At 47.2% G+C, this 144,179-nt stretch overlaps 1 protein-coding gene across 1 annotated transcript; it reads left to right on the top strand.

Moving 5' to 3' along the window:
* Positions 1-65,006: 65,006 nt before the first annotated feature.
* On the top strand, positions 65,007-134,777 carry LOC144785000 (actin-associated protein FAM107A-like). Its single transcript, XM_078664119.1, has 6 exons — positions 65,007-65,099; positions 88,517-88,561; positions 90,594-90,691; positions 110,370-110,517; positions 124,797-124,938; positions 134,610-134,777. The coding sequence occupies exons 1-6, from the start codon at positions 65,047-65,049 to the stop codon at positions 134,727-134,729; spliced, it is 606 nt and encodes a 201-aa protein (XP_078520245.1). The 5' UTR covers positions 65,007-65,046; the 3' UTR covers positions 134,730-134,777.
* Positions 134,778-144,179: the final 9,402 nt, after the last annotated feature.

The raw sequence follows: 144,179 nt of genomic DNA, 5'->3' as shown, positions 1-144,179 counted from the left end.
TCTGAATATAATCCATCTGGAGGACTTCAAAAGGGTGGTCAGGAGGTTGGAATCCACCTTGTTCCACTGGGACACTTTTACCTGGATTGAACTGACAACATATCATACAAGTACGTACTTTCTGCTTGGCTGCAGCTCGTAAATGCTTGTTGAACCAAAGGTTCTGAATACTGTCTAACATAGCTTTTTCTCCTAGATGTGCTGGACTATGTGCGGTATTAATAATGACTTGAACCATAGAGTCGGGGAGAAACCATGTGGCTTTTCCCTTCGTCAACCATCCTTGATCTGTCTGGACCCCTCTTTGTTCGGACCATTTCTTGATTTCTTCGGGAGTAGCATGTGACTGTATGTCTATGACATCTTGTGTAGGGTCCTTGACTGTCATACAAGTAGTCTGATCTGGAGTGAGTGTCTGTGTCGTGTTAACTGGAATGTCTGGAGTCTGAGCTGTAAGCTTGGCTGTTCGATCTGCTAGATCGTTACCTTGGGAAATAATATCAGTGACTTTCGTATGTGCCTTGCACTTCATGATAGCAATAGCTGTCGGTAAATGTATCGCATCTAACAGAGCTTGAATGAGGAGACCATGCTGGATCTTGGTTCCATGAGAAGTCATAAAACCTCTTTCCTGCCAGAGCACTCCAAAGTCGTGTACGACTCCGAATGCATAACGTGAATCTGTGTATATGTTTACTTTCAGGTTCTTGGCACGTATGCAGGCTTGGGTCAGAGCGACTAGCTCTGCTGCTTGAGCAGACAGGGTGTCAATACGATGTGTTTCTATAACTTCGGTGTCAGTAGTCACTGCATACGCGGCTACTAGTTCTCCTGTACTTGTTCTCATACATGAACCATCCACATAAAGTGTCAGGTCGGGATCAGGTAATGCAATATCTGTCAGATCTTGTCTTGGCTTTGTCATAGTGTTAACAACTTCCACACAGTCATGTGTGGCAGGATTTGAAGTAACAGACGGTAACAGTGTAGCAGGATTTAGAATGTTGCAGCGTCTGATTTCTATGTGTGGCTGAAATAGTGTCAGTTCATAACCTGTTAAACGTGCAATTGTCAAGTGCTGAGTCTGTGTTCGGTTTAAAAGAACTTCCACTGAGTGTGGAACTTGTACTGTCAGGGAATGTCCTAACACTATGGAATCACTTTGTCTGATAGCTAGAGCTGTGGCTGCAACTGACTTGAGGCACGCAGGCAGAGCCTGGGCCACTGGATCTAATGTGCTCGAAAAATAAGCACAGGGCTTGTATTGTCCTGCTTGATCTTGTGTGAGAACAGATAATGCAGTACCATCACGTTCAGTAACAAAAAGTGTAAAAGGCTTACTGTAGTTCGGTATTGCTAGAACAGGTGCTTGACATAAGGCTTTCTTTAACTCATTGAAAACAAGTGTATGTTCCTGGGTCCAAGGGAGGACAGTCGATGTGGCTGCCTCCTGTGTCGTTAACTGTATCAGTGGCTTGGCTAGAAATGCATACTGAGGAATCCATTGTCTGCAGTAAGAAGTGAGGCCGATAAAAGCTCGTACCTCCTTCTGTGTCTTGGGCTGTGGAAGACGTGCTATCAACTGGATACGGTCAGGTGTCAACTGCCTACCCCACTTGGACAGTAAGTGTCCCAAGTAGACCACTTGCTGGACACAGAATTGCAATTTGGAAGGGGACACCTTGTGCCCCATCTCGGCCAGGAAATACAGAACTGTAAGTGACGCTCGCTCGCAGTCACGTTCAGAACGGGCTGTGATCAGTAGATCATCGACATACTGGAGCAGGGCAGTGTCAGTTGGCATGTGAATATTGTCTAGTTGTCTCTTAAGTGCTTGACTATAAATACTAGGACTTTCTGTAAAACCTTGAGGAGCTCGTGTGAATTTATAGCTTCTTCCATTTAAACAGAAACCGAAAAGGAACTGGCTGTCTGGATGAATGGGGACACTGAAGAATGCGTTCTTGAGATCGATAACTGTGAAGAACGTAGCTTCAGAATCAATGGCTGTCAAGAGGGATGAAATATCTGGGACTACTGGGTACTGTGGTATGATACATTTATTAAGTTCTCGAAGGTCGATCACTAATCGATATACTGGAGGTGCATTTGGATCAGTACGTTTCAGGACTGGAATGATAGGAGAATTACATACATTGGAGTCAGTTTCTACAACCACTCCTTGGGCAATAAGCTCGTCAATAATTTTGGATAAGGCTGCTACAGCCTCAGGTGGCAATTTGTACTGTCTGATTCGTGGTAAAACCACACCTTGCTTTAGAGTCACACGATGGGGTGTGATATGCATACAACCTACATCAGTTGGACCTTGCGCCCATAAATGCTGTGGTACATTCAATAATCTTGGATCAAAATCACGTAATACATAATGACCTTTGAAGTCTCTCAAGAACAGGCGGACCCCCTCTGGGGAACAACAAATGACTGCTCCTAATTCTTTCAATGTCTTAATGCCTAACAAATTTTCTGGACAAGATTTCGTGAGCAACAAATCAGTAGTTCGGGACAATGGACCGACTTCTAGAGTAACTGGTTTCGATATTTCATTAACAATAGGCTTTCCTGAAAATCCAAGGGAAACATTTCTAGAGCCTGAGAGTGGAGCCCCTGGAACCTCGTCATGACTGATGGTAGTCCTACTTGCCCCTGTATCAATCAGAAACTTTCTGTCTTTCCCTAATACTTGACTGTGTACATAGGGACCCTCTTGATCTACAGGTATCTCGATGAGAGGCAAGCCTACCTCCCTCTCTAGGCTGTTTCATGAATATGGCTGATAATCTGGATACTCTGTCTGTGCATACTGGTACATCTGCTGTGTAACATGCTGTGTTGCAGCGATAGGCTGCGGTGCTGTAACTGTCTGTTGTGCATTCTGTGGTGGCTGAGAAGTCTGTGAAACTTGTTCTTGTCTAGGCGGACGTGGTCTTTCTTTAGTTTTACCAGTAGCTATGTTGTGTTTCAGAACTGCACACTCGTTTATGAAATGACCTGGCTGTTTACAGTAATTGCAGGTCCCTTTAACGGGAGCTGCAGGATGACTGGCTTGATTCGGACCCCTCTTCTGACTGTCTTGTGGAACAGATTGTGCAACTAATACTTTCATTTTCGTGTCTTTCATACGTCTTCTTTCGTGTTCCTGCTCTTCCCTGATTCTGTTCTGGTGATACTGGAGCATTTGAAGCATCTGTGACGGAGTATTAGCTTGCCAGGTGCTTTCGACTTTCAAGACTCGATTTTTAACTTGTGGACTTGAATTCTCGACCAGTTTGGTAACAAAAAGATGAGGGTACGATTCACTACTTGTCTTCAGACCACTGTTAATAATAAAACATTTTTCAAATCTAGAATAAAAATCACTAGTGTCTTCATCTTGTTTCTGTTTACAAGCTGAGATGGCATCCCAATCTTCCTTTTTCGTGGCTAGTAATCTTGGCAAAACTTGTATCAATAACTCGGGCAAATCTTTAGCTTTCTCCCCAAGACCGGTACCTGGTACTCGTAAATTATCTTCAGCTTCTAGAGCTGTCCAATCTATCTTTTTCTCTCCCACCTCCCATTCTTTTTCCTTGAGTTTTTCATATATGCCCGCAGGCAACAGGACCTTTAACATTTTAATGATATCAGGATACGTGTATTCTCCCATACGGAGCATGTCTTTTAATTCACGGTGGAACCCTGCTGGATCTTTGTCGTGACAGGGAATTAGCTTTTTCATCTCTAAGAGTTCCATTTTCGTGATAGGGGTGTAAACAAATACTCGTTCTAGATCACCACCCATTGTCCTAACTGGGTGTACTTCTCGTAACGGATTCTGTCTATCTATGTAAAATGATTTACTTTCTGGAGATGAGACGTGAATGAAATGCGGATTCAGAAACGTTCGATATTTGTGGCGCTGTTCTAGAATGATACTAATTAAATCAGTACCTAGACCTCTCCATCTGTACTGGAGTAACTCGTTCAAAACATCATGTAGCGGACCTGGATCAGAATGCTGTTCCTCATACAGTGTAATGAGGTGCTGGATCATATACATACCCACCAGTCGTTGCTCGGCTGGGGGCAGTTTCAGAAACATTTGTGCCACTATTTCGTCTGGAAAAGTGGTAGAATCAGTAGTCCACCGGACTGCTGATCGGGCTAGTTCTTGTTCATGCATTGTACTGAGCTCACTATAGCCTATTCGTGATTTCAGGATGTGATCGGTAGCTTGGAATACTTGCTCAAGAGAACCTTGTTCTGGTGCTGGAGGAGGGAAAACTTTCTTGTGATCTGGGCGTGAATGTCGGTCGGAAAGTCTAGTTCTACCTACATACGCTATTCTGGAGGGATTCTCGTCGTCTACCTCTTCATTAGAAGAGTTGTCTTCTTTCTCGGGACCTTGTGTTGCTTCTCGATTCTCGTGTAACTTTATTATTTCCCTACGAATTTTCTTGTACATACTCTCTATACAGTTTTGTGTCTTGTGTCTTCCCTCGGCTATATGGTCACTCCACCTGGTCAGGACTTTCATTTCTTCTTGATCTTTTTCCGGACAATCTTGTTCTCTTATTAAACAGTTAATTAAAAACTTTAAAAGCATGAGCTGAGTCTCGACTTTACTTTGAGTCATGGCGTCGCGAACGCTTTCTGGATTCACTCCTGTACGGATAAAACGATATATCTTGTCTAGATGTTCTCTCATATCGGGCAGGGTGTCCAAATAGTCGGTCACCCGTTTTAAACGTAATGAATATATGACCATAGTACCATCGCCTGGAACTGGATCATAACGACATTCGGTAAGTGCTCGCTTGATATCTGTGAATGTATGAACCTTTGGCGTACGCTGTAACGCTAGTTCATGTAGCGTCATACGTCTGTGTTGAGGCGGGGTACCAGGAGGATCTCCCCCCGCGGCTCCTAAACTAGAATCGTCGGTGTGTACTGTACGTGCTGGGAGAGTGACTGATGTAGCGGGTACATGTACTGTGGGCTGGGCCGGGGGTGTTGTAACAGATGCTGTAACAGGTGCTGTAACGTGAACTGTACCCACGGCCCCCGTGGCTGGAGGAACAGGAATTACATTATTTACGGGAACAGGCGGAACAGGATTTGCATATTCTGGGACTGTATCGTCCAAATAGGACGAGAGAAAAATGTCAGCTGCGGTCGGTTTGTGACGTAGCTTAATCGGGACCAATGGCGGCGGAAAATTACATGGTGCTTCCGGGGTTGCTTTTGGCAAGCCCTCGGCAAGAAGAGGATACATACCCTTAATAAGGGCATTTCTCTGTCTGTCTGACTGTTCTGCTTTAACTCGTTCACCTACTTCGATTAATTCCCTTTCTTGGGCTCTTTCTGAGGATTCCCTACTTAATTCTGTTCTTCTGATTTCTTTTTCAGTTCTTTTATGAGATTCTTTGCGCCATAACTCGATGGCATCTTTCTGGGACTGTCTGGCTTTCTTTTTCCATAATGCTTCTTCTACTCGCATGATGCACTCGGCATCCCATGTACCTGATATGGGCCATCTATATTTCTCTTCTAACTCCTTGGTATAGTCCACCCATAAGTCTAGATATAATATGGCACCTAAGCCATGCTTATGATACATAAAATGTCCAGGACTGTCCCTAGGCGGGACAGGAACTGCTTCCTCGAGTAACCCTTTTCTGGTCTTTAACTGACGTAACTTGGAAAACAGAGGCATTCTAAACTTGAATCCGAATACAATACAATACACGAAAAACACAGTAATGACTAGAAAAACAAATCACTCATACCACGACATTGAAAACACATTAAATAACATTTAGAATAACAGTTCGGACAGAATATTACCTGGTATACTGAAAACAGAACACATGAATTTCTCGAGAACGAAACTTACTAGAATTACTAGATGCACTGCTAAAACAGTACGAAACATACCGGTCCCATAAAGAGACACGTCAGGACCCGTGTCCACCTAGGTGAACACTTCGGACTGGATCTGTGTACCCAAACCCACTGGACCAGAGACAAATTAATTGACCCTGTCTAGACACTACCCCAGCAACGGTACTCACCGGGCAGCAAGAACGGAAGGCCTCAGACTGGACTGGACTGCTACGACGTCGGACTACGAACTTCGGACTTCAGTTACAGGTGGGCCTCCGTATACCTCGGACCTTGTACTCTCGGCTTGGGCTCTGGTCGGGACTCGCCACGTTCCTCACCGCCTCGTCTGGATGCTGGACCGCAACCTCCGTCTCCCCCGTGGGCCTGAGGGATACTTGAAGCAGAAATATCTGCCGGTGCGCAGTAGAGTTCCGTCATGGCTGCAGAGGGTCAGGGGGCCTGCGTGGCTTCGCCGGCGCGTGGGGAAAGGGCAAGTCCCTGTTCGGGCGCCATTATGTGGTAAATAAATAATTAATTACCGGTACTATTTTTGAACACAGTGAATAAAACAGATAGCTCAATAAATAAGAGACAGGATTCGAGGTATCGAAGTCTGACAGGCTTTAATCAGGCATAAGGGAAGGGACAGGATAGCCTGCACGGAAATAGAATGAAGGCAGCTGCAATGCTTTATCGACATTGCAGCATATATATAGTAAAATACATTTCATTACATTGCATACAATAGGCGTAGCAGTAGGCGTAACTCGTAGCAGTCGCGAAAGATAAAGACAAAATGGGTGTAACAAGAAGGCGTGTACAGGGCGTATACATAGACATGTGATGTAGACGTCACAGAAGTGTCATAAATGGGGCGGAAACATGGAGGGGGCTACCTGAGCAGCTGGGACCTTTAACCTAGTGGTGCGCGCAAACGGGCAATGACGTGTTACCAGGAGGAACTGGGGGCTATGACTTCTGCGCTAGAAGAGGAGACTAAAGTCTGCAGTGTCAGAACGACATGTACCTATAGGATATCTAGTATCTGGTGTTTGGAGTACATGTTGATAGAATCCAAAAGTTATCAGGGCAAAGGCTACTTGACACTAAGACTGGTGCGTGCATAATTCTACATGTATTGCGTGTGCTAGGAATATTCTATGAATATTAATACAGTATTTCTCTTACATGGAGACAGAAAGGCTAGACCATGGCTGAAACTATTGATGCGATTCAGTAGCTTAGGAATGCAGAGAAGGAGGGCTGGACTGATAACTAGAAGCATAACATACTCTTGGCAGACTGGGAGGCAGAGCCAGGCCGGGCCGGGCACTGTGAGGCTGGAAGTAAGTGAAGGGTCAGGGATGCAGGTGTGGGCTGCATCGCTCCTCGGAGTGGGTTCAGGAGACTGGAGCTGAATCTGATGTCCGGGCCCTTTTGAGGCCTAGAAACGGGGACAATTCAATGAATTAACGTGCACACTGTAGAATGTGGCAACATAGGCCTAATACTCGTTGCTTTCACGAGAACTGGAAACTGGCATACTAGAGTTGGACACAACTATAATTGCGTCTTTAATCGATCATAGGGGGATACATGCATATCGATCATGCACATATAGCATAAGATGGGGAACACGTAGGCACATACAACATGGCAAAATTTACTTTTCCACACTCTGATGACTAAGGGTAGCACATGCAGAATGCTCTGTCCTGGAGATTTGAGCGACTTTTCTGGCTTCCATGTATTGGCTAAGCCAGCCCTGGCTTCCACCGTGGATCAGTGCGAGATGTTGCCAGTGCTTAATTTTAGCCGGTGGTTTCCGGTGCTCATTACCGGCATTTAATTGTCAACACCGGTGCTTGTGACAGCCTCCCACAAGGTGGCGCTGTCTGACCTATTTAGAGATGACCACAACGACAGTTAATTGATAATTCAATATACATTAAAAAGGACTATTACCTGCTGTCCAAGCCATTCATATACCATTGGTGGCCTGAAATAGTCAGAATTGTCACACTTGTGGGAGTGTGACGGTTGGTAGTTGTGTTGTTACCATCATTGGCTGCGCAGGCAAGGGCAATGTGTGGTGCAAGCTGCAGTGATCTTCTGACGAGAGCCCTGGCACTTATTTTTTTACAAATTAAGCACTGGACGTGGCGAACGTGCTGCAGAGGTACGAGAAAATGAGCGGCGCACCACCTGCATCATGGCCAGGCTCCTACGAGTACTGGTACTCTCCTTGCCCGATGAGAGTTCCAGTACTCAAGGGGGGAGAACAAAAAAGGTCCTGTACTCAGTACCAGTGAGTATGGGCCTATTTAAAGCACTGCTTGTCACATAAAAAAATGTTGGACAAAGATTCTAAATGGCTCATTGCGACACTTGTAAGTAGTCAACGTTTCGGCCTACACTTATAATTCCATGAGTCATCATCAGGACTGTTGTATACTTCTGGTCCATTTGAGGCGCTGTTAGAGTACCAAGAGTCCAGAATTGGACCCTACAGCAGTGTTGAGTCATAAAGTCACTATTGATGTTTATAAGCAATTTGAAGAGTAATCTTCCATGTCACATGATACAGTGATCGAAAACTGAAGCGTCTTATCAGCCAAACCATGAACTTCCATCACGTGTCAGAAACCATCACTGTCCGCACCAGGCCGGAGGTCATTCATCCAGATAAAATGCCACTCCGGTGACCTGTTAGTGAGAGTAGAGCGAGTCAGCAACTGAGTTTTATTCTATCAACACACTCCCGTTGCACACAGACGTTGCCCAATGTAGTCGAGATCTGGGACCACCATCTTATATCTAGCAGCAACAGATGCATTAACTTGACCGTAACCATGTCTTTTTTCCTTACAAAGCCCAACTTTCCCTCCCAACACTGCAGTGAAGGAAGCGACAAAGTGAGCTTGGCAGCAAACCGCGCCAAAACCCACCCTTAGCATTCACCAGATGCCCTCTCCTGGAAGCGCTTAGTTGAGTATTTACCGTGCTTTGTACACATCGAGCTGGTTGCACCCACAGGGTACATGTTCTTTATTTGTATGCTTGTGACGTCATATGGGAATGATTTGCAGGTTAGCAAGCGTGTAAAGGGCTGTGCCTGAGTCTCTCCAGCTCCCCTTCCTCTCATACAGAGTCCACTGGTCCACCTGACATGCCCACCTCAGCCTAAACCACCTAAGTATGGGCCGCGCCTCAATGGGGGGGGGATCCTGAGTCAGAGTCTCTCCATGCAGGACCCTCAACTTCTTCCCTCCAGGCTTAGTTATTCCTGCTTCACCTCTTTCCCCCAGGGTGTCCTGACCGGTGTCCAGGTAAGGTGGACGGTTAGGAGCGTTGTCCTGTTGCGTCTTCCCTGTTAGGCCCATGTATGGACCTGAACCATTTGCTCCTCGATCATGCTTCCAATGAGTCTGTTGCCCCTGGGTGGATTCCATATAATGCTCCTTCGGTGGCATCACTGCGCTCTCAGTGGGTCGACTGCCTGCCGCTCCTTGGTAGACTCCACACGCAGCACTCCCTTGAGAGCTGAGCAGTCTCTTCAGCGTGTCTGTCCTCCATCGCTCCTGCTGGACCCCACATATGTGTCCTTTGGTCGTTTCACCGCACCCTCACGGGGTGGACCCTCTGTTGCCAGTGGGTGGACTGCTATAGGACTCCTTTGGTGGCTTTGCACCGACTCCAACGTGTGGACCCTTTGTCGGTCCTGGGTCGACTCAATATATCTCTCCATTCGTGGCTTAACATTGCCTTCAATGGGTTGGTCTTCGGCTATCTCTGGGTGGGCTGCAGATAACACCTTTGCTTTCTTCACTGTGCATCCAAGGGATGGGCCTTCTGTCACACCTTGGGTGACCCCCACATTACACTCCCTTGGTGGTCCAACAGCGCCTCCAATGGGTTAGAATTTGAAACCATTGAGTGAATTCAATATACCCTATTAGACTCAACTGATGCAAACCGACTCCAGATTCTACATTTCCTACGGTCCTTCCTAAGCTTGGCAATACCCGCATTCACGATTGTGTCTATTCACACACTCTCACTACGCACCATGCCTATGCACAGTTCCAACCCGTTGTGTCAAAAAAAGCTCTTCACCCATCATTTCACATACAGCTCAAACTACTAATGACAGCCTTAGAACTATGCACTTCGAAGGGTGAGCCGGATGCTGACGCCTTGCGCCACTATATTGAGGTGAATAACATTGACCTGCGCCTTTACCGATGCCACTATACGGACAAGAAGCATATTGCAATGTCAAGCAGCCGATGGAAGCATAGATTCACTATTCTTAACTCCACGTCTATGTACCTTGATGATATGTTGGGAGTTGATACCGTGGAACTGATGCACGTGGAGGTTGACATTAAAACTTTGATACTGTGATAGAACACCATCACGGTAAGAAGCGCCATTCACATATTGCAAACAGGCTGTCCAGAAAGCACTTTAGGCCTCAGTAAAGGTATGGACAGGCCGGTATATACACCAACACAAAGTGTCTGTGTATTGCTTATAAGTAGAGTTCCTGGTTTTATGATATTTCTATTTTTGACATTTCTGTCTGTATTTATCCATATTTCTTTTTTACTGATTTTATCCATATTTATCTATATTTGGTTTGGGTTATGTGAAAAAATGAAGGTAGAACAAGTATATTTCTACATTTTTTTAACCCAAAAATATGCACTTATGCCTGAACCGCTGACAGGTTTCAGGGATATAAACACACTCAGATGTTAAAATATGCACCTATAAGAAAACAATCACATTTTAGTATTTAGGTTGTGCATATCTACTGCTGTTTAAGTCTCTTTACTAAAATCCCATTATTGTTTTAACCCTCTTACCTGTCAATCCGCACAGTTATTGGCCTGGCAGTGAAGGCAGATGGAATTTAGAATCACTCAGAAAGCAAGCCAATTTCCAGTTTTATCCACATTTAAAAATAAAGGCAGACCCGGAAATAAATGGTTTTGTGTCTGTATTTATCTGTAAAAATCAATAAAAACGGAAAACAGGGAGTCTTTCTTATAAGACAGGACATTGAATTACTGACAGGGTAACTGACAGTGTCAGTCACTGATATGACGGCCCAGAGACTTACTGATAAGGTACTCAGTGACTTGTTGAAAAGATAGGTCAGTGGTTTGCTGATAACTAAGGCAGGGACGTGCTGATAAGATGGATGAGTGTGTTGCCTCTAAGCAGTGGCTTGCTGATAAGATAGGTCAGTGAGTTACTTTTAAGGTAGTCCAGTGGTTTGCTGATGATATCTCAGACAATCACTTATAAAGTGTCAGTGGTTTGTTGATAAGACAGGTCAGTGAGTTACTTTTAAGGTAGTTCAGTGGTTTGCTGATAAGATAGGTCAGTGTGTTACTTTTAAGGTAGTTCAGTGGTTTGCTGATAAGATAGGTCAGTTTGTTACTTTTAAGGTAGTTCAGTGGTTTGCTGATAAGATAGGTCAGTGAGTTACTTTTAAGGTAGTTCGGTGGTTTGCTGATAAGATAGGTCAGTTTGTTACTTTTAAGGTAGTTCAGTGGTTTGCTGATAAGATAGGTCAGTGAGTTACTTTTAAGGTAGTTCGGTGGTTTGCTTATAAGATAGGTCAGTTTGTTACTTTTAAGGTAGTTCAGTGGTTTGCTGATGATAGCTCAGAGTATCCCGTATAAAGTGTGTCAGTGGTTTGTTGATAAGACAGGTCAATGTGTTATCTGCAATGTAGGTATTTCTGATAAGACAGGTCAGTGTGTTGATTGTAAAATTGCTCAGATAGGCCGGTGTGTTGTCAGTAAGGTAGGTCAATTTGTTACCTGTAAGATAAGATAACTGAGATAGGACAGTGTGCTGCCTGTACAGTAGCTCAGTGGGTTGCTGATTAGATAGGTCAGTGTGTGCCCTGTCAGGTAGCTCAGTGGGTTGATGATGAGATAGGTCAGTGTGTGCCCTGTCAGGTAGCTCAGTGGGTTGATGATGAGATAGGGCAGTGTGCTGCCTGTACAGTAGCTCAGTGGGTTGATGATGAGGTAGGTCAGCGTGTGCCCTGTACAGTAGCTCAGTGGGTTGATGATGAGGTAGGTCAGTGTGTGCCCTGTAAGGTAGCTCAGTGGGTTGATGATGAGATAGGTCAGCGTGTGCCCTGTAAGGTAGCTCAGTGGGTTGATGATTAGATAAGTCAGTGTGTGCCCTGTCCCGTAGCTCAGTGGATTGATGATGAAATAGGTCAGTGTAAGCCCTGTAAGGTCGCTCAGTGGGTTGATGATGAGATAGGTCAGTGTGTTCCCTGTAAGGTAGCTCAGTGGGTTGATGATGAGATAGGTCAGTGTGTTCCCTGTAAGGTAGCTCAGTGGGTTGATGATGAGATAGGTCAGTGTGTGCCCTGTAAGGTAGCTCAGTGGGTTGATGATGAGATAGGTCAGTGTGTGCCCTGTACGGTAGCTCAGTGGGCTGCTGACAAGGTTATGTGTTGCTGCCAGATAACTCATTTAGGTCAGATGTGAATTGAATCGCCTCTAGGCACACTGCTCACCATTGCCGGTTCTTTACTCTGCACCTAGTGCCAGCTTCTCACACTGTCCACCAATCCTGGTGTCAGCCCTTCACACTGCTCACCATTGCCGCTGCTTCACACTGCCCCTAGTGCTAGCTCTTTACACGACTCACCACTGAAGGTTTTCCACACAGCCCCTAGTGCCAGCTTCTCACACTGCACACCATTCCTGGGGGCAGCTCCTTGCACTGCTCACCATTGCTAGTTCTTCACACTATCCCTAGTGCCAGCTTCTCACACTGCACACTATTCCTGGTGGCAGCTCCTTGCACTGCACACCATTGCTGGTGCTTCACGCTGCCTCTATTGCCAGTTCCTTTCAGTGCTTAAAACTGCCAAATGTTCACACTTACCCTAGTGCCAGCTTCTCACACTGCACACCATTCCTGCTGACAGCTCCTCACACTGCTCACCATTGCCAGTTCTGTACACTGCCCCTAGGGCCAGCGTCTCATACTACCCACCCTTCCTGGCGTTAGACTTTTACACTGATCACCAATGCAGATTATCCATTGTCTCTGGTGTCAGCTCCTTACACTGCTCACCTTTGCTGGTTTTTCACACTGCCCCTAGTGCCAGCGTCTCACACTGCCCACTATTCCTGGTGTCAGCCCCCCATATTGCTCACCATTGCTAGTTCTTCACACTTCCCTCAGTTGCAGGTCCTTACGCTGCTCACCTTTGCTGGTTCTTCACACTGCCCCCAGTGCTAGCTCCTCACACTGCCCACCAATCCTGGTGTCAGGTCCTTACACAGCTCACCATTGCTGGTTTTTCACACTGACCCTAGTGCCAGCGTCTTGCACTGCCCACCATTCCTAGTGCAAGCTCCTTACACTGCTCACCATTGCTGGTGCGTCACACTGACCCTAGTGCCAGCTCCTCACACTGCTCACCATTGCTGGTGCTTCACACTGACCCCAGTGCCAGCTCCTCACACTGCTCACCATTGCTGGTGCTTCACACTGACCCTAGTGCCAGCTCCTTACACTGCTCACCATTGCTGGTGCTTCACACTGACCCCAGTGCCAGCTCCTCACACTGCTCACCATTGCTGGTGCTTCACACTGACCCCAGTGCCAGCTCCTCACACTGCTCACCATTGCTGGTGCTTCACACTGACCCTAGTGCCAGTTCCTTACACTGCTCACCATTGCTGGTGCTTCACACTGACCCTAGTGCCAGCTTCTTACACTGCTCACCATTGCTGGTGCTTCACACTGATCCTAGTGCCAGCTCCTCCACTGCTCACCATTGCTGGTGCTTCACACTGACCCTAGTGCCAGCTCCTTACACTGCTCACCATTGCTGGTGCTTCACACTGACCCTAGTGCCAGCTCCTCACACTGCTCACCATTGCTGGTGCTTCACACTGACCCCAGTGCCAGCTCCTCACACTGCTCACCATTGCTGGTGCTTCACACTGACCCTAGTGCCAGCTCCTTACACTGCTCACCATTGCTGGTGCTTCACACTGACCCCAGTGCCAGCTTCTTACACTGCTCACCATTGCTGGTGCTTCACACTGACCCTACTGCCAGCTCCTTACACTGCTCACCATTGCTGGTGCTTCACACTGACCCTAGTGCCAGCTCCTTACACTGCTCACCATTGCTGGTGCTTCACACTGACTCTAGTGCCAGCTCCTTACACTGCTCACCATTGCTGGTGCTTCACACTGATCCTAGTGCCAGCTCCTTACACTGCCCACCATTCCTAGTGCCAGCTCCTTACACTGCTCACCATTGCTGGTGTCAGCTCCTCACACTGCTCACCATTGCTGGTGCTTCACACTGACCCTAGTGCCAGCTCCTTACACTGCTCCCCATTGCTAGTGCTTCACACTGCCCCTAGTGCCAGCTCCTTACACTGCTCACCATTGCTAGTGCTTCACACTGCCCCTAGTGCCAGCTCCTTACACTGCTCACCATTGCTGATGCTTCACACTGATCCTAGTGCCAGCTCCTCCACTGCTCACCATTGCTGGTGCTTCACACTGACCCTAGTGCCAGCTCCTTACACTGCTCACCATTGCTGGTGCTTCACACTGACCCTAGTGCCAGCTCCTTACACTGCTCACCATTGCTGGTGCTTCACACTGACCCTAGTGCCAGCTCCTTACACTGCTCACCATTGCTGGTGCTTCACACTGACCCTAGTGCCAGCTCCTTACACTGCTCACCATTGCTGGTGCTTCACACTGACCCTAGTGCCAGCTCCTTACACTGCTCACCATTGCCCGTGCTTCACACTGACCCTAGTGCCAGCTCCTTACACTGCTCACCATTGCTGGTGCTTCACACTGACCCTAGTGCCAGCTCCTTAGACTGCTCACCATTGCTGGTACTTCACACTGACCCTAGTGCCAGCTCATTACACTGCTCACCATTGCTGGTGCTTCACACTGACTCTAGTGCCAGCTCCTTACACTGCTCACCATTGCTGGTGCTTCACACTGATCCTAGTGCCAGCTCCTTACACTGCTCACCATTGCTGGTGCTTCACACTGACCCTAGTGCCAGCTCCTTACACTGCTCACCATTGCTGGTGCTTCACACTGACCCTAGTGCCAGCTCCTTACACTGCTCACCATTGCCCGTGCTTCACACTGACCCTAGTGCCAGCTCCTTAGACTGCTCACCATTGCTGGTACTTCACACTGACCCTAGTCCCAGCTCCTTACACTGCTCACCATTGCTAGTGCTTCACACTGCCCCTAGTGCCAGCTCCTTACACTGCTCACCATTGCTAGTGCTTCACACTGACCCTAGTGCCAGCTCCTTACACTGCTCACCATTGCTGGTGCTTCACACTGACCCTAGTGCCAGCTCCTTACACTGCTCACCATTGCTGGTGCTTCACACTGACCCTAGTGCCAGCTCCTTACACTGCTCACCATTGCTGGTGCTTCACACTGACCCTAGTGCCAGCTCCTTACACTGCTCACCATTGCTGGTGCTTCACACTGACCCTAGTGCCAGCTCCTTACACTGCTCACCATTGCCCGTGCTTCACACTGACCCTAGTGCCAGCTCCTTACACTGCTCACCATTGCTGGTGCTTCACACTGACCCTAGTGCCAGCTCCTTACACTGCTCACCATTGCTGGTACTTCACACTGACCCTAGTGCCAGCTCCTTACACTGCTCACCATTGCTGATGCTTCACACTGACCCTAGTGCCATCTCCTTACACTGCTCACCATTGCTGGTGCTTCACACTGACTCTAGTGCCAGCTCCTTACACTGCTCACCATTGCTGGTGCTTCACACTGACCCTACTGCCAGCTCCTTACACTGCTCACCATTGCCCGTGCTTCACACTGACCCTAGTGCCAGCTCCTTACACTGCTCACCATTGCTGGTGCTTCACACTGACCCTAGTGCCAGCTCCTTACACTGCTCACCATTGCTGGTGCTTCACACTGACCCTAGTGCCAGCTCCTTACACTGCTCACCATTGCTGGTACTTCACACTGACCCTAGTGCCAGCTCCTTACACTGCTCACCATTGCTAGTGCTTCACACTGCCCCTAGTGCCAGCTCCTTACACTGCTCACCATTGCTAGTGCTTCACACTGACCCTAGTGCCAGCTCCTTACACTGCTCACCATTGCTGGTGCTTCACACTGACCCTAGTGCCAGCTCCTTACACTGCTCACCATTGCTGGTGCTTCACACTGACCCTAGTGCCAGCTCCTTACACTGCTCACCATTGCTGGTGCTTCACACTGACCCTAGTGCCAGCTCCTTACACTGCTCACCATTGCCCGTGCTTCACACTGACCCTAGTGCCAGCTCCTTACACTGCTCACCATTGCCGGTGCTTCACACTGACCCTAGTGCCAGCTCCTTACACTGCTCACCATTGCCGGTACTTCACACTGACCCTAGTGCCAGCTCCTTACACTGCTCACCATTGCTGGTACTTCACACTGACCCTAGTGCCAGCTCCTTACACTGCTCACCATTGCTGGTACTTCACACTGACTCTAGTGCCAGCTCCTTACACTGCTCACCATTGCCCGTGCTTCACACTGACCCTAGTGCCGGCTCCTTACACTGCTCACCATTGCTGGTACTTCACACTGACCCTAGTGCCAGCTCCTTACACTGCTCACCATTGCTGGTGCTTCACACTGACCCTAGTGCCAGCTCCTTACACTGCTCACCATTGCTGGTACTTCACACTGACCCTAGTACGGGCTCCTCCACTGCTCACCATTCCTGGTGCCAGCTCCTTACACTGCTCACCATTGCTGGTGCTTCACACTGATCCTACTGCCAGCTCCCCACACTGCTCACCATTGCTGATGCTTCACACTGACCCTAGTGCCAGCTCCTTACACTGCTCACCATTGCTGGTGCTTCACACTGACCCTAGTGCCAGCTCCTTACACTGCTCACCATTGCTGGTGCTTCACACTGACCCTAGTGCCAGCTCCTTACACTGCTCACCATTGCTGGTGCTTCACACTGACCCTAGTGCCAGCTCCTTACACTGCTCACCATTGCCCGTGCTTCACACTGACCCTAGTGCCAGCTCCTTACACTGCTCACCATTGCTGGTGCTTCACACTGACCCTAGTGCCAGCTCCTTACACTGCTCACCATTGCTGGTGCTTCACACTGACCCTAGTGCCGGCTCCTTACACTGCTCACCATTGCTGGTGCTTCACACTGACCCTAGTGCCAGCTCCTTACACTGCTCACCATTGCTGGTGCTTCACACTGATCCTAGTGCCAGCTCCTTACACTGCTCACCATTGCTGGTACTTCACACTGACCCTAGTGCCAGCTCCTTACACTGCTCACCATTGCTGGTACTTCACACTGATCCTAGTGCCAGCTCCCCACACTGCTCACCATTGCTGGTGCTTCACACTGACCCCAGTGCCAGCTCCTTACACTGCTCACCATTGCTGGTGCTTCACACTGACCCCAGTGCCAGCTCCCCACACTGCTCACCATTGCTGGTGCTTCACACTGACCCTAGTGCCGGCTCCTTACACTGCTCACCATTGCTGGTGCTTCACACTGACCCTAGTGCCAGCTCCTTACACTGCTCACCATTGCTAGTGCTTCACACTGCCCCTAGTGCCAGCTCCTTACACTGCTCACCATTGCTGGTGCTTCACACTGATCCTAGTGCCAGCTCCTTACACTGCTCACCATTGCTGGTACTTCACACTGACCCTAGTGCCAGCTCCTTACACTGCTCACCATTGCTGGTACTTCACACTGACTCTAGTGCCAGCTCCTTACACTGCTCACCATTGCTGGTACTTCACACTGACCCTAGTGCCAGCTCCTTACACTGCTCACCATTGCTGGTACTTCACACTGACCCTAGTGCCAGCTCCTTACACTGCTCACCATTGCTGGTACTTCACACTGACTCTAGTGCCAGCTCCTTACACTGCTCACCATTGCCCGTGCTTCACACTGACCCTAGTGCCGGCTCCTTACACTGCTCACCATTGCTGGTACTTCACACTGACCCTAGTGCCAGCTGCTCACACTGCTCACCATTGCTGGTGCTTCACACTGACCCTAGTGCCAGCTCCTTACACTGCTCACCATTGCCCGTGCTTCACACTGACCCTAGTGCCAGCTCCTTACACTGCTCACCATTGCTGGTGCTTCACACTGACCCTAGTGCCAGCTCCTTACACTGCTCACCATTGCTGGTGCTTCACACTGACCCTAGTGCCAGCTCCTTACACTTCTCACCATTGCTGGTGCTTCACACTGACTCTAGTGCCAGCTCCTTACACTGCTCACCATTGCTGGTGCTTCACACTGATCCTAGTGCCAGCTCCTTACACTGCCCACCATTCCTAGTGCCAGCTCCTTACACTGCTCACCATTGCTGGTGTCAGCTCCTCACACTGCTCACCATTGCTGGTGCTTCACACTGACCCTAGTGCCAGCTCCTTACACTGCTCACCATTGCTAGTGCTTCACACTGCCCCTAGTGCCAGCTCCTTACACTGCTCACCATTGCTGGTGTCAGCTCCTCACACTGCTCACCATTGCTGGTGCTTCACACTGACCCCAGTGCCAGCTCCTCACACTGCTCACCATTGCTGGTGCTTCACACTGACTCTAGTGCCAGCTCCTTACACTGCTCACCGTTGCTGGTGCTTCACACTGATCCTAGTGCCAGCTCCTTACACTGCCCACCATTCCTAGTGCCAGCTCCTTACACTGCTCACCATTGCTGGTGTCAGCTCCTCACACTGCTCACCATTGCTGGTGCTTCACACTGACCCTAGTGCCAGCTCCTTACACTGCTCACCATTGCTAGTGCTTCACACTGCCCCTAGTGCCAGCTCCTTACACTGCTCACCATTGCTGGTGTCAGCTCCTCACACTGCTCACCATTGCTGGTGCTTCACACTGACCCCAGTGCCAGCTCCTCACACTGCTCACCATTGCTGGTGCTTCACACTGACTCTAGTGCCAGCTCCTTACACTGCTCACCATTGCTGGTGCTTCACACTGCCCCTAGTGCCAGCTCCTTACACTGCTCACCATTGCTAGTGCTTCACACTGCCCCTAGTGCCAGCTCCTTACACTGCTCACCATTGCTGGTGTCAGCTCCTCACACTGCTCACCATTGCTGGTGCTTCACACTGACCCCAGTGCCAGCTCCTCACACTGCTCACCATTGCTGGTGCTTCACACTGACCCCAGTGCCAGCTCCTTACACTGCTCACCATTGCTGGTGCTTCACACTGATCCTAGTGCCAGCTCCTTACACTGCCCACCATTCCTAGTGCCAGCTCCTTACACTGCTCACCATTGCCCGTGCTTCACACTGATCCTAGTGCCAGCTCCTCCACTGCTCACCATTGCTGGTGCTTCACACTGACCCTAGTGCCGGCTCCTTACACTGCTCACCATTGCTGGTGCTTCACACTGATCCTAGTGCCAGCTCCTCCACTGCTCACCATTGCTGGTGCTTCACACTGACCCTAGTGCCGGCTCCTCACACTGCTCACCATTGCTGGTACTTCACACTGACCCTAGTGCCAGCTGCTCACACTGCTCACCATTGCTGGTGCTTCACACTGATCCTAGTGCCAGCTCCTCACACTTCTCGCCACTGCAGATTCTTCACACTGCCCCAGTGCCAGCTGCTCACAACGAGCATCACCGCCAGCTTCAGTACTGGACACAATTAGCCATTCAATGGGACGCTGGGCCTGTGACAGCCAATCAGATCGCACAGAAAGAAGTCTACAGTGGTACAGGCCCCGGGACCTCTCCCAGGACACAGGGCTCTTTGAAAGGAGTGTGAGTGAGATGAGGGGCTGTGGGAGGAGGAGGAGGAGGACGAGGAGGGCCGAGAGGGGGGAGGGCCCAGCGCTGCTCAGTGTGTGTGATTAAAGCATTATTATTAGCAGTTGTGACAGACGGTACCTGCAGCGCCATCCCCGGCAGTTTGGGGCACACGTCAATATCGAGTGGTAATCACCAGCCATTCTATGAGTTCAGCGGTAGAGTCACCTCCTCACAGTGCATAAGAGTGCACATAATAGTGCACACTAGGGCCAGATTCTATAAATCCTATGGGTACTTTGCACACTGGGATACAAAAGGGGATGATGGACGGAGCGTTTGAGCAAATCAAACACTCACCCCAGTCAACTGATCTGGGTTTAATCCATCACCATTCTTTAGCTCACTCAGCCACCCCAGTTCAGACATGGCTATATGCAAATCAGTCTGACCCTGTGCCTTATGGGAACAGTCCAGCCCGAACTGCCAAGCCATGTCTTCCATGGACCGGAAACAAGCATCCTGGGACCGGTTTCGGATTACTTTGCACACTGCCCACCTGTGTCCACCTGGTGGAGCTCCTCACACAACTCACCAGCGCTACCTCCCCAGTGTTCACCAGCGCTGCCTCCTCAGTGTTCACCAGTATTACCTCCCCAGTGTTCACCAGCGCTGCCTCCTCACTGTTCACCAGTGGTACCTCTCCAGTGTTCACCAGCGCTGCCTCCTCAGTGTTCACCAGTGCTACCTCTCCAGTGTTCACCAGTGCTACCTCCTCAGTGTTCACCAGTGCTACCTCTCCAGTGTTCACCAGTGCTGCCTCCCCAGTGTTCACCAGCGCTGCCTCCTCAGTGTTCACCAGCGCTGCCTCCTCAGTGTTCACCAGTGCTACCTCTCCAATGTTCACCAGCGCTGCCTCCCCAGTGTTCACCAGTGCTACCTCCTCAGTGTTCACCAGTGCTACCTCTCCAATGTTCACCAACGCTGCCTCCTCAGTGTTCACCAGTGCTACCTCTCCAGTGTTCACCAGCACTGCCTCCTCAGTGTTCACCAGTGGTACCTCTCCAATGTTCACCAACGCTGCCTCCTCAGTGTTCACCAGTGCTACCTCTTCAGTGTTCACCAGCACTGCCTCCTCAGTGTTCACCAGTGGTACCTCTCCAGTGTTCACCAGCGCTGCCTCCTCAGTGTTCACCAGTGCTACCTCTCGAATGTTCACCAACGCTGCCTCCTCAGTGTTCACCAGCGCTGCCTCCTCAGTGTTCACTAGTGGTACCTCTCCAGTGTTCACCAGCGCTACCTCCTCAGTGTTCACCAGCGCTGCCTCCTCAGTGTTCACCAGCGCTGCCTCCTCAGTGTTCACCAGCGCTACCTCCTCAGTGTTCACCAGCGCTACCTCTCCAGTGTGAACCAGCGCTGCCTCCTCAGTGTTCACCAGCGCTGCCTCCTCAGTGTTCACCAGCGCTACCTCCTCAGTGTTCACCAGCGCTACCTCTCCAGTGTGAACCAGCGCTGCCTCCTCAGTGTTCACCAGCGCTGCCTCCTCAGTGTTCACCAGTGCTACCTCCCCAGTGTTCACCAGTGCCAACTCCCCATGCTGCCGGCCAGGTGGAGCTCCTCACACTTCTCACCAGTGCTACCTCCTCAGTTTCGAACAATGTCAGTCAGCGTCTCACTGTTCACCAGGATAGATCTAAAGTTTCTCACCACTGCCAGTTTCTATCAGCCCTCCAAACCCAACCCCCTCGTGGCTGGGTTCACAAAGATACTTGTGCACCTCAGTCTGTATCAGGTGGGAAACAACCCCTCCCGACTCACGGAATCTGGACGGATGTCAGTTTCTGCTCATATACAAGATGTCACCCATGCAGCTTCCGCCAGTGTGGCGGAAGTTGCGTCAGAGCAGATCTGCTCTCAGAGGTGGATGTGTGGGGGCCCAGGGCACGTCACCAGCAGGAGTCAGAGCGCCCACAAACTCCCGACCTGCAACGTGTGGGCGCTTTACAAGGTAGATTTACACCCGGAAAAGGGCATTCCTATGTACGCGTCCGTGCCTGAGACTGGGAGGAAACACCCCCTAAATTAGTGGGGTTTGTAGCTGTTTATGACTAGGTAAATTAGCTGTTCCATGGGGAACCAAAAGATAGTTAAAATAAGTGCAACTTCGCTTTACCGTGACACGTGCATACACGTGAACACGTCCATGTGCGTAAAGGGCTGCACCAATGGCACCCCTGGCTCACTTCCCGGGACACTGGGGCTGTCTTTGTGAACCCCAATAAACTCAGAGGTGAGCCTGGAAAGGAAGCGTGAGTCTGCACACGCACCCTGGCACATCCCAGCCCTGAGCTTGTGAATCCGGACTTCAGGGCGGGTTTTCACCTCGGTGCGCGGGGGCCAAGGACACACCTACATCCCTCAAGCGCTATGATCCGGTTTACAAATGATTTACGAGCCCCTTGCGCCACTTTTGCGTCATTTTTTCACATGTTAATTGCGACACTTTTGCGTCATTTTTAACATGAAAAATGGCGCAAAAGACGTCGGGCCTCATTTATGAGGCTATGCATCACTTTTACGCCGCTGGTGCGTCACTTTTTGTGATGCACCAGTGGCGTAAAAAATGCGCCTTGTTGCGCCATATTTACAAAGTGACGCATCTAGGTAGATGCGTCACTTTGTAAACCCCCGCGACACATTATACCTGCGCCAGGTATAATGTATGCAAGGGGGGCGTATTGACGCAAGAAAGGGTCGTAGAAGTGACGCAGTGAAATCTATGTGATTTCACTGCGCCACTTCTAGGACACAAATGCGTCAATTTCTTACGCCTGCCTCACAACAGGCGTAAGACTGACGCAGGCCCTTTCACATGGGACTTGCCCCATGTGAAAGGACACACAGTGGAGTTGTGTCACTTTTGTGACACATTCCAGCAATGCGTCACTTTTGCGCCATACAGATACGTCAGAAATACTGACGTATCTGTAACTCCTTGCGCAATGATGCGTCATACTGTAAATATGACGCATCATTGGTGTTGCAAGGAGGGCGCAGTGAAAAGTGATGCATCGCTGTTTTTACGCAGCGATGCGTCATTTCTCATAAATGAGGCCGGACGACTTTTGCGTCATTTTAACATGTGAAAAATGACGCAAAAGTGGCGCATGGGGCTTTTAAATATGCCCCGGAAAGTCTTGGATTGCCAAGGACCCGGAAATAAGCCCGGTGCTCAGCACGTGGCACTACATTTAAAGAGAATGTCACGACATGCTGACTTGCATGGCACGGAGGGCCTGCCCTGGCTTCAAGGCGCTAGATGCAGCGCTATGACCGCCCCCTGACGCGGGCACGTACAAAGGTGCCACCCTGGGCCAGGCCGATGCCACGGGCTCTCACAGGGCGATAAGAGGGCCACAGCCGGAGTGGGGAGGGCTGATAAGGGCCGGACGCAGGTCCCCGCCCGGTGGCTGCTGGGAGCTCAGGGCCCACAAGGGGGGCGGGGGAGGCTGGCACACGTCGTGCAGCCACGTGACAGGGAACTTCGGGGCAGATTTAGCCACCCCTTGCGCCACTTTTGCGTCACTTTCCCCATGTTAAAAGTGACGCAAAAGTGGCGCATGGGGCTTGTAAATCTGCCTCTTTATGCTTACACACACGCTTTTACCATTAACACCCCAGTGCAGTCTGGTAGCTGTAGTGCGAATGATTCTATTGCAGCAAATAAGGTCTATTTATTTTGAGGTCTGGTTATAAGATGCAGAACTCGCCTCAGGGGGGGGGGGGGGGGGGGCAGGCCAGCGCCCACGAGCCGGAATGTGCGGGTCACGGGAGCACGGGCTGATGCTTAGACAAGCCCAGGGGCAGAGGTCACACCGGCTACTGTAGAAACACAAAGTCAGACAAAGTCAGACCACACAGACGTGTGCATTCAGCTGACGGGGGGACGGGGGGGGGGGGGACGGGGGGGCACGGGGGGGGGGGGGTGAGGAGCAGGGAGGGGGAAGTTGTAGGGTTTAAGGAGAGGGACAAGATGAGAGTGTAGAGTCTGTTCCTGAAAGTCAGGGGTATGAACCCGGGTTCAAGTCTGGGGCTGGCTCACTCCAGAGGTTGGGGGTACAGGAGGCCTCTCTGTGTGTTTTTTCTCTCCTATTCTCGGCAGCTCCTGCACAAGGGTTTTAGGTGACACAGGCAACATTTGAAAACATTTTTCGAAAGCAAAAGGGTTTTTTTGAAGCCACGGATTGTAGCCTGACACCCCTTGTAGCCCTCTGTGCTGGCGCCACAAGGCAGCTGCTTACCCTGTGCATAGATTTCTATTGAAAGTGTATACAACCAGTGGGTTGTACAGTTTTTTGTGTAATATTGTTGTCTAATTTAGCACTTTGTGAACACAGTGCCACAGTGTTGATTCACTTTTTCACACCATACCTGAAATTGTTTATATCTGTATGATGGAAATTTCCGTTGTCCAGCACTTCATTTATGGATTAATCATACATGCGCATTTATTTATTATTCAACATTCAGGTTTCATGATGGTTTCCTTATGAAATGAAGTTTGAACTGAACGTGATGACGTAGATTCCGGAGCCTCCCTGCCGCTGGATGGATACACTGGATCGGAATACGTCCCACGCGACTTTAAGTACAGATGGATGCTAAAAATCCACAGGCCCGAGTTTGAAGACCTGGGGCTGTATTACCGAAGAGCCCCAGGGGCGCAACGGGCGTTTGCACCCACTTTGCGTGCCCCCGGGGCACTTTGGTATTACAGACGTGGCCACAGACGCTTCTGCGTCCCCTTCTGTAATACCGATAGCGCTGGCGCACATAAAGCACCAGCGCTGTCATCAGAGGGCGTTCCTTCATTTGCATAGGGGTGTGGCCCCATGCAAATGAGGGAATCCCTTTGTCTCTGCGCCTCTGCGCTGTATTACAAAGCGATACCAGAAGGTGATGATGGATGGAGCGTTTGAGCAAATCAAACACTCACCCCCAGTCAAAAGATCTGGGTTTAATCCATCACCGTTCTTTAGCCCACTCTGCCACCCCAGTTCAGACATGGCCAGATGCAAATCAGTCTGACCCTGTGCCTCATGGGAACATTCGAGCCCGAACTGCCAAGCCATGTCTTACCTGGACCAGAAACAAGCTTCCGATGACCTGTTTCTGGCTAATCAGCTGTCATCAGCCCGGCTTGCTTGAATCCAGTGGCAAAGTGAGCAAGGGACTCGCGTCTGAGCATATTCTGCCAACTTAGGGCGAACAAAGCGATACCAAAGGAGATGATGGACGGAGCGTTTGAGCAAATCAAACACTTACCCCCAGTCAACTGATCTGGGTTTAATCCATCATCATTCTTTAGCTCACTCAGGCACCCCAGTTGCCGTGGCAAAGAAGCTGTCTGGAGTGCTGGTCCACTGTCAGTGTGCCCCCTGATAGCAGCCCTCTGGAGGGGGTAAAAGGGGCCCGTGAGTCCCCAGACATCCTCTTACAGGCGGGTGCAATCACTCACTGCACCCGCCGGCAAGGGGATCTCTAAACCCTTTTAAAAGTACAGGTGGGTGCCGCCTGCACAGTGAAACACAAAGCGGCTTCAAAGCAACTCCGTTTTCCCTATGAATGCGCTGCCTCCAGGACAGCATATTCACCATAATGTCCTGCGTTTCCCTTGATTGTGCTGGGCTCACCTTTTAACCCCTCCCACGCTCATGACGAGCTCAGCTCGTCATGAGCCACGGTTCTCGGGTGTTCATGACGAGCTGAGCTTGTGATGACCGTTAGAATGCTCGCACGCTGGGCAAATTCCCCTGCTGTGCGAGCGTTCTATTGAAACGGGTGTGGTCATGACGAGCTGAGCTCGTCATGAGCACCGGGGCGCTGTGCGCGCCCCCCTCCCCCCAGCACGGCAGGGGAATGACCCCAGCAGCCAAGGGGTTAAAAGGTGCACCAGGCGCAATCAAGGAAAATGCGCCGTATGTATAATACAACCCCTGGATTCTCACCCTGCTGGTGCAGCTGTGCAGCCAGAGAGGTATTTTTCAGCAACATAGTGTGGTTTAAACATGATGCAGAGTGATTTGAGCTGGTGGGTTTTGAAAGCGGGTGCCGGAGGAGAGTCTTGTGATGTGCTTGTATTTGCTGCCCGGATAGCTGTTGCACCGTGACAAACTTTTTTCAGGTCCACTGTGCTGGCCCTTGTCAAGGAGGCCCCCACTCCACTGTGAAGCGACATGACCGAGCACTTCTGACCACTTTAGTGGAACAGGATGCGGACCAGATTTTGGAGTCCGTTGAACCCACGTTCTCCATGCTACAGTCGCTCATCAGTCCTTCCACGACTTTTGCCCTGATGAAGTTCAATCCTTGAACGAAACGCGTTGGCTGATGTGTTTTACTTACCGTATGGATTATCATAAATAAAGATTGATGCAACGAAGATACTGATCAAGCTTCGTTATTGACGCAATACTGACTGGGGAGTGCACCGCTCCACTATTCTTACAATTTGTTGCACGGATGTTCAGGAGCAGCGCTGCCTGGGAAATGGCTTTTAAAAGTGGATGGGGATTGGTGGAATCAAGGATTCTGGCTTGTTGGAACTACATCTCCCAGAAAACTTGAGTCTGTTGAATAAAAACCCAGGAGTGCATCCTCAGAAAAGCAAGAAGCCACATGGTCACCATAGATCCATCAGTGAGGATGCAGCATTTCTACTGCGAAGTCTCGCCACGCGGCATGTAATGCCATCCAGAAATCAAAAATGCGTACCATATCCTTCATTCAGGCCTGAAATTCCAGTCAAAGTGCGCAACCAAAGCCAGCACAAAATCTGATCTTCTGTTTGCCCCCACCAGCTCTGAGGGTGCCAGAGGAAGACTAAGGTATTTTTCCTGGAGTATTATGTTTGGCGAAGAAGGCCACATTCAGAGTAATGCGGATGTATACACACTACAGGAAAGAGGACTGGCCGGGTTCCAAAGCAAATAGAAATGTTCCAATTCATTGCGAGATTCAACTGTAGAAGCTACATTTCAGTAGAAAGTTATTCTGAGAACTGGAGAATTAATTAAAGGATATGAGAGGTTTACAGCTGGATGTGCTGAGTAGTTTGACAAATCGAACACCTGTGCAACCTTTGGAATTTGCATAAGGTATTGCTTTAGATGTTACTTAAGACCTGGACCACCCGAATTCTGCCGTTTGCCTGTGTTTACCACAATAATTATGGAAGTACCGCACTTGCTACATCACCATCTACTTCATAATTTGCAAATATAGTGTGAGAGTAGAGTGCAGACTCCAAAGTTGTAAAGTAAAGCTCACTCGGTTAGATTTGATTCAATATCAGAGAAACAAAGATTAATTTGATTGCGTGGTTTTATTATTCCTTCTTCAGTGAATTACTGTGGTATCTTCTGTCACAATTTTATTTCAATCAACAAAACAGCAACAGCCAACACGTGTTTCGCCCCTTGCAGCTCGTAGGTCTAGGGCTTCTTCAGGGCTACCAAAATCTGAGTAGTTGATCCTAGGAAAAGAATTGCAATATTGATCCTTACCTTCTGAGCCGGTGATTTTAGTATCGTATGGTAAGGCACAGTTAAGAAAGTAACAAGAAGATTGAAAACCAATCTCAGTGGTCAGAAAGTGGCTGTAATTGTCACCAGAGGTCAGGGATCATGTGGTCGGTAAATGGTCTCTTACGGTCTGGAATACCACGAGCTACCCAGTTATCGCAGATGATCTACGGCTTTTCCTCGACAAAGGCTGTAAAGCAATCCTGATCCTTCTCACTCTTAGTTCTGAATTTGATCGCCTTAGTCACCATTTGCATCAATGTGGTATTCGCGATTCAGCCTCGACTAGTCGCCCCTCTTTCCTCACCAAACCGCTCTCAAGCTGTACATCGCTCTCCTCGTTATTCCGCATTCCCTCAGCTGAACTGTGGCGTTCACCAGTGTTCACCACAATGACCCGCTCCATAATCTCTGCATGCACCCTCTCACATTATCAATTAATTCCTTTAGATTCTTACTTATGGCGAACACAGATGACATCCAGTAAGCAGTTCCCCTAAAGGGCCACCAAGTCAACACCAAACCAGATTTAGGCGCTGCCTGAGTGCAAATTCCTTTTGGATGAGTTTTATTTCCCTGAAGTTAAAAGGTGGAAACATGGAAGCCCTTGTCTTCAACAACAACCCCAGTATCTCGAGGTCCACCAGCGGAGGTACCGGGACACCCTTTGGGGTAATAGTGCACAATGCAAATACATAAAGAAATGGAAATACTAATGGAGGGGAAACATCCTTTACCACAAAAGTTTTACAACGCGGTACCATTACCACGCAGGTTTTACAACGCAAGTCGTTACAACGACTTGCGCTGGAGGGCGCTGTAGGATAGGGAATAGTTTAATTTACTATCCAACTCCTTCCCTACTATCCACGGGGACTGGAGTTGGAATAGTAAATTAAACTATTCACTATCCAGCGCCCCCCAACGCAAGTCATTGTAACGACTTGCGTTGTAAAACCTGTGTGGTAACGGTACGCATTGTAAAAGCACGCGTTGTACCGCCATACATCCCTAATGGAGTGAATCTTTTGTCTAGATACTATTGCCTGTTAAAATGACAAAACGTGAACATTTCCATCGAATGTGCTATGGAAGTTGTCTTTTTTTATTACACAAGTTTAGTCAACTATGTTGCATACATTTATTTTCATTGCCACCTAGTTCCATTGTCTCTTCTTCAGACTCAATACAATTTAAATCTGTCTCGGCATTGTTTACTGGTATAAACAAGCATTGGCAAAGCTAATAGGTTTCAGCAATGCAAGACTATTGGCTTGCTTTTTCAATGTTTTTGTTTTAAATGTTGCACAGTGGTGTGAGCTGCTGTGCTATAGCTTAAATTTTAAAAAAATGACGCGGCCAGACCGTGTCATAGCACTTTTTTTACTTTCAGCTCTGCATGTACAAAAAAGTTAACATTTGTATTTTCCCTATACCCTAATATGCAGTTTATATTCTTGAACACCCATTGCAGTCACAAGTGTGATAAAATGTAGCGAACTGGAACACTGAGCATGGAGTGGTTGTGGCGTTATGGCCAGAGCTGTTGACTGGAGCTGGGGGAACCAGGTTCGAGTCTCTGCAGTCTGCTCAACACCCTGTGATTCTGGGTAAATTGCTTCATCTCCCTGTGCCCATAAACATTAATGTTTCCTTTTGTAATGTAAATAGCGCTCATGTAAAGTGCTCCAAGTACTTCCAGTCTAGTTTGCGCTGTATAAAACAAGCTATGATAGAGATAGGAAGAAGACAACTAGCGACGTGGCGTTGAAGGGGCATACAGTGACGGGAGTAAGGTGGAGGGAGGGCAGGCCAGCAATGCCTGCTGGGATGGGCCATGCAGTGATGGAAGTAAGGTGGTGGTAGGGACGGGCAAGCAACAAACAAGATGCTGAAAAGTTAAAAAAAAGAACAATAATAAAGTATGTTACAAGTGGGTGGCCAGTCCTAGGGCACTGGCTGCTGGAAGCAGTACTTGGTCCAAGCTCCACAGAAAGGATGAAGACATGAAGCTAAGCAAGGAGCTGGAGGCAGGAGGAGGCGCTGACCAACAGGAAGACAGGAAACAAGAGTGACGTGGGAGCCAACCAATGGGAAGTAAAGGTAAGTAATGGGCAGACTCTAAGCCCCTTTGGAGATTTTTTAAAAATTGTTACAAGAGATTTCTCAAGCGCTGTTTAGGCGAAACCTAAAAAGGCAAAGGTTCCCATTTCAGGTGAGATTGCATGGGCATCTGTGAGTGCATTTGCAAGACACTACAGTGCTGCTCAATACCAGTGCTGATGCAGTGAATATCACCGCTGCACCATAAAGCTCTCCTGGGATCTACAACTATCCTCATTATCTTCACAAGAGCTATGCATATGGTTGAGATCCGCAAGCCTGCCATATGGGCACCAGCAGGCGTGCAACGCCCATTGGGCTCAAAGGGCTTCACACACCCCCCGCCCACCTCCCCCGTTGTGTGTGTCAGCCTGGGCTGAGACAGCTTCCCTGGCTGGCTAGTCTAGCGACCGTCTTATCGCAGCCGCAACCTAGTACTTCACAGGTCTTTAAAATACCATTTACTTGCTAACGAGGCTTTGTTGTGTTTTCACCCCTTCTTAAAGCCCCTGCTGGAAGAATTAGCCCCCCCCCCCTGAAATTTTTATCAGCCCCCCCGATATTTGGCTCTGTTTGCGCCTCTGGGCAAAAGTGCATCATTTCAGCGGCCGCTTAAGCATATATCTGAAGGCTAAGGCTGGTGTCAGGTTTGAGAGGCTTGCTCTGTAAAGTTTTTGTACTAAGAACTAGCTCCTTTACTTTTTCTCCTGGTCCCTAGTGTGAATTCCAAGCGTGGGCACCTGCGCTGACCATTGTGAAGGTGGCTGGATTATAACTGCAACTATAGAAACCTGGGCCTTGTTTAATGCTCAAGTTACCGCTACTGCCTTTACTGGGTACATATTCATGCTGAGATCTGTGGGTTACCATAAGGGCACCTGTGCTATTCAGGTCAATAGGATTCCTATAGGGGCACCTCTTAAGATTCAATTGAGAGTTGCAGGATTATCATCAGTTCATCTGTGTGAGATCCATGGGACACTGCAAAGCGGATCTCCAGATGCCAAGGCTGATGCCTTCTGCACTCTGGTGGTCTTGCAAAGCTGTGAGAATGTCAAGTGTTTCCACTTGGCCTGAACGCACAGTTGCCAAGCCAACCCTGGCTCTGATGCCCTTAACTGATTACAGGTTATATATACTGTAGTCCAAAACAATACTGAATTGAAGAACAAACAATCTGTTACACATGTTTTTTTAAATTCAGAATCACATATAATTATGGGTTATACAAACAAGAAGTAAATGAAATTTCAAGAACATTCACATAATCTATGTTCAATGAACTGATGCATTTTTAAAGACTGCCCGATCTACAAGATTTCACGGTGCCACTTCTAGGACGCCACTGCGTCAAATTTTTATGGCTGCTTCAAGCAGGCGTAAGGAGTAACGCAGCACAATGAGGATAGGCCTCCCCCTGCACTGCTGGAGTTGCGTCGTGCTTGCGACACAACTCCAGAAATGCGTGACTTTTGCGTCAACAGATGCGTCAGAATTTCTGACGCATCTGTCAATCCTTGCGCCATGGTGCACTGTATTGTAAATATGGTGCATCCATAGTGGCGCAAGGGTTTCTCACAGTGGCGCAGGGAAAGAGACGCATCTTCACAGATGCGTCACTTTCTTGTAAATCTGCCCCATTGTTTGCAGGAAGCTCAAATCCGTGCAGTCTTCCATAAATCACAAAACAATTATCCAATGTGCCTTTTACTAGTTTAAAACTGCCCTGATTTGCAAACATGGGCTACTTTTCTTGCCAGCTATTTCACTAACGGGGGTCGCTGTTATTTTGGTGCCCGGGCCTATTTTCTGTCCCAGTCTTACCTGCACTTAATATATAGAGATAAGTCTAATCACTAGTAAATGCAGTAGACCTATGTACTCTCTACCATTCCTATGTGACTCTTAGAGTATATCCATTCGTATCCCTTCCCTATGTATATAGAGATAACTCTAATCACTAGTAAATGCAGTAGACCTTTGTACTCTCCACCATTCCTATGTGACTCTTAGAGTTTATCCATTTGTATCTCTTCTTTGTGTGAATCGGACCTTATGTACTGTGCTTACGTAAAGTGAGTTTGAGGCATTTAAAATTAAAAACAAAAACTTTCACTGCAAAAATCCCTTTGCTCCCCCCTCGATCTCCTCTGCAGTTTGCGTCACACGCGCGTCCACGCAAGGATAGTAAATCCAGGAGTGAATGTGCGCCCAAACTTGCAGAAAAGTAACTTGTTTTTCTGGCAGCCTGGCCTGGAGCTCTGCAGGTTTGGGGGGAGGGGCACGAAGTCTGCAGACAGCTCTTACCCAGAGAGAGTTCTGCAAAATGTGGAATGCGAACAAACCACTGCACAGAGGTTTTTTTTACCATCACAACAGTGTGCATCTCTGTAGGGCAGGTTTTAAACGGGGATTATGACTTGTGTTTCCTGTTTATTCCAAATAAAGAAACATTGTGCGAAATGCACTCCTATGGACGGCTGAACCTTCTTCTCCCACGTGCTCCTCGTGTGAGCTCTGTCATGGGGGGTGGGGGCTGCATGCATGAGCACATGTCAGCGGGGGGGGGGGGGCTGGTAGCAGTTGTTTAATAAGCGTGACCCTCACCCCTGTGGAGCTTTTCATGAGGCTTCCAAGGGAGGTGAATATTGTGCATCTGTGAGTCGAAAACAAACTCCAGGTGCCCATGGAACTCTGCTGCCGCCCGGTGGCCACAGATGGGTACTGCGGGAGGTGACACGTCAGCATCTGTGAGGCGAATACAAATGCACAGGCAACCATGGAACTCTGCTGCCGCCCGGTGGTCATAAGAGGGTACTGCTAGAGGTGACACGTCAGCATCTGTGGGACGAATATAAATGCACGGGCAACCATGGAACTCTGCTGCCTCCCGGTGGCAAAACCAGTGGTCTAAATGGGACTTACTGTCCAGTACTGAGTACCAACACTTTTTAGGTCTCGGGCTATAACGCGCTTGAAAAGCGCGTTCTCGCCAGAGAACTATAGTCGGCGTCTAAGACGCCGAAGGGAGACAAGACCTGGCCGCGCGCAGCGTTTTTCCATAGGATAACGTTGTGCGCGTGGCCAGGTCTTGTCTCCATGGCATGCATGGCAGGCCGGATCGCGTCGCGCGCCTCCTGTGGAATGCAGGGGGAGTCTGCATACCAGCACGCGGCGCGCGGCTCACAGACACCAGTTGCATTCACGCTGCAGCCATTTACTTCTACCGTCTATCTACTGACCTACATGTGCGAGTGTGTATACTGCTAACACAGGCACACCGCAAATTGAAATATACTCACACGCTGAAATAATGCCCCAGCACTGCCCTGTCACCCCCAGCCCCGCACTGTCACCTAAGCCCAGCCCTCTGCAGTCCCAGCCGCCTGTCACTCTAATCCCGGAACTACCCTGACATTCCATTCCGCGTGCTGTCACGTGACCCTTTCGCTTCTGACTTATCTCCAAACTGCCCAGTTACCTCAGCACAGCCCTGTCTCCCCAATTGAATTACTGCCCATTGCCCCCTTCGACCAATGCCAGTCCACCCTAGCATTGCCCTGCCACCCTCACCAGCGCCTTTCCACTTCCGCCAGTAAACACCACCACGAGCAATGCAATGGCCTCAGCGCGTGCTCACGCCTCACAGACACCAGTTGCATTCACGCTGCCGCCATTTACTTTTACCGTCTATCTAGTGACCTACATGTGCGAGTGTGTATACTGCTAACACAGGCACACCGCAAATTGAAATATACTCACACGCTGAAATAATGCCTGTTTTATTTATCACCGGCCTTGCTGCTTCACTACATAAAACCTATGTGTTTTAAAATTTGAAAAAAATCTACATTACTAATAATAGACCAAAACAATTTTAATGTTAAATAAATCCCATGTTTACAGTCCTATTCTATGATTGATCGCAATTTTAGTAAGAAACGCAGACCTTAGAAACCCGTAAAACGTGCAAGTCAAAGGGAGAACATTTACATATACACATGGGGATATTCATCACATACCCCCACTACACCACACTCGAACTTCCACCCCATATTTCACTTGCAATTTTGCAAGGGGAGTCTGCATACTAGCGCGCGGCGCTGATAAGCGTCGAAGCTTGTTGTTGCTCGGACACACATTTCATCCCGGCCGGCTTCACGGAAGGCAGCATCGCGGGGCGGTTATTGCTGTCCATTTTGGTTATTTGTCTCAGAAGGTGATGCCTGAATGAAGCCAATGATTTACTGGTGTCGCCAACTAGCTGCTTCTACCCCATAAATCAAGTAAACGTTGTTGAATGTTTTTTTGGTGCTGTCGTTATTTGGGACAATGTTATTTCCGGCTGCTTGTGCCTTCTTTGTACCAGCTGCTAATATTCACAAGTTTCTTGTATTCTCACGGCAGCCATGTTCTGTGTCCTTGCGCTACACCCAGTTCAAGTTCTGTACAGTTCTGCTGCTCTCTGCATCCCGGTTGTACGGCTCCGAGTGGCACATGTAGGTTTCGCCGTTGTGTAAAATGGCTGATGTGAGAAGTATTTGCCATGTACTCTTTGGGCTGCTTCGTCTGTTAGTGTTTGCTGTCGGTGCCCTTGAGCGCTGTGACCTTTTGTTTGTGTCCAATAGGCCGATGAGATCATAACCCCCCCTTACTGTTCTGGCTGTTTCATGTGCGGCAGATGTTTTTTTCGTTTATTTTCCTCACAACCTATCTATTTCCTTGCAGGCAGGGATGGTTTTTCTGAACTTACTTATCAGTTGTTTACCTTTTTTCCTCTTTTCCAGCTAAAGAACTATCAAAACACGTTAACTAGATAACCCGGTAACGTCATTGCCTTTAGCAGCTATAAAGGTCCAGCGTGGGCAAGGGGTGTTCTATGATTCTATTGATCTGTGCAGGATGGCCGAGATTCCTAGAAGTGAGCATCTGCAGGCTGTAAGCGTGTCTGGAGGGAAACCCTTGCTGCCGAGTTGTACAAAAGGCCAGCTTTCCGAGAACGTAGCCTCTAAAACTCTCACCCTTTCACCGTAACTATTTTATAGAAATACGACTTTCCAAGTTGATTATCTTTGCATACAGTTCAGTGGAGTTTGATAGAGGCTTTTCCTTTTCAGGAGCATGCCATGCGTTCTTGATATAAAATTGCATCAATCCTTTAGGTGACATCTAGTGCTTTGGGTTTTATGCATCCAGCAGCCACGACTGAGCACTGAAATGCCCTTGGATGCCATGCACACTCAGACACCACCACTGCCATGAACACACGGACACCACCACTGCCATGAACACACGGACACCACCACTGCCATGCACACACAGACACCACCACTGCCATGCACACACAGACACCACCACTGCCATGCACACACAGACACCACCACTGCCATGCACACACGGACACCACCACTGCCATGCACACACGGACACCACCACTGCCATGAACACACAGACACCACCACTGCCATGCACACACAGACACCACCACTTCCATGCACACACAGACACCACCACTGCCATGCACACACGGACACCACCACTGCCATGCACACACGGACACCACCACTGCCATGAACACACGGACACCACCACTGCCATGAACACACGGACACCACCACTGCCATGCACACACGGACACCACCACTGCCATGCACACACAGACACCACCACTGCCATGCACACTCAGACACCACCACTGCTATGAACACACGGACACCACCACTGCCATGAACACACGGACACCACCACTGCCATGCACACACAGACACCACCACTGCCATGCACACACAGACACCACCACTCCCATGCACACACGGACACCACCACTGCCATGAACACACGGACACCACCACTGCCATGCACACACAGACACCACCACTGCCATGCACACACAGACACCACCACTGCCATGCACACACAGACACCACCACTGCCATGCACACACGGACACCACCACTGCCATGAACACACGGACGCCACCACTGCCATGCACACACGGACACCACCACTGCCATGCACACATGGACACCACCACTGCCATGAACACACGGACACCACCACTGCCATGCACACACAGACACCACCACTGCCATGCACACACAGACACCACCACTGCCATGCACACACAGACACCACCACTGCCATGCACACACAGACACCACCACTGCCATGCACACACGGACACCACCACTGCCATGAACACACGGACGCCACCACTGCCATGCACACTCAGACACCACCACTGCCATGAACACACGGACACCACCACTGCCATGAACACATGGACACCACCACTGCCATGCACACACAGACACCACCACTGCCATGCACACACGGACACCACCACTGCCATGCACACACGGACACCACCACTGCCATGCACACACGGACACCACCACTGCCATGCACACACGGACACCACCACTGCCATGCACACACGGACACCACCACTGCCATGCACACACAGACACCACCACTGCCATGCACACACGGACACCACCACTGCCATGCACACACAGACACCACCACTCCCATGCACACACGGACACCACCACTCCCATGCACACACGGACACCACCACTCCCATGCACACACGGATACCACCACTGCCATGCAGACACGGACACCACCCAGGCTTAATTTGTAAAAAAAAAAATGCCAGGGCTTTCAGTTGTAAAAAATTAAGTGAAAGGGCACTCGTCAGGAGGCTACTGTAGTTTTCCATACACATTACGCGACTTTGAGCTATTGGTATTGTAAATGACAATGACTTTTATTTATGTTTTGGTTTTTAAAACATAAATAAAAGACCTTGTCATTTACAATGTCAAGACCTTAAACTCGCGTTCATTTACAATGCTAATAGCTCTAACTTTTGCAATGCCGAGACCGTTGCATTGTAAATGCTTGTTTATTTTGAGACGGAGAGTACCTGCACTTTTTAAGAGAGACATATAACTTTTAATTGGAGAGTAAAGGCACTTCTCAGAAACAGGCAGGTACTCGGGTACAGAGTACCTGCACTTCTATTTTTTCCTTTCAAGCACTGGGCAAACAGTCTAATTATGAGACCTCATGTGGTACATTTTGTGAAGCATTACTTCCTAATTTGTACACGTTAACGCTGTCTGGGCAAAGGTTTCTCCTCATTAGTAACAGTTTAACATCCAAATACACTAATGAGCGAATGAAAGGTGACCAGTCAACCTTTACATAGACATAGGGCCTCCCACTGTGCAGCAACATGAGTTGCTATGAATTTAGTAACTTGTGATCTGTTTGAGATAGAATTTTTTTTTGTTAAATTCTGCAGATTATGATGGATGATGTGGCAAATGTGCCAAATCCATAATTATGTTAACCTTAACCATTATTCATTTAAATTTAAATGTATTAAAATAAGGTTAATAGTTATTGCTAAACAGACACTTATAATGTTTTTTTTATTTTTTAGTATTTGTATTGTATTATTTATATTAATACATATTATACATATTATATTATATTATTGTAGTATTGTAGTATTTGTGAGACTCAGCGATGCTGGTGCTCCTGGATCTGTCGGCCGCCTTTGATACGGTCGACCACGCTATACTACTGTCTCGACTGGCGGAGATAGGTATCCAGGGTCAGGCACTGGAGTGGTTACAGTCCCATCTGACTCAAAGAACTCAGAAGGTGGCATTAAGGGACGTCTCTTCTACACCAAAAGAGCTGAACTGTGGCGTCCCACAGGGCTCAGCTTTGAGCCCACTCTTATTTAATGTTTACCTGACTCCACTCTTCACGCTGATCGCCAATTGGGGGATCAAGGCAATCTCATACGCCGATGATACCCAATTGGTGTTCCCATACTCAGAAGTGTCAGAGGCATCCTTCTTAAATTTCAAGGGGTGCCTACAAGACGTAGCCTGCTGGATGAACACTAATAAATTAAAACTCAACACTAGTAAAACTGAGGTGATCTTCTTTGGCAAAGACCCCCCCCCCCACCATCTGATTTGTGGTGGCCGGCAGAGATGGGTCAAGCCCCCTCGCCTAGCCATTCAGTAAGAAATCTAGGTGTGCGATGGGACGATAAGTTGTCCTTTGTTTCACACATACGGCAAGTTGCTGGCTGCTGTATGAGCAAGTTGAGGAATTTACGTAAGATCCTTCGACTTCTACCAGTTAGCTGCCGAAAAACTATAATCCACGCCACAGTTACATCTAGGCTGGATTACGCTAACGGTCTGTATCTGGGCCTACCAAAGTACCTTATACAGCAACTACAACTTGTCCAAAATGCGGCTGCGAGACTTTTAATGAGGATTCCGTTCAAGCACTCAGTCTCTCCGTACCTCCTTTCCCTTCATTGGTTACCAGTTGCCAGTAGAATAAAATTCAAAGCACTTACTCTGGCCTTCAGATCTCTATACGGAAACTGCCCAAATTACCTGAAAGTTCGACTACCAAGGTATTCCCAAGTTCGCTCGCTCAGATCCAACAACCATGTGCGACTGACAGCCCCTAGAGCTAAAAGAGCCCGACTGGGCGGACGAATCTTCTCGGCCAATGTGGCCAAACTATGGAACTCACTACCCGTCACTCTCCAACAGGCCCCATCTGAAGCCTGTTTTAAACATCTGCTGAAAACCTGGCTGTTCACCCAGTCACGCTAAATGCTACCCTCTCCAGCTTCCGCGGTCTTATACACTTGTTCTCTCAGCGCCGGGACACCTCCTCGTGAGGTAACTGTTCGCGCTATACAAAATTCTGTATTATTCTTATTATTATGTATTGCACGCTATACCTGAAGGTGTCAAGGAGCTGGGCAGACAGAAGCAGAGGGAACATTGTACAGCTGGTTGAGAGGGGAATAGCCATGTTTTCAGGAGTTTTCTGAAAGCAGAAAGAGAGCTTGCGTCGGCAATGGAAGGGGGAGTGAGTTACAGAGTTTGACTGCGGCTGCCGAAAAGGAGCGGCCGCCCCATGTGGATCTGCGAAATCTTGGCGAGACCAGTTTTTTCTGTGTGGATGATCTCAGAGTCCTCCCTGGAGTATACCATTGAAACAAGGATTTGAGTTTGGGCGAATAGCTATAACTCATGCATAATTTAAATTAGGATATATTTAATAATAAGCCTTAACCTATCACTAAAGCTAACCCTCAACATTATTTTAAATTTAGATTCCTTAAATAGTTATCTTTAATCTAACACTAAATTGTAACCCTTAATTACTTTCACATAATTAAACAATTTCTCTTAGTCTATCCCATTACACAGTCTAGTGCTAACTTTTGTTTTTCTTAATCTGTATATTTGTAAATAATTCTTCTTAACCTGACCCCAATTCCAACCCTAAACCAGTTATTTTAAATTAAATTAATTTGTAATTTTTTTACTAAATTGTATTAATCCACCCTAACTCATTAATTAGATTAGTTTAAATAACTTATTTTAACCCCCTTTCTAAAGAATTAATATCAAGCTAAGACATTGCCATAGTTCTTGCATTTTTTAATTTCTCTTTTAATCTTGATATTTGCATAAAAGAATGCTCAATTATCAATATATAAAGCTACAGATGGGCAACAGTGAATAACAGGGATGTTTTTGCCAAGAGATTCTGAGTGATATAAAACAGACTATAAGCACAAAGCTCAATGTCGCTCAGAACTCCAACCTGAAAAATGTCCCCATATTCTTTTTTTACCCAGCTAAAATGTAATGTTCTCTACACACCCACCTTCCCCCTAATTATCTGCCCCTGTTTTCTATAGCTTCACAAGGGGAGAGGAGTAATATGGGAGCCCTCCAGAGCAAGGCCTCACATGCTTCAGATCTGCATCCCGCGATATACCCAGTGCCTGCTAATCTGGCACCACCACCCTCAGCCTCAGTCTGCAGAGACCCGTCCTGGCAGAGAAATATGATGGTTGGTGCAGGCAATATGTACAACACCTGGATTCTCCTGCCTCTCTCAGTGAAGAACCCAAGAACCAAGAGGGCGGCTATTGTGTTGTATTGTATTGGAATTGCATTTATATAGCGCTTACTACCCCTGATGAGGCGTCGATGTGCTTTTTCGGCGAGTAGCACGCTACTCCGGGACCCATGGAGGATTAGTGTTGAATTAGTGTAGTGAAACATGCAAGTACATTTTAAGTTTTGGATAGGTTAGTCAGTTATTTGGATTCTGAAAGATAGCAGAAGGATAGAGGAGGAAAAAGTTTGTATTTATATAGCGCTTGTTACCCCTGATGGGCACCTCTGCATGGTCTAACTTCTAACAGTCCTTTAAAGCCCTCTTGGACAGACACACACACTGCCCCCCCTGCCCCCCAGCCAAGCTTTATCTCTTCCTTGCCAACAGGCTGCCATGAATTCTTACTCTTTGTCAATCAATCAGCAGATTTGTAGAGCGCCTCTTGTCACCCATGAGGCCCTAACTCTACCCCCAGCTTATTCTTATCTTATTCCTCCATTTGTTCCTAACTCGTCCCCTGTTTGCTGCTCCAGTCTGTCATCTTTTTTCTCCCACCTTCTTCTTCAGGTGGCACCCAAGATGCCCTACCTGCTATCAGGGCTACTGAAATTATGTGATTTTGCAGCAGCAGCTCTTTCCACATAATTATAGATTTGCCACATAGCCCATCATCTACTGCATAATGAGAAGATTTAAAAAAAGAAAAAGTTTGGGGCATATTACCAAGGGCCATTATCGCTGCTTTAGCGGGACTTTTTCCCGCTATTGCGGCGATAATTTTATGCCCTATTACCAAGCTGTCGCTAACACCAGTTAGCGACAGCTTGTAGGCAATAGCGGGCATTTAGGGGCCCACTTTGCATGTCAGCGATAATTATCGCTAATAACATGCAAAGTGGGCGTGCCAAGATGTTAGCGACTGAAAACAGTCGCTAACATCTCTAACTCCTATTAACAACTTTTGGAAATATTCTGCTAAAAGCAGTTCCTAGCCATGTTATCCAATGGAAGGTGGATAACATGGCTAAGAGCATTGTCACGATAATGCATGAATATCGCTGATTTTTCAGCGATATTCATGCATTTCGCAGTATTTTTACCGCTTTTGAGATAAACCTTGATAATATCAAGGTATCTCAGCGGTAAAAATCCTCGGTGCTCGGCGATATTTTTTTCCCGCTAACCAAGCAATAGCGATAATTATCGCTATTGCTTGGTAATATGCCCCTTTGTTTCTAGCGAAAACGTTAAAAAAGTTACTAAACATGCAGCGACACGTGTTGCAGGGCACTGAAAGGCCTTTTGCTGAGCTGGACTGGTCACCTTTTTGTTGCTTATTGCTATATTTGGGTATTAAAATGGTGCTAGTGAGGTGCAACCAATATCCACATTGCATTATCAAGTTTAAAAATGCCAAAATAATGAAGTAATACTAGTTCAAGTTGTGCCGCATTATGCAGCTAAATTTCAATTTTCTTGCTGCATAATTTACTCAATTCTGCCACATAATTTAGCCCTCTCCTGCCGCATAATTCCATTCCTGTATAGTGCAAGCATTTTGGGGGCCATCGTTATGTAAGCACTGCTTCTCCTTATTTCAATGATGTATTTTATTCTAATTTATTTTGTCGTAAGGCATACAGCTGTTCAGCTTCGGGGACATCGAATAACTTTACTACAGCTTTGCATGATCCATTTATTCGCTTAAGTGATTTAGGTTTGCGTTTGTATTCAGGCTCCAAGTTATACCTGTTTAATATATAATTTTCTGCAGCCACACTCAGAGCAACACAACAAGTTAGAATGCTACAGGTCACTGGGAAAATCTTCAATCTTGCAGAACACTTCACTGGGATAAAAAAAAGCAAAGCACAGACAAACGCTCACCAAACACAGACTGAGGGACCGCAGATTAGAAGTAGAGATTGAACAACTACAATCAACTACAATCAACTAAATCAACTACAATCAAAGTGCAAACCCAGTCACAGGTGTGAGGTGGGAGGGCTACATGCTGAGTGACATTATCTCCTACACTGCCCCTCCTGCAGAGACAGACAGGACACACCTTCTCCACATTCCATGAGGAAAAGCAAGTCTTGCGTTTTTGCGAGTGACAGCAGTGTATAAAACATGGACTTCAAAATAACATAACATAATGTGTATTTGTAAAGCGCGCATGTTCACCCAGAAGCATATCTTGGTGCTGAATAACAGATGTTTATTCTTACTCAATCAATGGTACTCATTTTATCGACCTCAGAAGGATAAAAGGCTGAGCGGCCCGCCAGAATTTGAACCTGTGACCATTAGATCAAACACAGGCCCCTACAGTGGACGCATTAGGTTAGTAAGCCACCAGACCTGGCATCTGGTGGCTTTGTCTGGAATTGAGCTCTAGCAGTGGCACTGTAAAATTAAACGGGGCAGATTTACAAGCCCCTGGCGCCACTTTTGCGTCACTTTAAACATGGAAAAAGTGACGCAAAAGTGGCCTTGTAAATCTGCCCCAACGTATTTTACTTGTTTACTTAGGCACAATAATTCTGCCTTGTCATACAAATAACGAATTGTATTGGTCTCTGGCACCATCTAGTGTCCAGGTCTGGTACAAAGGAAAGAGTTCCAGAATTACACCGGGCATCATGATGGGCTGATCTGTTCTGCTCTAGAATAATTCAATGGGGGCATTAAAGCAAAAGACGCAAGAGGCCCACCCTTTCCTATTCGTCACAGTGTAGAATTGGTTGTTAACATGCTATTTAGTGTCTTGTCCTCAGTAATGGTAAGTGTTAAAGATAAACTTGTGTTATCTATATTGTGCTGAGACGCCTGGTCATGCTGACACACCCCACACTGTAACACCCCGGCCGTTGTTGAAGGTCGCTGGCCCCTTTAGAAGTAGAGCTGCTGTATTTTTTCCCAGGTGAAGTTGATCCAAACTTCGTGCAGGAGTTTTGCTCCAGCCGAAGTTGATCCAGATATCCTCAGCTTTTGATGATGTGAAAAAAGGAAGAAATGGTTATTCGCAAACATTTTCCCAGGGGCCACAAAATTTGATCTTTAACGTGACCGAGGGCCGCATTGATGCCAATGGGGTGGCAGTCAGGGGCAGGGCAGGGTGGTTGGCAGTATAGTGGATGTTGGGTAAGAGAAGCATTTATACCTAGTGTCTAAATTACATAATGTGAGACGAGAATCTTGGAAATAGTCTCAGCTTCTCCACTTAAGCAAATTGTGTGATCCTGGTCAATTCTTTTATTTCACTTTCACCCCTTTTTCTCCATTATCACATATGAGGACCTTAAAATGCATGACCTAAGGATGTGTGCGGGACAAAACCACCTCCTGTGTTTGATCTATTAAATTATAATGCTGTTGTATAACAGAAACCCTTGCCACCCAAAGAGAGCACAAAGCAACTGACTTGCCTCTTAGTTCACTATTCACACAGTGAAGAATTAATGTTTCTAAATTCATGTTTGAAAACTTTCACTGTAAAAAATAATACTTCTCAATGTACTGATATAATCTGATGTACAAAGGTGAAACAGTTCTGCAAATGAATTAAACACATTTTTTGAATTTTGAACAGACTTTATCATACTTGTACACTTTTGCTGCAAGATGCCTTTAAAAATTAAGATATTTTTAAAGTTAAGCGGTACAGGACACCCTAGTTACTTCCTTTCCTTAACTTAAATTAACCTTTAAATAAATGCTTGCCTGTTTCTTTAACATCTTTTTAATGTTAGTGCAGAGACAAGTTAACAACAGCTCAGTGCTGCTGTTGATGAAAGGGCCGCATTTAACGGTCAGAAGGGCTGCATGCAGCCCCCGGGTATGCCTGGAATATGGTGCACATACTTGGTGCTTATTAAGGTCATGCTTTATTTAGACGGGTCAGAGCAATAGTTCCAGAATATTTTATCCCTACGCTGGACATGTTTTCATTTTAAAGACAGTGAAGCATGCTAGATGTTTGTGGTTGCATAATTCTGGGGATCTGTACCTGCCATATGGCATTAAAACAGACATTGAAACAGGTCCCTGTCTGGCCCTATATTCATGTCCTTCACATTAATGCTAAAAACACCGATTTTTGAACAATGAATGTTAAAAACATTAAGGTAATGCATGTCACTGATTTTGTTCCTGTTGCTATTTTACAAGTTTTACTTCATCTTGCATTTCCTAAGAGTGTTAGCTGTTTCCATCATGTTAATGTTTCTATGTTTTTTTTGGTGCATCTTATTACTGTTGTATGGTGCATACTTTGAACTGAGTTGCATCAGGTGTTTATGACAGGCCGTGATTGAGAGCTCTGGTGCTGAGGCTGAAGACAGTGTGTTTCTCACCGAGCCTGTCAGTAGGTTGGCCCCTGTGCAGAGCACACAGAGCGATGGTCACTTATCCCAGTTGCAGATTAAATTCTGTGTAAATATGTGCGAATAGAGTAGACAATTGTAAAAATTCTTCACAGGCAAAAGTTAAAAATAAATAAAGCACTTATATGGGAGTGAGTGTAGTGCAGTGTATGTTTGTGGGCGGTGAAGTGAAGGAGATGTGAGGTAGTGCATTCAGGAGAGAGTGAAAAGAGGGCACTGAAGGGGAAGGAGATGAGGTGTAAGATATTCAGATGGACGAGATGTGGAGAGAAAAAGAGCGTTCATGCCTAACGTAAAGTTCATATAAGTGAAGGGCAATACTCCTTCCATAGGACTCAATAATATTTAATTACCAGACTCACAATTTCAGAACTGAAACATTTTCAATATTAAGTATTTACAACAAAATCATTATTGTTGCTCATGTATCTTAAACAGCTAACAACCATTGCCAAAGCCAATGGACCTCACTGGTTTTGGGTGTAGTCAGTTGTGTTATATATATATATCTGAATGCAATAACAGAAAGCCTAGAGAAAAACGCAATGCAGGTCAGGTGGTGCATTGTGGGAATCACAGAAATGTAGTTTGCATGGTTAAGCCAGACCCTTTTAGACCCCACCCTTTTTCATCCCACTTAAAGCCCTGTCTGCATATCTTTCTATAGGACCGTTTGAAGCCAGCAGCTGTGAGAGCTTCCCCAAGCCTGGTTAGAGCATTTTGTTCCAAAGTCAATGACACACGCACTGCACGACATTGGGCAAGCACACACTTTACAGGGCCCGAAGTTGTCACGCTGTACAATTAGCATAACACAGTAACCGTTGAACATCTTAATGCAGTAAGATATGGAGCAGTTTTTAATGCATATAAATATTTCAAGAATACAAATTTACACTTGCTTTATAAGCCTTGCCTTCTCACTAACTTCTTCATTAAAATTAGCTTTAAAATACACTTGCTAAACTTTTTTCAAAATTTTCTTGAGCGATGACCTCTGCGAACCCCACTTTTGTCCATTGAACTTGCTCACTTCACATAAAGGTCAAACCCAACGTTTAAGCACTACCACTTTCAAACATCACCAGCCAGCACTGCATTACAGCCTCCTCTGTAAGAACGTAGGGCCAGAAGTACAAAAGGGTTTTTCCCATTCTAGGTCCATGGAGAAATGTGCTGAAACATAAGGGCCTTAGCCTCATTCCTTAAGTTACACTTAGCAAGTGAAAAGGCTTTTATAAAAATAATTCAACATGAAGTTCATGCACCCCAGCATTCAGAGCCAAAACATTCTTGTAGCTTCAGTTTCCCCTCACCCCCACATTTAGTAAAGCGGCGACTTCCTTTACATCAGGTGAATCAGTGTTTCGGGTTCATCATAGTGGTTCACGACTAGATGTGGTTATTGTGGCAAAGGTGAGTAAACGCTTTGCGTGTGCTACCAATCTGAATGTGTATAATGCCTCAACAGTCATCCTCTGCTTCCGAAGTATCAGGTTTGGATGTTTCTGGGGCAGAAGGCAATTCCCTTTCTCCCACAGAATAGCTTTGTTCCGCAGAGTTCAGTTTATGCGAATAGAAGGCCACCGGATGTAAATGGCCGGTTTCCTTATCTCTTTGTGACAGAATTTCCCCAATGGCAACTTGAGGCATTTTTGCATTTAGTAAAAGCTTCTTGAGCCTCAGAAGACCAGCAAGTCAAGTCAAGTCAGAGAATTTGTATAGCGCACTACCTACCCAGAGGGTCTCAAGGCGCTTAGACAGGGGAGGAGGATTACTTGTCAAATATCCACGTTTTAAGTTGCTTTCTGAAAGCTAGGTGGTTCTGGGTAAGGCGAAGGTAAGCGGGGAGTGAGTTCCATGTTTTGGCAGCCAGGTATGAGAAGGATCTGCCTCCCATGGTGGTCTTGTTGATGCGAGGTATAGTGGCGAGAGCTTGGTTGGAGGAACGTAGTTGGCGGGAGGGGGTGTAGAAGGACAGTCGTGAGTTGAGGCATTCTGGTCCGATGTCGTAGAGTGATTTGTGAGCGTGGGTTAGCAGTCGGAAAGTGATCCTCTTATTGACGGGTAGCCAGTGGAGGTCTTTAAGGTGACCAGAGATGTGTTCGTTGCGTGGGATGTCTAGTATGATCCTGGCTGAGGCGTTTTGGATTCGTTGGAGTTTCTTCTGGAGTTTAGCGGTAGTTCCCGCGTAGAGGGTGTTTCCGTAGTCCAGTCGGCTCGTGACCAGAGCATGGGTGACTGTTTTCCTTGTTTCGGTGGGGATCCAGCGAAATGTTTTTCTGAGCATGCGAAGGATGTTGAAGCAGGAAGAGGATACGGCGCTGACTTGTCTGTTCATTGAGAGTGAAGAATCCAGGATGACGCCTAGGTTCCGTGCGTGGTCTGTCGGGATGGGTGCTTTTCCGAGGGCTTCCGGCCACCAGGAGTCGTCCCATGCAGAGGGGGATGTCCCTAAGATGAGGACTTCTGTTTTGTCTGAGTTCAGTTTCAGACGGCTTTGTTTCATCCATTCGGCAACTTCTTTCATTCCTTCGTGTAGGTTAGTTTTGGCGGTGCTGGGGTCATTGGTGAGAGAAAGGATTAGTTGAGTGTCATCCGCGTAAGAGATGATGTTGAGGTTGTGTTGGTGGGCGATGGCCGCGAGGGGGCTCATGTATACGTTGAAGAGGGTGGGGCTGAGTGAGGATCCTTGTGGTACGCCACAGATGACTTCAGTGGCCTCGGACTTGAATGGTGGGAGGCGGACTCTCTGGGTTCTTCCGGTGAGGAACGAGGTGATCCATTCAAGTGCTTTTCCTTGGATTCCGATGTTATTGAGACGTTGTAAAAGGGTGCTGTGGCAGACCGTGTCGAATGCTGCAGAGAGGTCGAGGAGGATGAGGGCGACTGTGTCTCCATTGTCCAGCAAAGTTCGAATGTCGTCTGTTGCTGCGATGAGGGCGGTCTCAGTGCTATGTTTTGCTCGGAAGCCAGATTGTGAGGAGTCGAGGGATTTATTGGCTTCGAGGAAGGCGGCGAGCTGGTTGTTGACCGCTTTCTCGATGACTTTGGCCGGGAAAGGAAGGAGCGAGATGGGGCGGTAATTTTTGAGTTCGGTGGGGTCCGCTGTGGGTTTTTTCAGAAGGGCGGTGAGTTCAGCGTGTTTCCAATCTTCCGGGAAGGTGGCGGAGTTGAAGGAGCAGTTGATGACGTCTCGGAGGTGCGGTGCTATGACGGAGTCTGCTTTGTTGAAGATGTGGTGAGGACATGGGTCTGTGGGGGATCCTGAGTGGATGGAATTCATCAGGCGGATTGTGTCCTCAGTGGAGATTGAGTTCCAGTTGTTAAGGGTGTTCATGGGGGGAGAATGTTCAGCAAATGGTCGGGTGGGTTGGTCTCCGGGTTGGTTGTCGAAGCTGTTGTGGATGTCTGCAATCTTGTTGTGGAAGAATGAGGCTAGGGAGTTGCAGAGGGCTTGGGAGGGGGTGATGTCGTTGGAGTTGGCTGAGGGGTTGGTAAATTCCTTGACGATGTTGAAAAGTTCCTTGCTGTTGTGGGCGTTGTTGTCAAGTCGATCCTTGAATGCTGTTTTCTTGGCCTTTCGGATAAGTTGGTGGTGAGTGCGGGTGGCGTTTTTGAAGGCGTCCTTGGTGCTGGTGGTTGGGTCTTTTTTCCAAGCTTTTTCAAGGGAGCGGCAGAGTTTCTTGGACTTCTTAAGATCATCGTTGAACCATGAGGCCTTCTTGTTGCCAGGTTTGCTTTGACGTTTTTTCAGTGGTGCTAGGGTGTCGGCGGTGTTGGATAGCCATAGGGTGAGGTTGGCGGCGGCTTCGTTTGCGTTAGAAGAGTGGGCTGGAGTGTTTAGAAGGAGTGATGTGGAGATCTGGTCCGTGGTGATTTTGTTCCAGTTTCTCTGCAGAGTTGGTTGGAGGTGGTTGATGGGTTTCGGCTTGTTGTAGGTGAAGTGAACGCAGCTGTGGTCAGTCCAGAGGAGATCCGAAGTGTGGCTGAAGGAGACGTGATTGCTGGAGGTGAAGATGGGGTCGAGTGTGTGACCTGCGATGTGGGTGGGGGAAGTGACTAGTTGTTTAAGACCGAGGTTGGCGAGGTTGTCTAAGAGGGTGGCGGTGTTGCGGTCGTTGATCTTTTCAAGGTGAAAGTTGAGGTCTCCCAGAAGGATGTAGTCTTTGGAGGGAAGCGCGTGTGGAGTGATGAAGTCCGTGATGTCTTCACTGAATTTAGCGCGGGGTCCTGGCGGTCTGTAGAGGAGGGTGCCTCTGAGTGTGGTCTTGGGGTCGATGTGGATCTGGAAGTGAAGGTGTTCGGAGTTGGCGAGGTTGGCGTCAGAGCTGGTTGAGATGCGGATTGATTTTTTATGGACGATAGCGATTCCTCCTCCTGTGTGGCCGGTACGGTCCTTGCGTGTGATCTTATAATTTTCAGGGAAAGCAAAAGGAAACCCCTTTTTTCAACAGCTTAGTAATGGGAGTTGCCAGAGCCACAAACGTATCAATAAAACACCTGAGAAAGTTAGCAAAGCCCAGGAAGCTCTATACTTCTTTTACAGATGTAGGAGAAGCCAACGCATGATGGCCGTTACGTTTTGTTGATCCATTGCTACACCCTCAGAAGATAGTACAAATCCCAAAAAGGTCACTTTTGATGTGTGGAACTGTTAGACCTGCCTGCTTCTGGGAAGACTCTAACCACTATGATTTATTTTTGTCCCCCTTAACCTCCCCAGAGTTTCTATTTTTATTTTTACATGTGTCCATCAGGAGTTTTTTTTAATGCTGTCAGGGGGCTAGGTGTTCCTTGGCGATGACGCCATTTTTCCCTCATCACTTGTGAGGCCTAGTCACCCCCTTGAAACCTTAGGGATCTCCAGAGACCTAAAATGGTGTCCACCAACTGCCATAACGGACACTACTGGAGGACAGGTCCATAGGGTAACATTAGGGAACCTTCTGGAATTGACTAGAGACTTCTGCAGGTCTCAGGCCACCCTATATAAGGCCAGTGACCAGCAGCCATTTTGTGCTGACGCCAGAGTAGAGGAGTGAGGCAGTGGTGAGAGGAGGTGGACACACTGAGAGCAGCTAGTTTGTCACTGAGGCTGACAGTTACTTCAGAGGATTGTTCCCCCTTCAGCCTCTGACCGATCCCTCTCTCAAGACAACAACTATTGATAAAGAAATCGAGCTACTTGAGGAAGCAGCCACTCATATCTTGGAATCCCATTACATCCTCTCAGGAGACCCTTAACTGGAGATATTCCTAGCTACCCCTAACCAGCGCTGAGCTTACCGGAGTCGTGGAGTAGCTGAAGTGAAGGCGGGTGTCTGTGGCACCCTGGCGACCTGAGGAGCGAGGGCGCCGTGTGTGGACATCCTTCCTGTGAGACCAAAGTGAGAAGTGACTGGAGGGAAGCAGTGGCGCTGCTCCGATCGGCATCGGTACCCCGGGGGCACCGGCCGCGTCAAGGGAGAAGGTAGGCGCTTCCGCGCATGTCCAGCGTGTAAACGCTTCTGTGGAGGCAGGAGGGGCCTAGGTTCGAGCAGGCCCGGAGGAGGCAGAGCAGCGTCTGTGTGGCGAACTACGTCCTCCCTGGGAGCCAGCGCGCAGAAGCGGAAGGGGAGTGAGCGCGTTCGCGCATGCCCAGCTGAGCAGTGCCGACTGAGGAGAACCGATCACGTCGGAGCACCGGTAGCTGTTCCCCCATCCTGAGGAGGCAGAAGCGCCGCTACAATCGTCATAGTAAGGAGCCGGTGGGCCAGAGAAGCTCCCTCGATCTCTCCCGACCGCCGACTGCTGCCAGGCTTCAGCGCGAGTGGGAAGAGCACTCGCAGCACATCCAGCAGCTTACAAGTAAGCCGGGTAGAGTGGGGACGGGAGGCAGCAGCACCGGGAGAAAGAGACAAGACGGTGGGACTGCAACTGGGACACAAACTGAACTGCACACAGAAGCATAAATGAAGAGAACGGGCTAGTGTTCAGCCCAAACCTAACTAAAGTAACCCCTAAGTAACTGGAGCAGAAAGGAGGAAGTGGTGCAGGTAACCACAGGGTTCCTGGGTGAAGACCCCTACAGTTAGTGATAAGTGAAGAAGTAGATTCCCTACCAGCTAGGTGTGCCTGTCAATCAGAGGGGGGAGACCTTACTAAAATTATTGTGTCTTCCTTTTTTAGCACATAACTGGTGGGTTATACCGTGAACATCTACCTTCAGGTCTTGCTGTTGAGTTGAGCAGTGCTTAAGAGCTGTGGGGTAAAGTACCTATTAATGTACCTGCTAATGAGTCGTTAAATATAAATTGCACTGTCAGGCTGCATTTTCCTTTCTGTAAAGTTCTAGTGAAGTATACTGTGTCCTGAATAACTCTAAACCTTAAATGTACCGTTGATTCTGAAATTCTGAACAGGAAAAATATTGAAGTGTGATTGTATTTCATGTAAAAGGTGTAATTTGATTGTCTTTCATCCCTGACTAAAAAGTATAACAAGAAAAGCATATTATTTTTATAAAAGGTAACGGTATTTTTACAAACAGAGGTGTTGTGTCTTTATTTTAGTGGTTCATCACTGTGATACTGTGGGTGAGACTTGTAAGTACTTAGCCAACGCCTCGAGTTAGCTGTAGACCACTACTGTGCCAAGCTACCATATGTAGGCTTGGGTAATCTAGGTCCAACATAATTGGTGTTTCAGCGGTGGGATCACGGATTTGTACTTACACTCACTTATTAGTAACGCAGTGCTAACCACAAGACCTCACCTGGAGTTTTCTCCCTGCGGCCCTCCTAATTTATATTTTTGATTTTTCTAAATATTACTTCTGGTGGTGGGTGGAGGTTAACCTCAAGTCACTTCGTGGGTTTCTCCTGTGAGTAATTTTATACCATGGCAAAGCTGGAGGTGAATCTTAAAGAGTTGGAAGCCAATACTGTGGCCCAACTCAGGGATTGGTGTCAGCAGAACGGGGTATTTTTCAATAAAGGTGCCAAGAAAGGAGAGTTGCTGACAAGCATAAGGGCATGGTTAGAAGCTCGCCTAAGGGAGGAACCAGAAATGGAAGTGGGTGATGGGGACACTGTTACTGAGGCTGCATTGCTGAACCAAATGGGGAGAGGGAATCTTCTGACAGGTCCCAGGCTACCTTCAAGGGCAAGCAGCAGTGTTTCAGACAGGGGCTTAACCGAAGCCGAGCTGGAAGATAGGAGGGAGGAGAGGAGGTTGAAAATAGAACTAGCCAGGATGGACATGGAAAGGGAGGATAGGAGGTTGGCACATGAGCGAACCATCAAAGAGATGGATTTACAAGCCCTAAACCGAGGATCCCCCAAATCAGAGAATGGTGGCAGCGATACCCAGACAAACATCAAAGAACCTAGACCGTACCTACCAAAAGATATTATGGCTTGTTATGTACCCAGTGACGACATTGCTAAGTGGCTAGCCGCCTACGAGGTCTCGCTAAGGGCCCATGGGATTCTGGAAGTCCACTGGGGAGGTGGGTTGTACAAATACATGCCCCCCACTGGCAGGGATACTTTGTTGGCTCTTGACCAGAGTGAACAGACCTACTATCCGGCTATGAAATCAGCGCTGCTCAAGAAGTTTGGGTTGACCCCTGAGAAATATAGGCAAAAGTTCCGGGGTAGCTACAAGCTGGGCACGCAAAACTGGGTAGATTTCTTGGACTACGCCAGGAAGGCCCTGGAGGGTTGGGTAAGAGGCAGCGAAGTAGGAGACTATGAGGGACTATATGACCTCATACTCAAGGAACACCTACTCGAGAAGTGTCTTCCCGAACTAAGACAGCATCTGGTGGACAGCAAGCTGACCAGCCCCAGGAAGCTTGCTGAGGAGGCGGACATCTGGGTTAGTACCCGGGTGTCGACTAAGGGGACTGGAGGGAATTCCCAGAAGCAAGGACAGGGCGCCCCCCAGAGGAAAGAGGGAGGGGAAACTAAGAGGGAGTTCTCAAAAGGGCCACAAAATACTTCGCAAGGAAGGGGCAGAGGATTCATCCCCAAGAGTAACCCCCCTCGCAACCCTACCCCTGGCCAAAGCCAGCAGCCAAGGGTTGTTCATTGTTTTGAGTGTGGTGGTGTGGGACACTATAAAGGAGATGTGAGGTGCCCAAAAAGACCACCCCCTCCCACTGGAGGAAAAGCCCCGGGAATCACTAGTGTAGTGCTCGGGGAGGAGATACCTTTGGTTAATGGAGGGGAGCGGGCGGGTGTCACCTTAGTGTCCCTGGGAGATAAAGAGATGGTTCCCAAGACCCAGCTGCCCTCTAATACTACTAAGTATGAGCAGTGGGTCACCATCAATGGCCGAAGAGGGGAGGCTCTGAGAGACACAGGAGCCAGCATGACTTTGGTAAGGAGTCAGCTGGTGTCTCCAGAGCAGGTCATCCCAGATGTACTCCATCCCGCCGTAATGGCTGACGGCAGATTGGGCCACTATCCTGTGGCTGAGGTTCCCTTTGAGTGGGGAGGGGTTGCAGGTCCACTTCGAGTTGCCGTAAGCCCTGCCGTGCCTGTTGACTGCCTGTTAGGGAATGATATGGAGCACAATGCTTGGAGGAGGGTGGAGTACCAGACTCACTCTGAGATGCTGGGACCCCCTGACTGGACTTGTGTCAGCACAAGGTCCGCGACTGCCCGAAGGGGGAGTTCATTGACGCTGGAGCCTGGAACAATGGCCCAGCCGGCTGCCAGAGAGGAGAAGGACAGGAGGCCGGAGGACCCTGCCTCGACATCTCCACCTCGTGAGACAACTGGACCACCTGCGGAGGTGGATCTGGAGTCCACCGGGGAGAATGTTGCTTCCCTGGAAAACCTACCCATCCCAACTGAATGGCATGTGGAGGGAGGTCCTTCCCGGGAAGAGTTCTGCAAAGCTCAGAAAGAGTGTCCTACTCTCGAGGGGCTGCGGCAACAGGCCAACGCCTAGGCAGCGGGAAACATTGAAGGGAGCTACCAGATTTACTGGGAGGATAGACTCCTCTACAGTGAGCCCAAGACACCTGGCCACGGTTCAGCCAGAGCCTTGGTGGTCCCTCAATGCTTTAGAGCCTTTCTACTGGAACTGGCTCATGAGATACCATTGGCAGGACACCTAGGACAGGACAAGACCTTTGCCCGGCTTGTCCCCCATTTCTACTGGCCTCGAATGAAAGTGGCGTCGGATACATATTGTCGGACGTGTGTGTCTTGCCAAGCCAGTGGGAAAACTGGGGTGAAGCTAAAAGCTCCCCTGGAACCACTACCCGTCGTTAGCACCCCCTTTGAGAGGGTGGGCATCGACATTGTAGGGCCATTGGATCCACCAACTTCAGCTGGACATCGGTTCATACTGGTTTTGGTGGATCATGCCACCCGGTACCCAGAGGCAATACCTCTGAGGACCATCACTGCACCTGCAGTGGCAAGGGCCCTGATGGGGATTTTCACCAGAGTGGGTTTCCCCAAGGAGGTCATTTCCGACAGGGGGACTAACTTCCTTTCAGCATACATGCGGGTCATGTGGAAGGAGTGCGGCGTTACCTATCGGTTTACTACTCCCTATCACCCACAAACCAATGGTCTTGTGGAAAGGTTTAACAAAACCTTGAAAGGTATGATACGGAGTCTTCCTGAGAGCCTACGAAAGAAATGGGACATCCTCCTACCCTGTCTCTTGTTTTCCTACAGGGAAGTGCCACAGAAGGGAGTGGGCTTCAGCCCCTTCGAACTTTTGTATGGGCACCCTGTAAGGGGACCTCTCAGCCTGGTGAAAGACGGATGGGAACAGACTCCCAGGAAGCTTCCCCAGGACGTGGTGAGCTACATGCTGGCCTTCCGGAGCCAAATGGCTAAGTTGTGGAAGCAGGCTTCAGACAACTTGGAGGCCAGCCAAGCAGTTATGAAAGAGTGGTATGACCACAACGCTCACCCAGTGGAACTGGAGCCTGGACAGAAAGTGTGGGTAATGGAACCTGGAGAGCTGAATGCCCTCCAGGACCGTTGGACAGGCCCCTTTGAGGTTTTAGAGAAAAAGGGGAAGTCTACCTATCTGGTGGATCTTAAGACCCCGAGGCAGCCCCTCAGGGTGCTGCATGCCAATCGTCTCAAGCCACATCATGAGAGGCCCGAGGTTGTCTTAATGCTGGTGACCGATGGAGCAGAGGAAGAAGAAAGTGAACCTCTCCCTGATCTTCTCTCGTACAAAGAAAAAGATGGATCAGTGGAGGGAGTGATTCTCTCGCCATCCCTGACTTCTGAACAGCAAGGTGATTGCCGCCAGATCCTGGAGCAATTTTCTCCCCTGTTCTCCCTTGTCCCAGGTAGGACCCACCTGTGTACCCATGACGTGGACACAGGAGACAGCCCACCTGTGAAATCTAAAATCTACCGGCTGTCGGACAAGGTGAAGGCCAACATCAAAAGTGAAGTCGCCAAGATGCTGGAGCTAGGGGTGATTGAACCTTCTGGTAGCCCTTGGTCTAGCCCGGTGGTTTTGGTACCAAAAGCTGCCCCACCAGGCACCACACCTGAATTGAGATTCTGTGTGGACTACCGAGGCTTGAACTCAGTGACTAAAACTGATGCACATCCTATCCCACGGGCGGATGAGCTTATTGACCGGCTGGGAGCTGCCCAATACTTAAGTACCTTTGACCTAACTTCAGGGTACTGGCAGATTTCCCTTACTGAGGAGGCGAAGGAAAGGTCAGCCTTCTCTACACCTGAGGGACACTACCAATTTCGTGTGATGCCCTTTGGGCTCAAGAATGCCCCTGCCACTTTTCAGAGGCTGGTGAACAGGGTCCTTTCGGGAATGGAAGCTTTTTCTGCTGCATACCTGGACGACATTGCTGTCTTCAGCAGCAGCTGGGAGGACCATTTGCAGCACCTGCAAGCTGTTCTTCATGCCCTGCAACAGGCTGGCTTGACCATCAAGGCCAGCAAGTGTCAGATCGGACAAGGGTCGGTGGTGTACCTAGGTCACTTGGTGGGCAGAGGGACGGTGCAGCCCCTCCAGGCAAAGATTGAGACCATTATCGCCTGGGAGCCCCCCAAGACTCAAACCGAAGTCCGAGCCTTCCTGGGCCTCACTGGATACTACCGTCGCTTCGTGAAGGGGTATGGCACTATCGTGGCCCCCCTCACTGAACTTACTTCCAAGAAGCAACCCCGACGGGTAGTCTGGACGGAGGCTTGCCAGCGAGCCTTCATGACCTTGAAACAAGCATTGTGTTCCGCTCCCATTCTCAAGGCCCCTAATTTTGCTAGAGAATTCATTGTCCAAACAGATGCGTCAGAACATGGCATTGGGGCAGTGTTATCGCAGCTAAATGATGAGGGCTTGGATCAACCCGTGGTCTTTCTGTCCAGGAGACTACTCCCCAGGGAAAGGAGGTGGAGTACAATTGAGAGAGAAGCCTTTGCGGTGGTCTGGGCTCTGAAGAAGCTGCGACCATACCTGTTTGGTTCGCACTTCCTAGTTCAGACTGACCATCGCCCCCTTCGTTGGCTGATGCAAATGAAGGGGGAGAATCCCAAGTTGCTAAGGTGGTCCATCTCCCTACAGGGAATGGACTTTAGGGTGGAACACCGACCTGGGGCAGACCATGCCAACGCAGACGGTCTATCCAGGTATTTCCGCCTTAGTGATGAGGACTCCCAAGGGGTTGGGTAGTTCTCCCCACTTTCAGCTGGGGGGGACGCGTGTTAGACCTGCCTGCTTCTGGGAAGACTCTAACCACTATGATTTATTTTTGTCCCCCTTAACCTCCCCAGAGTTTCTATTTTTATTTTTACATGTGTCCATCAGGAGTTTTTTTTAATGCTGTCAGGGGGCTAGGTGTTCCTTGGCGATGACGCCATTTTTCCCTCATCACTTGTGAGGCCTAGTCACCCCCTTGAAACCTTAGGGATCTCCAGAGACCTAAAATGGTGTCCACCAACTGCCATAACGGACACTACTGGAGGACAGGTCCATAGGGTAACATTAGGGAACCTTCTGGAATTGACTAGAGACTTCTGCAGGTCTCAGGCCACCCTATATAAGGCCAGTGACCAGCAGCCATTTTGTGCTGACGCCAGAGTAGAGGAGTGAGGCAGTGGTGAGAGGAGGTGGACACACTGAGAGCAGCTAGTTTGTCACTGAGGCTGACAGTTACTTCAGAGGATTGTTCCCCCTTCAGCCTCTGACCGATCCCTCTCTCAAGACAACAACTATTGATAAAGAAATCGAGCTACTTGAGGAAGCAGCCACTCATATCTTGGAATCCCATTACATCCTCTCAGGAGACCCTTAACTGGAGATATTCCTAGCTACCCCTAACCAGCGCTGAGCTTACCGGAGTCGTGGAGTAGCTGAAGTGAAGGCGGGTGTCTGTGGCACCCTGGCGACCTGAGGAGCGAGGGCGCCGTGTGTGGACATCCTTCCTGTGAGACCAAAGTGAGAAGTGACTGGAGGGAAGCAGTGGCGCTGCTCCGATCGGCATCGGTACCCCGGGGGCACCGGCCGCGTCAAGGGAGAAGGTAGGCGCTTCCGCGCATGTCCAGCGTGTAAACGCTTCTGTGGAGGCAGGAGGGGCCTAGGTTCGAGCAGGCCCGGAGGAGGCAGAGCAGCGTCTGTGTGGCGAACTACGTCCTCCCTGGGAGCCAGCGCGCAGAAGCGGAAGGGGAGTGAGCGCGTTCGCGCATGCCCAGCTGAGCAGTGCCGACTGAGGAGAACCGATCACGTCGGAGCACCGGTAGCTGTTCCCCCATCCTGAGGAGGCAGAAGCGCCGCTACAATCGTCATAGTAAGGAGCCGGTGGGCCAGAGAAGCTCCCTCGATCTCTCCCGACCGCCGACTGCTGCCAGGCTTCAGCGCGAGTGGGAAGAGCACTCGCAGCACATCCAGCAGCTTACAAGTAAGCCGGGTAGAGTGGGGACGGGAGGCAGCAGCACCGGGAGAAAGAGACAAGACGGTGGGACTGCAACTGGGACACAAACTGAACTGCACACAGAAGCATAAATGAAGAGAACGGGCTAGTGTTCAGCCCAAACCTAACTAAAGTAACCCCTAAGTAACTGGAGCAGAAAGGAGGAAGTGGTGCAGGTAACCACAGGGTTCCTGGGTGAAGACCCCTACAGTTAGTGATAAGTGAAGAAGTAGATTCCCTACCAGCTAGGTGTGCCTGTCAATCAGAGGGGGGAGACCTTACTAAAATTATTGTGTCTTCCTTTTTTAGCACATAACTGGTGGGTTATACCGTGAACATCTACCTTCAGGTCTTGCTGTTGAGTTGAGCAGTGCTTAAGAGCTGTGGGGTAAAGTACCTATTAATGTACCTGCTAATGAGTCGTTAAATATAAATTGCACTGTCAGGCTGCATTTTCCTTTCTGTAAAGTTCTAGTGAAGTATACTGTGTCCTGAATAACTCTAAACCTTAAATGTACCGTTGATTCTTAAATTCTGAACAGGAAAAATATTGAAGTGTGATTGTATTTCATGTAAAAGGTGTAATTTGATTGTCTTTCATCCCTGACTAAAAAGTATAACAAGAAAAGCATATTATTTTTATAAAAGGTAACGGTATTTTTACAAACAGAGGTGTTGTGTCTTTATTTTAGTGGTTCATCACTGTGATACTGTGGGTGAGACTTGTAAGTACTTAGCCAACGCCTCGAGTTAGCTGTAGACCACTACTGTGCCAAGCTACCATATGTAGGCTTGGGTAATCTAGGTCCAACAGGAACTCACACTCATCCAGCTTCACATATAAGTGATTCTCTCTCAAGCGTTCCAACACAGCCCTCACATGTCCTCCATGTTCAGAGGTAGTAGATGAGTATACCAGGATGTTGTCTATATATGCTATAGCACATACATCCAACATTTCTCTTAAGGCATCATTAATTTTTTTTAAACTGAACGGCGGCAGGTGCATTACAAAGGCTGAATGGCATCACAAGGTATTCATATAACCCGAATTTTGTGCAAAATGCTGTGTTCCATTCATCACCCTCTTTTACTCTCATTAAATGATATGCTCCCCTTAAAGTCAATTTGCTAAAAATAATTAGCATCTTTAACCCGATCAAGTAATGATTGGATAGGTGGCAGATGGTACCGGATTTTTATGGTTATGTTTTATGGTTAGAGCACGGTAGTCAATACAACGTCTAAGACCTCCCTCCCGTTTAGGGATGGAGAGGAGAGGCGAAGAAGCAGGTGAAAGGGAAGGACAGATAAACTCTATCCTGAGCATCTCATCCAAATATTCCCTCAGATATTTTCTTTTTCAGTTAGAGCATAAATCTGACAACACAACATTTGTGCTCCACTGACGAGATCAATACGCGTTCGTAAGCTCGGTGTGGCGGCAGTCTAGAGGCCTTTTCCTTATCAAATACCTCCGCCATATCTTGATAACCGGCAGGTAAAGCAGTTTCATTGGAATCTGCAAGTACAGCTATATCTTTTTGTGTTACAGGTTCTTGATTGCAATGGAGTTTGCAAAATTCGGAAGAGTAAGACAAAGAACGGTCCCTCCAATCAATGGTCGGATTATGTTGCATAACCAGGGGATACCTAAAATTGTTTGGAATAATTGGGGTGAGTAAATGAGATCAAACGGAACTGTTTCTCTATGTTGATCTAGTATAAGGAGTTTCAGTTCAGCAGTAGCGTGAGTAACAGGACCGGATTTTATGTTACTCCCGTCAATAGTGCCAATGCTTGTTTAATCCTTTGTTCATGAACAACTACTGGCATCTGTTGCCAACCATTTGCTGTCTTTTAGCGTCTGGAATTTAAGTTTTTAGACCGCTTAGCTAAAGTTATGTGTTTGGTTGAAATTGATCTAAATGTGTGTCATAAATTTTAGGATATTTGGGATTGTCTATTTATGAATTGGGCAATGTGCAATATGTCTGTAAGAATGTAATTCTTGGAAATAAAGTATTGTGATCGAGTACTGGCCTCTCTGTGTGTGAGTATATTTATGTCTGTGCGTATTTCTTGATTTTTGTTTATGTTTTATGAATGAATATACCTACACTTGCATATGAATGAACGGGTATATAATTGTGTACGGAACATAAACATGGCAATAGCTGGCATGGTTAGGTCAGGAATTTCAATGAAAAGTCGTTTCTTGTTTTCTTAAAAACATTGATGACGTTCAATGAATCTGGAAGATTATCTCCAAACATACCAGATACATCGATACCGAAGGTAAGTAACTCGTACGTTTATGCTTCGGCTGGTGCCATTCTGGTCATGAGCCTGTGCGTCATCACAGTTATTTAACACAAGTATTTGCAATGCAATAGGTCTCGTATTTGTGAGAGTTAGAGCTATTGGCGCTGTAAATGACAATTGCCTTTTGTTCATGTGTTTTGGTTTGGAATGAAGTGGATGTATGTGGTGTGGAATGGAATTGTGTGGGTTGGATTGGAATTGTTAGTTCTGGAATTGTGTGTGGTGGAATGTTGTGGTGTGGTGGGGATTTGTGTTGTGGAATTATGTGGCATGGTGGATAGAGAGGGATGAGAGCTGCACAGAACAGATAGACAAATAGTGTGGTATGGTGGGGAGTGGATTTGTATAGTGGAATTATGTGGCATCGTGTGCAGTGGAATGATGTGGATAATAATTATGTGTTATTGAGTGTGAAGTGTAAATATGTGGATTGGTATTTTGTGTTGTGGAGTGGTATGTAGGTGAGTTTATTTATGTAATGTGCTGTTGAATGTTGTGGCATGATGTGGAATTCTGTGGGGTGGTTCGGAAGTATGTGATGCATTGTGTGTGCTGAGTTGTTTTGCACTCAGGTTATATTGAGCTGTTATGTTTGTTCTAGTTGATTCAATGCCCATTAGATTCCCAATGTTAGGCTAATGTTCTGATTTGTTACCTTTGCCTCAAATTGTAAAGCGCTCTGATATACTTCGAGATCAAGTTCGACCTATATAAAACTTTATAAATAAAATAAAAAATAAATCCACTACAGACTTAGGTACCACAGGGAGTTCCATGCGTTTGACCCATTGTATGTCAATAAAATTACCCGTTGTGCCACGGTCAATCCTAATCTGAACGCCTATGGACTGATCTCCCCACAGTAGTTATGCTCTTATCAGGAAATGATGGAGAGAGAATAAAGCATGATTCTGAGCCAGGAGTTGGGAGACTATTAGTCCTGATCTACCAGAAGAGCTTGTCTCCATAGTCTTCGGACGCTTCAGTTTCCCGACTCACTACGCCTTTTTGGTTTTACTGGGTAGTCACGTAAGAAGTGTCCTTGTTTTCCACAATATAGGCACAACTTCTTATTGTTGCGTCGCTGTCTCGCTTTGTCACTCAGAGGGCCCCGACACTACCTATTTGCATAAGCTCAGGTTCTTCTGTACCTTTTTCAACTTCTGTTTTCTTGTCTTTATACATAACAAACTTGGTTCAAAATGCCCTTTCTCTCATCTCCCCTCATGTAACTGATGATTTAATTTGAATACAAGGTCAATAAGAGCATTACTAATTTAACACTAATCCTTTATGGGTTCCGGAGTAGTGTGCTACTCGACGAAACAGCGCTTTGGCGCCTCGTCAGGCAATGACAATACAATACAATTACAGGACTCTGGTGGATCCACTACTTGCGCCAATATGTCTTTGAGTTCATCTTTGAGTTCTTTATGAAAAAGAGCACTCCGTTTGGCCCCTGGCCACCCTGCCTCAGCCTCTAACCTATTGAAGATGGAGATGTAAGTTATAAAATCTTTGGACCCTTGTTTTAGATTTAAGAGTTCGGTGTCTACAGATTGCGTAGATGAATGCCTGTCGAACAACCTACGTAATTCTTCTTTAATCTCTGCATAGTTGTATAATATAGCCTTATAGCCCGCCGTAGAGGGCTATACCAGCTATTAAAGGCCCTATCCAGCGTTAAAGGCCCGAGCCGAAGGCGAGGGCCTTTAACAAGGGAGAGGGCCTTTAATAGCCGGTATAGCCCAACTACGAAGGGCTATAAGGCTATTAGAACATTCTGCCACTAGAGGGTAGGTATACACCCGTTACAACGGATCTTTTACTCCGCAGACCCATTACAACGCGACCATTACTCCGCATACCATTACAACGCATTGCGCTGGGGGGCGCTCTAGGATAGGGGATAAGTATAATTTACTATCCAACACCTTCCCTAGGGTCCACGGGGACTGGAGTTAGAATAGTAAATTATACTTACCACTATCCAGCGCCCCAAGGCGCTATGCGTTGTAACGGTATGCGGAGTAAAAGTCGCGTTGTAATGGTCTGCGGAGTAAAAGTATGCGTTATAACGTCATACATCCAGAGGGTAGAATGTTCTAACAAAAAAGAACAAAGCCTTATGGGAGCGCGAGGGGATTGGAATCCCCTCAGGGTCCCTGAAGCCTTTGTTCACAGCCAGAGCTGTGAACAAAGAAACATTGGAATGTTGGCGCTCCGGGCTTACACCAGCCATTATAGGCCCGGAGCACTCCATTGTTTTCAATGGAGCTCCCAACATTCCAATGTTCTAATAATGGGGAATTTAGCTCCACCAATGCCAAGAGGCAGCCGTCCTTCCTAGGTCTGACAACACAAACACTACTTTAGCTTGTTCAATGGGGAAGCAAGATGCTTTGCACATGAAATGCAATTGGCACTGATTTATAAAAGTACAGAACTAGGCTGGGTCCCCCAAAAATCGCTCAGGAGGAGCTAGGGGTATTGTGGAAGGAGTGGTTATGTAAAATACCGGATGCCCCCCACTAGAAGAGGAGGGAATAGAAGAAAATAGATTACCAGCAGCCCCGGCATTAGAATTAGCTCTCCCAGCAGGAAGGGAGCCTTGTTACAAAGCATCTACTCTAAGGATAACGGCTTGGGTTTCTTTCTGCAGATTCCTTATCATCTGAGCTACGTCAGCTAAGGTGATCTGACGGTCTTCCATCTTGCCAGGTGGGAAGTAAACATGGGCTTCGTGTTCTGTAATTCTCACCAGTCGTTTCCGCAGGGGTGAGATGCAAGGTCCCACCTTCCCACACCCACCAATACCAGCCCAACAGTGTCAAAGCTAACATGGTAGAAATGGGGGAAGAGGAGAATCAAAACACGGAAAGGAAAAAGGGGAGACGTCACCAACGCGCATCGGGTATGGATATTCTTGTTGATGGGTCCTTATGTGATACCTGTACTGGAGATAAAGTTATATGTATTACAATGTGCATGTATTAGGGAGAAAACACTGACGCACAATCAGTGTGATGCAATGGGATATAACTACCTGTGAAAGATCCCTCTTCCACTTAGGTTTGTTGGTATCAGAAAGCAGAGTCGGTGGTATATATCTATCTGGAAGAGTAGTGTATTAGGTGCTTTCTACTGTATATGGTATAACTAACTTAAGAAATGATCAGCATGGAATCCAATTAAGCCTAACTCATTCCTATCCAATAAAACCAGGAAAAAAACAAAAAACATTCTCCCGGGTATGGATACGAAAATAAAAATATACACAAAATTGTGCAGGGCTGAAGTACAAAGAAAGAAAAACAGACCCTTAGGTTATTAGGAGACTCATTTTACATTTATCTTTCTTATAGCCATTAAGTAATGTCAGCAAGGGAGCAGAATCTCCACGCACCCTGGAAGCTATGTCAGATATGTATTTTACATGAATCATGCAAATCTAAATAAATGTTACTGCCTTGGCGAGCGTGAATTCTTTGTGAGTAATTAATGTCTTTTCTCTGATCTTTCAGGCAATATCGTGAAGGTCCCCGCGGCGCCGTGTTTGGCCAGAGGATGCGACGACGTGTCAAGAGCAATAAGACGGTCCTGCGGCACCGGTCGAACAGCAGCGGTCCGGATTAGGATTGACTCGCGGGATACAGACAGAAGGCTGCTGTTACTGCTCTTTAAGTGATCGCGGCTGCGGCACTTCAGACCCGAAACTTTCACCGGACGGTGGCGTTTCAGACAAAAAGATTCAACGTCCTGAAAAAACCTCCAAAAAGATATTAACCGATCTGCAGCTTCCAGATCCAATTTGTCCACCGGATGGTGACAAATCTTTGAGAACCAACGCTAGAACATAAGAATAACCTGCGTAGAGGCACAAATAGGACGCCCCACCCCCCCAAAAAAACGAATTTTCAGGTTGTCCCTTCCTTCCCCTCGTCCTGATGAAGACCCGAACTGGTCGCTAATAAGACAGCACCGTACCCCAGGGTCGAAACGTCGACGTTAATTCACCAATTGGTCCTTGTTATATCCCAGCAGAAAAATAGAAATAATTGTACTGTCTGTGGAAATTGAAACTAATGTTGGACCTGTGTTTATTTTAATTTTAGCCTTAAAAAATTGTTTCACTGTATTATACACTTAAATCACTTGATCACATTTATTCACTTGTGCACTTTGTTTCGACATTCTATTGTATGGACAACCAACTTTTAAATGTCAAAAATTAATTTTTGTAAAGGGATTGATGAATAACAACCTTTCTCTTTTTTGATATCTATATAAAATGTGTGGTGTGTGATGTTCTTATACAAAAAATTCCAAGTATAACTAAGTAAGATATGTTATAGGAATATACGTTGTGTAACAAAGAAATTGTTCATTATCCGACAGAACCAATTTTTATATAACATTCTCTACCCAGGTTCTGAGGGTTACTGGGTTACCCCATTACAAGTAACGGATTAGCAGCCCGGCAAGAACAGTGAAAGTCGGAGCAACCCGGAAGGAATTAGGTAAGTGGAGAGAAGGAGGACTCAAGAACTGCACGCGTCGACTAGAACGCGAAGCGCTCTTCTGTCTTTTCCTGTTTTACCAGCGTCTCTCCCTTACACCAGTGACTCACCTGTCATGCACCTCCCCTGCTCCTCACACACACCCTCACACACACCCTGTTCCCCTCTCTTTACTCAGCACCTCTCCCTCAAACCAGTGACACCCCACATACCTCCCCTTCTCCCCACCAGGGCCGGCTTTAGGCATGTGCAAGCTGTGCACCTGCACAGGGCCACCAAACCCCAGGGGCCACCACGCCAATATATGCCCTTAATATAATAATCCTCTGAGGATGGATACATATTTGCGTGGTGGCCCCAGTGGCAGGGATTTGGCGGCCTCCGCCTCTGTTCCACTTCCAAACACCCGGACGCCCCCCCCCCTCTTCACTGGCCTCCGCGCTCTGCCCCGCCCAGCCCCCCTCTTCCCGGGCCCCCTACCTACGCTCCCTGCCCAGGGCCACCATGAGCCTAGAGCCGGCCCTGTCCCCACACACACCCTCTTCCCCTCTTTTTAAAGCACCTCTCCCATACACCAGTGACTCCTGTCACGCACCTCCTGTGCTTCCCACACACCCTCTACCCCTCCTTGCTTCTCAACACCTCTCTCTTTCACCAGTCTCACTGCATTATGCCACATAATTTCCATTTTCTTGCTGCATAATTTAGTCAGTCCAGGTGCGTTGTTGGGAGGTGCTCTCCGGCCGCATAATGTAACCGCCCCTGACCATTGTGCAAGGGTCTGTGCGTGATGTCTAGTATATAGATTTTATTTTAATGTAAATCCCTGTTTTACTCTCTTTTAGAAGACTGTGCTTTGATAAAAAATCACGGGCAGTGGCGTAGCAAGGTCAGCTGGTACCCGGTGCGGAAAATGTCTTGTCCCCCTGGCTCCACATTGAATATTGATTTTTTTCTCTCAAAAAGTGTAGTGAGCACCCCCCACACACACAATTTTTTTTTTTCAAAACACATATTTTTGCCGTTTTGTCACCCCCCTCAGTGATGACACCCGGGGCAGCCCGCACCCACCGCACCCCCCATCCTAAGCCCCTGATCACGGGTAGTTGCATGGGAAGGCCTGTGTACCACCCACGGTAAGGCCCCTTGATGCAAAGTCGAACACAGAGCTACTTCCGTCATTTTAGTACTACTTTCCAAATGCCAGTATATACCAAAGCAACACTTTGCACTTTTGTGAGGCACACCCAGCACAAAGTGCCCATAAATCTGTGCCCTGGTGTCCCGGGTCCTTCTGCTGTGAGGTGTGCTCTGCAGGCGCGTCATCGCCCCTCCCTCCCCCCACAAGGGCCCCCCTGAGACCACAGACCGTCGTGTGCATGAATAATGCAGCGGGGACACCTGAGACAGGTGCCGCCTGCCAGGACTGGCATCGGATGCCCGGGCGCTCAGCTGCCGCCAGTCCCGGACCCAGAGGGACCCCCTGCCGTTCTTACCGGGCACGGATGGGCGAGCAGACCCGGGAGCCCGGCCCCCGCAGCGGCGGCGCCCACCTCATGTGAGTCTATGTATGATGTGTCTGTAGTGCCTCGAAGTGCACGTTCAAGGCACTTTCAGGCGCTAAGGAAGGTTGACGCGGAAGGGACTGAGGTAAAGAGGGGCCCCCCAGGACGGTGGTATCGGGGTTTCTCGTTTCTGTGCGCAGAGAAGCGGGAGCTGGGAAGGAGGCGCTATAAAGCTCTTCAGGTAACTGGGGGAGGGGCATAGACCAGACCTCTCTAGGGCCCCAGGGCCCCGAATAGCATAGGTGTGACTCGCGTTAGCAAGCTTTCCTTTTTTTACCAGAGTCTGGGTGGGGGGTGGGGGCGTTTAACGACACCCGAGGGCGGCTTTACAGCGCGAAAAGTACAAAAATAGTCGAAGGCGCTTTCTTGGCCCTTTTCACACCCGATTTTGAGATCAGCACCTTGTGGAGCTGCTACGACGTGAAAATTATAAAAATAGAAGCGTGAGTTTACAGTTCTCCTAACACTTTAGAGCTTCCTGGAAGAAATGTACTTTTTAACACAACCACAAAAGCGGCAGAACTAGGTTTTTCATTTTGGGAGCGACATTTAAGCTTTTGGTCAATATGTAGAGAACCGTGTACTTTCGAAAGTAATGTGTGTGTGTGTGTGTGTGTGTATATAAATATATATATATTTTTTTATTTTTTAAATAAATACCGTGCCATTTGACCAGTAGCCTGGTAATGTGGGATAACCTGTTTTTATATAGCGCCTCGTAGCAGTTTTTGCTGTTTCTATGTTCTGTAAATATCTGGTGTCATTATCTAAATATCCAGGGCTGAATGTACTGATCCAGGAAGGATGAAAGGCTGAGCTGGCATTGCCAGGATTGCGTTCGAGCAGACATTGAGAGGCCATTTGACAGGTTTGGGTCTTGTCCTAGGTATAGTTCTTTTTATCAATCCCTGGAATAAAAGAATAATAATAGATTTTGACCCAAATGAGAAGTAAACAAGGGTTACGAACCTTCCAAGGTTGACGTTTCGATGAATGGTTGAAGTACGCAAACACGACCTTATAGAAAGCCACTATGCAAAGACAGCTTGAGAATTGTGGTGCAAAGGGCCCCTGAGGGAGGCAGTGTGTGAGATATTTATAAGTACAACATATGCAGGAAGACTTCCCGGCACTTCCCCAGACCTTGACCCACACACGGAATCCTGCAGGGACTCTGACTAACCTATCCACCACTCAAATTACTTTCATGTTTCACCATACTAATTCAACACTAATCCTGATGGGTTCCAGAGTAGCGTGCTACTTGCGCTTCAAAACCCCATCAGGGGTAGCAAGCGCTATATAAATACAAACCTCTTTCCCTTGACTATCCCACCACCTACCCTTCTCTACCCAAAGAACTGAATAACATATCCACTACTCATATTACTTCATATTTTACTATACTAACTCAACACTAATCCTTTATGGGTTCCGGAGTGGCGTGCTACTCGCCGAAAAAGCGATTCAACATCCATCAGGGGTAACAAGTGCTATATAAATGCAAACCTTTCTTCCCCTTTTATTTCTCCGCTATCCTTCTCATTCCAAATAACTGACTAATATCCACCACTGAAATTACTTTTATATTTCACCATATTAATTCACCACTAATCCTTTATGGGCTTCCTGAATAGCATGTTTCAACACCCCATCAGGGGTAACAGGCGCTATATAAATACAAACCTTTTTTCCTCTTCTATCCTTCTGCTATCCTTCTGAATACAATTAACTGACTAACCTATCCACCACTTAAAATTACGTGCATGTTTCACTCTACTAATTCAACACTAATCCTCTATGGGTCCCAGAGTAGCGTGCTCCCCGCCGAAAAATCGCTTCGACGCCTCGTCAGGAGTAGGAAGCGCTATATAAATGCAATTACAATACAATACAATACAATACATGGCCGGGTCGAGTGTGGTAGAGGCGAGTGCCGGGCCCTGCTGAAGAACCAGAGTGCTGGAGACACAGGTGAGGGCAGGGTCGGTGTGCATGTTGCCTGGTGGGCCCCAAGGCTGCCTGGGACTGAGCAGCATCAAGAAAGTGCATGGCACAGGGAGTACCGGGGAATATACCCTCCGTGCCGTCTGACTCTAAGATGGCAGCACCCCAGTGGGTAGATCTCCTTTGAAGTAGTACAGGAGGTGCCAGTTGATGGGGAGGTTTTAAACAGGAGTCCCCGAGGTCCATAAAGGATACAACATGGGAATCAGATGTGAGGAGAATCCAGAGCTGCAACTTGCGCCTGACCCTAAGATGGCCGCCACTGGGGACATTTGACTGGTGGAAGCTACCACCCTCTCACACTAGAGAAGACCGAAGGTGCACAACAAGGTCTCCAGCGAGAAAGCACCACAAAACATAGACGTCGGCTGATTCACTCCAAGGGGCTCCCTATTATCAGCGCTCTATACTGGGGCATAGTGTGACCAGCTATTTCAAAGAGTAGGTCAGCCCGGACTTGCCTAACTCTAAAATGGCGCCCAGAACAAATATACAATGTCACTTAGGGGGGCTATAGAAGACTAAAATCCGAAGAGGATCAGTTCTCTAGGCACAACACCTCCCCCGCCAAGAGGTTTGAAGGCAAGAACGATGAGTTGTTCTACAATCTGCAGACCTTGGAATCTGTTCCTTCCACCTTCCCTCTCACCACTTTTGTCCTGGAGGCCAGCTGGAGAACGTAGCGGAAGGCGCTTCCCAGTAGCACCAGGACCGGTGCCTTTCGATGGAACTTTGACGATGCCCCCAAGGCGGATAACATAACTGTTTGTACTTACCCCGGAGCCCGAGCAACCTTGGCAGATGCCCGGTGGAGCTGTCCTATGCAGGCATAGAGGAGTTTTGGCTCTGGTTCACCCCCTCGGCCGACACCTACCCAGCCGGACATCTGACATTGTTTTCCTCGTCACCCCGTTGTGTCTCATTCCCTCCCCCGCATCTAATGTTTTTGTTTTCTCCTATGTCGTTACTTGAAGCCGGTAACTTGATGTAATTATGTAACCTGTAACGCTCTGATCCCCATGTAGAGTGCTCTGATACCTCCGGGTCTAGCCACCACTGTATAAAACTTTGCAAATAAAAAATAAACATTCTCTAATGTTCACCACTAATGACCCCTGCAGCCCCTTCCTTCAGAAGGTCAAGTGATGAAGGAACAAGGCGTTTGGCGACGCCTGAAGGAGGGGACGGGCCCTAAACTGACAGATTGTCTCCAGGGACGTAACAGAGACCCCCACAGCACAGGGAGGCCCAACCCTTCAAGGACCCCCAAACTCTTCAAGGGGCCCCCATTCAGCTTAAGGCCAAAGAATATCTGTGAGAAATGGAAGACTTAGGGGACCCTCATTACATTCAGCAGGGAGGGCCCATCCGGAGGCGAAGGCGGACCCTAGAGGGGACTGTGGCTAATGCACACTGGGGGTGACAAACCTACTGAGATGCCACTGTTTATGTTAGTTCAGTATCAAATGGGGTGACCCAGTATCCCTATGAACATGGGCGATTATATTATTATTGTAAACAGTTGGTTCATTCGGGTGAACTGTATTTCTTTACTTATCTCATACTTATATGCAACATTAAACATTTATTTGTTCACTGGAAACAATTGAAGTGAAGTTAATGCTGAAAAAGGAGAATCCAAACCATCTATGCATTCATATGATATTTTATACATTGTACTCATTTATAAATTCTTAGCATGACACCAACCAGGTTGGTGTGTGAGGGTTTTATTAATAACCTTTAGAGGTGCCGGTATTCCATTGACGTCAGATATCTTCAGTTTCTGGCCGTTCTACTTTGTTTTTGAATGTACTACTTGGGACACGGACGGCTGTCTGATAGTCCTTACTCTCTTTTTTGTTTACCAAGAACAACTCGGGTGCCATTAGCTCATGGCAAGACAGAAGGCCCATCAGTGCAGTTCACGTTCTTGGGCATTGAGCTAGACTCGTTCGAAGGCGTGTGTAGACTGACAGCCCAGAAGATTGCGGATCTAAAACCGACTTCTGAAGAACTAATTACCAAGAAGAGAGGGACCCTAGGGGTCTCAACCTAAACCACCACTGGGTCAGGCTGACAGTCGTGGTCAAACAGGGCTTTCAGCAGTTGCAAGCTTTCCTCGCCAACTTCAACGAGCGCTAGTTTGGTATGACCTATGGGTTACAGCAGATCGATTGGAGCTTTTTACTGACACCACAGGAGGTGAATGCTTTGGTGCTATTCTGGGCTCCGCCTGGTGCGCAGCTTCTTGGCTGAGCAAGTGGCATGAGGCAGGTGTGACAAAAAATATAGCACTGCTGCAGCTCTTCCCCATCGTGGTAGCATTCTCATATGGAATAAAAATCTGTGGGCACTGGTCAGACAACCACCTGTTGGTGCATCCGCTGATCCTGGGCACGGCTAACTGCCCGAGGGACTTGGGTTTGGTACAACACTTAGTAGGCTGCCAGCTGAATGCAAACATAGCTATACAAGTTATACATGTGTCAGGAAGTGATAACTCAATTGCGGATGCTCTCTCTCGTTTTCAGTGGGCAAGATTCCGGTAGTTGGTGCCGTGGGCAGAGCAGGAGATGACACTGTTCCCCAATAGCTTTTCAGACTTGGTTGCACAGACCTAGCAATCCTCGTTGATAAGGCTCTCGCACCCAAGACCACCGCCATGTACTGGGTGCGCTTATAGAGGGTGATGGGTGGAGTTGCCACACACACAGAGAGCATCAGCAGCAGGGTAGAGCAATTCATACACTGGGCATTCACCAGCGGTAAGTCTAAAGCTTGGACTCAGACCAACCAAAGTGCAATGGCTTATTTTTCCTAGCTGTACACAAGAAGGTCGATGGCACCCAGATCATCCTCCCCCTCACCAAGGGACCCGACATCACCAGGCACATTTTCCATGAAGGAATGAAGGACATAGCATCCTGGATGAGCCGCAGTTGACTGAAGCTCAACTCAGAAAAAACAGAAGTCCTCATCCGCGGATCCACCCCCTCCGCGTGGGACGGCACCTGGTAAAACCCCGATCTCGGAAACCCCCACATGCCCGCGGACCACGCCTGCAACCTCGGCATCATACTCGACTCCTACCTCACCATGAACCGACAGATCAACGCCTTATCCTCCACATGCTTCAACACCCTCCGAAACTCTACAAGACCTTCAAATGTATCCCCCTGAATACAGGAAGACCGTCACCCACACACTCTTCACCAGCAGGCTCGACTACGGGAACAGTCTCTATTCCGGAATCAACAACTCTCTACTTCACAAACTCCAGACCATCCAGAACTCCGCAGCCAGACTCATCCTCAGCATCCCACGACAAGGCCACATCACTCAGCACCTCCGAGACCTCCACTGGCTCCCCGTCGAAAAAAGAGTGACCTTCAAGCTGCTCACACACTCCTACAAAGCCATCCAAAACACCGGACCGCAATACCTCAACAAAAGAATCTCCTTCTATGCCCCCAATAGAAACCTCCGCTGACCTAGCCTTGGCCAAAATCCCCCGCATCCACAGAGCCAGAACGGGAGGCAGATCCTTCTCCTATATCACGGCAGAGACCTGGAACGAAATCGCCCTCAGCGTCAGACAAAGCCTCACACTGCAAGCATTCAGGAAGAGCCTAAAGACCTGGCTCTTCCGACGACCGGAGCTGCCCGAAACCCCATCCCCCAGCGCCTTGGGACCCTTACGAGTGAGTAATGCGCTTTACAAATCCCTGATTGCTTCATTGATCCTCAAACCTACTGCTGAATGACCGGTTATGATGCTAATCAATTGATAGTCAAGATGTCTGCATGCTTGGTACATATTAATGACTGATGCTTCTGTGATGATGTATGTCCCGGCAAATGAAGGAATGTAATAAACTGCAGCCATTGTCACACCAAGGAAGGTCTGTGGTGTCCTTTGTTTGAAAGCTAAATAGGATGTGGAATGGCTAGAGAGCCCGGAAGGAAGCCTGCCCCGCTGGGGCGCGTTAAGCCACTGATTGTCTCCTGATACAAACATGGTTCAGCTCTTTGGGCGAACATGCGAGCCTAGATGCAGAAGGGTCGATGTTCCAGCAGACGTTTCTTGTCGACTCCCCTCTCTCTGCAGCTTTGATACTTGCGTCCAACGACGTGAAAGGTAAAAATGGCTGCTCTTCCGGCGCTGTTGCTAGTTCAGCAAACCTTGGGGCATATTATCAAGGGTGGCGATAGGGAATTTTTGCCGCTTTAGCGACCGTTTTTAGCCGCTAAGCGGCGATAATTATGTCACCCTATTAGCAAGCTGTCGCTAACAGCAGTTAGCGACAGCTTTTAGGTGATAGCGAGCGGTTTGGGGCCCGCTTTGCATGTTAGCGATATTTAACGCTAATATCATGCAAAGTGGGCGTACCCAAACTGTTAGCGACTGAAAACAGTCGCTAACATCGCTATCACCTATTAGCAAGGCAGGCGTATCGATGGAAATATTCACGCTAAGCGCGAATATCTCCAAATACTAACACCTGCCCAGACCAGTTCTTAGCCATGTTATCCAATGGGAGGTGGATGACATGGCTAAGAGCATTTCGTCGCTAATGCGTGAATATCGCTGTATTCTCAGCGATATTCACTCATTTCGCCGCTATCGCCGTAAAATGTATCGCTTTGGAGATAAACGTTGCTAATAGCACGTTATCTCAGCGATAAATTCCGGCGATGCTCAGCCATAAAAAAATCCTCGCTAAGCCTATTTAGCGATAAATACCGCTACTTGTTGGTAATATGCCCCCTTGTTACTTCAGTGGAAAGAACTGGCCTTAAAGATAGTCATTGGGCCATGGTCTTTGTACGAGACTGACGTTAAACACAAATGTGCTTTGAATACTGTAAAGGTCTGTTTACCACCACCCTCTTCCTGTAAGGATAAACCCAGTCCCCTAGGGCTACTTTACATGTTCAGACCCACCCCGGGTGATGTAGGACTAAGCGTCCACATGCACAGACTGGGACCCACGTAGAGTGGAAGAGACGAGAGTAGATCATACAGAAACACAAGAGAACCCTCTCAAACAGTGCCAGGGTCAGCAGTCCAGGCAATATCACCAGGGCTGTCCTTAATCGCATAGGCCCTTCGCAACAGCCCGGCTAGCTGGACTTTTTTTTTCAGGGACACAGGCTGCCCTATCAATTAGTGGGAGTTGAAAGTTTTGTCATGGATGAGCAGGAATTGCTTCACGGTTAGCTTTTAGCATCCAGACTGCAATATTGCAAAAGGACCGTAACATAACATAACATAACATAACATAACATAACATAACATAACATAGCATAGCATAGCATAGCATAGCATAGCATAACATAACATAACATAACATAACATAGCATAGCATAGCATAACATAACATAACATAACATAACATAGCATAGCATAGCATAGCATAGCATAGCATAGCATAGCATAGCATAGCATAGCATAGCATAACATAACATAACATAACATAACATAACATAGCACAGCACAGCACAGCACAGCACAGCACAACACAACACAGCACAGCACAGCACAGCACAGCACAACACAACACAACACAGCACAGCACAGCACAGCACAGCACAGCACAGCACAACATAACATAACATAACACAGCACAACACAACACAGCACAGCACAGCACAGCACAGCACAGCACAACACAACATAACATAACATAACATAACATAGCATAGCATAGCATAGCATAACATAACATAACATAACATAGCATAGCATAGCATAGCATAGCATAACATAACATAACATAACATAACATAACATAGCATAGCATAGCATAACATAACATAACATAACATAACATAACATAACATAACATAACATAGCATAACATAACATAACATAACATAACATAACATAACATAACATAACATAACATAACATAGCATAGCATAGCATAGCATAACATAACATAATGTGCATTTGTAAAATGTAAATTCACCCAGAAGGGACTCTTGGCACTGAATAACCAATGTTTATTGCTACCCAACTCAATGATACTCAGTACTTTGCTGAATACTCTTGTGAAAAAAAGGAAAGTTAAATATGCTTGAGTAATTTTGTAAAGTTAAATATGCTTGAGTAATTTTGTAAAGTTAAATATGCTTGAGTAATTTTGTAAAGTTAAATATGCTTGAGTAATTTTGTGCAGGCAGCTTAGTAACTTACCTTTTAGAAGTAGGGAATGCCACACAAGCAAAGCCCTCACTCATGTGTTCCCATTCCTGTTTATAGGCCAGAATTAGCGTCAAAAGCATGTTCTAGTTGGCGGGTCCTGTCCTTCTGTGTCTCTTTGAATATATTTATGCACCCTGCGGTATCCGGGTCAAGGAACATGTCCCCCTTGTTGTTGAAGGCAGTGGATGCAGAGATAGTTGAGCTACCTTGTGACAAAAAAAGGAAATTTTGGTGACTCTGCTTTTTGCAGAGTAATTACTTTGCCTGAATGTGTAGCAAAGATTTCATTTGGCATTTTACTGCATGCTTTCGAAGGCCTGGGCGCTAGCAAATAGCTTTGCCTAAAAAGTTCAAGCAAATTTACGACCAGGAAAGACCACGGTCCACCACGCATTTGCTGCATAGTTTTTGGCAAGGATGTGTATATTGCAGGATCCATTTGATGCCTAATTTATGGATTTCTATTAGGCTCTCATGAAAGTTCAACTATGCCGGTGTAATTTGGGCAACTTTGGGAATTTTGTGTTACGCTTGTTATGCAAAATGCCTGAAATGACGCCATTATGCCTTGTCGTTCACAGCAAAAATATAGCACAGGAGTGTGGAAACAATGCGAATAACCAGAATGTGTCCTTCTGGCTTTCACTTTTAGGGCAAAATATGTGTCTGTTCAAAATAGACGTCATTCAAAATGTAGCATTAAATGCCATATTTGCATCTCACATAACTACATGTCATTATCTCACAATTTAGCATAATTACTCACATTTCACACACACTTAATTTCTACGCTGTTTTCTACAAGGGCGATCGGAGAATCTTAGGGACAAGGGTATCCCAAGGGGTCTGTTGTTAGTTGAGGTTCTTCACTCCGATCAATCAGAGCCTGGGGGTATCCCCAGGTACTTATGTCTGACTCCCCAGAGAGTCTGGGGCATATAAGATGCCTCCTTCAATAGGTAATCAGACATATATCAATGGTTTACCCTATGTCCCTGATCATCACTGGCCCAGTTGTTCCAGTCCCAGAAGTTTGGTGAAAAGCTGTCATCAGTTGTAATGGCTGCCCACCAAATTTTTACAAACTTTTTTCTTCCAAAAGAAACTCGCAAAGCACTAGTGATCCCAACTCCCAGGGAGTTTTTCCTTGTAGGACAAGTGGTGTAATGCCATTCCTCCCGACGGACCCTACTCCCTCGGGACGTCAGTGGAAGCTTTCCATCGGCTGAAATCTTACAGTCCCCCGGACCCTAAAAAGGGCAGGCAGACCATCGTTTTGGCAGACAGGGCACTCTGTCATGTTTGAGACATAATACCCCGTCTGCCAAACTCTGTATCACCACCTTAAGAGTAACCCTGGGTGTAGTTCGTGAAGTAGCACTATGCGTACCTACGCGAAGCTACGCGAAGTGCACTACGCGACCTATGCGTAGCTACGCAAACTGTGTAGTGCACTGTGCAAAAGGCTGTTCGCACTGATTGCACAGTGTCAGATGCTTGTCCACACTGTGCAATCAGTGCAAACTGCATCTTGCACAGTGCAAGCGGTCGTTTTCTGCCGCTCAAGTAGATTTCTACTCTAGTGGCAGCTTTCTAAACGCGGACAGTTGTTGCTCATCGTGAGTGTTCGCGAGCATACACAACCACTCGCAATGAGAAACCTGACCCCCCCCCGTGTTGAGAGTCTTACTGGGAGGTTTATTTTCCACGCTCGCGATCGGCAACTTGATGTTGCTGATCGCGAAGGAGGAAAAAGTCTCGCTGGGATGTCAGTTTGCTTGCTCGCGGTCGCCAACTTGACGTTGAGGACCACGAGCAAGCAAAAAATTATTGCTGCACTACGCTACGCGTGTTTGCATTGTGCTACGTGCAATTCGCATAGTGCGAAGTAGCGTAAACTTCGCAAACTATGTGAGCATAGCGTAGTGCTTTGCCCATGGTTACTTAAGAGGCAAGCTTTGCTGGAGGAAAACCTGAGACAGTCTATCTTTTGTTAAAGAATTCTAATCTAAATCTAATGGAAATCCATTGTTGTTTTAGAAATTTCACCTACTGGTGTTGTTTTTACAATGGTGGCAAACTTTGCAACTTGGTGAAGCTTTAAAGTTTGCCATCTTCGCAAAGCTTTACATAGTAAATCACGATTTCGCTCCAGTGAGTCTTGTCCTTTGCCTAAAAGTCCGCACTGCTTCCTTTTTCAGAGCTGTGCTGTCTACAGTTCTTGCACTAACTCACTAGCGCTTGTTACGTCTCCACTCTCCCTCCAGCTATACGTTTATGCCAGGTTCCTTCCAGCACACACTCACACGCCCAGGGGTGACTCCTCCGTAGAGTGTTGCCCCACTGATCAGAGTCAGTTGCAGAAAAATAAAATTATAATAAAACCATAATATTTAATTTTTCTGTGATTGGCTCTGGCTGGCATGCTTGTGTAGGATGGGTGGGTGGCGGCCATGAAAGGGAGGAGTGGTAGGCACTTAGAAGTGCGCATGTCTGTTTGCCCGGCCATCTTAGGCCGGCCAAACAGACATTCGCACTTCTATTTCTCCAGCCCAGCTGTGTTCACAGCCAGGTTGGAGTAAAGCAGTAGGCTCCCAGGCAGTGTCTATGTGTCAGACCGGGCTGCTCAGACCAATCCTGGCGCTCCTCTCATAGCATGAGAGCAGCATCTCGATTGGGTGGGGATCCTGTACTTTCCAGTGAGAAGCACCGAGGTGGCCGTCGGCGTTGGTGGCAGAAACAGATAATTAAAAAAAAAGTATTATTATTTTTCCCCCTCATTCCCCGTCCCCTCCACCCCCCACTTGCATTTTGCGGCAGCCGCCACTGCACACGTAACAACATGCAGTTGCATCATTGCACTCATAGCCACCGTCACCCTTCCAAGCACCAACTCACTCATGCATGAAACGGGAACAGGCAAAACAAAACTTTGCATATGCGTGTAATTCAAGCAGAGAGTCATTTTATCCAGTGCTAAGCACACCTAATTGGATGATGTTCTCCAAGTGTGTTTGTATTTATTTATTGCGCAGTTTTGCAAAGCACTGAACAGCACCTTGCTGTTACTTCAGAACACTGACTGGAAAAAGGGCAGCAAAAATAGTGTAGGGGCCTGATTAAGATCTTGGCAGTCGGGTTCGTCCGACGCAATATATGACAGATATACCGTCCGCCGAAATATAAATCCCATTATATCTGCAGCACACATAGAAAGAGGAAAACACCTTTCATGATTGTTTTTGTGTCCCTTCCTACAAAAAAACAATCCTGCCTGCAACACAGGCACCCTTGCACCATGGGGCAAGGGTGCCTCCGTGGGAGCATGACGGCCCATTGTGCGCCAGTGCAGGGAAAAAGGACAGGAATGGGCCATATCATGTAAATGGTGCACAGACATAATATCGACTCCAAAATATCGTTTGGACAGAATATCGAGTTTTAAATATCGTTTGGACAAAATATCGACAGGACAGAATATCGACAGCCAAAATATCGTTTTTAAGGTAAGTGAAGTAATATCAACTGTAAATAATATAGAAAGTGAAAATATCGTTTTTTAAATAATATTTAATTATTTATAGTGTTTTTATGTTATAATATGTGTGAAAAGTGTCATTTTATGTTATAATTTTTTTTAATTAATGATTTTTTTTAAATTATTGTGTAATTTTATTCTGTAGCGGGTTGTGGGTTTATAGGGGAATAGGGTGGGAAGTAATTTAATTATAATTAATTAAATATGTAAATTTATTAATTGGTAGTAATAATTAATTAATTGGTAATTACATAATATTTGTTAATTATTTAAAATGTAATTGGTAATTAATTTAATTTAATTGATTAATTGCTAATTATGTAAATTAAAATAATTTATTTCCTGTAGCGGGTTGTGGGTTTATAGGGGAATAGGGTGGGAAGTAATTTAATTATAATTAATTAAATATGTAAATGTATTAATTGGTAGTAATATTTAATTAATTGGTAATTAAATAATATTTGTTAATTATTTAACATTTAATTGGTAATTAATTTAATTGATCAATTGCTAATTGTGTAAATTTAAATAATTTTTTTCCTGTAGCGGGTTGTGGGTTTATAGGGGAATAGGGTGGGAAGTAATTTAATTATAATTAATTAAATATGTAAATTTAATAATTGGTAGTAATATTTAATTAATTGTTAATTAAAAATATTTGTTAATTAATTAAAATGTAATTGGTAATTAATTTAATTTAATTGATTAATTGCTAATTATGTTAAATTAAAGGGGTATTTTTAGGGTTCAGGGTCAGTTTTGGGTTTTTGGGTAAAGGGGTATTTTTAGGGTTCAGGGTCAGTTTTTAGTTTTTGGGTAAAGGGGTATTTTTTGGGTTCTGGGTCAGTTTTTAGTTTTTGGGTAAAGGGGTATTTTTAGGGTTGATGGTCAGTTTTTTGTTTTTGGGTAAATGGGTATTTTTTGGGTTCAGGGTCAGTTTTTAGTTTTTGGGTAAAGGGGTATTTTTAGGGTTCAGGGTCAGTTTTTAGTTTTTGGGTAAAGGGGTATTTTTAGGGTTCAGGGTCAGTTTTTAGTTTTTGGGTAAAGGGGTATTTTTAGGGTTCAGGGTCAGTTTTTAGTTTTTGGGTAAAGGGGTATTTTTAGGGTTCAGGGTCAGTTTTTAGTTTTTGGGTAAAGGGGTATTTTTTGGGTTCAGGGTCAGTTTTTAGTTTTTGGGTAAAGGGGTATTTTTAGGGTTCAGGGTCAGTTTTTAGTTTTTGGGTAAAGGGGTATTTTTAGGGTTCAGGGTCAGTTTGGGTTTTTGGGTAAAGGTTTTTTTAGGGTTCAGGGTCAGTTTTGGGATTTTGGGGTACAGGAGTACAGTGTAAAAATAAAGTAAAATTAAATTTACATTATTTAATTTAATGAAATTAAATTAAATTAAATTATATTAAATAAATTTTAAATAATTTAAATTATAAAAATTATTATATACTTACCAATACTTACGTTGTAATGGTAGTGCGTTGTAAAAGTTGCGTTGTAACGTCATATATCCACTGTTGCACTCTTTGGAGTGGAAATAGTAATTTTAACCCCTACGCTATCCAACGCTTTCCCTACTGTTGCACCCACTGGAGTGGGAATAGTAATTTTTACTCTTTTGTATTTGTACGTTAATAATATTGGCTATTATTTAATTAAATGTTGTTACTATATATACATATATGTTTTAAGAAATATGATTAAAAAAATATTATTTTTTTACTTTCATTATTTATTTAATTATTAAAAGTTATTTTAAGTATTGTTAAGTATATTTTAGTAATTAATTTTTTATATTAATGTAATTAAACATTGTTTTTATTAAAGTCGATATTTTTTACAACTATATTTTTGTAAACGATATTTTTAACTCGATATTTTTGTACTTACCTGTTTGTAGATAGAAACTCGATATTTTGTCTCTCGATATTTTCTCAACGATATTTTTGTTGGTCGATATTCTGTCCCTCGATATTATTTCAGTGATCCCATGTAAATACAAAATACACACAATTGATAGACGGAAAGCAGAACAAACAAAAACATTCACCCCAGTGAAGAAATCTGGTTAAATCAACCATTCTTTTGCTCACCACGCCACCCCAGTTTAGACCCAGCCATATGCAAATCAGTCTTGACCCTGTGCCTCATAGGAACAGTCCAGCCCGAACGGCCAAGCCAGGTCCTCCCTGGACTGGAAACAAGCATCCTTGGACCGGTTTCAGGCTTTCAGCCCTCATCAGCCAGGATAGCTTGGCTCCAGTGGCACAGTGAGTCCAGGACCCATGTCTGGGAATACCTGGCGCACTTAGGGCATGCAAGTCAGGATCGCCGTCCGACCCATGCCCCCCCAGAATTCTCCACCAACTAATTGATGTGGTAAATCCAATCATAAACAAGATTGTTAACTCCTCCCTCATCACTGGGATCGTGCCACGTGAATGGAAACAGGGAATAGTAAAACCCCTGATGAAAAAACCTAATAAATCCCCATCTGACCTTACAAATCTATGCCCTATATCTCTCCTCCCTGTTCTAGGAAAAATTACAGAACAAATGGTCTATAGAGAACTTAAAAATCATCTTGAAGCATACAACGTACTCCATCCCCAACAGTCAGGTTTTTGTTCCCATCACTCTACCGAAACCGCACTGATGGAATTGACAGACTCTATAAAGCTGCTGCAGGATCAGAGGAAGAACGCTGTTCTGATTCTTCTGGACCTTACAGCAGCTTTCGATACTATTTCGCATTCCATACTACTATGCAGACTGAAAGATATTGGTATCTCTGATGTGGTCCTTGCATGGATTACTTCCTTCTTAACAGATAGAACCCAAACGATCGCCCTAGGTCCCTTTCTCTCTAAAGAAAAGAGTGTCCCATCAGGAGTGCCCCAGGGCTCCATCTTGAGTCCTCTACTCTTTAACGTATACCTGATCCCTCTTATATCACTGATTGAGTCATTCGGCATACTGGTAACATCGTACGCCGACGACACTCAACTCATCGTACCTCTAGAGGAACATTCCACCAAGGCCGAACAAAACCTTAAAAACTGTCTGAAGGCCATTTTCCATTGGATGGATAAAAACCATCTAAAATGCAATTCCAGCAAACCAGAAATCCTCCCTATGGGAAAAAAGGCTAACTTCTGCCCCAGCCTATGGTGGCCGGAAGACTCCGCTGCTCCTCCCCAGACTGTAGCAACTGCAAAGAATCTTGGAGTCTTATTCGACACTGAACTATCCTTCGACCAACACGCCATGACTGTTGCCGGCCGCTGCTTCGGTATCATAAAGTCTCTTAAAAAGTTCTTCGACTTCTTACCCACGGACTCTAGAAAAACTGTAGCGGTGGCTCTAATTCTCGCCCGCCTAGACTACTGCAACGGTCTCCTGGCAGGCGCAAAAAAATCTACACTTAAAAAACTTCAAAGTGCACTCCACTCGGCAGCCAGACTAGTTTTAAGACTACCCAGAAAATCCTCAATATCATCTGCCTTAAAAACTCTCCACTGGCTCCCTCTGCATAAAAGAATACTTTTTAAGATTCTTATTGTTGCATTCCGAGCATTCAATAACACAGGTCCTAAATATCTCATCAGGCGTTTTCCCCACTACAACCCTAACAGAACCCTGCGATCCTCCAATGACAATCAAATCATGCTAGCAAGGTTTAATCTGAAAACCAAAGGTGGCAAAACCTTAAACTACCTGGCCTCTAAAGCCTGAAACTCTATGCCTAAAAATCTTAGGTCCCAAATCCAAGAAATCCAGTTCAGGAAACTACTAAAAACCTGGATCTTCAATCTTCCAGATGATTACACTAGGGCCGCCATCTAATCTTAATCTTTACTAGGTAACCGACCTCCTACCAAGAAATCAGCGCCATGATGCTCCTTCCGGAGCGACCGTTGCGCTCTACAAATACCACTACAAATTACAAATGACAAATTACAAAGCAAAAGACACACAATTGATGGACGGAATGCAGAACACATCAAAACATTCACCCCCAGTCAAGAAACCTGGGTTAAATCCATCATTCAGGTTATGTCAGCACATTGCTGATGACACGTTTGAGAGGGCCAACGTCTATCATGTTGGTCATGTGTGTTGCAAGAAGAGTTGTTTGAAGCAAGCAACTGAGGGTTGCGTCCATAAGAGACGTGGACCCTCTTTGAGGGTCGGAGTTTGAGCTGCAGCATTTTTCCAAGCTCTGGATGAGATGAAGTTGGATTGCAGGGAAGGAGTTGAGATGGGGGAGATGGATGGTTGGGGTAAAGAGGCAACATCTGAGGTGTTGATGGATTTTCACATTTTAGCAATTTTGGACTCATTGTATGTTTGGTCTTTGCAGTGATGTTGAAATACGCAACCGTTGCTTTTTAGACGAGTTCCTGGCAGACATTGAATATTTCTTTCTTTGCAAAGGGTGCCTTTTGTATAGTGAAGTGAAGCTCTTTTGATGACTCAGCATCACTCTAGTGAACTCGTGTTGGTCACCGATACTTATTCTACACGCTACAAGGATGCAGAATCCCAAACCGCGTCTGTCTTTCGGACAACCTCCGGGTGACACAGCTATCCTGCTCGAACAATAGAAGGGTTTATCTAAGATGTTCCTTCCAGTGGGGAGAGACATAAAGAGGATTGAAAAGAGACAAGTTTGTTGCATTGCCTTAGTTAAGAGGGTTTAAAGTTACTCAGCCATTTACTTCAGCCTCCTGAAGGCAGCCGTTGAGCGACGATATACACCACATCATTGAAAAAAATCAGAGAACCAATTTGGTAAAAAACAATGGTCACTTTGTCATTTTGTGTTGGATTTTATAGAAGGCGGACACAACCTTGTGATAGAATATTTAGCCAAGACAAGAATTGGAAAGATGATGGTTGGATGACGATGAGGAGCAAAGGCACGGTGGAATGTGTGTCTGTAAAGAAAGAGGAAAATGGAGGGAAGAAATGGTGACAAATAATACTATATGTGAAGGATGAACGGCTTCAAGCAGTGAAGGATGAGTTGAGTGAGAACTTTGGGATTCATAACGGGAAGTCATTTTGTATCTCTCCACAGAGTAAGGCCTAATGTTCTTGCGATTGGGAATGAAAGGGTTTGATTAAACAGGGAACCAGGACAGTTTAGTGCCGGCGTGAGCTGAAAAAGATGTGATACAGATGGTAAAGTTTTAAGACGCATGCAGGGACAGTGATGCGATGAGTGTGCCACCATCCCGGATTTCAGAAGTTATGTTATGGCCATTTGTGAAGCGCACATATTACCCCAGGGGTCTCATGGTCTCATAGGGGTGAAATGAGAAATGAGAAATGAGGGCATTTGTAAAGCGCACAGCCACCTCACCCGAGGTGTCTTGGCGCTGTCCGTATACCGCTGTGGAACCCTTCCTGGCTTTATCCCTGTGAAATGTCCACTCCTGGGCACCCCCAAGAGGCCAGGCATCCCAGCGCTGTTGGGGCCGTTGTGGAGATTAAGCAAGCTATTGCCCAGAGTTGCAGCGTGGGGCCCGTGAGTAGAATAGGCACCGAGGCGAGAATTATCAGGTCCGGGGAAATTGAGCCCGAGACCCCGCCGAGGCGGGAATTGAACCCTGGTCCCGGGCCAGACCTCTGCATCAGGGTCTGCCACTCTAACCATTGAGCCACACTTCTCCACCAGAGTGGGTCCTATTGCACGAAGAAATGGATTTAGAATAACCAAGGGGCATATTAGCAAGGGCGATATCGCCGCTTTAGCGGGACTTTTTCCCGCTAAAGCGGCGATATTTTTATCGCCCTATTAGCAAGCTGTCGCTAACAGCAGTTAGCGAAAGCTTTTAGACGATAGCTACAGGTTTGGGGCCCGCTTCGCAAGTCAGCGATATTTATCGCTAATGACATGCAAAGTGGGTGTACCCAACCTGCTAGCGACTGAAAGCAGTCGCTAACACAGCTATCGCCTATTAGCAAGGCAGGTGAAGTGATAAAAAAAATCGCGCTAAGCGCGATTATCGCTAGAATCTAACACCTGCTAAAAAGTTGACTTACCTGTATAGTCAATGGGGGGGTGGATTATTACATTAAGCCCCCATTGGCGTTAATGCGAGAATATCGCTGGATTTCCAGCGATATTCTCGCCACTATCGCTGGATAGTTTAGCACAATGGAGAAAAACGTTGCTAATAGCAGGTTTTCTCCACTAAAATCTCCAGCGATAGTCAGTTATAATTATTTTCAAAAAATGCTCTAAGCGCATTTAGCGATAAATATCGCTACTCCTTGCTAATCTGCCCCCGGGTTTTTAAGGTCTGAAATAGCACAAATATGTTTTGGAAGCTTGCTCCATTGTTGAAATGCCCGGTGAGAGAAAGATCTACTACCATTTCTGTCGATTCAAACTCTCAAAGGGGTCAGAAGGTATTTTCTTCCAGACCTGAGGTTCCTTCTTGGTGAGTACCACTTGAGCTGCTTTGATAGATTACTTGACCCAACTCCGTGTAAGGAATTATGTGCAATGCACATACGTTTGAAACAGGTACGCTTCCAAATTGGGAGACAGTCCAGTGATCTCGGCATAGGTACCGAGGGGGTTCGGGATGGAAGAATTAGGACTAGTCTGGTAGCGGTGTTCTGCATTACCTGGACTCTAGTATATAGATCTTCATTAATGGAGGCCATAAGTGCATTGCCATAGTCTAACCGGCTGATTATAAGACCCTGGACCAGCGTTCTCCTGGCTTTCAATGGTATCCATTGGATCATCTTTCGTAGCATTCGCATAGTGCTATAGCATGTGGCCAGGGCCAAGATTGGGGGGGAAAAGATGGCCACTCCGGCCCTCCGCGGCGGGATGCCTGGCTTTCCACTTGGAGATGCCCAGTATGGGTTATCTCACAGGGAAAAAGCCAGGACGGGTTTCCAAAGCAAGCGCCTTGAGACCTTGCGGTGATAAGGCGCTATACAAGAACCTTTGACATGACATGACATGACATATACATAAGTTGCAAGGTGGGCGTAGATTCGCAATAGTGGGTGTGCATTAGTAAAGGGGAGTCTAGAGAAATAGTTTTCGAGGAAAAGTTCCCCAAGATATTTTCTCACAGCTAATGCTGTTCAGTTTGTGCCTGTCATGATCTGTACTGAGGACTTCAAACGACTGTTCCTCACTCACTGAATAAGCGAACTCAGGGCTCTAAAAATGTGAGTTTGACATGTATTCAGGAAAAGAAAGGTTGGCGGTGCACTCAAAACACTGGCTCTCCTTGGCAAGGGGCTTCCTGTCCATGGCAGGCACACTGAGCAGGAGGCACTTGAACTCAGAATCAGAAACTACATTTCCCATGAGGCCATGAGGCCACAGACGTAGCATGGTGTTTTGGAAACATCGATGACCATTTTAAAGATACTGGGCCCGATTCACAGGACTAACTTAAGACAAAATCCTAAACTTACTACTTTTGGTATTCACAGAAGTTAGGATTTTGTCTTAAGTTTGTCTTAAGTTTGTCTTAACTCTGTCTAAAGTCTGTCTTGTGTCTGTCTTAAGACAAACTTAAGACAAAATCCTAACTTCTGTGAATGCCAAAAGTAGTAAGTTTAGGATTTTGTCTTAAGTTAGTTCTGTGAATGGGGCCCAAAGATTATAAGTACCGGGTGGTCCAGAGTGTCCTTGCTTGGCACTTGAGATACATTGTTGCTGCAGCCTGGACTTTGCTAAGAAATATTTATTTTGATAGCTTTGGAGATTGTATTCCGTAGGAATTGGAAAGTTTGAAGCTGAATACAGCAAAGAATCCCATGAAGCTAAGTTGTGTTTTGAAAACATTGAGGGGCATATTATCAAGAAACGGCGTTAAAATTATCGGCGCTTTATCGGCATGAAACTGCTGCTAAAGCGGTGATAATGGGCTTGATAATATGTCCTTGTGAATTCCCATAGAAGCCGATGTTCTGGTGTGAACATGGGTTTGTATTGGAATTCTCAAGGGCATATTATCAAGCCCAATATCCCCGCTTTAGCGGCAGTTTCCTGTGCTAAAGTTGCAATAATTTTAACAACGTTCTTGATAATAAGCCCATGAATTACTAAAAAGTACTCTTCAGAGAAAACCTTGATGGGTCAATAATTCTACACCCCTCTATCCCCTTATGGATTCTAACTGCACTTGAGGAATGGAAAGAATCAACCACATATCTAGAGATTGCTTAAAAGAATGATTTAGGGCCAGATGTAGGTGGCTCATTACCGGTCGGTAACAGCCGAAATAAACGAATTTCGTCCGTTATCGACCGGTAATGGGCTTTTCTTATGTAGGGGGCCGAAATTAAGGATTCAGTAATTTATCGACTCTGTAATTTAAGGAATCGGTAAATTATCGATTTCTTAAATACCGATTCAGTAAATTACCGAATACCTAATGTAGGGAGCACTTAAATGAGTGCTTATCCCATGTTAGGATTCGAAAAACTAAAACCCCCCAAAAAGCAATTTTATGCAAATTGCTTCAGTGCCATGTTTCAGACATACATGCCCTTAGGGCATGTATGTCTGCAACATGTGCACCCATACACAATTGAGGGGTCCAACAGGGTGTCAAAGTGACACTCTGCCCCCCTTCAATGTTTTCCCCCTTTTACCGAATCAGTATTTACCGATTCAGTAATTGACATTCATTCCTATAGGCCTGGAGGACCAGAGTAATGAATGTCAATTACCGAATCGGTAAATACCGAATCCTAACGATTCTGTAATTTTTACCAATTTTCTAGCTACATAGCATTTACCGATTCGTAAATACCGAATCGGTAAATACTATTTACCTACATGAGGCCCTAAGTCATGTGAATAAGCTGCTCTATACCAGTCCGACAAATGCTTGTTTACTTGACTGTTTAAGAAACTATCAGAATGTAGATAAGAAACCAGAGAGAAGGTAAATGGAGTACTTGGAATAGATGCTTTAACAAGGGAGAGAGATACATTTTTCTCGTCTTTCGCGTTGTATTATCTGAAGGGACGTGGTCTTCTGGAAAGAAAGATTAGATGGAACAACGAGAGAGTCCAGTCGGAGAAGCAAGAGGGTTTGTACTGGAAGAGGTATTCCAGAAAAGGAGATTAAGTTACCGATTGAGAGTGAATGCTGTGATTGGGTGTGTTATGTCTTTAATATATGAATTAGGGGCATTTCATAAAAATAAAAATGTTAGACCGAGGCCAGGATGATCTGAGGGGAGTGTTAAAGTGGAAAATAATTGAGAGAAGTAAAAGAGACTAAGAAAGAACTTTGACATAAAGCAGTACAGAAATGTGGGTGCAAATTCCAGATTCGACTCTGGTGGAGAAGTCACCCAAGTCTCCCCGTGTCTGAAATTGTAATTAAATGTAATGGGATTTAAGTGATTGTTTACTTTAAAAACCACAAAACTGGCACTACCACCATTGCATGTCCTCACCCTACCACCTCTTCTTTGAGGTCAGGTCTGAACTGCAAGCCACACATACAGCGTCTCGTCTTTGAGCTGCTTATGTTCTAATGCAGATGTTTTTCCATGGCAGGCTCAGATGCTACCCAGAGCCTGGTACAGTTTACGTAACATCCCTGAATAAAAATCAGAAACACTGTGGGCCCGATTCACAGAACTAACTTAATACAAAGTCGTAAACTTACTACCATTTTGGTATTCACAGAAGGCACTTACTCATTTTGGTATTCACGGAAGGCACTTAATCATTTCGGTTTTCACAGAAGTTAGGACTCCTAACTTTAGGACTCCTAAATGCCTTCTGTGAATACCGAAAGTCTTAAAATTAGGATTTTTCTTAGTTTAGGAGTCCTAAACATTACTCCTAAACTGAGAAAAATCCTAACTTTAAGACTTTCGGTATTCACAAAAGGCATTTAGGAGTCTTAAAGTTAGGACTCCTAACTTTACTACTCCTAAACTGAGAAAAATCCAAACTTTAAGACTTTCGGTAATCACAGAAGGGATTTAGGAGTCCTAAAGTTTAGGACTCCTAACTTCTGTGAATACCGAAATGAGTAAGTGCCTTCTATGAATACCAAAATTAGTAAGTGCCTTCTGTGAATACCAAAATGGTAGTAAGTTTAGGATTTTGTCTTAAGTTAGTTCTGTGAATCGGGCCCGTTGACTTGGCTGATTGTAAAACCCAGTCACAGCAAGATTGTCCCAGACTGAGATATTATAAAAATTGGGCAACCAGATATCTGGTCCTCCCAATTTTTTGTAGAATATCTGTGACGTCAGCAAGGTCCAGAAACATCTGAAAACATTGCTGTTGGGTTTCACTGTTTCCGTGGGGGTGTCAGACTTTACAAACTGTGCCACCCCCCACAACAGGAAACCTCAACAGTTGTATGAACAGGGAAAGGGCCTAGGGCTTCTCTCCTGCTCAAAAGATTACAACAATACTTGCTAAATTGCCCAAGGCCAGACAGCCATTGTCTGGGAGATGGCTGGGCTATGTAAGAATGAATGCATGAATGAGAGACGGGGAATGGATGATTGAGTGGATGAATGCATACAGAACATGTATGTGAAATTGCTAATTAATAAGTTATGAATGTTTATTTATAACTCACTGAATAGCAGTACCTCATGCAGGTATGACGCTTTGACTGTAGGAACTGACATAAAGCAAAGAGAAGAAAATTAAGGGGCATATTCACAAGGGCTTTCTCTCCGCTTTTTTGGCTGAAGATACAACTATCGCCCTATTTACAAGAGGATGCTAACATGCATAATCGCATGTTAGCACCCTTTTTCCCAACGCCTCCCTTTGCATCTCTAATGAGATGCAAATTGGGCGTCACTGGGCGTACCCCGGATGGACTACCTTGCAAATATTGCGGAAGTTCACATCGCGATATTTACAAGGCTGCCCCAGCATTTTAGCACACATTCGTTTTTGGAGAAAACCGCTGTTTTCTCCAAAACCTAACGCCTGCTAAAATCCTGACTTAGCCATCCCTAACATTGGGGTGGATTATGCTGATACAACCCTGTGGGTCGTATCAGCAAGGTTATTGCCGTTTTGCAGGGAACATCGCTGGAAAACCAGCGATGTTCCCTACAAAACGGTGATAACCTCGCTATCTCTGGAATTTTTATCGCCCTGGAGAAAGGCGTTGTTAATAACGCGCTACCAGGGCGATAAATTCCAGAGATAGCCTGCGATTATACAATTATCGCTAAGCACGGCCAGTGATAATTATCGCAGGCCGTTGTTAATATGCCCCAAAGTTTTTAGACATTACAGTCTTTGCTGAAAGGGTTCTCCTTTGATGATAGGACTCACCTGGTCTCAGGTGGATGGGAATGCCTGGGGTGGGGGTTGAGGTGGTGACACCAGAGAAGTCACAGTCTAAACCCCATCACTGAGAGCTGTAATCACCATAGGATATAATGTTTCATGTGGTGGCTGCAGACAGAGGATCAGACAGATGAGGACACAAAGGCGGCTGGCAGAGACCGGCCTCTGAAAGGGAAAGGACACCCGGGCATGAGAGCGGAGACACGGGGCACCTGAGCTCCCGGCTTCCCCACTCCCTGGTTAAATCTCTCAGACGCAAGGATGCCGTCAACGCCAACCCACTGATCGTGTTCCCTCTTCTCTTTTCCATGCCTTTGCCTGTGACCGGGTGCAGGGAGCATCGCTGGAGGAGACCCCCCTCAGGACACCCACAGTACAGGTAACGCAACATCTTTCATGTCCACTTATTGATCTGACTTCTGTACAGAAGATGTCAAACTATCCTGACTTCTAAGGGATGGGACTACAACTAGCCCCCAAAAAAAACCAATTGCACAGCATCATGCCGCCCCTGGCGTGCATGTTTTTTTCAAGTCTTAGCCATTTCTCCATAATATACCAACTTTTTTCCATGATTGTCAGTTTCTTTTGAATATACTTTTCTCACTTTTATCCAAATCCACAAACCGAGTGCAATGCCAATTTTCAATTTTCTGGTATTCCAACTGTGCCTCAGGCCTCTTGAAAGAATACGAATAATGCCATGTTCATCACAAGCAGTCTTTATTCGTGTTAAAAACCCAATGCATTTCGGGCCATAGTGTGCCCTTCCTCGGGGGTCACTGCAATTCACAATAAAACTATAATTAGCTTTATAGTTCTCCAAAACATGTATTATTTCAACTCATTTACATCAATGCTACGTTTTATGCTACAATGCATGTCCCTATTGCATTCTTTTATCTTTCATTTCTCCCCACTGTATACCTACATAGCACGCCCGTCTTTAACCCTGATTGTCTGTCCCACTACAACAGTACACGCTTTTCATGTAATCCCATTTACCACTAAAAAAACTATCCTGACTGGCAGAGCATGGGCACCACAAGGGGGGATATTTTAGGGAGTTTGGTTGATGTTCTTTCATGCAGACCAGTGACAGTCAAGTTTCTCATCAGGGCCTTTCTGGTGATACACAGTTTAGCAGCAGCTCTGACCCATTCCTACCGGCCCTTATGAGGCATTGGTCTGCTAACTCACTATATAGGTTAGTGCACCTATGAATCCTAGGAATCAATACTTTAACTCTCTTGACTAAATCACTTTGGTTCTCAGAGACAGGCCCCCAGAACTGAAAACTCCTGTGGGATGCTAAACCCACTCCACTCTGTCAAGACCATTTGGAAGTGATGGGTCAAGTGCAGCCTCTGATGTTTCAGTCAGAAGAGATGTGCAGGCATATGCATCAAAGTAAATACCGGGAGCAAAGTGGCAGATCCTCAGAATCTGCCCCTTTGTGACCGGTATTTTTGCATTTGGGATGCATCATCCCAAATGCAAAAATACCGGTCGCAAAGGGGCAGATTCTGAGGATCTGCCACTTTGCTCCCGGTATTTACTTTGATGCATATGCCTGCACATTTAAGGAATCTCTAAATTGAGATTCCTTAAATGCAATGGATGAAAGTAAAAAAACTAGCGAATTCGCTAATAGGAGTAGCAAATTACCATGAAGTTGAACTTCATGGCTCTTTGCTAAAACTTTGAAAAAAGCACTTTTGTGCATTTTTCAAAGTTAAGGGCATGTGTGTGCACAACATATGTGCAGAGATCCATTTCAGGGGTGCAATAGGGTGTCATTTTGACACCCTTGAAATTGCATGAGCAATTTGCGAGTACCTACTGGTACCTACTGGTACTCGCAAATTGCTCATGCAATCTCTAATACATTCCTATGGGCCTGTAGGCCCATAGGAATGAATGGGACAGCATTCCTTAATTGCGACTAGCAATTTGCGAGTAGCAATTAAGGAATGTTTAGGAATCGCTATTTTAATAGCGATTCCTACATGCATAGGCTTTTGCGATTCCTAAATAGCGATTCCTTAAAAATCGCTATTTAGGAATAGCAAAAGGCTACGTTGATGCATCTGCCAGCACGTCTCTCTGCGAAACTACCCTCAACTCTTGGTGCTTCTGGGATTGCTGGTATCGGGCATTACTGAGGGTGGCGGCATCTAGCATCCACCCACCTTTGTATCCAAACACACGCCAGGAGAGATCATGTTCTGTAATTTTCCCTCATACGTGTTCCCATAGTAACCATGCGATGCTTCAAATGCTGCCTTTCTTTATTGATGCTCTTTCTGAGCTATCCTTCAAATATTGTGCCTCAAACATGTTCCCTCACCCACCTTTCCTTTTGGTCTTTGTGCCCTAATGTGACTCATGATTGTCCCCCCTTTGTCCAGGATGTCGCAGGAGCTCTGGCTCTGGGCCAAAGCACAGGTTCTGGCCTCTCTGAGATCCCCGTATGGACTGGAAACGATTCTGCCCGCGCTCAAGAAAGGTGAGTAGTTGAGCAACTTCTCTTCGTTGAGCTTCCTTCGAAGGGCTTGGGGATATGTTGGGGCGCTTTGGCATAAAGACCTCTATTCCCGCCAGACACACGTCACACCGTTCTTCCGATGGCCCCTGTTCTGTTGTGTAATACCTTGCTCACAGACCCACTAGTGCAGTGGTTCCCAAACTTTTTACTCCTGCGGACCTCCATTGAGTTGTGGAAAAGTAAATTTTGCCATGTTCTGTGTCCCTACGCCTCATCCATCATATGTTATGTGTGCATGATCAATATGCATATGTTATTCCCCATTTCTGATTAATGACGCAATTATGGTTGTGTCCACCTCTAGTATGTTAGTTTCCAGTCCTCGTGAATACTACGAATATCAGGCCTATGTAAGTAATGTTGCCACGTTTCTCAGTGTGCACGTTATTCAATTATAAAGTCTCCGTTTCCAGGCCTCAAAAGGGCCCGGACCACAGATTCAGCTCCTGTCTCCTGAAAGCCTCGCTAAGGAGCGATACAGCCCCCACCTGTATCCTCGACCCTTCACTTACTTCCTGCCTTGCAGTGCCCGGTGCACCCCGGCTCTGCCTCTGAGTCTGCCAAAAGTATGTTATAGTTCCTGCTATCAGTTCAGTCCTCCTCCTCTGCATTCCTAAGCTACTGAACTGCATCAATAGTTTCCGTCATTGTCTAGCCTTCTCGTCTCCACGTTAGAGAAATACTGTATTTAATGGTCATTTAGTATTCTTCATCACGCACTACATGTAGAATAATGCATGGTCCAGTCTTAGAATCAAGTTAGCTTTTCCCCTCATGACTTCTAGTTTATATCAACATGTTCCCTAAACATTAGATACCAGATAGGGTTTAGGTACATGTCGCTCCGACCCTCCAGACTCTAGTCTCTGCTCTTAGCACAGAGTTCATAGCCCCCAGCTTCTCCTAGTAACACGTCATTGCCAGTTTTCGCGCACCATTAGGTTAGAGGTCCCGGCTCCTTAGGTAGCCCCCTCCAATGTTTCCGCCCATTCATGACATATTCTGTTACGTTTTGCATCACATGTCTAAGTAAACTCCCAGTTACACCTCTTATTTCTGTTATCTCTCGCGACTGCTACGCGTCACGCCTTCTACTCCACCTACTGTTACGCCTACTGCAATGTAATGCTATGTGTTTGCGCTATGTATATAAGTCAATGTTTTGTTATTAAATGTTAGCGCGCTCATCCCAGACCAAGCCCCGGCAGCTGCTGGGCCCCAGTTGTCCTGCCAGGCCTTATTGTCCTGTTCCCATGCAGGTTGTCCTGATCCTGTCCTTATGCTGTAATAAACCTGCAGAAACTCCTACTACCTCGAATCTTGACTCTTATTTATTGAGCTATCTGTTATGCTATAAGTCTAGTCAAAAATAGGGTATTATTTATTTATTTACCACATAATGGCGCCCGAATAGGGACTTGCCCTTTCCCCACGCGTCGGTGAAGCCACGCCGACCCCCTGACCCTCTGCAGTCGTGACGGAACCATACCGTGCACTGGCAGATATTTCTGCTCCAAGTATCCCTCAGGCCCACGGAGAAGACGGAGGAGGCGGTCCAGCATCCGAACGAGACGGTGGAGGAACGCGGCGAGTCCCGACCAGAGCCCAAGCCGAGAGTCCAAGGTCCGAGGTATCCGGAGGCCCACCCGTAACTGAAGTCCGAAGTCCGAAGTTCGTCGTCGTAGTCCAGTCCCGTCCGAGGCCTTCCGTTCCGTGCTGCCCGGTGAGTACCATTGCTGGGGTAGTGTCTAGACAGGGTCAGTCTAAATTGACTCTGGTCCGTGGGTTGGTGGTACCCAAGCCCACAAACGAAGTGTTCACCTAGGTGGATACGGGTCTTGATGCGTTCCTTTATGGGACCGGTATGTTCCGTACTGTTACAGCAGTGCATCCAGTAACTCTAGTCTGTTCCGTTCTCGAGAATTCTGTTCTGTTTCTGTTTTCAGTATTTTCAGGTAGTATTCTGTTCGAACTGTTATTTATAATGTTGTTTAATGTATTTTCAATGTCGTGGTATGCCTGAATTGTTTTTCCCAATTGTTATTGTTTTTCGTGTATTGTATTGTGTTCCGATTCAAGTTTAGAATGCCGCTCTTTTTCAAGTTACGTCAGTTAAAAACTAGAAAGGGTCTGCTGGAAGCAGCAGTTCCTGTTCCGCCTAGGGACAGTCCAGGTCATTTTATGTATCAGAAACATGGCATAAGCGCCATATTGTATCTAGATTTATGGGTAGAGTATACCAAACAGTTAGAAAAAAAGTATAGATGGCCCGTATCGGGTACATGGGATGCCGAATGTATCATGCGAGTAGAAGAAGCATTATGGAAAAAGAAAGCCAGACAGTCACAGAAAGATGCCATCGAGTTATGGCGTAAGGAAGCGCATAGAAGAACGGAAAAGGAAGTCAGAAAGTCAGAGTTAAGTAGAGAATCCCAAGAACGAGCCCAAGAAAGAGAATTAATCGAGATAGGTGAACAAGTCAAAGCCGAACAGTCAGACAGACAGAGGCATGCCCTTATTAAGGGTATGTATCCTCTCCTTGCCGAAGGCTTGCCAAAAGCGACCCCAGAGGCACCCAGTAATTTCCCGCCACCATTAGTTCCGACCAAGCTACGTCACAAACCGACCGCAGCTGATATTTTTATTTCGTCCTATTTGGACGACACAGTTCCAGAATATGCAAATCCAGTTCGCGCTCCACCTGTCCCTGTAAATCAGGCACTTCCCGTTCCTCCAGACACCGGAGTACCTGTTACGGTACCCCCGGGTCAGTCTGCCATACAAGTTCAGCCCACGTTACAATTACCGACTCTGCAAGCACGAAGAATGTCAGTCGACGATTCTAGTCTAGGGGCCGCAGGAGGAGGTCCTCCTCAAACCCCGCCGCCACACAAGCGTTTATCAGCACTCGAATTACATGCTCAAGCATCACAGCGTACTCCTAAAAGTAATAAGTCTGTTACAGAAATCAGACAAGCCCTTGCCGAATGTGTTTATGACACAGTCCCAGGCGAGTATAATATGGTTTTATATTCCGTACGCGTAAGAAGGGTGACCGAGTATCTAGTCACCTTACCAAATATGAAAGAAGATCTAGACAGAATATATCGTTTCATCCGTACAGGGGATGATCCAGAAAGTATTGGCGAGATTATGTCTCAAAGGAAAGCCGAGATTCAGCTCATGATATTAAAGTTCCTGATCAATTGTCTAATAAGAGAACAAGATTACCCGTCTAAAGATCCCGCCGAAATGAGAATCCTAACAAGGTGGAGTGATAATATAGCCGAGGGTAAGCACAAGACCATTAGTGCCATGGAAAGTATGTACAAGAAAATTCGTAAAGAAATAATAAGGTTACACGACCAGCGTAAAGCAGCACAAGTAAGCGAGAAAGAAAGTATCTCTGATCCTGAAGAGGAAGACGAGAATCCCGCCAGAATAGCGTATGTAGGAAAATCCAGATTTCCAGATCGCCATTTACGTCCAGAACCTAAGTCTATTTTTCATCATCCAGCACCAGAACGAGGCTCTCTAGAACAAGTATTTCAAGCTACCGATCACATTCTGAAATCACGAGTCGGTTATAGCGAATTAAGTACCATGCACGAACAAGAACTAGCCCGATCAGCAGTCCGATGGATTACTGATTCTACCACTTTTCCAGACGAAATAGTGGCACAAATGTTTCTGAAACTGCCCCCAGCCGAGCAACGACTGGTGGGTATGTATATGATCCAGCACCTCATTACCCTGTATGAGGGTCAACATTCTGATCCAGGCCCGTTACATGATATCCTGAACGAGTTACTCCAGTACAGATGGAGAGGTCTAGGTACCGATTTAATTAGTGTCATTCTAGAACAGCGCCACAAGTATAGAACGTTCCTGAACCCGCATTTTGTTCATGTCTCACCCCCAGAAAGTAAACCATTTTACATAGACAGACAGAATCCGCTACGAGAAGTCCACCCAGTCCAAGGGGCGGGTGGCGTAATGCAACGAGTGTTTGTATACACTCCGATATCAAAGATGGAACTTCTTGAAATGAAGAAATTAATCCCCTGTCATGACAAAGATCCAGCGGGGTTCCATAGAGAATTAAAAGACATGCTCCGTATGGGAGAATACACTTACCCAGATATCATTAAAATGTTAAAGGTCCTGCTACCCGCAGGGGTGTATGAAAAGTTAAAGGAAAAAGAATGGGAGGTGGGAGAGAAAAAGATCGATTGGACAGCTCTAGAAGCTGAAGACAAGGCACGAGTACCAGGTACCGGTCTTGGAGATAAATGTAAAGAGTTACCAGAATTACTGATTCAAGTTTTACCCAGATTATTGACAACTAGGAAAGAAGACTGGGATGCAATCTCAGCCTGTAAACAGAAACAAGATGAGGATATTAGTGATTTTTATTCTAGATTTGAGAAATGTTTCAGTATTAACAGTGGTCTCAAGACAAGTAGTGAGTCATACCCTCATCTTTTCGTTACCAAATTAGTCGAGAATTCAAGTCCACAAATTAAAAACCGAGTTTTGAAAGTCGAAAGCACCTGGCAAGCAAATACTCCGTCCCAGATGCTCCAGATGCTCCAGTATCACCAGAATAGAATCAGAGAAGAGCAAGAACACGAAAGAAAACGTATGAAAGACACGAAAATGAAAGTGCTAGTTGCACAATCTATTCCTCAAGACAGTCAGAAGAGGGGTCCGAATCAAGCCAGTCATCCTGCGGCTCCCGTTAAAGGGAACTGCAATTATTGTAAACAGCCAGGTCATTTTATAAACGAGTGTGCAGTTCTGAAACACAACATAGCTACTGGTAAGACTAAAGAAAGACCACGTCCGCCGAGACAAGAACAAGTTTCACAGACTCCTCAGTCACAGAATGCACCACAGACAGTTACAGTACCACAGCCTATTGCTGCAACACAGCATGTTACATCGCAGATGTACCAGTATGCACAGTCCGAGTATCCAGAGTACCAGTCATATTCATGAAACAGCCTAGAGAGGGAGGTAGGCTTGCCTCTCATCGAGATACCTGTAGACCAAGAAGGTCCCTATGTTCATAGTCAAGTATTAGGGAAAGACAGAAAGTTTTTGATCGATACAGGGGCAAGTAGGACCACAATTAGTCACGCCGAAGTTCCAGGGGCTCCGCTCTCAGGCTCAAGAAATGTTTCCCTTGGATTTTCAGGAAAACCCATAGTTAATGAAATATCAAAGCCAGTTACTCTAGAAGTAGGTCCATTGTCCCGTACTACTGATCTGTTACTTACTAAGTCATGTCCAGAAAATCTATTAGGCATTAAGACATTGAAAGAATTAGGTGCAGTCATTTGCTGTTCCCCAGAGGGAATACGTCTGTTCCTACGTGACTTTAAGGGTCACTATGTATTACGAGATTTTGATTCAAGATTGTCTAATGTTCCGCAGCATTTATGGGCGCAAGGTCCAACTGATGTAGGTTACATGCAAATCACACCCTATCGTGTGACTCTCAAACCAGGTGTAGTGTTACCACGAATCAGGCAGTACAGATTGCCACCTGAGGCTGTAGCAGCCTTATCCAAAATTATTGACGAGCTCATGGCTCAAGGAGTAGTTGTAGAAACTGACTCCAATGTATGTAATTCTCCGATCATTCCAGTCATGAAACGTACTGATCCAAATGCACCCCCAGTATATCGATTAGTGATTGATTTACGAGAGCTTAATAAATGTATTATTCCTCAGTACCCAGTTGTCCCAGACATTTCTTCCCTGTTAACAGCCATTGATTCCGAAGCCATGTTTTTCACTGTTATTGACCTCAAGAATGCATTTTTTAGTGTTCCAATTCATCCAGACAGCCAGTTTCTTTTCGGATTTTGTTTAAATGGAAGGAGCTATATGTTTACACGCGCTCCTCAAGGTTTCACAGAAAGCCCTAGTATTTACAGTCAAGCACTCAAGAGACAACTAGACAACATTCACATGCCAACTGACACTGCCCTGCTCCAGTATGTCGATGATCTACTGATCACAGCCCGTTCTGAACGTGACTGCGAGCGTGCATCACTTACAGTTTTGTATTTCCTTGCCGAGATGGGGCACAAGGTGTCACCTTCGAAGCTTCAATTCTGTGTCCAGCAAGTGGTATACTTAGGACACTTGCTGTCCAAGAGGGGTAGGCAGTTGACACCCGACCGTATCCAGTTAATAGCGAGTCTTCCCCAGCCCAGAACCCAGAAGGAGGTACGTGCTTTTATCGGCCTTACTTCTTATTGTAGACAATGGATTCCCCAGTATGCATTTCTAGCCAAGCCACTGATACAGTTAACGACACAGGAGGCAGCCGTATCGACTGTCCTCCCTTGGACATCTGACCATACACTCAGTTTCAACGAGTTAAAGAAAGCCCTATGTCAAGCTCCAGTTCTAGCTACACCGAACTACAGTAAGCCTTTTACACTTTTCGTTACAGAACGCAAAGGTACAGCATTATCTGTTCTCACACAAGATCAAGCAGGTCAATACAAGCCCTGTGCTTATTTTTCGAGCACATTAGATCCAGTCGCCCAGGCGTTGCCTGCGTGCCTCAAGTCAGTTGCAGCCACAGCACTAGCTATCAGACAAAGTGATTCCATAGTTTTAGGACATTCCCTGACAGTACAGGTCCCACATTCAGTAGAAGTTCTTTTAAACCGAACACAAACTCAGCACTTGACAATTGCACGTTTAACAGGTTATGAATTGACACTGTTCCAACCACACATAGAAATCAGACGCTGCAACGTCCTGAATCCTGCTACACTGTTACCATCAGTTAGTTCAAATCCAGACACACATGATTGTGTGGAAGTAGTTAACATTACGACAAAGCCAAGACAAGACCTGACAGATATTCCGTTACCAGATCCTGACCTGACACTTTATGTGGATGGTTCATGTATGAGAACTAGTACAGGAGAACTAGTCGCCGCGTATGCAGTGACTACTGACACTGAAGTTATTGAAACACACCGTATTGATACTCTGTCCGCTCAAGCAGCAGAGCTAGTCGCTCTGACCCAAGCCTGTATACATGCCAAGAACCTGAAAGTTAATGTTTACACAGATTCACGTTACGCATTCGGAGTTGTACACGACTTCAGAGTGCTCTGGCAGGAGAGAGGTTTTATGACTTCTCATGGAACCAAGATTCAGCATGGTCTCCTTATTCAAGCCCTGTTAGATGCCATACATTTACCGACATCTATTGCTATCATGAAGTGCAAAGCACATACGAAAGTCACAGACATTATTTCCCAAGGTAATGATCTAGCAGACCGCACAGCCAAGCTTACAGCACAGACTCCAGACATACCAGTTAATATGACACATATTCCAGATCTGACTACATGCATGACAGTTAAGGACCCTACTCAAGATGTCATAGATATCCAGTTACATGCTACTCCCGATGAAATCAAGAAATGGTCTGAACAAGGAGGGGTCCAGACAGATCAAGGATGGTTAACGAAGGGTAGAGCCACATGGTTTCTCCCCGATTCTATGGTTCAAGTGATTATCAATACCGCACATAGTCCAGCCCATTTAGGAGAAAAAGCTATGTTAGACAGTATCCAGAACATTTGGTTCAACAAGCATTTACGAGCTGCAGCCAAGCAGAAAGTCCGTACCTGTATGATATGTTGTCAGTTTAATCCAGGTAAAAGTGTCCCGGTGGAACAAGGTGGTTTCCAGCCCCCTGACCACCCTTTTGAGGTCCTCCAGATGGATTATATTCAAATGGAGCGATGTCGAGGTTTCAAGTATGTCCTTGTAGTTGTATGCGCTTTGTCCAGATGGACAGAAGCATATCCAGTCCCAGATTACACAGCCGCGACCACTGCCAAGCAGTTGGTTCGTGAATTCTTCCCTAGATATGGACTCCCTAGAGTCGTATATTCTGATAACGGCCAGCCATTCTCATCTGAACTCATGAAACACGTGTCCCTTTTGTTAGGGTACCAGTGGAAGTTCCATTGTGTACGCCATCCAGAAGCAGCTGGACTAGTAGAAAGGCATAATCAGACTCTGAAAATCCGCATTGCAAAAGTCTGTAAAGACAAGGGTGTGGACTGGTTAGTAGCTTTGCCAGTCGCTCTGTTTTACATGCGTATGGTCGCACATTCCAGATCAGGTCTGTCCCCGTATGAGGTCGTATTCGGCCGCCCCCCTAACATGTGGGGTACTCCTAGACCCCGAAGTATTACCGATGTTTCATGTAATATGCTGACAGATTACCTAGCTTCCTTGATGTCTGCCCTCAACTCATGTCGTTCACAGGTTGCCGCCGCATTTCCAGACAATACCGAGGTGGCACCGCACGAGATCGTTCCAGGCTCCCTTGTGATGATCAGAAATTTTGACAGATCAAGTCCGCTGGAACCACGTTGGAAGGAGCCACGTCAGGTCCTCTTGACCACCCGAACTGCCGTCAAGTTGGAAGGCAGGAAGGGGTGGGTCCACCTTTCTCATGTAAAACTTTTCAAAGGATCGAAATCAGTCCTCAAAAACATTTCCAAGAACATTTCCCAGGATTCGAAGGATTGCCAGAACATTGTTTTAAAGGACTGTCCCGCACAAGACATTATTACAACCCCTCCCTTGTTAGAGAAAACTCCGCAACAGGAGTATAAGTTAAAGCTCAGGTCTAATAAGTCAGTCAGTTTGATTGTATAAGTCCTCCCCTAGGTGAAACGGTTAGACTGTTTCTGACATGTATAAAATAGACCCCCATAGTGAGAGAGTCAGTCAAAGCTCAATCAAATGTATCGTTTTTCTGAGTTTCATATTATTTCTCAGCATAATGATTTCCTGCACCAGCTACGCACTTTTCCTGTGTTTTCCAGTTCCTCATGTAAATATGTCTGCTCATGCTACAGTAGAGCACACGTTTAGTGATCTGCCTCCTCACGAATATTCATACCGCCTCGCTATGCGTAACAACACATTTATCCGTATGTTACATTATTCACACCAGACCAGCAATGCCACTAATTGTTGGGTGTGTGGTCGACTCCCCCCTTTCCAGACACCGAAGGGAGTTCTGCCACTCTTTCCTTATCCATTCTCACACAATGGTTCGTGTGGAGCATGGTCCACGTTAACGTCGTCCTCAACAGATATGTCTTTTCTTAACAGTACATGTTTCCCTGACAAGCAAGGTCTCCCCCACAGAACAGGTTCAGATTTAGAAAATGAAGTATATAATTTAGGAAATTATTCGTCGAATTTCATGGTTCTGAATGTTCAGTCTGATACTACTCCAGACTCACCCGCTATTTCAGTACTACCAGTCAAAGGCGAATTATGTGTCCGTAGTTATGGTTCTGTACATATAGGTCATAGTGAATGTACTACTGTTATCAAGTATAGTGACAGTGGGAAATCTATTTTCAAAGCTTCACGTCATTCTTATTTTATTTGTGGTCAAACTGCATATGTCCGTCTGCCCCTCGATTGGGAGGGAACCTGTTACATTGCTTTCCTACTGCCACCTGTTTTTCTAGCCCCACCTGACTATCATAGGAATTCTTTCTTAGTACACACTAGACACAAGAGAAATCTCCCGATTGTCGATTATACTGAAACCGCCGCAGAGCAATTCATTGATATAGATAAAGGTGTTTTCCCTTATTTAGGTACAGTTGTAAATAGTAAACTCATTCGTAGGTTAACAAGAACCCTTGAAGCAGTAGTAGATGAGACTGCCTCCGCTCTAGGTAACTTAACTGAAGAGCAATCCTTTATGAGAATTGTCGTTTTACAGAATCGTCTCGTCCTTGACGTCATACTGGCCGATAGAGGCGGGGCCTGTAGAGTTCTCGGATCCAGTTGTTGTATTTTCATTCCAAATAACGCGCCGTCTGTTTATTCAGCTATAACCAGACTCCATAAAATTGCCCATCTGTTACACCAAGATCCAGGCACCTGGACATGGTCCGGTTGGTTCTGGAATATAATTTCCGCATGGGGTTGGAAAGTCCTGTCCTTTCTAGGTATTGCAGTAGCGATCATATTTAGCTGCTGCCTCTGTATACAATGTGGCCCTGCGATTTGCAGCATGTGTGCTACCTCTTGTATTCCCCGTCCCAAGCCCTGTTCTAAATCCCGTTCCAAGACAATTCGAGACGAGCAAATGGTACTGTATGAAATGATAGACGGTATCATGAATATTGATGTTTCCTGATGGAAAACGTAGTGACAAGGAGGGAATGTGGAAAAGTAAATTTTGCCATGTTCTGTGTCCCTACGCCTCATCCATCATATGTTATGTGTGCATGATCAATATGCATATGTTATTCCCCATTTCTGATTAATGACGCAATTATGGTTGTGTCCACCTCTAGTATGTTAGTTTCCAGTCCTCGTGAATACTACGAATATCAGGCCTATGTAAGTAATGTTGCCACGTTTCTCAGTGTGCACGTTATTCAATTATAAAGTCTCCGTTTCCAGGCCTCAAAAGGGCCCGGACCACAGATTCAGCTCCTGTCTCCTGAAAGCCTCGCTAAGGAGCGATACAGCCCCCACCTGTATCCTCGACCCTTCACTTACTTCCTGCCTTGCAGTGCCCGGTGCACCCCGGCTCTGCCTCTGAGTCTGCCAAAAGTATGTTATAGTTCCTGCTATCAGTTCAGTCCTCCTCCTCTGCATTCCTAAGCTACTGAACTGCATCAATAGTTTCCGTCATTGTCTAGCCTTCTCGTCTCCACGTTAGAGAAATACTGTATTTAATGGTCATTTAGTATTCTTCATCACGCACTACATGTAGAATAATGCATGGTCCAGTCTTAGAATCAAGTTAGCTTTTCCCCTCATGACTTCTAGTTTATATCAACATGTTCCCTAAACATTAGATACCAGATAGGGTTTAGGTACATGTCGCTCCGACCCTCCAGACTCTAGTCTCTGCTCTTAGCACAGAGTTCATAGCCCCCAGCTTCTCCTAGTAACACGTCATTGCCAGTTTTCGCGCACCATTAGGTTAGAGGTCCCGGCTCCTTAGGTAGCCCCCTCCAATGTTTCCGCCCATTCATGACATATTCTGTTACGTTTTGCATCACATGTCTAAGTAAACTCCCAGTTACACCTCTTATTTCTGTTATCTCTCGCGACTGCTACGCGTCACGCCTTCTACTCCACCTACTGTTACGCCTACTGCAATGTAATGCTATGTGTTTGCGCTATGTATATAAGTCAATGTTTTGTTATTAAATGTTAGCGCGCTCATCCCAGACCAAGCCCCGGCAGCTGCTGGGCCCCAGTTGTCCTGCCAGGCCTTATTGTCCTGTTCCCATGCAGGTTGTCCTGATCCTGTCCTTATGCTGTAATAAACCTGCAGAAACTCCTACTACCTCGAATCTTGACTCTTATTTATTGAGCTATCTGTTATGCTATAAGTCTAGTCAAAAATAGGGTATTATTTATTTATTTACCACAGAGTCACTGCTGGAAGCCGGGGACCCCCACGCAATTTGTAGGATTTAAAATTCAAACATTAAAACAATAATAAAAAAAACTAAACACACGTGTGCACACAAAACAAATACTCGGATTAGAAAGTATTTTAGGGAAATATTTACAAGCCCCTATCACCATGAGAATGTCACTTTTTGCGACGTTCCCATGGCGACAGGGGCTTTCGCTTTATTTAGAAGGCAGCTTTAAGCCACTTAACCTGGCTTAACGCTGGCTTGTAAATAACACCCCCTTTCACCCAATGCTTAGCGTGAAAGGGGTGGGCAGTGGGTGTTGCGGTGGGCGTTCCACCGCAACACCCATTGATTTTGACACTGCACCCTATTAACAAGGGCATCGTAAATGGGAGGCAACGACAACATTAAGACCAGGCAAAACCTGGTCTCAACTTGGCGAAACAAGGAGAAATGCCTTAATTCTCCTAGTTTTTACGAAACGCTTTTGATTGTTTATATTCTGGAAGATGACCCTTCCTGCACATAAACAATCTTTTCAAAAAATGACATTTTGTAACTTCCATGTGTGCTGCATTAAGCAGCACATATAAAAGGGACAAAGCGGCATTTCAAAATTGTTTATATGCAGGAAGGGGGACCTTACTGTACATAAACAATCTTCCCCTGCACGCAGACACCCTTGCACTATGGTGCAAGGGTGCCTGCGTTGGCACCACAAAGTTAAGTTTAGCGTGAGCGTAGGGGAAACACAGGGCTGCATCGTATTCTTGTAAATATAGGTGCAGCCCTGCGTTTCTGAAGTGGTGGAGCATGTCGTTAAGCCAAGGAGGCTAACGACTCTCTCTGCCACTTCTGTAGTATTTTATATTGAAAGAATTTAGAAAAAATGAAGACAATTGTTGGGAAGGTTGGTGCGCATCTCCATGACTAACTTTTCAATGGTTGGGTTTATTTCGCAGTGCAAGGCTCCTGCTCCTGCCAGGGCCAGACTGGAAACCCAAAGCAGCCCTGGCAAATGATTTCAGACCAGTCCCCATAGGGTGCATGCCAAGTGCAGTGAGCGAGTCTGACCACTGCACAGGGGGCTTTGGGATGCTCCCCCCAAAAAACATTTAGGAATCAATGGTGCAGTCTACAACACAGTTATCATTGCATATTGAATTGTATTAGCTTTTAAAGAACAGTAAATTAAGTCCTTACTATGCACCAGAATACGACAATCTTTTTTGGGTTCTTCAATAATTCCCCCACTCTCACCCTCCAACAGTACCTCTCATCTCTCCATAGCCCCTCTGTCTCATGTAGTCCATTTTTTATAGCATCTCTCAGACCAATGTATGAGAGAGAGCACTTTACATTACACACATATAGAGACAGTGAATCATACATGTAAATCAGTGTATAGACAATGTCACATAAGGCAAAGGGGACTACAAGGTGTAGAATTCACGTCATTCATACTGGTATGCATTTTTATATAGTGTTTAGTCTGGAAAAGCACAAACTCAGGATTCAGAACATAACACAGTGGTTAGCATCGACTGACAATAAAAATGCATTTCCACCCAAATAAACCTTTTTAGCAGTTTCAAGATAATGAAAGACTGGGACAAATGTGTCCCTTGCAGTTTGCAAGCAGATCTTTGATGACAGTTTATAGCTCACTGTGATAGATTACGATTGTCACTTATGAACTACACAGTACCAAAATAATCTCTGTTTTCTAAAATGCAATATACATGTTCTTTGCAGTAGGCATGTTAACCCTCTGTGCTACTTTAGATAATTCAAAGCTTCCACTGGACAAAACTCTCATCTCTCCCCAGCAGGTACATTAATCACTGGTGTTATCTTGACACTTTTATTGTTGTTTGAAAACTGTTAATTATACAAGATACTTTCAAGTGCTTTTAAAACTGCTGCCTGTGGACCCCCTGAGAATGTGTCACGGACCCCTGGGGGTCCGCGGACCACAGTTTGGGAAACACTGCACTAGTGTGTCCCAGTCCTGCTCCATCTTGCACTTGTAAATAAAGGGACCCCCTCTAAGAGACGTATAAGGTCAGGGAGAAAGAGGGGAAAACCAAACAACTGAAACAAAGAACAGCTCCCCTAAGACCTATATTGCTTTAACAAGGATTCAAACTCGTATGGGTTAAGGTACAAGTCTAACTTTACATAGTTTTGACTTTCAAGTACACATGTACATGTTCTTTTTTTTTAAATTCATTTTATTTTTGATTCTTGTTTGTTTGTATCTGTTATTAATTAGTACATATTACTCTATATTTTTTTGCAATGTTCACTAGAAAAACTAATTTTTAAAAACATTTTGTAGTACAAAAATAAATACACCTTGATATATACAGTGCAAAACAACTGTGACAGCCCCCAACAGATAAATCAATAAAATATCTGACAAATGCATTCCTCACACTCACTCCCAGTCATACAAGACACGTATACACTTTTGGGCATAAGGAACACATAGATGTAAAACGTTTCCGATGGACAAATTCGATGACAAAAGCCAAAAGGTCTGGGCGCACGTGGTCTACGCGTTTCGGTGGAGTTACACAACCGTGAACCACCTTCATCAGGACCTCGCCCAAATAGAATACAGTGTCACCAGAACAATTCAAAGTGGGGGTACTAGTTTAAATTGTGTATAATACCCATTTTCCAGAATAACCAGATTTGAGTAGTATGGACAACGAAGTCTATGTCGTCTATCGCTGACCGTCCCCTACTAGCTCAGGGTGGAAGTTTACGTCTAGATAGTTTATTCGATATATTATAGCTCCTCAACAGCAATGTATCAAGTTTGCTATGTATGTGTGTACTAAGGTGATTGTTCTTATTCACACAAACACCGAGCGACCCACACTCTGAGCCATTATAATGGGGGGTCCTTATAGTATTTCCTGGTGTGCCCAACGGGCTAAACACAGATCTGCCAATGCAAAGTACCCTGTTGCGCAACACCTCTTTTGGAAATCCTTCTGCCACTTTTAGTGATGGGAACCAAGGGTCAAGACTACTTATAACATTTTAGGGGTGCAGAGGTGCTTGCGAAACAAAACAGAATTACAGTTCAAAAACAAAGCCAATTCAGTTCATGCTTTAGTGTAAATAGTCAATTTTCACACCTTATGGTGCGTCAAGAATTTATTAACAATTGGATGAAAAGCTAGAAAAATAGAGTTAATACTTTAAAATGTGAATGAGAGCAACATTTGATCTGGGCACCTATGGAAATTGATGTATATTTCTGTGGGAAAGTTCTGACAAGTTTAACAAGTTTGGCAAAGCCTACTGGGTTGGAGTAATGCTGGTGCGGGTAGGAGCAAGCAGTAAGAGATTGGGTGGGGGGACAAATGGCATAAAAAGAAGAGCAACTGGAGGGTGTGGGGAGAAGCACATGAGTGAAAAAGCAAGGGGGAGTCCAGGCGAGAGGGAGTTTGGTGGGGAAAGCTCATGAGATAGAGAGCTTGCGAAACAAGGGAGACAGCAATATGGAGTGTGTTGGGTGTGTGGCGGCTGCTGGTATTTCAAAGTGATGGGGCGATCAGGTAAACATTTCGACCCACTTTCAGGCACTGTTTGGAACCAGGAATGCCCATACGCCAACCCCAAACCAGCATGAGAGAAGCTCTTGGATTGGTTGGAGTGTGCTGACTCAGCACTCCTACAGGCACTAGGGCCTGTGCCTGGTCTCCACCCAGCTGCCAATGAAAGCTCGGGTGGAGAGGTTTAAAGTTTGCATGCCAGGCTGGCTGTCACAAGACAACCAGCCAAAGTGACATGCGCACTTTAAACTGAAGTGTGCACCACTCCACCACTCCTGCTGCCAGTCAGCAGCAATGGCCCCGCCCCACCCCGGAACTTTGCTTGGGCTGGCCGCACTCAAAAATAAAATGGAAATGCTAAAATCATTTTATTACCATTTTATTTGTCATGTTTGTTGCGCTGGCAGCAGGGTGGGCGACACTCCTCTGCCCTAATGTAGGACCTGCCGGTGGTGGGTGGATATTTGGGTGTGGAGAAGCTCACGCGGGCAAAAGGTGAAACTCCCATGTACTCCCAGGGAGTGCTTAAGCAAAAGAAAAAAAGTAATTACCTAAAAGTGAGAAACAGAAGGATGCAAGTCAGGCTAGCCAAATGATGGTAAAGAGACTATGTTCCAGAGAAGGGACAGCTACAAGAAGGACAAGGAGAGACATTCAATATCAAGCAAGCAAGAGCCACACTGAAGCCAATGGGCGGGCTCCAAGCCCCTGTAAGTTCTTAGAAGGCCCACAATGGCTCTTTTCCAAACAGACCACCTGTGCTGACTGAGACCTAAAGGTGATCTAAGGCTTGAATCTGATCAGAGCAGTAATAAGGAATCTGCCATGAAGTTTAAGACTCGCTGCCAGCAACACCCGTGGCATGTCTGTCCTACTTATAATTATATGGCGGTCGGGCGAAGTACTGGTGGGAATTCGTCTGGATCCATCGTCCACCCCGCAAATGTGCAGAGGCAACAGCGCCAGAAATGGTGGCTGGCCCGCCGTTCAATTTAAAGAGCGAAATCCACCACCGTACCTGGTGGAGATATCTCCATTACTGCACTATGGGAAGGTTCGATGGTTTTCACAAAAAATGTGAGTATAGAGCCGCGAACACACTGGGAAACACTCCCACCATGTGAGCACAGCAGGGTAGGAAGGGGGGTGTGGTGGGTGCGGGCCGTCCCGGGTGTCATCACTGAGGGGGGTGACAAAATGGCAAAAATATGTGTTTTTAAAATAAATAAAAAATTGGGGGGCTCGCGCTATTTTGGGAAAAAATAATATTATTTAAAACGAGTGATGTGCAGCAAAGAGAAAAACTGAAAGGCAGAGCTTTAAGTATCTTGTTTTTCCTTCTTTTAATAATTTCAATGTGGGGGGTGACAAGACATTTTACGCACTGGGTACCACCTGACCTTGCTACGCCACTGTGTGAGCAAGGCTAGAAATGTCACAAATGACACTGTCCCACCAGTTCATATTTTCAGAGCCCAGATATTGTGGTGGAATCCCACCATCTCACACGGATTGGTGAATTTTCCACCAGGAATTTCCCAGCAAAGCAATTTCTCCAAACACCCCCGAACCGACATCTGAGAAGAAAATAGAGCAGGGAGTGAAGCAAACATCACCAAATACTTACAGAAGGGACATTCATGAATGAGTGAGCGATCTCTTAGCTTAAACTGAGCTACATCTGAAATCCCGGTGGGGCGCAACCTGATTTCAATTCTTATAAATTGACCCACAAACCTGTTGCTACCACCAGACAAGTCATGAATCTTCAAATCCTATTGGACACAGATCATAAATTTGCACCTAAAAAAAAATGCAGGCGCTCATGGCATCACCATGAAGCTGGCCATGCTCAGGCAAATCCTCCCTTCTTGCAAACTCCTTACCATGTGGAGGTAACGTGAGGCCGGGGAACAGCGCTCTCCTGTAGCGTGCTCCATACACGCCTCTTGATCAAAGTTGACGGACCTCCACTAAGACTTAAAAACCAGACCAGATGAATCTGATTCAATTTACCAATATATGATCATGGAAGCAAATGATCAAATCCTCCTCTAGATCAGAGAGGAGTCAAGGACAAAGATACAGGCACCGTGTATTATGCACACGGCCTGTATGTATGTAAGTATTGTATGTGGCATTTATATAGGATGAAGTTATCCAAATGGCAGAGGAGTGTTGTACACAGTCAAAGGCACACATACAGTCAACAAGTGAGACAAGGACCTTGGGCGCTTGTTGAAACTGGACCAATAAGCTTCATCTGTGCCAATCGCTCTGTTCTGCAACCTGCGTCAGCCCTCTCCTCCACGTCCCAGGGCAGTCAGTGGTTACTGGGCAGCAGTGATTTATTTGTAAATCAATAAGTGGCAGGGCCCAAAGTTTTGGTCAGACGCTTGCAGCCGGCGCTGTGAATATAGGTGGTGCAAATTCCCACTCTGCGTAGTCTTGAGTCCACCTCAAGCCCCTTCCATCCTCCGCCAGGCACTCCATGATCCTTTATCTCATGAGTCCCAAGGATGTCTACTCTTGAAACCACCTCCTGCCTCTTAAATCCACCCCTGGCACTCCTGCCCCTTCATCTCATGAATACCAAGGATGTCTACTCTTGAAACCACCTCCTGCCTCTTTCATCCACCACCAGACACTCCTGCCCCTTCATCTCATGAATACCAAGGATGTCTACTCTTGACTCCACCTCGTGCCTCTTTCATCCTCCACCAGACACTCCCGCCCCTTTATCTCATGAATCCCAAGGATGTCTACTCTTAATTCCACCTCCTGCCTCTTTCATCCACCACCAGATGCCCCCTGCTCCTTTATAGCATAACTACAAAGGATGTCTACTCTTGAATCCACCGCCTGCCTCTTAAATCCACCACCAGACGCTCCTGACCCTTTATCTCATGAATCCCAAGGATGTCTTCTCTGAATTCCACCTCATAATTCTTTTATCCACCACCAGACACCTCCTGCCCCTTTATCTCACTCTGACATGTTCTTGTTCTCAGCTTTCTCCCTGTGTCACTGTTTTTCAATCCCCGTCTTCCTCCTTCTTACCCTCTTGTGTGATTTTCTCACTTTTGCTCTGGATGAAACTGACGAGGAAAAATAAGTGTTGGTCCCCAAAAATGAGTGCCAGTGGGCCCAACCTGAATCCACCGGCTGAAATAAAGCAGTGCAATGGGCAGATCTCAAGTCAATAACAGTCATGTACCTTTAATATCCTAGGGCTGTGGGTGGAAGTGCTCAGCGAGAAGCTTTCAAAGGCACACCTGGGGGTTGACTCTCTTGGGGTAGAGACAATCAACAGTCAAGGCTTTCTCTAAATAGCTGCTTACAAGAAGGAAACTCAATTACAGGCTGACACACCCCTATAGGTCTGCAGGCTTTGAGGTTTAATATGGTTTTAGTAGGGGTGTCCAAGTTATTGCTCCAGGTTCATTGTACTTGAGTGATTTGCTGGTGTTGCACAATCTATTTGCATTTCTTGTATAGCACACCCCCCCCCCCCCCCAGCGCCTTGAGACCCCCGGCGGGTTATGTAGTGCGCTTTACAAATGATTGATTGATTGATTGCGGTCGAGGACTTTGCAGGTGTGGGGTGCTCACCTCTGTGGTTTGCAGGGACAGAGTGCTGTCTTCCTTTGATTGGGGTGCTTTGCAGACTCTTTTAATTTCACATCAGAGGGAAACATTCAGCCAGATTCATCAAAGGAAATTCGGCTCGCAAAGGGCCAGATTCTGAGAATCTGGCCCTTTGCGAGTGCAATTTTTGCATTTGGGATTCATCATCCCAAATGCAAAAATCGCAAAATTGCGAAATCGCTAAATTGCGAGGAATTGCATTTAAGGAATCTCTATTTGAGATTCCTTAAATGCAATTCATGAAACATTTTAGAATTGCGAAATCGCAATTTTTGGCCGCTATTTACCGCGAATTCTGACTTCGTGGTAAATAGCGAAAACTTAGAAAAATGCACTAAAGTGCATTTTTCTAAGTTGTATGTTACACACACACATGTCCTTTGGACATGTGTGTGCGCAACACCAGTGTCAATCACCATTTCAGGGATGCTACAGGGTGTCCTTTGGACACCCCTGGCACCCTTGAAATCTCATCCTTATTTGCGATTAGCAAATTGCTAATCGCAAATAAGGAATGACTCCACATTCATTCCTATGGGCCTTTAGCCTTTAGGCCCATAGGAATGAATGTGGAGTCATTCCTTATTTACGATTAGCAATTTGCTAATCGCAAATAAGGAAGCTGTAGAAATCGCAATTATTTTTGCGATTTCTACATGAATCCCGTTTTGCGAGTCTTTAATAGCGATTCCTTAATAATCGCTATTAAGGTGTCGCAAAACGGGACATTGATGAAACTGGCCGATTGTTTATTTTACTTAGAAATAGTTGAACAGCCACTTGCTGGGTTTCCAGGAATTGGATTCAATGATACTGTTACATCTTTCACAGTCAATTACCAGCCCCAGCTGCTCCCCAGGCTGACAAACACCTGCAGATGCAATGATTATCTGAGCCCAGAGGGTTCCTAGCTGCAGTGGTTGTGACATTGTTGCTTCTGTTTCCGTTCAGCCTCCCCTGGGACCGCGGACCGCTCCGGAGAGTCCATCCTCTCACCGCCCACCGCCCAACTCCTTGCTCCCTGTAAGGCAGCCAATCCCATGAGGGCTGTCAGGACGCGCCAGGACCTGCACAAGGAGCTGCTCCTCACCCACCGGAAGTGAGCCCGCCTCCTGCCTGCCTGTGCTTTGATCCTGTGTGTGGTTTGTGCCCAGTCCTGTGATTGGCTCTGAGTATTACCTCTATAAACAATATGAATTTTCTCTGTACTATGTCTTTGCTCCTTTCCTTCTCTGGTGTTTGTGTTGGGTTTCTTCAGGTCAGCATTTATTTGAATTATTTTATTTTATTTGAAAACTGTTATATGGCGTTAGTCCAGGCACTTTTATAATATTACCAGGAATAATCAGACTTGTTGTCAGACTCGCTCATGGCTTTGCTCGTCGCCTTGAGCATGAGTTTAGGGAATCACACACAGTCCAGAGGGGATAAGGGACATGTAGAATTATTTTTGGGGACTTGTGAGAATGACTGCTCAGGCCAATAAGGGACTCTGGTGACAGCGGGTTCTTATTGCCACTGAAGACGCGCAATATCCTCAGAGCTGTGTTGGCAAAACATTCTGTCTCTCGACTACCTGCTTCTGGCAACTGCACATGACCAGGTCAGACCAACCAGGTCTGGTCTGTTTGCGTCAGTGGGTCAGGCCCAGCAGGATTCACCTGTTTGCCTCAGCAGGTCAGACCCAGCAGCGTCTCGCCTGTTTGCTTCAGCGGGGCAGACGCAGCAGGTCTCGCCTGAATGCCTCAGAGGGGCAGACGCAGCAGGTCTCGCCTGATTGCCTCAGAGGGGCAGACGCAGCAGGTCTCGCCTGATTGCCTCAGAGGGGCAGACGCAGCAGGTCTCGCCTGATTGCCTCAGAGGGGCAGACGCAGCAGGTCTCGCCTGATTGCCTCAGAGGGGCAGACGCAGCAGGTCTCGCCTGATTGCCTCAGAGGGGCAGACGCAGCAGGTCTCGCCTGATTGCCTCAGCAGGGCAGACACAGCAGTGGTGCAGAGTACATTGGCTTAGAGTAGAGTGGTGCAGAGTGGAGAAGAGTTGCATAGAGTGAAGTGGTGCAGGGTAGAGTGGTGAAGAGTAGAGTGGTGTAGAGTGCGTGCAGTTGTGTAGAGTAGAGTGGAGCAGAGTGTAGCAGCAGAGAGTGCAGTGGCCTAGAATGCAGTAGAGTGGCGTATAGTGGAGTGGTGCAGAGTCGAGTGCAGGGGTGTAGAGTGCAGAGGCATAGATTGGTGAAGAGTAGAGTGGTGTAAAGAGCATTGACGTAGAGAACAGGGTGCAGAGTAGAATAGAGTGGCCTCGAGTGCAGTGACGTACAGTGCAATGGTGTAGAGTGATGTAGCGTGCTGTTGCATGGAGTAGAATGTTGTAGAGTATGGTGGCGTGAAGTGCAGTGGTGCAAAGTAGTTGATGTAGGTGCAGTGGCGCAGGGTGTATTGGTGTTGAGTATAGTGCTGTAGAGTGCACTGGTGTAGAGTGCAGTGGTTTAGAGTGCAGTGGCATAGTGTAGACTGCAGAGGTATAGAGTGGGGCAGCATAGAGAGCAGTGGCTTATAGTGGAGTAGAGTGGCATAGAGTGCAGTGGCATTTAGTGCAGTGGGGTAGAGTAGATTGTTTCAAAGTAGATTGGTGTGGAGTGGAGTGGTACGCTGTAGAGTATGGCGGTGAAGGCTAGAAAGCAGAGGCATAGAGTAGCAGCCTAATGGAGTAGAGTAGAGTGACATAGAGTAGAGTGGTGCAGTGTTGATTGCAGTGGCGCAGAGTGGAGTAGAATGGCGTAGAGTGCAGTGGCTTAGCGTACATTGTTTCAGAGTAGAGTGTAGTGGCATAGAGTGGAGTGGTGCAGGCAGAGTAGGGTGGTGTAGGAAAGAGTGGAGTGATATAGAGTAGTGGCGTAGAGTGCATTGGCGTAGAGTGCATTGTTGCAGAGTGGAGTGGCACAGAGTGCATTGGTGAATAGTGAAATGGCATAGACTGGAGTGTTATACAGTGCAGTGGCAAAGAGTAGAGTGGCATAGAGTAGAGTGACATAGCGTTCAGTGGTAGAGAGTGCAGTGCTTCGGAGCAGAGTGTCATAGAGTGCACTGGTGTAGAATGAAGTGGGGTAGAGTGGTTCAGAGTAAAGTGACAGAGTGCAATGGTGTGGCTTAGAGTGGAGTATAATGGCGTAGAATGCAGTGGTGCAGAGTAGCTTGGCATGGGGTGCAGTGGTGCAGAGTAGATTGGTATGGAGTGCAGTGGTGCAGAGTAGCTTGGCATGGAGTGCAGTGGTGCAGAGTAGATTGGTATGGAGTGCAGTGGTGCAGAGTAGCTTGGCATGGAGTGCAGTGGTGCAGAGTAGATTGGCATGGAGTGCAGTGGTGCAGAGAAGCTTGGCATGGAGTGCAGTGGTGCAGAGTAGCTTGGCATGGGGTGCAGTGGTGCAGAGAAGCTTGGCATGGAGTGCAGTGGTTCAGAGTAGCTTGGCATGGAGTGCAGTGGTGCAGAGTAGATTGGCATGGAGTGCAGTGGTGCAGAGTAGCTTGGCATGGAGTGCAGTGGTGCAGAGTAGATTGGCATGGAGTGCAGTGGTGCAGAGTAGATTGGCATGGAGTGCAGTGGTGCAGAGTAGCTTGGCATGGAGTGCAGTGGTGCAGAGTAGATTGGCATGGAGTGCAGTGGTGCCGAGTAGATTGGCATGGAGTGCAGTGGTACCGAGTAGATTGGCATGGAGTGCAGTGGTGCAGAGTAGATTGGCATGGGGTGCAGTGGTGCAGAGTAGCTTGGCATGGAGTGCAGTGGTGCAGAGTAGCTTGGCATGGAGTGCAGTGGTGCAGAGTAGCTTGGCATGGAGTGCAGTGGTGCAGAGTAGATTGGTATGGAGTGCAGTGGTGCAGAGTAGATTGGCATGGGGTGCAGTGATGCAGAGTAGCTTGGCATGGAGTGCAGTGGTGCAGAGTAGGTTGGCATGGAGTGCAGTGGTGCAGAGTAGATTGGCATTGAGTGCAGTGGTGCAGAGTAGCTTGGCATGGAGTGCAGTGGTGCAGAGTAGATTGGTATGGAGTGCAGCGGTGCAGAGTAGATTGGCATGGGGTGCAGTGGTGCAGAGTAGCTTGGCATGGAGTGCAGTGGTGCAGAGTAGGTTGGCATGGAGTGCAGTGGTGCAGAGTAGATTGGCATTGAGTGCAGTGGTGCAGAGTAGATTGGCATGGAGTGCAGTGGTGCAGAGTAGGTTGGCATGGAGTGCAGTGGTGCAGAGTAGACTGGCATGGAGTGCAGTGGTGCAGAGAAGGTAGGCATGGAGTGCAGTGGTGCAGAGTAGAGTAGGTTGGCATGGAGTGCAGTGGTGCAGAGTAGGTTGGCATGGAGTGCAGTGGTGCAGAGTAGACTGGCATGGAGTGCAGTGGTGCAGAGAAGGTAGGCATGGAGTGCAGTGGTGCAGAGTAGACTGGCATGGAGTGCAGTGGTGCAGAGTAGACAGGCATGGAGTGCAGTGGTGCAGATTAGATTGGCATGGAGTGCAGTGGTGCAGAGTAGCTTGGCATGGAGTGCAGTGGTGCAGAGTAGATTGGTATGGAGTGCAGTGGTGCAGAGTAGCTTGGCATGGAGTGCAGTGGTGCAGAGTAGATTGGTATGGAGTGCAGTGGTGCAGAGTAGCTTGGCATGGAGTGCAGTGGTGCAGAGTAGATTGGTATGGAGTGCAGTGGTACCGAGTAGATTGGCATGGAGTGCAGTGGTGCAGAGTAGCTTGGCATGGAGTGCAGTGGTGCAGAGTAGCTTGGCATGGGGTGCAGTGGTGCAGAGTAGATTGGCATGGAGTGCAGTGGTGCAGAGTAGATTGCCATGGAGTGCAGTGGTGCCGAGTAGATTGGCATGGAGTGCAGTGGTGCAGAGCAGATTGGCATGGAGTGCAGTGGTGCAGAGTAGGTTGGCATGGAGTGCAGTGGTGCAGAGTAGACAGGCATGGAGTGCAGTGGTGCAGATTAGATTGGCATGGAGTGCAGTGGTGCAGAGTAGCTTGGCATGGAGTGCAGTGGTGCAGAGTAGATTGGTATGGAGTGCAGTGGTGCAGAGTAGCTTGGCATGGAGTGCAGTGGTGCAGAGTAGATTGGTATGGAGTGCAGTGGTGCAGAGTAGCTTGGCATGGAGTGCAGTGGTGCAGAGTAGATTGGTATGGAGTGCAGTGGTACCGAGTAGATTGGCATGGAGTGCAGTGGTGCAGAGTAGCTTGGCATGGAGTGCAGTGGTGCAGAGTAGCTTGGCATGGGGTGCAGTGGTGCAGAGTAGATTGGCATGGAGTGCAGTGGTGCAGAGTAGATTGGCATGGAGTGCAGTGGTGCCGAGTAGATTGGCATGGAGTGCAGTGGTGCAGAGCAGATTGGCATGGAGTGCAGTGGTGCAGAGTAGGTTGGCATGGAGTGCAGTGGTGCAGAAGGTATTGGTTTTGAGTAAAGTGGTGTAGAGAGTATTGGTGTAGAGTGCAGTGATGTAAAGTGCAGCAGCGTAGAGTGCCGTGGTGTAGAATAGAGTGGCATAGTGTGGGATGGCATAAAGTGGAGTGGTACAGAGTAGAGTGAAATGGCGTAGAGTGCAGTGGTGCAGAGTAGGTTGGCATGGAGTGCAGTGGTGCAGAGTAGATTGGCATTGAGTGCAGTGGTGCAGAGTAGATTGGCATGGAGTGCAGTGGTGCAGAGTAGGTTGGCATGGAGTGCAGTGGTGCAGAGTAGACTGGCATGGAGTGCAGTGGTGCAGAGAAGGTAGGCATGGAGTGCAGTGGTGCAGAGTAGAGTAGGTTGGCATGGAGTGCAGTGGTGCAGAGTAGGTTGGCATGGAGTGCAGTGGTGCAGAGTAGACTGGCATGGAGTGCAGTGGTGCAGAGAAGGTAGGCATGGAGTGCAGTGGTGCAGAGTAGACTGGCATGGAGTGCAGTGGTGCAGAGTAGACAGGCATGGAGTGCAGTGGTGCAGATTAGATTGGCATGGAGTGCAGTGGTGCAGAGTAGCTTGGCATGGAGTGCAGTGGTGCAGAGTAGATTGGTATGGAGTGCAGTGGTGCAGAGTAGCTTGGCATGGAGTGCAGTGGTGCAGAGTAGATTGGTATGGAGTGCAGTGGTGCAGAGTAGCTTGGCATGGAGTGCAGTGGTGCAGAGTAGATTGGTATGGAGTGCAGTGGTACCGAGTAGATTGGCATGGAGTGCAGTGGTGCAGAGTAGCTTGGCATGGAGTGCAGTGGTGCAGAGTAGCTTGGCATGGGGTGCAGTGGTGCAGAGTAGATTGGCATGGAGTGCAGTGGTGCAGAGTAGATTGGCATGGAGTGCAGTGGTGCCGAGTAGATTGGCATGGAGTGCAGTGGTGCAGAGCAGATTGGCATGGAGTGCAGTGGTGCAGAGTAGGTTGGCATGGAGTGCAGTGGTGCAGAGTAGACAGGCATGGAGTGCAGTGGTGCAGATTAGATTGGCATGGAGTGCAGTGGTGCAGAGTAGCTTGGCATGGAGTGCAGTGGTGCAGAGTAGATTGGTATGGAGTGCAGTGGTGCAGAGTAGCTTGGCATGGAGTGCAGTGGTGCAGAGTAGATTGGTATGGAGTGCAGTGGTGCAGAGTAGCTTGGCATGGAGTGCAGTGGTGCAGAGTAGATTGGTATGGAGTGCAGTGGTACCGAGTAGATTGGCATGGAGTGCAGTGGTGCAGAGTAGCTTGGCATGGAGTGCAGTGGTGCAGAGTAGCTTGGCATGGGGTGCAGTGGTGCAGAGTAGATTGGCATGGAGTGCAGTGGTGCAGAGTAGATTGGCATGGAGTGCAGTGGTGCCGAGTAGATTGGCATGGAGTGCAGTGGTGCAGAGCAGATTGGCATGGAGTGCAGTGGTGCAGAGTAGGTTGGCATGGAGTGCAGTGGTGCAGAAGGTATTGGTTTTGAGTAAAGTGGTGTAGAGAGTATTGGTGTAGAGTGCAGTGATGTAAAGTGCAGCAGCGTAGAGTGCCGTGGTGTAGAATAGAGTGGCATAGTGTGGGATGGCATAAAGTGGAGTGGTACAGAGTAGAGTGAAATGGCGTAGAGTGCAGTGGTACAGAGTAGAGTTTCTTAGAGTGTAGTGATGCAGAATAAATTAGAGTGGCTTAGAGTGGATAAGTGTAGAGTACAGTGGCATAGAGTGGAGAGATGTAGAGTAGTATAGAGTTCAGCGGTGGAGACAGCAGCGTTGCAGAGTAGAGTGACGTAGAGTGAAGTGGCTTAGAGTGGAGTGGTGCATAGTGGAGTGGTGCAGGGAAGAATGCAGTGGCATAGAGTGGAGTGATGCCGAATAGAGTGGCTTTGAGTGCGTTGGCGTAGAGCAGAGTGGTGCAGAGTAGAGTCCATAGCATAGAGTACAGTGGCGTAGAGTGCAGTAGAGTGGCATAGAGTTGAGTGATGCAGAGTAGAGTGCAGTGGCATAGAGAGAAGTCATGAAGAGTGTAGTGTTGAGACTGCAGTGGCATAGAGTGCAGTCATGCAGAGTGGAGTGTCATAGAGTGCAGTAGCATAGAGTGCAGTGCACTAGTGTATACTGGTCCATAGAGCAGTGATGTAGGGTACAGTGGTGCAGAGTACAATAGAGTGGTGTAGAGTGTAGTGATGTAGAGTACAGTGGTGTAGAGAGAAGTCATGAAGAGTGTAGTGTTGCAGACTGCAGTGGCATAGAGTGCAGTCATGCAGAGTGGAGTGTCATAGAGTGGAGTGTCATAGAGTGCAGTGGCACAGAGTGCAGTCATGCAGTGTGGAGTGTCATAGTGTGGAGTGTCATAGAGTGCAGTGCACTAGTGTATACTGGTCCATAGAGCAGTGATGTAGGGTACAGTGGTGCAGAGTACAATAGAGTGGTGTAGAGTGTAGTGATGTAGAGTACAGTGGTGTAGAGTGACATATCGTGCAGTGCCATGGAGTACTGTGGCAGGGAGTAGAATGTTGTAGAATATAGTGGCATAAAGTGCAGTGGTGCAAAGCAATTGAGTAGAGTTGAGTGCCATAGAGTAAAGTGGAATAAAGTGGTGTGGAACAGTCTAGAGCAGTGGTTCCCAAACTTTTGACTCCTGAGGACCCCCATTGAGTCACCACTGGAAGCCGGGGACCCCCCAAGCAATTTGTATGAGTTAAATTTCAAATATTAAAACAGTAATTCGAAAAAAATACACACATGTGCACACAAAACAAATACTCAAAGTGCTTAGGGGCAGATTTACAATAAGTGACGCATCCATGCATATCAGCTATGCTCTGGGGGGCCGAATCTTGTTAATGCTGCGCCAATCCTTACGCCTGCTTCAAGCAGGCGCAGGGTTTTGACGCAGCATGGGCCCCATAGTGACTGAGTGAAATCTTGTAGATTTCACTCAGCCACTTTTAGGAGGCATTCCTGCGCCGTAACGCCTCCTTCTGGCGCAGGGCTTTACAACGTGGCGCATCTCTCAGATGCGTCACATTGTAAATACCCTGCACCATGGCACATCTTTTGCGTCACCGCTGCATCACGAAAGTGACGCAACGGTGGCGTAAAAGAGGCGCAAAGGGCTTGTAAATCTGCCCCAAACGATTTTGGGGCCAGATGTACAACCATTTCAATTAGCGCCTCGCAATTGGCGACACATTGCGAGTGGCAAATTGCGAGTCGCTAAATGGAATGTACAACAGTGTGTTTAACATTGTTTCGGATTCCCAATGGGGTCGCAAATTGAGAGGTTCATTAATATTAATGAGCCTCTCACAATTTGCGAGCCTATTGGGAATGGCAGCCCTCCTAGGTATGGTGCCTGCTGGGCTCTGCAGGCCACCATGTCTGGGACTGCTTTTAAATAAAGCAGTTTAAAAAAAATGCAGCCTATTTACCATGCATTTAAAAAAAAAAGAAAATGAAACTTTTTCGTTTCATTTTCTATGGGCAGGCAGAGTTCCCTGGGACCACTGCCTGCCCTTAAAAAATAATTTTGCAGGGATTTGCAACGGGGAAGGGGTCCCCTGAGGACCCCTTCCCATTTGCAAATGCATTACCATCTACTTGAAGTAGGTGGTAATTGCGAATGTTTTGCGACCGCAAAACATTTGTACATGGTTTTAAGACTCGCTATTTGGAAGGGAATGCCCCTTCCAAATAGTAAGTTGCAAAACCTATTTAGCGAGTCGCAAACAAATTGCGACTTGCGAAATAGGCAATGTACATGGCCCAATACGTTTTTGCATGCGCGAACGGGTTCACGAACCCGTTCACGCATATAAAAATCGGATCGTACATCTGGTCCTTAGTATTTTATATTGAAGTAATAGCCCCTCTGTCACATTTATTTATTTTGTTTTATAGCATCTCTCATACCAGTGTAGGTTGTCAGAGCACTTTACATCACACACATATAGAGACATTGAATCATACATGTAAATCAGTGTGTATATAAAATGTTTAAAGAGTGCTTGGTCTGGAAAAGCACAAACTCAGGATTCAGAACATAACACAGTGGCTAGCACTGACTTTAACATTAAAAATGTATTTCCACCCAAATAAATCTTTTTAGCAGCATCAGGATAATGAATAACTGGAAAAAAACAAAAGTTACTAACTGGTACCATGCAGTTTGCAAGCAGCTCTTTGATGACAGTTTATAGGTCCCTCTGCTAGATTACGATTGTCACTTATGAAGTGCACAGTAACAAAAGAATCTCTATGACAAAAGCAGTAACCACGAACCTATGCACATAAAATACTGCTTTTCTAAAATGCATGTTACACGTTCTTTGCAGTAGGCACATTAACCCCCTGTGCTACATTAGTTAAGTCAAAGCTGCCACTGAACAAAACTCTCCTCAATCTCCAGCAGGTACATTAATCACTGGCATTCTCTTGACACTTTTATTGCTGCTGGAAAGCTGCTAATTATACAAGAAACTTTTCAGTGCTTTTAAAACTGTTGCCTGCGGACCCCCTGGGAATGTGTCATGGACCCCTGGGGGTCCGCGGACCACAGTTTGGGAAACACTGGTCTAGAGTATAGTGGCGTAAAGCACCATAGAGTAGAGTGGGGTACAGTAGAGTGCCGTAGAGTGGAGTGGAGTGGCATAGACAAGAGTGGAGTGGAATGGAGTGGTGTGTGGTGTGGGGTAGAGTGGCGTAGAGTAGAGTGGGGTGGAGTGGCGTACAATGGAAAGGAGTGGCATAGCGTAGAAGGGGATGGCGTACAGTGGAGTGGTGTACAGTGGAGTGGCATAGAATAGAGAGGAGTGGAGTGAAGTGGTGTAGAGTGGCATGGAGTGGTGTAGATTGGAGTAGCATAGAGTGGAGTGGCATAGACCAGTACTGTTGTGGGCATAAATAACTAAAGCATCAATAGAGACAGCAGATAGGGTGAAAGCAACCCTAAAAATTGGCCACATGCCTGAGTTAAAAGTAGGAAAGCACATTGCAGATCCAGGAAAAATACCGACACGCTTATAAAATGAAACAAAAAGAGTCCGTTGCACGAAGACAAGGAGGAGCGAAGACGAAGAAGAACATGTTCTTGGTCCATGCGCCAGGGAGGAGATAACACAAGAAAGCAAGGGAAGCCTATGGGAGCTAAGCAATCAAAAGTCTACAAATGAAAGTGACAACAAAAACAACCAATGGTATGCTGTGGGCGGGCTGTAAGCCCACTGAACTGTAAACAATAGGTCTCATAGTACAGCGTGTGCGCTGTATAGGCGAGACCTAAAAGTGAGGCAAAGAGCCAGTGTTTAGCCAATTCCACCCACTGTTCTGCATCAGACTTCTATCCCCAAGCCCACCCCTAGATAGAAACACAAGTGTCACAATTGTACCGTTGTGAACATTTGAAAAAACACATTTTAAAGCAAGCAAGGCTTAGTGCAGTAAAGCAGACCGTGCTGCTTCAAGCAGAAGGGCAAGCGTCTTTCAGGTGTCTGGCAGCACATATATGTGGGTCTATCGATGCATTTCCGGTCTTAGTGTGTCACTAAAATAACACACAGCCATTAATTTGGGACTGAACTGTGACCAGATGTCCTCTGCTTGTATTTAACAGCCAACAAAAATATTGCGCAACCATTAAATACACCCTGGGGGCAGCTACTCTGCTTTGCACAAGAAGCGCAGCACTTGAAATTGCATCATCACTGCACCTGGTACAGTCTGGGGCCATGTGAAGTCCTCAGGGCATGCCCAGAAAACAGAACAAACACTGGCAAAGCCAAAAGGTCTCACCCATTAAACCTATTGAACCATGCTGCACAGTATTGTGGCTGTTGTGCAGCATGGCTAAAAATCACTAGGTACAATGACACAGCTGTTGCATTACTTTATAGATGCTTGCCTATAAAAGGATGCTTTTTTAAGTAATCGATCTGAGAGTTTAAAGTGTAACACAAAAGTGCTTTTTAAAAAAAATGGATGAGTGAAAGCTGTTGAGGGAGAAGCAACTAGGCAGGCGGACAGAGAAGCAACATGGCGGGTGAGGGAGAAGCAACATGAAGGAGAGAAGACAGGTGAAAGAGAATAGTGTGGCACACAGGAAGCAGAAGCACAAGGGCGAGAGAGCGCACCATGATTGCAGGTGGAGGGTAGTACATTGGCAGAGAAAGCAATAGGGTAGAAAAGCACACCAGAAGACAGCTGGAAAACACATGCACTCTCATGAAGTGCTCAAAGAAAAACAAAAGTAGTTCCATAATAGCAATCAGTGGAAGTTTTGAAGCCAGCAAATCAAAGAGATTTGTTAACAGGCAATGCTCCATGGGAGGGACAATCACAAGATTGACAAGAAACCAACAAATAAGCAACAGTCAAATGACAGTGAGATGGAAGCCAAACAATAGTAAGCAGTGGGTGGGCTCCAAGTCCTGTGAGTCCCTGGTAAGCCCACAATATATTGTGCAACCAGACGGATTGTGCTGTCTCGTAGTCTCGACCTAAAAAATGAGCAACAGTTAGCGTGCTGCTCCACGCTTGCACACTGATGCACCACTGAGGGCGGCCCTAGAGGCCCTAGGAGGGCTCGCGCAGGCACCGGCTACACCATGTGACACAGAGCCTGCAAAGTAAATTATAGGCTGGTACCTGGAGAGTAAATTATAACCAACAGCTATTATTAATTATATTTTATGCATCTATCTGCCACATTTCATCCTCCACCACAATACTAGGCGCTGCGTTGCAAGACACGACAAAAGCACCTCTCCGGTTATTCTGGCACAACTCCAAAATGCTTCCCACAAAACAACACAACAAACACAACATTCTGCCAACCGTGCACTTCCCTGCGGTGTAGGGTGCTACCCATCAGAAAATGTTACTCAGCGCCCCACAATGGGGTATGAGGAGCTATGCAATTGCGACAATACAAATACCCTCAAAGGAGACTCAACTGACCATCTCTGTGGTCAGCATCCAGGGTGCCAAATGATGACCATGTGGTCCTGGCCTGCGTTGGAAAGGGATCCAGAGAAACACTTGACCCCGATGTTCCAGTTTCCCTTGAGTGCGAATATATGATGTTACATCGTGGTGTTTACACCGCGATACCTTTACAACGCAGGCATTACAACGTAATTTGTTACAACGACTTGCGTTGGAGGGCGTTGGATTTAGGAATAGTATGATTTACTATTTCAACTCCAGTCTGCGTACAGTAGGGAAGGTGTTGGAATAGTAAATCATACTATTCCTTAGGTTAGAGCGCCATCTACTGCAAGTCATTGTAATGACTTTTGTTGTAATACCCGCGTTGTAAAGGTATTGCGGTGTAAACACCGCAATGTAACCGATGTTTCCCCTCTCACTGGACACTCATGGGGAGCAGTGGGGGAAGGGACTAGGAAAAATCTAAAGGGCCTGATTTTTATCTCAGCGGAGGGTTTCTCTATCAGAACAGTGACATATATTCCATCTGCCGAGTATATAAATGCGATTATTTCCTATGGGATTTATATTTCAGCGGACTGGATATCCAACACCGTTTTGATGGAGTAACCCGCCCACCGAGATGTTAATCAGGCCCTAAATGTGTGCCACCTCCAAGCCGGCACACATTTAGCACATCTGTCCTGTGTACCTGCTTCTATCGTGTGAACACTTCCTCAAGACGCCAAGAGGTGTGCGTTGTTGCGGACAAGAAAAGGGAGAATGGGGTCACCGAGCAACTCAAGCAACTGTGAGTTCTTGCCGTGTCTGAACAGAGTGGAGGAGTCCAGACGTCTTGGTGAAACAATATGTTGGGATTCAGTACGCCCTGGACCCCTGAATTTGCATTGGACAAAGTTGAGGAGAACCGTGGCAAGGGGGTGAGAAGCCACATCACGCAACAGATGTTGGCAGAAGTATTACGCTGTCGGACGCCATGATGAGGTCAGGCCTGCTGCTGGCATAAAGTATGGAATCTAGCATCGAGGCAGCACGATTTACAAGCATCATGTTTATATGGAAGGAGTGAAAGGAGAGGAGCTGGAACCCAAGACGGGTACAGTTTCCAGATGGCAGAAACATGACCCTAACCAGTGCTTAATTTGAGTCAGTGGTTTCTGGTGCTCGGCGCTAGTACTTAATGGTTAACACCGGCACTTATGACAGTTTACCATGCGGTGGCACTGTTTGTCTAATTTAAAGTTGAGCACAATAACAGTTGTTTATTAATACAATATACATTAAAACGACTAATGCATGTGTCCCAAGCATTTATTATAGCTTTGGGGGCCTGGAATATTCTGAATTCTCACACTTGTAGTAGTGTGAGGGTTAGTCATTATGTTGGTGCTGTCGTTGGCAGCGATGTCAGAGGCAATGGGTGGCACAAGCTGCAGCGGCCTCCTGACTAGGGCCCTGGCACTATTTTTTTTATCATATTAAGCCCTGGACCCAACCAGTAACTGGCTCCAGTGTCCGCAAGGCGAGTACTGGCTGGGCAATGAACAGCGATGAGCAGGTCTGTCACTTGGGCTGTAGATACATTCCTGATCCACTGTCTGGACAAACTCTGCAGTTGGATCAGTTTGAATGTGGAGATTGTCCTCCTTTCCCCAGTTTTTGCCGTGACCGCATTGGGCCTGCTAAAGAAAAAGTGTGGTTTGGAATCGACCAGAGGGGACCTTGCTTTATTGAACCAGGAGCAAGAGCATTAAAAAGTATGTATGTCTGCAGGTGACTGTTTGAACATGGCAGCAGGTATCCTGTTTGCTGAGCACCAGGCCAGCCACGTGCTTGGAGTTCTGGGAGGAAGAAAATTAGCTGATTAGGTCACGTGAGTGCAGCGCATCCATCTGATTGGCTTAGGGCAGGCGCATGCGCGTGCATAAGTGCAATATTCCAGTACGTTAGAGTCAGCTGAGTAGAGGTCTGGTCTCTGGGGTAGCGCTAAGAGGCCTCTGCTCTGCCAGGCCAGGCGTGGATGGTAGGACCTGTCCTCACTCCTGAAGGAGGTGTAACCTGGTAGTTAAATGCCCAGGTCTGGTAGAAAGGAGCGACCCTTTGGGGGACCGAAGGACTGGACAGGCAGGAACTTGTCGCTGACAGGCAGATTCTGATAGGCTCTCCGTGCCATGGGACCTGTCTCCACTGGGCACCTGAAACCACAGTCCTTTGGTAGGCACTAAGCTGGTGATGTGCAGTGAATCACACTAACACCCACCAGCTCATGGATGAGACACTGGGCGCTGGAGGGGGTGCACTATCGAAACTGGGGGGTCCTTCTCACTGGCTTTGGCGCACAGACAGTTCCACACACCTTCGCATTCCACATCTAGTGTTCACTGACCGAGCCGATACTTAGGTGGAACTGAGAAGAACCTTTGGGGAGACCACCCTACATCAACGTCCACGAGAGGTTGCATTTGACAGCTTACTCTACCTTGAGTGGATGTGGACAAGTTACCCCCACCATGGAGTGCTGGAGTGCCCCTGTCTGAGCTGGAGTGGGCAGAGTGGTGTTACCTCACTAGTGCATTTGAGGCGCTATGGATGTGACAGTGAGAGAGAGAATGATTGGGTCTATGTTCACTGTTCGCACCCTCCCAGCAACTTGAGACCCTCACGGGTGAGTAGTGCGCACTAAAAACCCTGATTGATTGATTGAATGTATGTTTTTGTTATATCCAGCTTTCCAGAGACCTGTAGTTCTTATATAATTCTTTGTCCGGCAGCGAGAAGGGCTGACTCTAAGCAGACATATGAGGTGGTCACCAGGGCAGCTTGTGTGTTTGATTTGAGAAATGGCTGGTGAGGGTTTTCTACGCATGGACACAAGATGTGTGACATATGGACCGGGCAGCGTACCTGCTTCTGTACAGGTAGGGCTAACCCTATACTCTCAGAGCAGAGCCATCCAGAGGGGATCACAGTGCACTTTGTGGGACAACCAGTTTACTAGGAGATACTCATAGCAGTTTTCACTCTTTTCCAGGGGCCTGGTCCTACACAGCAAACCAGAGCTGCTGAGGGTTCTGGAAAGACGCCGGTGCCAGGAGGGGGTTGGAGCGGAACCAGCGCCGGAGCAGCCGCCGCTGCAGAAGGAGCTCTTGAGGTGGCAGCAGAGAAGAGAAGAGGTGAGGAACGGGTCAGAAATATCTCCAGGTGGTAAGAAGAGATGACGCAAAGATGGGACTTGAAAGGAGGGAAGGTGTTGGAAAGGAATTCAGAACAATGTCTTGACAGTGAGCAGAGATTACAGGGCATATTTACAAGCCCCTTGCGCCAGTTGTGCATCACTTTTAACATGGGAAAAGTGACGCAAAAGTGGCGCAAGGGGCTTGTAAATCTGCCCCTACATGCTGAAGGGTCTGGAGCGAGCTGTGGAGGTGTTGGTGGGATGGGAGATTTATAAAGATCTCTCCATAATCCACAGAGGTAACTTGGGTAGGAGTTTGGACACAGCTGGAGAGGTGCTGAGAAAGCACATTTTTGTGAAGTGACACTCAAAGAGGGTCAAACTTTGTTGCTTTTAAGGGGATTCTGGCCAGTGCTTCTTGCTAGGGAGCGAATAAACTTTTATTGCTTAGGGCTGGCCTTGGTGTGATGAAGCAGAGGTCTGGTTGATTAAAGGAGGCTGGAAGTGGAGGTTCAAAGGACACTCTAGAAAAGGTGATGATGGGATACAAGCTGCATTCAGCGGGGCGGGGGATGGGGTTGAAGGAGCGCCCCCATCTCAGATGCTCCTGAACCACAGGAGATGCTTGTGTGGGAAGACAAGAGGTTTCCAGGCCAGAGCAAAGAAGTGCCTGAGAAAAGGAGACCTCCACCCAGTTGTCCAAGGAAAGGCTGATAGGAAGCTGGTTTCCCATACGAAACTCCCCGCCTCCTACCTGCCCGTGTCCACCTGTGGAACAGAGACCCAAAGGGCCTCAGAGAAGTGCAAACCTTGCTGCATCTCATTGCAGATGTGGATTTCAGGTGGTCATGCTAGGCTAGTCTTCGAGGACCGGTGGTCGTGGGGAGCTGAGTTGAAACAACAGTCATAACAGGCATTTGTAGACACTCTCGTGGAAGGTAAGTAAGCTTAAATGCCTAGTAAACCAAGGGGTTTCAGCATCACACCTGCAAATGTATGTAAATGTGACAAAGTTCCTAAATTTGTAAAATTGGACACCTTTGCATAACTTCATCTGCAAGTGAAATTTATAGAAAAAACACTTTTGCTGAAGATTTTTCCAACAAAATATTTTTTGGGCCTAAGTTGCAGGGGTGTGGAATTCCTGTCGCCCGATACCAAGGACATTTTGTCTGGAGTCAAGGACAACAACTTTTCATGTACAATCCTCACAGAATTCTTCCTGATTACATGTTGATCCCTGAAAGCAAGATTGGTTATTTTTTGCTTTTGAAATAAAATGTACACATAAAAAAATTACACCTTGAAAAAAGCGATTTTCTAAACTGTTGCTCAACTTTCTTTGAAACACATTTTAGTAAATGCGTTGGATGCATGCCAATATTTAAAAGCAAATTGAGGAAGAATCAATGTAAAATCACAATGGGCAACATGAAAATAATCCAGGTGCCCAATTCTTAAATTATGACCCTAAAGTTCACCCATAGGGGCGTGGCCAAGATGGCGGAGTGAACGGACGCTTCTCTCCGGAGCTCCTCCGATCCGTCTGGGCCCAAGCCGGAATTTTAGCGTTCTCCCCCCGGCCTTGGCACAGCAGAGGCAGCCGGGACACGCGCCACAGCCTAGACAATCCCGGGGTACCCCCGAGGCCCGATACCATTGAAAGAGGGAGAGAGAGAAGGCGTCGAGATAGCCCGCCGCGGCGGCCGAGACCGGAGGCAGACAAGGCGACACCAACCCGGGGGTCGCGGGTGCCGGACCTGCTTGATATCCCAGCTGTGGGGCCGACGCGCGGCAGAGAGGCGCCGGCCGGCCCCGAGGAGCAGCGACGACCGGTGACTGTACGGGCCTCGAGTCTCGGCGCCCAGTGGAGACGGGGGCCTCCGCCCAGATCGCTACTCGAGGCCGCGGCTGCGGCCTACACGGGCGAGGCACCTCCTGATAGCTGCCGAGACACACGGTGAGCCTGCCGGGACAGCCCCCGGACGACCGGCCCGCCGCATCTGCCCCGATCCGGGTCCCCCGCGGAGTGGGGACAAGAAGGACGCCGATCTGCCTAGAGGGACTCGGGGGAGCGGCCGGCGTCACGGCCCCGGCTGCCATTTTGTCACGGTGCGAACCAGGCCGTACACCAAGCTACGGGGCCAGCGTGAGACGGAGGAGCGTTGCCCGCCCTGTGGGGCGACGCGGCCCGGACCTGGGCGCCCGACAGGGACGGAGTCGCCTGCCCGGATACTGCTCGAGGTCACGGCTGCGGACTACGTTGGTGCGGCGCTTCCCGACTGCCATCGGGGCGCCCGTTGGGCCCGCTGGTCAACCATGAACACCCAGCACGCCGCACCGACCCAGCTGAGAGCGGACGAGCTCCGGGGTGGCCGCCATCCTCGTTCACAGAGCGGCCCCCTTGCCGAGGCGCCTACTTCCGGGGCCTGCGGTCAACACTTGCCGCCCTATGAGTACCACTGGCCACTACTGAGTGGCACTGCACTACTGGGACGATCGGAGGCCTCACCACAGGGGTCCCACGTGGCCTAGTCGCGGCGCCCTGTGACCGCCGCCCCCTCGATCATCGGAGCGGAGTGGAGGCGACCCCCCTCAGCATGGCCACCCAAAGGGGAGTGAAGAAGGGCGAGAGAACACTGCCTGAAATGCTGCACAAATCCCAAATGAAAACGGACAGAGGGCAACCATCACCGGGCAAGTCAAAAGCCCAGCAAGACGCCGACTCGAGCGAACCCCCTATAACTCGCTCCTTTCTGGAATCCCTCTTCAACTCTCTCAGAGAGGACTTCCTTACCTTGAAGCAGGAGGTGGCGGGCGAGGTCAGGGAGGTGCGGAGAGAAGTGGACAGCCTCGGGGAGCGAGTGGCCGCCATAGAGGGTGCGGATACTGCCAGGGATGAGGAGATAGTGCAGCTGCAACAGGAGGTGATACGCCTGAAAGACCAGCAGCTGGACTTCCAGGCCCACGCCGAGGACCTTGAGAACAGGTCACGCCGGAACAACATCCGGGTCCGAGGCGTTCCATCCAAAGAAGAAGGTACCGACGTGGCAGGCTACCTACAAGACTTGTTCCGTGACATCCTGGGCGAGCCGGCGGACTTCCACATTCAGATTGACAGGGCCCATCGTGTGGGACTAGCGAAGCGAACCTTAGCCCCACCGCCGGACATCTTGGCCTTTCTCCCGGACTAAGCGCTCAAGGAACGTATCCTGAGTGAAGCTAGGAAGAAGCAGCCCTTGAAGTTCCGAGGTCATCCAGTGGCCCTTTATCAAGACCTATCTGCTATCACACTCCAGAAACGTAAGTCCTTTAAGATCGCGACGGACTTCCTACGAGAACATGAAACGCCGTATGCCTGGGGCCACCCCTTCCGCATCATCTTCAGGTGGAATGGAACTTTACACCAACTCCGCTCTCTCCAAGACACCAGCGGAGTGTTGGGAATCATGGCAACAGAAGAGGACGCACCTACCCCTCGACGGCGGCGCATCACGAGAGATGGCTGGCAACGAGTTGCGAGCCGTCGATCCTCCGGATCCAGTAAGCGCTCAGACCCGCTGTCTATAAGGGCAGATATGGCGAGCGCAATACGAGAGGTGGCCCGCGACACTGCACCGACTGCCTGAGGCTTTTTCAGGGGGAGAACACTTCAGCACTGATCTTCTAGCAGGTATTGGGCTCCGGGGAGGGGGAGCGAGGGAGAGGGGCCTAGTGGCCGGACGTCCACTCAGGTAACTTCCACTGACTTGTCCCCTAGTGGGGCCGGACTTGGACAATATTGTGCTTGAGGGCTAACACGGGGATGTTCCTTTATGGATTCCTGTTGGGGTTAGGGAGGGGTCCAGATGGGAGGGGGGGAGTTGCTAGGGGGAGTTGGAGGGGAGAGGGGGGAAGGGGGGCGGGGTGCTGGGAGGGGGGTCCTCCTTGTCCACGGGCCTTACACAGAGCCGTTTCTCCTGGTTCGCCCTTGAGGCCCACGCGCGCAACACAGCTTCTCCACTTGTAGATTTGCCATGACCCGCCCATTGACTATCCTCACTCTCAACGTACGAGGACTCAACAACCCTATCAAGCGCAGAGCGATCCTCTCACTACTGGAGCGCTCCAAAGCGGACATCTGCCTCCTGCAGGAAACGCACTTGCTCTCCAAAGACCACCATAGACTTAAAACACGCTCCTTCCCGTGGCAATTCTTTTCCTCTGCTAATAAGAAAGCGGCTGGGGTAGCAATACTAGTGGCCAAAACATTCGAGGGACGGGTCCTACATAAGGAGGCTGAAATCAAGGGCAGGCTGTTGGCACATCGCTTTTCCATTGCTGGGCAGACACTCTTAATAGGCTCCATTTACGCACCCAATGATGGTCAAGAGGCATTCTTACACAGGGCATTGGAGGCGGTCACAGCCAACACTCACACACATTTATTGCTGGGGGGGGACCTCAATTTGGTGTTTCACAACATCGGAGATCGGTCCGGTCAACGCTCGGGTCAGGTGGGAGCGCTCTCGAAAACGGGCCAGTCCCGTCTTGCAGATCTGGGCTTAATCGACTTATGGCGACAGATGCACCCGCGCACCATGGCGTACACGTATTACTCGGCGGTCCACAAAACATATGCGCGTCTCGACTATCTCCTGTGCTCCTCCCAACTGGCGTCTTGCACACGGGACGTCGAGATCCAACCGGCCTCCCTGTCGGACATTCCCCAGTAGTAGCATCCTTCCTGATGCCATCCACCCTTAGACCCCAGCGGCACTGGCGACTGCGCGACAGCTTATTACGTAGCCCGGCTGTGGTGGAGCGCATTAAGACTGCCCTGAGCCACTTCCTCGCTCACAACGCGAATGGCGACACCACCAGAGCCACCCAATGGGCAGCACTCAAGGCGGTCCTCCGGGGTGAATTCATCTCCCTAGCCGCGGCGAACAATAAGGAACGTGCGCAAAAGAGGGCCGAGATCACCCAACGCGTGGCGGAGCTGGAGCACCAACGCACGGGGGCCGCCCGAGCCTGGCGCCAATTATGCACAGAAAGAAAGAAAGATGCTTGCGGCCTTAGACCAAGATGTAGCAGAGTACGCCGCCCTTCGGCTGCGGCACGCGTTCTATACCGGAGGAGACTGATATTGGAGACTCCTGGCAAGCAGAGCAGCAACAGAGGTGGCTCGTTTGGTCCTTCCAGGTTGGGGATGACGACCCGGTCGTGGACGATGGGGCGATTGCCGCTGCCTTCGGGAACTTCTATGCCGACCTCTACGAGGTGGACCGCTTGGATCTACAACACGGTCGGGACTACCTCCAGGGCGCAACCCTCCCTTCTTTAGGTGAGGCACAGGCGGAGTTCCTGGATCGCCCCATAGGGTTGGAGGAAGTGATCTCGGCGACATCTCGCCTCAAGTTGGGTAAATCGCCAGGGCCGGACGGCTACTCGGCGGCCTTTTACAAGACGTTTTGCCCCCAAGTGGCCCCTTTACTACGTGATCAATTTAACACCTTCGATCAGCCTGGTGCTGTGCCCCCGGATCTACTGGAAGCTGCGATATCGGTGATACCTAAGCCTGGCCGCGACCCCACCCGGTGTGGATCATACCGGCCAATATCCCTTTTGAACATAGATCTCAAATTGTACACAGGAATCATCGCGAGCAGGCTTGCCCCTTATATGCAGCAACTAGTGGAACCCGATCAAGCAGGATTTATCCCGCAGCGGCAGACCAGCGACAACACCAGGCGGGTTCTTCACTTGATAGAGGCCGGGTCTCGCACGAGACCAGGCTGCATGCTCCTTACCATCGATGCCGAGAAGGCATTCGACCGAGTGCACTGGCCGTATTTAGACCTGGCCCTCCAGAAGTTTGGCATAGTGGAGACTCTCCGCAACCGGATTTTTAACTGTTATCGCCGACCAGCTGCGACAGTCAGAGTCAATGGCCACACATCTCCGCGCTTTCCGATTGGCTGAGGTACCAGGCAGGGGTGCCCACTGTCCCCCCTGCTATTCGCTCTCTATATGGAGCCATTGGCACAACGGATACGGCAACACCGCCTCATTAAAGGTATCCCGTTCGGCGGCGATACGCATAAGTTCAGTCTGTACGCGGACGACATTCTGCTCTCCCTGATGTCGCCGATGCAATCCCTTCGGGCGCTCTTTGTGGAACTCCACACCTTTGCCTTGGCCTCGGGCTTCAAGGTCAATGTGGGGAAATCAGAGGCCCTGAACGTCTCTTTACCACCCGATGTGCTGGCAGAGGTCAAGGCTGAATACGACCTGCGGTGGCCCACCTCCCCCGTTTCCTATCTCGGGGTTCTGTTGGCACCGACGGTGAGAGCTACGGCGGACGCCAACTACGCGAGGCTTAGCGCGCGCCTAAACGGGGAGCTCGGATGGTGGAAACACCTCACCCTCTCCTGGCTAGGACGTATTGCGGCCGTCAAAATGACCTTGCTGCCTCAGATTCTATAAGTTTTTCAAACTCTCCCCCTACGCCCCCCAGTGGGGTGGCTCCACAAGACGCAATCCGACCTGGCGCGGTATGTGTGGAACGGCCGTCGGCCGCGCTTTAAGCATGTGATTGCTACACTTCCCCAGGCCCATGGGGGCGTGGGGATACCAGACCTTACCCTCTACTTTCAAGCCACCCAGCTGCGCACACTGGTAGAATGGCATCAATTAGAATCTAGTAAACACTGGCTCTTCCAGGACCAGGCGGTGGCGGGCCAGCCTCTGCAGAGTGTCCCATTTTTACCGCGTCGCTATAGACCCCCCAACCTTTACGCGTCAGAAATCACGAGTACGGTCCTGAGCACGTGGGACAAGGTGGCGGTACGGCGAGGCTTCACGTCGTTCCCCTCCCCGATGACGCCAATCTTCGGCAACCCGGACTTTTCTCTGGGTCTTGACCCTCAGGCGTTTACGGTCTGGAGGACGACACCCTGCAGAGCGGTAGGTCATATGTTTGACCCCAACGGTATTCTCTCCTTTCCGAGAGTTAAGGAAGATTACGGCATTCCAGAATCAGACCGCCTGCCGTACCTTCAGGTCCGTCATTGGGTGCTTCATCCATCCATTCAGCCCGGCGCACAGCGACTCCTCACGTTGTACGAAAAATGGCTGTTGACACGCACCTCCGATAAGAAGCTGCTCTCAGACTTGTATCAACACTTGCTACTCACTAAAATTCACTCCTACAATGCAGGGAGGGCCAGATGGGAGAGGGACCTGGGGAGGACACTCACTCACAAGGAATGGGAAGGCATATATCACAGGGCCCGCCACTCGGCCTATCATATGGGCCTAACTGAAACGCTGACTAAAGTAGCCACGTACTGGTATCACACGCCTGAACGCATACACCGCTGGGACTCCCGAGTCACTGATCGCTGCTGGAGGGGATGCGGGGGGCTTGGCACTCTAGAACATCTGCTATGGAGCTGCACACATCTGCAACCTTACTGGACTGCAATCCTCGACTTAATCGACGCACACTTAGACACCCAGCTCCCCAGGTTCCCTGCCTATGTGCTGCTTGGCCTCCCTAATGCCTTGATGTACCCCCTGAAATCCTTGAGAGGGAGACTCATAGCGATCGCGCTGGGTGCAGCAGTACAGAACATTGTGGCACATTGGAGAGACGTTCAACCTCCTCTGCAGCTTGGGTGGTTACATAGGCTCTGGATGGTACTGGGGATGGAGAAGCTGTCGCTGGCAAAAGCTGGGAGGGGGGATGAATTTGCAGAACTTTGGAGACCGTTTCTGACCCTGCTCACCGGGGAATTCAGGCAGTTGAGCTGCCCCCGATACCTGCGTCTGCTGCACCTGACGGACACCCCGCTCACAGGCCCTACCACACAATCTCGTAGGCCGAGAGCTCGGCGACACGCAGCCTCCCAGGACATGATCTGAGAAGGCATCAGTTTCCTGCAGCTCACACCCGTTGGACAAGGAGGGGGGTGGGATGGGTGGAGCTTGGGGGGGGGACTAGTTGAGATTGTTACTGTTTCACTCTATGGCATACTACATTTGAAGGCGGCTCCCGAACCTTAACTACGCGGCCGGCCCAGTTGGGTTGTAGGCGACTTGCTGTGTACTACACCATCGAACTGGGCGCAGCATGGGCCTCCTCACTTGCTGGTATTATCATGGGAGGCCGCGCCACTTTCAGAATGAGCCATTGTTCCTGTTGTGATATTTCTTGCAATAAAAAGAGTTAATACTAAAGTTCACCCATAGACACATGTCCTTGCATTGATGCAGATTTAAGAATTTCACGAATTTACAAAAGTTTACCAAATTATGCCTGGAAACCCTACTCTGAGCACACGTTTGTGAATTCCATTTTTGAACGAGAAAATGTACATGCTAACAGGTTTCCATCATGGCACATCTACTCAACCTTTCATCCTTCCAAGGGTGATAAAATGCATATCATTTAGCTGAATACCAAAAATAAACATATGTTTCAGTGCCAAGAAACCCTGGAGTGAACAGGTGCTATACAAATACACGTTATGATATGTTATATCTGCTCATGCTAAAATCCACTCTTTTCACACCCCCTGTTCCTCCCTGCCTTGGAAAAAGTTGTTCTCCTGCCCTTGGAGAAAATGTCCAACCTTTTCTAGTTTGGGAAGAGATTAAACAGAAGTTAGTAAATACTCTTCAACGTGCAAATGAGTGGGTGGTCAGTGTCTTACAGGGGTATCCCAACCCTGGATCTACCTCTTTTCACCTGTGTCATTTGAATTATGCAGATTTGCAGAAATTTCGAAAATAAAAGCCTTGCTAGTATCCAAACCCTGACTGACCATAACCACAATCAGAGGCACTCACTGTTATCAGAGCCATCAGATAAAGAGAACTCTGCCCGAATTTGTAACATGCCGCCAAAAGGGACCAGAGACATTTTTACAAGATAAGTAGATTTCTGAAGCATCGCGTCCCTTGGGCAAGTAGATATTTGAAAATAAATTCCACACCCCTGAGTTGCTCTGCAGAAAAGCAGATGTGCTGAGCTTTTTCTCCTTCAAACTTACTTTTTTTTATAGGATTTTGCTGCCACTATTGTTTTTACTACACACAACTGGATTCCAACTATAGAACATCCTTCAAATAAAATGTAAACATATAAAAGTTGAAGCCAGAGAGGGGCTTCTCCCAGTTGATAGCTTCATAACCAGTATTCAGAGTATAGTTATTGGCCTTCCACTTGCTTCAGGTGCGGTCTTCAGTGTGCAGTTATTCCCCTTTAGCTTGCATTAGATGCAGTCCAGTGTGCAGTTAATGCCCTTGAGCTTGCTTCAGGTGCAGTCTTCAGTGTGCAGTTAATGCCCTTGAGCTTGCTTCAGGTGCAGTCTTCAATGTACAGTTAATGCCCTTTAGCTTGCTTTAGATGCAGTCCAGTGTGAAGTTAATGCCTTTGAGCTTGTTTCAGGTGCGGTTTTCAGTGTGCAGTTAATGCCCTTGAGCTTGCTTCAGGTGCAGTTTTAATGTGTACTTATTGCCCTTCAGCTTGCTTATGTGCTAATGTGTAATTACAGAGTATTCTGACTGACAAGAGCTCTTACTCTCCTGTCTTTTCCCTTCTACTATGTTCATTCTCCCCTCCTCTGTCTCCCTCCTCCATGTCCAACCCCCCCCCGCTCCCCACTGTGTGTTTGTTTCCAGCGGCAACAGAAGGAGGCTGAGGAAGGGAAAGGAAGCACCCACGAGTTCCTAAAGGTCAGAGAGAACCTGAGGAAGTGTCCCCGGCGGGAACCGCAAACCTCGAGAACCTCCCCCAGCTGACCTCCCTCTTCGATGGCTCTCAAAACCTTTTCCTCTAACTGTAGCCTTAGCTGCTTCCCAAGTCGGCGTGCCAGCTCTGAGTCGCACAGCCTGCAGGCAATGGCCTCCCAGTAACAGTGCACAGGATTGGATGCTGGTAGTCCTAAACCCTGCACGCAGCTGTTGCATCCCAAGCTTGACACTTGACCTCCAGCTTTCATGAAGTCTGCCCTTCTAGGATTAGCTGTTAGGGCAAAGGGCAAAGGTTTCTAGAAATGGAAGAAAGACTCTGTGCTCTTCCAGGTGTAGCACAATTTTGAATGTATTTGGAACGCGAGCCAGGGGCTCAAATCAAATCAGCATGCAGAGACGCAGCGGTGTTTAGCTGCGAAGAGCCTACCAAATGAGCCGCGTACAGACAAGCTTATGCCCTGTGATGTGGAAAGGCACAGATTTCTTCTATGTCCATGTTTAAGGAAACATCAACGAAAGGTCTGTCGGAGTGACATTTGTACAATCCACGTGGGCTCAGCTGGTCGCGTTGGTTGTCAAAAGAATTGACTCAGTCTATGCCCTGGCGGAAGTGCAGCTGACCAATCGCAAATGGCGTCTCGTTCATGAAGTTGTGTCTTTGAAGTCGGGAAACTGGACTACGAATGTCAAGTACAAAAAACACATCTCAGGTTGTACTGGTTAAAAATATATTTTCAACAGAAAACAATAAATGACATTAAACATTCACAATGTGTTCTAATGAGCAACTACATCCTACAGTGTTATTGTAATCACAGATCATTATATATGCTACCAAAAAGATCATTTAGAATGTGTAACTGACTTGTTATTTTGTATTTCCTGCGGGTGAGTTAGCCAAGGTTGTTGACTGGAGGCCGCCCACGTCTCCTTCTGTGGTGTACCTGGTCCTTCTCAGAGAAGCCGCGTGCCGCTGGCATAGTTGACGCGCGTATCTTTGGTGGATTTCCACTTAGTATATGGGTTCAACATAAGCCCCTGTCTTGCTCAAATACTTTGTTTCCAACCCTGGTCGTACACTTAAAAAGATAGCAAAGTAGTAATTTAGTCTATTTTTGAAGTAAACAAAAACTGCAGCTCCCAGAATGCATAGGTTTTGCGGGAGAAGGCCCCCGTCCCTGGAAGCACGGTGTCCTAGTGACCCGGAACCAATTGATAAAACTGCCCAACTCGTGGCTAGACTTCAACACTATATTATGTCTCACATATTCATTCAGAATGGAAGAAAACATGATTTTTTTTAATTGGTACAAGTTGTGGGTTCCAGACACCTGGACAGTGGCTGCTCCTCCGCAAAGGCGGAGGAGTGTCGCCTCACAAGAAAAATAAAATGATAATAACAATGCTATTATCATTTTATGTTTCATTATTGGCTATGTAAAGTCGGTGCTGGCAGGGTGGGGCTGCGCTTCCCGCAGAGCAGGGGAAGGCCCTCTTTCGCCGGCCAAACCGTCATGCTCACTTTGCATGCTCTCCACCGGGCTGTGTTGTACAACCTGATGGAGAACATGCCCAGCCTCCCAGCCTCCCAGCCTCTCTCTGAGCGCGAAAGCACGGCGCTCAGACCAATCAAAACACCGCACATCAGCGTTGCGATTGGTCACAGGAGTCGGGAGCCTGGGTGCTTCCTGGTTCGTCGACGGAAGAGGACGGAGGAAAGCAGCCGCTGGGAAGGTAAGTGCTTTTTTTTTCTTTGCCCCTTTTCTTTTTTTTTAACTAACCCTTCCTCCCTTCCTGCCTCACCACTACTGCCCGGAAGCTGCCGCTACTGCACCAGGACACCATCAAACTCTAGGGCCATGAGGTGAAGCCTCTTTGTTGAGGCGCACGTCCAACAATACGTTTTGATTTGCCTCTGAGTGGCTCATAAGTTTCCCCAAGAAAGCTGGAGTGTGCCCCACTCTCTGCTATAGTAGGACTGAGTGCAGCACTACAGATATGGCTGACCTGCCTCCTTTGCTCTGTGCCTTGGGTTAGTTGTTTGGTGACTGTGAAGGACCATGTGACTCTGTTTTGGGTTCCCTTGTCACAAAGGCCATTTCCTTCTCTCATGACCCCCTGCTCCAGGCTCAGGAGATAAAAAACATTTTCTACTCCCATGATCCCCTGCTCCTGGCTCAGGAGATAAACACCATTTCCTACTCCCATGACCCCTTGTTCCAGGCTGAGGAGACTAAAGCCATTTCCTACTCCCATAATCCCCTGCTCCAGGCTCAGGGCACAGACGCCATTTGCCACTCCCATAATCCCTTGCTGCAGGCTCAGGGGACAGATGCCATTTGTTGCTCCCATAATCCCTTGCTGTTGACTTATGGGGCAGAATCCCAAGTATGAAGAGCTTCCCCACAACAATCCGAGTAGGGAGAAGGCGCCGCGCCTCACATGCCATGTTTCACTCCTGCATGAGTGAGTCCTGTCTTTAAGCCAACAGAATGCTGCATGCTGGGATACTTATAATCATGCATCTAATGAGTATTAAATCCCACATTAGAACATGCTGACACCTAACAGTTTGACTGAAGGTGCCAGGCAGGACATGTATGTATGTATGTATAGGCATACTTTTATAGCGCATAACTGTCACCCAACGGGCATCCTGGCGCTTAGACTGTTATGACACATACATGATGTTTCCAGCAACAGAAGCAATTACAGAATTCTAGGGAACAAATGTGTTTTAAGGCCTTCTTAAAGGAAGAAATGTCTCCCAGGCCCCTCAAACCTAGCGGAAGTGGGACCACCTGGCAGGGATGGGTGCCCGCTGAGCAGGTCAAGCAGATGTGACATCACAGGAAATGAGGGGTCACCATGGAACTTCCCCCAGAAGGGATGTATGACATTACAAAGCATGCATTTACATCGCATGCCTTTACAACGTAAGTATTACAACGCAGTCCATTACAACGCATAGTGCTTTGGGGTGCTGGATAGTGAATCGTTTCATTTACTATTCCAACTCCAGTCCCCGGTAGACACTAGGGAAGGTTATTGGATAGTAAATTAACCTATTCCCTATCCTAGAGCGCCCCACAGAGCAATGCGTTGTAATAGTTTGCGTTGTAATGGTTGCGTTGTAAAGGCTCTGCGATGTAAAAGTTGCGTTGTAAGTGTTGTTCACCCCCCAGAAGGTACAGATTCAAAGCTTCCTGCTGGAAGTGAACTGCTGCTATCTACCTAGAAGGAATCACCCGCTTGTATCACTCTCCCCCATCTGCCCTGTCCACTCAGACCACAAAGCCCCTTCATCATCTTAATGTAATAACCCTTAACTTGACGTCAACGCTCTACCTAGGCGCCATTCCAGGCTGTCCGCCCACTCCAGCACCAACTGGGTTGCATCTGAAGTCACCTCTTCACTTATCACCACATACTCAGAAAATGAGGCCAAAAGAGCCTTCATCTGGTTAAATGTTTCAAAAGCACTAATACCCGCCCCTTCAGGAGTCTAAGACCAATCAGATGGCTTCTTTTCTGGACTATGCCACCTGCCCAAGAAACCCTAGGGGGGTCAGGTGCTGTTGCTCCCCCTCGGCTGCCCTTACTGTGGAGCTTCCAAATTAAATACAATTCAAGAAACAAACAGATGAATTTAAATTTCTTAGATACTTTTTTTAGTAGAGGTAGGTTCACACTTTCTTTAAACACATTAGGAAAATAAACTTTTTTAAACTTGAAAATTGTTAAATATTGAAATCTCTTTTCAATATTTTTATTCCTTTCGATTTGGTTCCTGAATTTCATTGCATGCCAGTTTTGTAATCGTGATATGCTGCTGTAGTTTTGAGCACAGGCCTGATTAAAAGTCTGCTGGGTGGAATTTCTGTGCACTATGGTGGTGTTTTGGTTATATGGAAAGGATGACACCCACCATCAATAGAGCCTATTGATAATGAAAACCTGGATGGAAAGCTGTACATGGGCATGAGTGCCTGGCTCTTGCACCGGAAGCCGCGGGGCCACTGGTAGAAGGCACCCTCCTCAAACATGAACTCGGAAGCCGGGTTGATGGTCCAGGAGTAGCCCTTGCCGGGCTGACCCAGGACCTTGGACAGCTTGATGAAGCACTTGTTGAGTGACAGGTTGTGGCGCACTGAGGGGCATATTACCAACAAGTAGCGATAATTATCGCTGAATAGGCTTAGCGACGATTTTTTTATCGCTGGATATGTTAGCGGAGAAAACATGCTATTAGCAAAGTTTTTCTCCATTGTGCTAAAATATCCAGCGATAGCGGCGAAATGCGTGAATATCGCTGAGAATACAGTGATATTCACGCATTAGCGACGAAATGCTCTTAGCCATGTTATCCACCTCCCATTGGATAACATGGCTAAGAACTGGTCTGAGCAGGCATTGGTTTTTGGCTATAGCGGGAATATTTTCATCGTTACGCCTGCCTTGCTAATAGGCGATAGCGACGTTAGCGACTGCTTTCAGTCGCTAACAGGTTGGGTACGCCCACTTTGCATGTCATTAGCGATAAATATCGCTGACATGCAAAGCGGGCCCCAAACCGCTCGCTATTGCTTAAAAGCTGTCGCTAACATCAGTTAACGACAGCTTGCTAATAGAGCGATAGAATTATCGCCGCTTAGCTGCCGAAAACGGCCACTAAACCGGCGATAATTGCCTATCGCCCCCCTTGGTAATATGCCCCTGAGTTCTTCCATCCCTTGTAGGAGTTGCGGAAAAAGAGAAGCGGCACTGCGCTGCAGGAACTGGTATATCAGGCTCAGCGTCAGCCGCTTGACGGGCAAATTCAGGATGGCCATGATGATCAGTAGGGTGGCTTTTCGGGCTGCCATATGCTCTTTTTGGCCTTGGTGGTGCGGACGAGGTGGCCTTCAGGGCACGGGCCGGCCCTCCCAGGTGTGTGCTTCTCAGGGGCAGCAGACATTCAGCTGCGCTGCTGGATCTCAGCCGTCATTGGGCGTGCGTGGGTCACCCTTGTGCGTCTGACATGGGTCTCGACCCTGAGCTTAGGGTGTCGGTAAACTCCACTCCGCCAGCGGTGGTGGAGTTTTACCAAACTCTGCGCTCCAAGCAGAATGCAGAGTGACAAAACACTGTGAACTCCGCCTGCGCAGTTGAGTTCACCGTCCACCCCTAGCCTTAACCCATATATGTTTTAAACTTCACCAGCTTCAAAGTTCACAAAAATAGAAAAAGATTTTTAAAAAATGATGAAGTGGCGAGGTCCAGGACTTCACAAGTCAAGCACCTTCCTTTAAATGCACAGAACAGTGCGTTTCAAACCTCACTGTACAATATATGCGTTTACAGAGGGAAGGTGTTTGCTACATCATAAACCCTCGGCTGCTGGTCAATTTCAGCAAGGTTACATTTTTAAGGGCCATATGTATGAAGGCAATTTTGCGATCGCAAATCAGCAGTGGCCAATGTATGACACAAAACACCCCTCGCAAAATGAGGAATCACAAATTTTGCGATTCCTTATTTTGTGATTGCATTTAAGGAATCGTAAATTGCAATTCCATAAATGCAATGTAAGAAGCACAGAAAAAGTGCAATTTGGACTTAAGGAATCGCAAATTACCACCAACTTCAAGTTGGTGGTAAATTGTGATTTCCCTTAAAAATGCACTATATTTCATTTTTTAAAGTATTATGTGCCTCACATACATGCCCTAGGGGCATGTATGTGCACCACATCTGCACCCATGCTAATTTCAGGGGTGCAACAGGGTGTCCTTTTGCTACCCTGGCACCCTTGAAATTGCATTCTCAATTTGCGATTCTCTAATTGGGAATCGCAAATTGAAAATGTTTTCCCATTCATTCCTATGGCCTGACCTAAGTTCCACTCAATGAGGAGAGTGAACATTGTAGGATTTGGGTGCATCAATTTGCATCATCTTAAAGACATACAGAAGGTGAGAAAGAATACTCTTTCTAGCCACTGACTTTCAACCCAGGAGTGACAGCGGAAACCGCTGCTGGAACTTCATGGACAGTCTGGCCTGGTTTAGGATCCTTACTACATTTCTGCATACACATCCTGTTGTTTAAACATATCATTATCCCCAGGGGGCAGATGGGGCACTAAACACCTCATTCAGTAGGTCAGTTGAACCACAGAGTAGATCACAGCTAGCAAACAAAGATGAAACCTTTAGCAATTAACGATCATACAAAATTTCTCCATATGTCCCTAAACAGAATAACACATGCTTGGACAATTAGCGAAGTACTGTAGAACTTTATCAGCGTATTCTCATATAATTTGCTTTGTTCCATGAAAGTCGCAACCGATCGTTTTAAATTTTCTCTATACTACCCAGTCCTGTAGTTCCACTACTCAAGCAAAAACCAAAGAACAAAAGGAAACAACCCCGCCGTGTGCTATTTTTTGTATTGGTGGAACCTCAGATGTGGTTTAATTAGAACAAACACACTATGTAATTAGGGGGTAATAAATGCACTTATTGTAGAAAATAGATGTTTGAGTAAACCTCTTTGATCAGCCTCAATATATTGCCAGTCTACTGTGTCGAAAGCTTTTTGTATGGCAAGACGAACAATCGCCTTCAGCCATCCTCCTCACTACAAGCCTAAGAACAAACTCCTGAAACTGATCTCACAACTTCTGCCAAGAACGAAGTCAGGCCGTTTAGAGTGTACCAATCTGGCCGTAAGAAACTGGAGTATTAGTTGAAGAGGGCAAGAACCCATAATAACCACAGTCCTTGTCAGGGTGAACCACTGAAGACACTAAATTAACCTGTGCTTAACCTTCTGGCAGCTTGGCATAAAGTCAGCAGTAAGCTTCTTTTATAGACAATGTGTAAATTATTTATACAACACTCAAACACTTATAAAGTCAAAACACAACAAAGGAAAAATCCAAAACCAATTTAGAAAGATATGGAATATTTTAATAAATGAAATGACATCAAAATGACAAAAACCCAATTGGTAAAACCAGACGTAGGAATTTTGAAAGTTTGAATTAAAAATAGCACCAAAAAGGACAAAGCCCCAATCATGAGTATCTGGTCAAGCTAGACTGAGTCAAAAGTTAAGGCTGACTGTGTTGGATTGACAGTCAAATGCAAGGACCACATACATCCCAGTGGGAAGTATACCATCTGACTTAGAAACGTTTATGGTAAAAAAGTGGTAATCGACAAGTTGTTGGCAGGGCAAGCTGCATTCGAATTGGGACTTGACATGGGCCGGCTGCTGTAGAGCAGGGTCCGGGTGCAGTTGTTGACGAAGTCGAAAAATCTCGGAGCATGCAAAGTCTGACGCTCTTGTCGAGGAGAGCCTGGAAGTCGATTGGATGCTGCTCAACGTCAGGCCTGGTGAAGTCCTCTATGTTTAGCGTTATAAACTTTTCTGAAAGTTGGTTTCCCTTCAGCAAGGCAAACCAGCAAGTTAAGGCCTATTGGTGATTCAGCGTTGTTGACTGCGACTTTACGGGCAACCCCTTTCGGACGGATCTCCATGTAAAAAGTTTCCCAAAAAGTTTCTAAGTCCTGCTTCTTGCAATGTGGAGACTGAAGGAGTACACTCTAACTTCAGCCAAGTTTCCATGACGCATTCCAACAAAGGGCAGCAGCATGGTCCAGGTCAGATCCAGTTGGAACTGGTCAGCTGGGCAGTTGCAGGGAGCGGGCCTCTGGAACCTTGTTGTGTCCCTGTAGCTCAAATAGGAGGTCAGCCAACTGACCCTTGGAGTCACTTCTGTAATCTTAGATTCGTGATAAGCAGGTCCTGTCTTCCTTCTTGTTCTTCAGACAGCAGGGCAGTCCTTACTCTGATTATTCACAGTTCCAGGAGTGTTCTGAAGAGAGATCTCTGGGGTGCACATTTATGTCCAGTGCCAACATGCTGGTGGGGGCCATTCCTTTTGCCACCCCATAAACCAGTTCTGGTTGGTCCCTCCAATTTCTCTGAGTGTGGAGCCAGAATCACTACAGAGACAAAAATAGGCAAGCCTAGGTGAGCCTCATCTGCCAGGGACAGGGAGGACATCCTTTGAAAGCTCATGAAGGTGCAGGACGCTGGCCCCAAGCCATCCTGTCAAAGGAGGAAACCCACTCCCCACATCCAGAGCCTTTCGTCCACTGTCTGGGAGCAATACATATCTCACCACAGGAGAGCCACCAGGGGTTAGGTGACAGCTGGACACTGGCAGGAAAGACTTTTGGTTTTAGGTAGGAAAAAAACAACTTTCTATAAGTGTAATTTCCAAAACAGTGATATAAGATCCAACTTGGCAATTAAGTTGGATTTTCAATTACTATTAAAACAAGTCCTTGAAATGTTTTCTACCTGTTCCTAAACTGAATTTAGCACTTATTAAATGTAATAGTTTAAATCAGTGTTAACCTATCAGAGAACCAGCATTGCCACCGTGAACAACGACTTTGGAGGTTTTTCACTGCCGGGACATGTAAAACATTATATATGCATGTCCAACTTTTAAATACAATGCTTCATGCCATTTGGGCTTTTAAGGTCTCCCTTAGGGGTGGCTTAAAAGTATTAAAAAAGAAGGTTTAGGGCTAGAAAAAAGGGTTATTTTGCAGGGTCGGAATAGCAGTTTTAAAGCGGCCCAGTCGGGCTGCAGTGGCAGGCCTGGAGGCGCGTTTTGCAGTGGTTTTGTAGTGAGTGACACTATGAGCGCTGTACCCATGGATAGATTTTAATTTACAGGTCCTGGGTACAGTAAGTACCATATTCCAGGGACTTATAAGTACATTTAATGTGTCAATCAGGGGTGTACCAATTTTAATGTGTTTAAAATATACACCTCTAGCACCCTACCACTGGTTAGGAGGAGTAAAGTGTGCAGAGTCTGATTGACAACAATAATGGGTTCAGGAAAGGAAGGCATAAATCAGGGCGGACACTGCAGGTGGGTCAAATTTATAATACCGGCCATTGCCTGTCTCAATCTGTCAGCAAAAGCACTTCCAAGGATTTTGGCATCCAGGTTAACGAGGTTCGAGAGTCTATAACAGCCACATTCCTGACTCTTTGCTAGATTTACAAGGCAACACAGCCAGTGGTAATGTAAGGTTTTCAGGGACCTCGCTTCTATCCAGCACCTCTTCAAAAGTTTGCCCCCCTTTGGCCTGCAGCCAAGGCACCATACATTTGACTCGTCAAGGGTAGGAATGATGAACAGTTATGGCTTATGCTAAGAGGAAGGTGTGACTTTGGCACTGCAACATGTTCCATGTTAAAGTGCTTGCCACTTGGTAAGCAAAGCAATGTTGCAGAGCAATTCAGGAACTTTTATTTTACAAGGTATGAGAAAGGCTTGCAAAGATGCATAGAAATGTCCCATGGCATGTGAAGTCAATGAAACCTCACTGTGGTACTCTGTACACGTTCTAGATCCCTTCTATAAAGGGGAATCTCCTTTGTAGTTTCAAAAGTGCTGCTTCATTTTTGACCGCTTCAATA

Source organism: Lissotriton helveticus, chromosome 10 (assembly GCF_964261635.1).
Source record: "Lissotriton helveticus chromosome 10, aLisHel1.1, whole genome shotgun sequence".
In the NCBI taxonomy this organism is placed as follows: domain Eukaryota; kingdom Metazoa; phylum Chordata; class Amphibia; order Caudata; family Salamandridae; genus Lissotriton; species Lissotriton helveticus.
This window is presented reverse-complemented; position numbering and strand designations above follow the sequence as displayed.

Bases quoted from the DNA above. Each gene is read 5' to 3' on its own strand.
- LOC144785000 (XM_078664119.1), top strand. From the start codon at position 65,047: ATGGGCGAGCAGACCCGGGAGCCCGGCCCCCGCAGCGGCGGCGCCCAC. The intron at 110,518-124,796 runs GTGAGCCCGCCT...ACTCTTTTCCAG, and splicing joins CTGCTCCTCACCCACCGGAA to GGGCCTGGTCCTACACAGCA. The intron at 124,939-134,609 runs GTGAGGAACGGG...GTTTGTTTCCAG, and splicing joins GGCAGCAGAGAAGAGAAGAG to CGGCAACAGAAGGAGGCTGA.